A 139,354-nucleotide genomic window follows, 5' to 3' on the forward strand; every position below is an offset into this window, starting at 1 on the left:
TATCGACAATAGAGCAGGGATGGAGGGTGGGAAGTGCTGGTGGGGAGGAGCATGACAGCTTTAAATAGTGCCATAGTGGGTGACAGTGGAGCAAAGACCTGAAGGAGGTGAGGGAGTCAGCTCTGCAGATGCCTGGGGGAAGAGCGCTCCAGGCAGAGGCAGCAGCCAGAGCAAAGGCCTGGAGTAGGAGAGTGCCCAGGATTCGAGGAGCCATCAGGGAGGCCAGGGCAGCGGGAGTGGAGTGAACCAGGGGGAGAGTGGCAGGATGGAAAGTCAGGGAGATCACGAGGGGCCAGATTGTAGGCAGCTGGTAGTCCATGGTGAGGGCTTGCACCTCTACTCCGAGTGAAATGAGCAGCCCTGCCGAGCAGAGGAGGGACATGACATGACCTCGCTTATGTTTTTAAAAAATCTCTGGCCGGGCGCGGTGGCTCATGCCTGTAATCCCAGCACTTTGGGAGGCCGAGGCGGGCAGATCACGAGGTCAGGAGATCAAGACCATCCTGGCTAACACAGTGAAACCCCATCTCTACTAAAAAAAATACAAAAAATTAGCCGGGCGTGGTCGCGGGCGCCTGTAGTCCCAGCTACTCGGGAGGCTGAGGCAGGAGAATGGCGTGAACCCGGGAGGCGGAGCTTGCAGTGAGCTGAGATCATGCCACTGCACTCCAGCCTGGGCAACAGAGTGAGACTCTGTCTCAAAAAAAAAAAAAAAATCTCTGTAGCTTCTGTGTTGAGAAGAGACCATAGGAGCATCAGGGGAACACTGTCTCCTGCGAGAAGTGAGAATGGGCGGGGGCCAGGCTTTCTAGTAGCAGGCCTGGGAGGCCTCCCCTCCTGGGCCCCAGATTTCTCCACTCTCCCTGTCACCACAGGAGAAGCACCTCCGGCCGCATCCTACCTCCCTGGGGTGAGGTAAGAGCGACCCTGCCTCATCCTAATACTCAGTCCTCACCAGCACACCCAAAATAGACTGTGCATGTTTACCCTCTGCCCGAACTCAAGACAGACACAGTGGTAGCACAGTGCAAACACAGGCAGGAAGACAAGACCCTGGCTCCAGCCTGCCCCTCTCCAGACCCCCCATCCCTGACCTCTGCCACCTTCCCTAGTCCCCGTGGATCTCCCCTGTCTTCCCCACCTTCCTACCCCATCCTCCTCAGTTGTCCTAGCACTGATTATTGTACTTTCCATCAAGAGCTGGAAGGGTCTTGGAGAGGGTCTGCTCTGCCCTTCCTACTCTGCATCTGGGGAAAGTGAGGCCCAGGGAAAGGAAGCAGCTTGCACAAAGCCGTGGGGGTTAATTAGTCAGAACAAACCTCACCTAGGGAGGCCCACAGTTTCCCATCCAGTGCTTTCTCACTGCATTTCAGCCTCCATCATATACCTCCTTTATCCTTTAAACAGGCTGTTCGTAGGAGCACTGGGCTAGGAGTCCAAGCTAGGGTGCAGTACTGGCTCTGCCATAACTGCATGTGGGCCCTGGGCCCAAATCTCAGCTGACTGCCAATGAATAACATGAAAATGAAAACATCCTTAAACAACACACGTGTTAAATTAATTAAAAGAGATGAAAATAGTATGAGCCAATGTTGGCCCGGCTGGGAGGAAACGGGAACATTGGCTCCTAAATTCTCCATGGCTCTATTGTTCGGGCAAAATGTAACAACAGCAGCTACTGCCGGAGAGAACAAGTCATGCCCTTCAGCTTGGCAGGTTATCACACATTTGGAAATAAATCTCAAAGAAATAACACAAATGGAGAAAAGCAATTTGCACAAATATGATTATCTGGAATGTGAAAAAAATTAGAAAGGTCCAAACTGGTCATTAAGCCATGGAATTTATATGTGAAGGAATAACAGCTCACACTGTGGCAGCAACGGCCAGTTGCCTCCCTGGATCCATCTCTCTTCCTCCCTTAGAAAAAAACGTTAGCAGGGTACATGGCTACCCAGGAGAGATATTCCATTTCCCAATCTCCCTTGCACCTAGGTGTGGCCTTGTGACCACGTTCTGGCCAAAGGGATATAAACAGAACAGTCATCTGTGACACATGTCATTACAGAGAAGAGCAAGGCCCCCCTGGAGCCTTCTTCCTTCCCGCTGGCCAGAATGCAGATGTGATCGTTTGAGTTTCAGCAGCCACCTTGGGCCATTTGGAGGAAGGCATCTGCTGTGCATGGCAGAGTCACATGAAAGAAGGAAGCTGATTCATTATCACCGGGTCACCATGTCAGCCCTGGACTGCCTACTTCTGAACTTTTTACTTGAGGGATTAGAGTAACCCTGGGTGTTTAATCATTGTTAATTTGGATTTTCTGCTATTAATAACCAAATCAAGTTCTAACTGATAGAAACACACAGGGAAAAAACGTTAAGTGGAAAAGTAGGCACAAAAGTGGATGTTCTTCATGGATCGCAGCTATTTAAGTTATAGATTGGTACAGAGATGGTGATTGAATGGTGAGTCATCAATAATAGTGTGATGGTGTTGATTGGATTTTTCCCTCTGTAAACCAGTTTAGTTGCTGAATCGGTCAGGAGAGGCTAGGTTATGCTGAGGTGACAAGCAACTCCTAAATTTCAGGGCCGCAAGACAACTCAATTTAATTCTTACTCTCCATGTTCGTTGTGGGTCAGCAGGAGGCGTGCTCATGGCAGTCTACTCAGAGCACTGGCTGACAGAGACGCTGTGACAGAGGGAAAGAGAGAACGCTGGAAGGTCTCGCTCTCACCGGGAATTAAATGCCACGGCCTGAAAGTGACACTTTCATGGTGCTCACAGCTCATTGGCCAGGACCAGTCCTAGAACCTGGCCCACCCACGTGGAGGCAGCGAGTGCAACTCTGCCACCTGCCCAGAAGGCGGCGAGCTGGAGAGACTTGGCAGATTGCACCAGTGACGATCACAGATGCATCATGAAGCAAATGTTAAGAGCATAAACATTTGTGAAATAATTTTTAGAAGTCCTTTCAGAAAAAGTAAAGTTTTATGTTTCTATAAGCCTTTATTTTATTTTATTTTATTTTATTTTATTTTATTTTATTTTATTTTATTTTATTGACAGAGTTTCTCCATCTGTCGCCCAGGCTGGAGTGCAGTGGCGTGATCTCGGCTCACTGCAACCTCTGCCTCCCAGGTTCAAGTGATTCTCTCACCTCAGCCTCCAGAGTAGCTGGGATTACAGGCGTGTCCCACCATGCCTGGCTAATTTTTGTATTTGTAGTAAACATGGGGGTTTCACCATATTGGCCAGGCTGGTCTCAAACTCCTGGCCTCCATTGGTAGACCCATCTCGGCCTCCCAAAGTGCTGTGATTATAGGCGTGAGCCACTGTGCCTGGCTGAGCCTTTGTTTTTTTTTTTTTTTTTTTTTTTTGAGACGGAGTCTCGCTCTGTCGCCCAGGCTGGAGTGCAGTGGCGCGATCTCGGCTCACTGCAAGCTCCGCCTCCCGGGTTCACGCCATTCTCCTGCCTCAGCCTCTCCAAGTAGCTGGGACTACAGGCGCCCGCCACCGCACCCGGCTAATTTTTTGTATTTTTTTTAGTAGAGACGGGGTTTCACCGTGGTCTCGATCTCCTGACCTCGTGATCCACCCGCCTCAGCCTCCCAAAGTGCTGGGATTACAGGCGTGAGCCACCGCGCCCGGCACGGCTGAGCCTTTGTATTCCTCCTGATGCAAGTCTGAATTCCTTGAGCACAAGAAATGCCCTGCCTTCTTCGGTAGTTGCCACAGGCCTATCCCAGGGCTGGGCCCATGGGAAATGTTAGAGAAGGAACTGCAATCATAATGATGGTAGGTGACATGCTCACCATGTGCTGGGCACTGCACATTCCATCCGCAGCTCTTGTGAACGTGCCAGGCATGCTTCTCTGCACCTTAGATGGATAAACTCATTGAATCCTTACAAAAAACCTTTGAGGGTAGTACTGTTATTATCCCCATTTTACACAGAAAGAAACTGAGGCACAGATGGGTTAAGTGACTTGCCAAGGATCACCACTAGGAAGAGGCAGAGCCAGGAATGAACGCAGGTGGCTCCAGAGCCCGTGCAATCCTGTCACTTTGCCCAAGCTCTAGAATGCAGGAACAGCAGTGAGAAAAGACAGGGTTCTGTCCTCACGGGGCTGCAGCAGTGTACCCTGTGTGCAGCCCCTGTGATAGGTGGAATACGGCCACCATCAAGATGTCCACGTCCTAATCCCTGCAGCCTGTGTATGCTATCTTATTTGGAAAAGGAACTTTGTAGATATGATTAAATTAAGGATCTTGAGAGGGAGAGATTATCCTGGGTTATTGGGGTGGGCCCAGTGTCATCACAAGAGTCCCCATAAATGGAAGAGGCAGGAGAGTCAGAGATATGGTGGTAGAAGCAGAGATTGGAGTGATGTCGCCCCAAATCAAAAAATGCTGGCAGCGTCTAGAAACTGGAAGAGGCCAACAATGGACCCCCTCCCCCACCCCGGCCGGGAGCCTCTGAAAGGAATGCAGTCCTGCCAACACCTTGATTTTAGCCCCAGAAGATTTATTTATTTATGAGATAGGATATCACTCTGTTTCCCAGGCTGGAGTGCTGTGGCATGATCTCAGCTCACAGCAACCTCTGCCTCCCAAGTAGCTGGGACCACAGGCATGCACTACCACGCCCGGCTAATTTTTTGTATTTTATGTAGAGACGGGGTTTCACCATGTTGCCCAGGCTGGTCTCAAACCCCTGGGCTCAAGCAATCCGTCCACCTCAGCTTCCCAAAGTGCTGGAATTACAGGGGTGAGCCACTCCTCTCAGCCCTTATAAGATTCATTTTGGACTCTTGACTCCTAGAACTATAAGAAAATAAATGCGTGTTGCTTTAAGCCACAAGGGTTGTAGTAATTTGTGAAAGCTGCAACAAGGAAACTAATACACGCCACCCCTCTGTTTCTCTCTTCAGAGACCCACTGGGTAGACAGAAACTCCTGTACACCCTTTGCCCCAGCCCCTTGCGTCTCCTTGAGATGGAGGCTGAGAAACAGCTGGGAAGGAGCTGGGAAAGGTCATTCTATCCTGGTTACCTTGGGAAATGATAAGCATTGCTTACCCTGTTCCTCGGGTCCTAGGCAAATCCTGGCTCTGCCTGTAGAACAGGACTCCCCTCCCACAGCCTTCTCCATCACTCTTTCCCAGAGCTGGGACAGCCTTTCTCCTGGGCACGAATGAGGAGTCTTTAAGGCCTTAATGCCTCTCACTCCTGCACCCAGACTGGGCCCCACCACTCCCCTGCACTAGTACATTACCCACACCTGTGAGCCAGGCCCGCTTCATCTCTGCTGAACCATCAGGGGAGGTGGAGGGCACGCCAGCCAGGGGAACAGAGTCTCGGAGAGACCAGCCCAGAGAGAAGCGGGCAGAGACAGGGAGAAGGGGAATTGGCATGAGCAGAGCACAGAGACTCAGGGGTGGGGAAGGGGAAGCAGAAAGAGGAAACAGAGCCAGAGACACACAGTGAGCATGCCGGTGGCCTTCTCCCTGAACTGCTCCAGGGATGTGCAGCCGTGCGGGTGCAGTCGGTAGCTGGGTTTACCAGGGTAGGTTCAGGTGCTCATTCCTGGTCCTGTCAGCTGTGGCAATGACCAAGGGCTTCACTTCATAACACAAAACCCACACTCCTTTCCATGACTGCAAGGCCTGACTGACTTTGGCCCCTGGATCCACTTGGACTTCATTTCCCACAGTGCTTCAGGCACTGCGGCCTCCCCGAATGCCCCAGGGACATCCTCTCCTTGCACACAAGTCTCTGCACAGGTCACCTTTTTACAAGGTTACCCTTCCTTGACCACCCTTTGTAGAATAGCAGCCGGCTACATCCCTCTAACTCAGTTTTTCTCCATAGCATTTATCACAACCTGACGCTAGACCAGTGGGTATTGGTTTAATGTCTGTCTCTCCAACATCACCACTGTACCCCAGTGTGTCCATACTCTGCTGCCCACACGGTAACCATGAGGCCCTGGTGGCGACTTACATTTGCATTTGTATTAATTAAAATGTAATACAGGTGGGCCGGGCACGGTGGCTCACGCCTGTAATCCCAGCACTTTGGGAGGCCGAGGCCGTTGGATCACCTGAGGTCAGGAGTTCCAGACCAGCCTGGCCAACATGGTAAAACCCTGTCCCTACTAAAAATACAAAAATTAGCTAAGCATGGTGGCGCACGCCTGTAATTCCAGCTACTGGGGAGGCTGAGGCAGGAGAATCACTTGAACCCCAGAAGTGGAGGTTGCAGTGAGCCGAGATTACGCCATTGCACTCCAGCCTGGGTGACAAGAGTGAAACTCCGTCTCAAAAAAAAAAAAAAGTAATACAGGTGGAAGCTCAGCTCCTCAGCATCCTCACCATATTTCTGGTGCTCAGAACCCACATGCAGTTTAACAGTACCAGATTGAACAGCACAGAATGCATTTCCATCATCCTAACTTTGTGCCAAGAATCAAACTCCTAATCAACTAATATAAAGCAGGTGGACGCACAGCAGAAGGAATCCCAGCGGCTCCACGCTGAACAGGTGTAATTATGCTGCCCCGGCACCCCTCCTGGCCTCCAGGTGCCCCTTGAACTCCCCTCCTGCCTGTCTCCCTGGCTTCTCCCCTGGGGCTCACTGCTGCGTCTTCCTCCCTTGGTGGGGCTGGCGCCTCCTCCTGCCAACCCTGTGCTCACCCTCTCCGACTGCATTAGCTGGATTGTCATTGCTAATCTGTGTGCCTCCCTATGAGCTGGGGGCGGCCAGGGAGCTTGGATGGACCTTTCACCTCTGCTGCCATGACAGCACAAAGGGCCTTGGAAAATGCTGGCTCCCAGTAGGCTTTCCGCCTTCTCCCTTCTCCGTGCTCCTGGTGTCCAGTTTTACACTCTCCATCGCCACACCCAGGGCAGAAGGCCCCAGCCTCCCCGAGCTGCTGGAGCCACATACCCAGCAGCCAGGGTGGGGATGGGACAACAGGATGGGCCCTGTGGTTGCTGAGGGAGCAGGCCAGAGAAAGGTGTCCTTTCTGACACTCGGTGTTGCCTCTCTTGGTTTCATCTTCACATGGCTTTCTCATACAGCCATAGCAACATGACGGGTCAACAGGGTACCTTTAAAATAATGGGGAAAGCTCATGCTTTTTTGGTGAATGAGTTCAGGGAAGCCTATGCTGTCCCGTGGCACATTCCCCTCCCTCCCCTGCCTGCCTCCTGCCATGCAGAGCAGGCCCCTTGGAGAGCCCCTGCCACCCTCCCTCCCCACCTTCCTCTCTGGGATCCTGGCCCAGGCCAGGCAGCAGGGCTCCAGGTGGACGAGGGGGCAGGGAGAGAGCAGGGCCCAGGGTCATGTGAACGTAGGAGAGAAGGCCCCAGGTGTGTGTGTGTCCCCAGCCCTGCCCCCAGCCCTGCCTCCTCTGACAGGATTCTGAGCCATCTTGCTGTTGTCATCTTGTCCGGTCTCTCGGACTGTGCAGAAAGTCACGCTGTCACTGTTCCCCTTGCTTTCAGCCTCCCCAGACCCCCTGGAGTGTGGGCTCCTCCCACCGCCTCTCAAGACCCCCATTCACCCACATGATGCCAGGGGGAGAGCAAGCTCCTCAGACAAGGAAAGGGCTGGAAGAGGTGCTGAAAGTGGTGAGGGGATCAGGGTGACACAGTGGCTCAGAGGAAGGGAGAGAAGCTCGGATGCACACTTACGTACGTCCAGGTCTGAGAAGCTGTCCCTCCGTGCTGCTCTGAGCACAAGCTGTAGGAATCAGGAATTGCATTTTTCCAGGGAGGATGTCGTCCACTAGCCTGGACGCTGAGAGTTGGGGTATGTGAAGCCCAGCGCTGAGCTTGTTAAATACTCCTGATTCAAGACCCCCACTACCCTGGAGCCTGGGGTCTCCGAGGATACGATCCCCTTTGGGTCCAGGCCTGGGAAACCCACTGTACATCCCCATCCCCAGGCTCCCAGAGTCCCATCCTCGCACTGGGAAACAGGAGGGGAATCACCCAGGCTGCCCTCCGACTCTCTGGAAGGGGAGTGTCCTCACTTTGGCCTGAGCCTCCTCCTTTGGCATCAGAGTGCTCCTCATCGGGAGGACCTGTGGAGTCTCCCTGCGACATGCGGTCACTCACCCACCCACTGCAGTCCAGGACAGCGGTAGGGACTTACCGAGGCTTCCTAAGAGCCAGTTCAATTCGTTGTGGTGCCTCAGTGCTCACCATGCCAGAGCTGGACAGCAACGTCGAGAAGCCCCGCGTTCCACAGAGGAGACAACTTGGCCCAGAGGGGAGAGGGATTTATCCAAGATCACGCGGTAAGTTAGGGCCAAAGTCCAGATGCAACCTCAGGTCCCCTGATGACCAGATTGATGCTGGGGGGCTGTGTGAACATGTATCAGAGCCTGAGCATGTGCCCCTGCTCCGGCATGGTGATGACGTTCCCCTCCATCCATTGGGTAGGAAACTTGCTCTCGCTCCTCTCCTTTCAGGAGCTGCTGGTCGGGCTGAAGGGGTGGCCATCGCAATGGGGTTGGGGGGCATTTCCTCAGAAGCTCACAAGGACCCAAAGGCGCCTTGGGGGAAGTGGGTATCTGCCCATCTGCTGGCTGCCCCGAATCCAAGCTCCCTCCCTCTTAGCAGAATTTCCCATGATGTGAATCTGGATGGCAGAGCCCCAGCTCATTCTGAAAGCAAAAGGGGTGCAGAGGCAGGAGTTGCAGTGAGCCGAGACTGCGGCAGGGTCTCCCTTCCCTGACTTGGCAACTTGTCTGTGGGCACACAGACCACCATGGCCAGTAGGGCGTTTTTGTCCAGGATTTTACTTTTTAAATTAACATAGAGCAAAATCGATGTAATTATTTTGGTGTAGAGTTTTGTGACGTTTTATATTTTTATATTTAAAAATTATTTACATAATAGAGACAGAGTCTCGCTATGTTGCCCAGGCTGGTTTCAAATTCCTGGGCTCAAGCAATCCTCTTGCCCCGACCTCCCAAAGGGCTGGGATTACTAGTGTGAGCCACCGGGCATGGCTGTTTTATGAATTTTTAGCACAAGCATAGATTCATGTCACCACCACCACAATCAGGACACAGAACAGTTCCCAAAAAACTCCTTCCTACTATCCCTTTGCCTGGGATCTTGACCTGGAGAGAGTGGGATGCAAAAGTGGAACGGTCATAAATTGCTCATGATGTGCCAGTGTCCAGATGAGCTGGGTGCCGTCAGGTGGCCAGTGTCCAGAGGCGGCAATGTCCCCTGCCCTAGCTGGGCTGTCTCTGGCCATGACCGCCTGCCTCCCCTTCAACCAGCCTATTTTGCTTCTGGCCAGTTTTCCAAGCCTGCTTCTCAACTTCCTAACAATTCAAGGAGCTGTTTTTTTTTTTGTTTGTTTGTTTTTTAAGTCGGAGTCTCCGTCTGTTGCCCAGGCTGGAGTGTAGTGGTGCAATCTTGGCTCGCTGCAACCTCCACCTCCCTGGTTCAAGCAATTCTCCTATCTCAGCCTCCCAAGTAACTGGGATTACAGGCACACGACACCGTGTCCAGCCAATTTTTGTATTTTTGGTAGAGATAGGGTTTCACCCTGTTGGCCAGGTTGGTCTCGAACTCCTGATCTCAAGTGATCTGCCTGCCTTGGCCTCCCAAAGTACTGGGATTACAGGCGTGGGCCACCTCGCCTGGTCGCAAGGAGCTACTTGATGTGTCCTCCCAGTAAATTCCTTTCTGACTTGAGTGGGCCAGAAGTGCTTTTTTGTTTTGTTTTGTTGTTTTTATAGTCGAAGCCATGATCTCTCATGAAATCAGGTGGGACTGGGGGCTAGGAATGGGATTTCCCCAGAGATGGACAGGGCCAGAGATAAACAGGCATCCTTGGGGATTTCCTGGGAAGGAGAGATCCTGCCCCTGGGCCCTTCCCTGGCCGTCACTCCGGGGATGCTGCTGACTGAAGACAGAGCTTGCCCCGGCCGCAGCCCCGCTTCCCTCTTGCCTGGGTCTCCGTGATCCCACTTACAGGCCTGAGCAGCAGAGACTAAACCAGCTGCCTTCCCCTCTTCGAAGCGGAGCCCCTGCTGGGAAAATCTGGGGGAGGGGAATTATTTTCAACTTGGGGCCTCCTGCAGGCTGGAGCCAGGGAGGCATGGGGGTGGTGGGGGCAGGGGCGGCTGCCCAGCTCCTCCTTCCCTGAGGTTGGTGGGAAGGTTTCCATGGAAACAGCAGCTCCAGCATCTCCAGAGATTTGGGGTAAAACTGGCTTTAAAAAATCACCATCTTCGTTTCTTGGGGGAGAGACAGCATAGCTCTGCGAAGAGGGCAGAGAATAGCATCAGGGAGAGAGGGTCCTGTTCAGAAAAGCTGGGCCACCAGGGACCCCATCCCTCCCTAAGCGCCCTGGAGATCTCTCTTTCTGCATCTCCTTCCGTCCCAGAGAGAGAGCTGCCTTCTTGACTACAATACCTCCCCACACGTATCACCAAGCAACGCCCCCCGCCCCACATTATCTACCTACTCATCTCCCCATGGTAGGGGCGGAAGCCCTTTCCCTCCTCCCACTCCCCTTCTCAGTTGCCTCCACCCCTGCAGGCCCCAGCTTCACTCCACCCATCCCCCAGCCCTCAGCTCACTGCCCCCCATTACAGCTTTGGGAGAGAAGGAGACACAGGCATGGGGACTCTTGCTGGGGAGTTAATCAAAGTGTCCACGACTACTCATGTTCCTGTGCCCTCCCTGGGGGGTTGAGAAGGGGTGGGGGCCGTTCTGCATGTGACCGATGGAGGGGCAGCATCAAACATGCCAGCCTCGAGGCGTGCACAGACACGAAATCAACTGGAACACTTGCTTTTAAAATGATTTTTCCAGCAGTTTTCTTTCCTGGCCAGGGCCTCCCATCTGTGCCAAGAGTCTTCCTAAATTCCTGGTCCTGCAGTGGCCCTTGCTGGCCTGTTCCAGGAAAAAGAACTCACCTCTGTCCTTTCCACATCCAGGCTTTGTCCCACAAAAATAGTCATTCATTCATTCATTCATTCACTCATTCATTCACTCATTCAATAACAATGACCTCTGCACTTGTTTTGTGCCAGGCACAATTCTAAGCACTGCAGACACAGGCGGAATGCAGGGGCTGGGTGCTGGAGGGTGAGACAGATGAAAATCCCAGCCCCTTGTGGAGCTTATACTCTGTAAGAGAGAAAGAGACAGAGAATAAACAAATATGTAAAATACATCATATATGAAATGTGATGAAGTGTTCTGGAGAAAAATAAAACAGGAAGAGAGAGAGAGATGGTTTTGGGGTCCCCACCAGAATTTTGAATGAAATGCTCAGCGTGGGTCTCCCTGAAACCTGGTGCTTGAGAATGACCTGCAGGAAGTGATAGAGCCACTCAGCTTCCGAGGAGAGAGCACTTCAAGCAGAAGGAACAGCACATTCAAAGGCCCTGAGGCGGGCATGTATCCGGCAGGTACAGCGAGTAGCAAAGAGAGATCTGTGTGATTGGAGTGGAATAAGCAAAATTGGGAGCCATCAGAGATTAAGTGAGAGGTAAAAGGCCGTGGGTGAGGGCTGGGGCTGGGACAGATGCTCCGGGCCTTGCAGGTCATCCTAACGGCTTTCTGCTAGAGTATCAAAGACCCTCTACCATGCCACCGTAGTTTTGGCCTGCTGTGGGCCTCCGAAGCTCAGGTGGGAAGGACCGTAAGGACATCTTCAGCCCTCCTACAGTCTGATCACCCCAGCTGAAGAAGCAGGGGCCTGCACCTGTGTACCTATGACCTTAATTCTGCGGATCCCCTCCTCACGTGGAGGTGGGCCCCGCAAGCTCCATATGGGTGTGTCTGTCCAACACAATTCAGAGAGGCCCAAAGGCTATCCTAAGATATCCTAAGACCACACAGTCAGGTCTCTCTCCTGGGGCTTCTGCCCTTTCCTTCTCTCCCTGCCCCCTACAGGCACCTGTGGCATTGTGATCCTGGGCGATGCAGCAGTGTCTGTATAATTACGGTGATGATTTCACAACATGCGGCTTTCCCTTCTCTTATCGCCTCCCAGTGCGAAATAAACCGTTCAATAATTAATTGACAAAGATGAACCTGTTGTCCTCAGCCGGGCTGGGAGGGTGGGGGTTGGACGCAGCCTCCGCAGACAAATGATGTGAGAAGTAATTGCCCTAGGAGAGGAGGCGAGAGGTATTAAGATCAGATTTGCAAGGTCCCTTCCAAGAGCCCGTGGGTACCAGGCGACGGCAACTGCTGGGATTTACGTTGCTAATTCATCACTAATTAATGTTCCAAATTGGGCCTGACGGGAGGAGAAATCAACGCGGAGGCATCCGCAGAGACAGAGAGACAAAGACTGGGAATGGAGAGGGACAAAGAGAGGAAGGGACACACAGTGCAAACCTTAAGAGGCAGAGAGAGATGCTGGGGCAAGAGCACAGGAGCAGGGTCTGAACAGAGACCCCAGGTCTACGATCCCAACCGAGTGTGTGGCCGATGGGTCTCTTCCCCTCATTGGGCTTCAGTTTTGTCATCTAGAAAATGGGGATGGGAAAGGATTTCTAGGGTTCTTTCTAGAGGTGATAATGATATCAGTCCTGACTTCAACATAGATTTGGAATGATTAAGAGTGTCTGTGTGTGTCTGTGCACGTGTATCTGTGTGTCTATGTGTGTGTGTGTTTGTGTGTCTTTGTGTGTGTGTCTGTGTGTCGTGTGTGTGTCATGTGAGTGTGTGTGTGTCTGTGTCATGTGTGTGTATTGTGTGAGTGTGTGTGTGTGTGAGTGTGTGTGGGCACTCATATACATGCCTGTTGCCACCACCTGGCCTGGGCCACTGCTGGCCTGGGCAATTGCACCTGCTTCTACCCTTGTATCCCCATAGTCTATTCTCATCACAGCCAGAGGGAGCTTTTAAAACAAGGCAATTGAGGCCCCACACTAGTGCATACCTTTTCATCTCGCCCAGCATAAAAGCCAAGGCTGCTTGGCAGGTCCAGAAGCCCTGCACCATGTGGCCCCTGGTCCCTCCCCAACACTGGCCACACCGGCCTCTGTGCTATTTCCCAATGCCAGCCTTTCCGGACTCAGGGCCTTTGCACTTGCTGTTCTCTTGGCCTGGAAAACTCTTCCTGACATATCTGCATGGTTCACTCCTTCTCTTTGTTCAGCTCTCTGCTCACCTCCCCAGAAAGGCCTCCCAGGACCACCCTATTTAGATCACCAGCTTCCCCTCTGGTCACCACAGCGCTGGCAGCCACCTGCCATATCATTCATTCCCATCTCCCCACCCTAGAATGTCAGCTCCGTGAGCAGGAAGGTTGTCTCTCTGGAGCATGGCTGAATCCCCAGCGCCTGGTTCAGTGTTGGCTTGGTGAGTATTACCCAGAGGGTTCTAGGATTCTGCTTCCAGGAAAGATTAAAAGAAGTAAGAAGCGGAGCAGACAAGAAAGTGGGGCATCAGAGCAGGGCGGGCCAGGGTGGGAGCAGGCCATGTGGAAGCAAGGTCTTTCCTCCTGCAAAGGCAGGCCAGAGCTGAGGACAGGACTAGAGGGTGACTGGGGACAGGGTGATGCCTACTGAGCCCCGGGGACAGACCCAGGCCTGTCCCCAAGCCTCCCTACAGCTGTCCTGCTGCTGCTAGTGGCACATAAACGTTCTTTCAAGGCTCCTTCGGAATGCAGCGACACCACAGCTCGGGCGTCCTTGGCACCTCCCCTTAGTTTAGGAGAGAATGAGAAACCTTCCAATTGCTACACAATAGGGGCCAGTTAAGTAAAATGGAGTCTGTCAATAGAGTGGAAAATTAGGCAGGCATTTAGCAGGCTGAGATGAGAATTCTGTCGATACTTGGAGCTTTGTGTGAAATGTTGTTATGAGACCAAGGAGGCCTCATCAGAAGCACAAGTGGGTTCTCTCTTCCCACCTGCATTTATGGAGCCCCTGCTGTGCGTTCAACACCCTTCTGGGCCCCAGGGCACTGAGACCTGGCTGCCCAGCTCCTCCTGACTGGCAGGGCACACACAGCTGGGCCGGGAGATAGATGTGCACACCTGCACCGAACTGCAATAGGGTGTCTATCTATAGGAGACAGGAGGTCCTATATCAGATCCTGGCCCTGCCTCTTTATGGCTAGGAGCCTGGGCAAGCCCCTGAGGCCATGGGAAGGAGGATTTCTTTCTCCCTCGGTTGCTGCGGAAATCACCAAGCACTGAGGTCAGAGCCTGGAGGGATTCTGTAGGTCTTCCTTCCATCATCATCATCATCATCATCATTATCATCATCATCATCAATCATCATCATCATCATCAATCATCATCATCAATCATCAATCATCATCAATCATCATCATCAATCATCATCATCAATCATCATCGTCATCATCATCATCATCGTTGTCATCATCATCATCCAAGAACATAGAGGCTAGTGGTTAAGAACACAAGCTCTGGAGTCAGACAGCCTGCGTCCTCGTCTTGGCTCTACCATTTAACAGCGCTGGGTTTCAGCTTCCCAAAGTGTACATGAGGATAACAAGCACCTAGCTCACAGCACCCAGGAATGCATTAGCTCACCCTGGTGAGGAGCTGAGTATTAGCCTGTGCAGAAGTGCTCACTGAGAGCACTAGTTTGCTGGGGCTGGCCTAACAAAGTACCACGGACCAGGTGACCCAAACAGCAGAAGTTTATTTTCTCACAGTTCTGGAGGCTTGAAGTTAAAGACCAATGTGTGGGCAGGGCTGGCTCGCTCTGAGGCTGTGAGGGAGAATTTTTCCAGGCCTCTCTCCTCGCTTCTGGTGGTTTGCTGGCAAACTGTGGCCTTCCTTGTATTTGGGGGTTTTGCATTATTCCCTCTTCATATGGCTATTTTAAAAATAAGGAGCCAGTCTTATTGGATTCGGGGCCCACCCTACTCCAGTATGACTTCATCTTAACTCATCACATCTGCAATGACCCTATTTCCAAATAAGATCACATTCTGAGATACTGAGAGTTGAGATGTCAGTATAGAAATTTGGGGCTGGGTACAGTGGCTTACGCCTGTAATCCCAGCACTTTGGGAGGTAGAAGTGGGCGGATCACGAGGTCAAGAGATCGAGACCATCCTGGCCAACACGGTGAAACCCCGTCTCTACTAAAAATACAAAAAATTAGCTGGGCAGGCTGGGCATGGTGGCGCATGCCTATAGTCCCAGCTACTCAGGAGACCGAGGAAGGAGAATCGCTTGAACCCGGGAGGCGGAGGTTGTAGTAAGCTGAGATCGTGCCACTGCACTCCAGCCTGGGCAACAGAATGAGACTCTGTCTCAAAAAAAAAAAAAAAAGAAAAAAGAAAAGAAATTTGCTGGGGGCGGGTAGGGCACAGTAATGAACTCATGACACTGAGCGTCAGCAGGGGTTACTGGATGGGAGAGGGGGCACCTCTCCCCTGGGAGGATGGTGGAGGCACCCTAAAGCGGGGGTTCCTGGGGGAGGGTTGGAGCATGCAGAGGATGACCTGCGAGGCAGAGGAGCAGGGGAAGTGGAGGCCGTGCAGGCTGAGGGTGTGTGGAGTAGAGAGAGCCCTGTTGAAAGCTAGCTGTCAGGGCTGGACATACGTCAGGACTGTTATAAATGCTTACAAAGGTTATTTTAGTGCATAAAACTATTTTTGTGCAGTCTAAAAGTCAGACAGACATTTGAGTAGCTTGTGGAGAGCTTGTACACCGCTCTCATGTGAGTCTGAATTCGTCTTTCTTGGCATCTAACAGCTTACCGTGGCCTCGAGAGTTTGAGGAAAGGGGAAGTTCAGGTGAGAAGAGAGAGGGCGGGGCAGACTGGGTGGTCTGGGGGGCATCAGAGATGGGAGATGGGCAGGACCCTGCCTAAGAGGTTCTGCGAACTCTGCGCTCCCCTCGTCCCCTGCTGCAGTCCCTAAAGTTGGAAACTCCTTGGGCAGTGGCCTGGTGATGATACTGTGATTGGCTGTGACTCTGTCAGTCCAGGCTTGGGGCAAGAGGGAGTATTGAGATGAAAGAGGGTGTGGAGTCTGCTTGCCCTCCTTCCTGAGTAGCATTGAGCTGGGACCCTAGAGCTTGACCTTCTGGGGATGGGATGGGGCAGCCCTGGGGAAAGGCTCCCAGCCTGCCCCCTCTCTGCTATGCCCTGCCTCCATCCCATGCCAAGGTGTGAAACTTGGGTTCAAGATGGGGGTCAGGAGACCTGGGTGGAGCCAAGTCTCTGAGGCTAATGTATTGGTGATGTTGAACAGGTCACTGAATGCCTCAGATGGCCCATTTGCACAGCTGTGCAATGGGGCAGCCCTTTGCAGGAGGAGCTGCAGAGGGGGAAGGCTGGCCACGCACAGGCGTGAAAACGAGGAAGGGCTCTCTATCCCTTTCGCCCTCCCTTTCTATGTCTGAGCTTAGATTTGCCTTTGAGGAGGTAACCTGTGGTGGGGGACAGAGAAAGAATTCTCTAGAGAGGAAGGAAGGAAAGAAAGTTTCCCATCCCCACTCCTACCTGACTTGGGGTCCATTTCCTTTAGCAACTGCCTGCTTCACCTCATGAGGAACCACCCTTCCAGCTCCAATGGAAAACTCCAAGGGTCCGAACACACCAAAAGGAGATGATCTTGGGGCCACTTTTAGGACCCTCCCCACATGGTGTGGGTTCACAAGGCCTGGAACCTCTGGCTGCAAACTCCATTGTGTGTGCTTTCCTAGAGTGCCCCCTGCCTTCTTTCCCCAGTCCCACTGCGGGCATCCACTGGCCCCATTCTTCACATGTGCTGTGAACCAGGCTGACCCTGCCTCTGCCACATAAGCTGTGCCATCCTGGGCAAGCAGCCGCCTCCCAGCCCAGCTCCCCAGCTGCCTGTCACACAGGGGTACCGAAAAATCCTGTGACCATCTGTACAAAAGCACTCTAGCCCTGGTCAGGTGGAAGGGATCCATTCAGCACAGTTATTGCATGCCTGCTGCATACATAGCTTTTTGTGCAGTCCCTTGAAAATATGTTGAAATCTACCCAATTTATAAGCACATATAAACATTGGTTCTTTGATTTCCTAACTAGGAATTTACCCTACAAGCAGACTTTCTGTCTTTGATTGGATTCCCTGGAAACAGTCTCTGAGGCAGAGATTTGCATACAGGAGGTTTATTGGGGAACGTTCTTGGGAACAATGCCTGCAGGGGAGTGAGGGAGGCACGATGAGCAGAGGGAGAGGGTTCTGCAATGCAGATCCCACAGGAGCTCCGGGTGGGGACAGCCCTGCAGGGACATCCCAAACTCAGGCAAGGTCCCCTTCTAGACCCCTCAGTGGATGTCTATGCCCCAGGGAGGGACATGGCCCTGATTAAGAGTCAGCGAAGGGCAGTTCCTGAAAAGGTTTGCAGCTGTGAGCTTTCAGCAGCTAACACCCTGCTCCTGGGAGTTGGGGGAATGAGAGTTCTGGTTCTTAAGGGAGTCTGAGCAGGGCATCGTAATATTCACTCCACTCGCCTCCAGAGAAAGCACATAGGCGTAAGGGTGTTTGCTGTAGCATTTTTAAAATGAAAATGTTGGGCAATCTAATGCCCATCGGTAGGGATCTAGTTGAAAAAATGATGGTACATTCATACAATGGAATCTACACAGTCATGAAGAAAGCAGAGGCTGGGTGCGGTGGCTTACGCCTGTAATCCCAGCACTTCTGGAGGCCCAGGTGGGCGGATTATCTGAGGTCGGGAGTTCTAGACCAGCCTAACCAACATGGAGAAACCCCATCTCTACTAAAAACACAAAATTAGCTGGGCATGGTGGCCACCTGTACTCCCAGTTACTCGGGAAGCTGAGGCAGGAGAATCGCTTGAACCCAGGAGGCAGAGGTTGTGGTGAGCCAAGATTGTGCCATTGCAGTCCAGCCTGGGCAACAAGAGCAAAATTCTGTCTCAAAAAAAAAAAAAAAGAAAAGAAAAGAAAAAAAAAGAAAGCAGAAGCTGATAGAGGGTGCTGATGGGGAAAAATCCTACAGACACAGTCTGATGTGACAAAAGTAGAATGTAGAAAGTATAAAGAGTATGCTAGCATTTGCATAAAGTGGGGCTGAGAACATCATGTAAACATTTTTGTGTATGGATAAAATATCTCTGGTAGGATTCATAAAATACTGGTAACAGTGGTTGTTTTCAGGTTGGGGAACTATGTGGTTAGGGGTCAGCAGAGAGGGAGATTTCACTTCTATATACTCCTTCATATCTTCTAATATCGAAACATGCAATGGTATTACCTATTCAAATAAAGTATGTTACCTAATTAAATACATTAAGCTAAATACTGTAAAAGAAATCCACTGATGGCTGGGTGCAGTGGCTCACAACTATAATCCCAGCACTTTGGGAGGCCGAGGCAGGTGGATCCTTTGAGGTCAGGAGTTCAAGACCAGCCAGGCCAAAATGGTGAAACCCCCATCTCTACTAAAATACAAAAATTAGCTGGGCGTGGTGGTGGATGCTTGTAATCCAAGCTATTCGGGAGGCTGAGGCAGGAGCATCACTTGAACCTGGGTGGCGGGAGTTGCAGTGAGCCAGGATTGCGCCACTGCACTCCAGCCTGGGCAACAGAGCAAGACTCCGTCTCAAAAACAAAAAACAAAACAAAACAAAAAACCAGAAATCCACTGAACAGGTTTAAAAGAAGAGGGTGGAGCCCTTAAGAACCCAGGCACCAGGAAGAGTGGGGTATTTTGGAGGCCAGTGGAGGCCCAGGAATAGATCTTCTTTTTGCCCAGAACAGGTAGGTAGGTCTGTGGGCCCAAGGAGAAGAGGCAACGAGCCGCTGTCTTTGAATCTGTGAAGGGAAAGACGTCTGCTGTGAAGAGTCTGACAAAAACGAGCCCCTCACTGGCTGTATGACCTTGGGCAAGGTCATCTAGTGTCTCTGAGCCTTGGTCACCTCACCTGTGAAGTGTGAAATGTGGGGACGGGGAGGCATCTCCCCTTGGACTAGAAGCTCCCTGAAGGCAGGCTCTGTGCCTCCATCCTCACACTGGGGGCTCCCTGCCATTCTCTCTTACATTCAGTCCGCAGGAGTTGAGTGGATCTGAATGCACTCGGAGCAGAAAACTGTCCTGCTGCTCCGGGAATGCTATGCACACTATGAAATGGCAAACAGCCATGAAAAGCCACCTGCTAGATGTACTGACAGATACAGGGATAGATATTAAAAACAGAGTGTTGAGGAGGAAAAACAGAAAAAGAATGAAGGTCCATAGCACAATATCATTGATGGAAATTATAAACACGTTTTCTCTCAAACCAACACGACACATTTAACAAGGACAGGTAGACATATTCAAGGACACCTATCAAGTACATCGGAATGTGTGCTGGTGTCAGGGAGAGAGTGAGAGTGGGAGCCAGCAAGGAAGGAGGGGAAAGAAAATTAAGATAGAGGGAGGCTTGCACAGACGCTTGAAAGTACAGTGTGAGCTGAGGGGAAGATGTTCTCACGCCTTGGCCCCGGAGGCCCCCTCTCCAGATGACAGCCACTTTCCAGGGGTGTTTTGAGGGCTCCACGAGAGGATGCGGAAGGAAAGTCTGAACACAGAGTGGGAACTTAAGTGAATAAACACCAGAATCTTTACCTGGGTATTTTCTCATGTTGCTCTTCATTCTTTTAACTTCGACGTAAACAACACACACCAATGACCCAGCATCAGCCCCAGGAAAGCAAAAATGACCACAGCGAGTTAGTAGTAGAGCCAGAGTTTATCCCAGGTCTGCCTGACTCCAAAAACAACACTCTTTTTGACCATTTCGCAACATGCCCCTCAACCCTTTGACCAGGGAGAAACCGGAGGCTCGGAGGGTGAGTGATGCACCTGACGGCACACAGATGACAGAGGCCTGGGTGTGAAGGGACTTCAGTCCGGCTGGAGAGACTGGGCATGCTCCTATGCAGGGAACTGACACGGACGCATGACATGAGATCTGTTTTCTCTCCAGCTCCTTTGAGGGTGTCCTCTTTTTGTTGATGTTCCGCACAGTGAGTTTCTCTTAATAGCCAACGCCTATCTTCAGGATACAAGTTAGGACCCACTGGGCCCTGAACCCATGAAATTCAGGCGGCCTTACCAGGTGGTCTAGATGAGCCTTGTTAACTTATCCTGCTTTTCATGGTGCTTCCTGTCTCTATGAGTCCACATGTTTCATCAAAATTGGAAAATTTCCAGCCATTTTCAATTATTTCATTTTCTCCATCCTCACTCCTCTTCTGAAACTCTAGCTTCCATTTCTCTTAACCCCTTTTTCATACTGCATTTCCTTGACTTGCTGTGCTGTAATCAAAGTCTCCAATAATTCTTCAGGTACATTGAATCCCTATTTGACCCATCTGTTGACTTGATTTTTATTACAAGGTATATTGAGTTCTTTAAAAATCTTCCTCGTTAGTTTTGAGAGTCTTCTGTTGCGTGATCATCTTTGCTATTCCATCTTTTGTTTCTTTAAATGTTTTATGCATGATTATTTTGTAATCGGTGTCTGATAACCCTAGTGTCTGAACTCCTTGGGAATTGAAATCTGGCGTTTATGATTTCTGCTGGCTCTCACTCCTGGTGGCTCATTTTCTTTTTTCTTTTTTTTTTTTTGAGGTTTAATTGCCTTTTAATTGTCTTACCTCCTCATTCCATTTCTTTTCTTTTTTTAAATTATACTTTAAGTTCTGAGATACATGTGCAGAATGTGCAGGCTTGTTAACAGGTATACATGTGCCATGGTGGTTTGCTGCACCCATCATCCCATCATCTACATTAGGTATTTCTCCTAATGTTATCCTTCCCCTAAGCACCCCCATCCCCTGACAGGCCCCGGTGTGTGATGTTACCCTCCCTATGTCCATGTGTTCTCATTGTTCAACTCCCACTTATGAGTGAGAACATGCGGTGTTTGGTTTTCTGTTCTTGTGTTAGTTTGCTTGGAATGATGGTTTCCAGCTTCATCCATGTCCCTGCAAAGGACATGAACTCATTCTTTTTTATGGCTGCATAGTATTCCGTGGTGTGTATGTGCCACATTTTCTTAATCCAGTCTATCATTGATGGGCATTTGGGTTGGTTACAAGTCCTTGCTATTGTGAATAGTGCTGCAGTAAACATATGTGTGCATGTGTCTTTAAGGTAGAATGATTTATAATCCTTTGGGTATATACCTAGTAAGGGGATTGCTGGGTCAAGTGGTATTTCTAGTTCTAGATCCTTGAAGAATCGCCACACTGTCTTCCACAATGGTTGAACTAGTTTACACTCCCACCAACAGTGTAAAAGCGTTCGTATTTCTCCACATCCTCTCCAGAATTTGGTGAACTTTGATAGTGAATTTGTTCCATTAATCCTCACCTGTGGGAATCTTGGGGCACTCAATTGAAATGTTTTCCCCCAGAGATGATTTGCAATAGCTTTTGCTGGAAGCCAGGGGACACCAGCCACTTGAGTTCCTGCCTTGAAACAGGAGTCTCAGGTCAGTTTCCTTGCCTTCCCTACAGTTAGCCGCACGCAGAGCCCACATCAGCATTTTCCTTCAAGGCAGCCTTGGAGATTTCCCTGACTTCTCCCAAGCCCCATGTCATTCAATATGGCTTATGAAGGATTTGGTGTTTTATAGAGAGAGGGCTTTTGGAGTGTCTAGCCCATCATGTCCATCATGTGATATATCCAGGTGAGAGGTCCTGGCCCGAGTGCTACAGGAGTTCAGAGCAGGACAATGAGTTACCAAGGGCTGGGCTGTGGAGCATGATGGGGTAGGGGTTGTTAAATGAGCAAACTCGCAGACCCACTCCTGGGAGTCTGAGCCAATAGGTCTCACAGCCCCTCCTCCCCCACCACCTGCCATGCGTTTTATGTGATTATGATGCCAACGGTGCAAGTCCGCTTGGAGAAACTCTGGACTATGGCAATCAAAGCAGGCTTCATGGAGGAAGCTGGATTTGCTGAGTCTTAAATGAGCTCAGCTGAAAAAGGAAAAGACAAGGATATGGAATAGACAGCCCAGTTCATCCAGAGTGTGAAGTCCTGTCAGTGCAGGGAAGTAGGGAGGGCCCAGGTTGGGGAGGTTCCAAAATCTCAGACCTAGGATTTGGGGCTTCATCCTCGGTGATCTTGGGAGCCATTGAAAGCTCTTGGGGAAGGGGATGCAGTGACAAGGGCCAAGTGGGATTTTAGGAAACTCAACCAGGCAGCAGGGAGCTGAATGAATTGTCTCTCTTCCTATAGTTACTCACTTACAATTGAGAACAATTAAGAAAATCACGCTGTTATTTTAATAGAGTTGTGCTTTTCAGAAAGAGGACAGTGACTGCCTAATGCTCAGTATTCTGGGCTGTCAGCTCCTGGGGCCTGGGGGAGGGGGCTGAGCAGGTGAATTGACTTCCCTCCACAAGCCCCAGGACCCACCTGGTGAGGCTGCTTGAATTTTGGAGGTACGGGGCCCAGTGGGTCCTAAATGGCTTCCTGAGGATGGGCCGTGGCTATTAAGAGAAGCCTGTGTGTTAAGGCCTGTGTTTCTGCCTGAGACTCTGCGATCCCAGAGGGCAGGCCGTGTCCCGTTACCCTGACAGGAGGTACTGGACGCTGTCACCATAGTAAGGTACATGATCACAATTAAACTGTTGTGATAGCCCATTGTGCTTAGGGGATGATTTACAGCCTACCAGCTGCTTTCACTGACAGCAGCACATTTAACCCACAACAGTCCCAGGTGCTGGCCTCTCTTCTCCCTGTGTGATGGATGAGGTGCCTGAGACTCAGAGAGGCTCAGGGCAAGTCCGGGTCACACAGTGAATCAGAAACAGAGCTAGGAAGTGAACCCAGGCCTCCTGGTGGCAGCCTAGAGGTCTGGTCATTGTGCTGCTGATGGTGGAGGAAATGGGGAGGGGGCTTCTCAGTTGGGGTGCTGTTGATGAGGACTATAGCCTTCAGGGAAGTGGGGAAGGTTCTGTTTTCCTGAACACCTGGGCAGGGGTTCTTGCTAGATCCTGTCTGTTCTCAAGAACTGCACTTCCAAAGCTTCCTCAAGAAGCTTTGAAAGGTGATCTCCCCTCCCCCAAACTCCACTGTATTAGTCCATTTTCACACTGCTATAAAGAACTTTCCTGAGACTAGATAATTTATAAAGGAAGAAATTTAATTGACTCACAGTTCTGTATGGTTGGGGAGGCCTCAGGAAACTCACAGTGGCAGAAGGCAAAGGGCAAGCAGGCACCTTTCTTCACAAGGCGGTAGGAGAGAGAGAGACAGAGAGAGTGAAGGGGAAGAGCCCCTTATAAAACCATCATCTCTCGTGAGAACTCACTATCACAAGAAAAAGGTGTGGGGGAAACTGCCCCCATGATCTAGTCATCTCTCACGGGGTCCCTCCCTCAACACATGGTGATTACAATTTGAGATGAGATTAAGATATCACCCACCAATGCTGCATCACACCTGAGCCTCAGGGGTAAGTGTCCAAATAATGTGGGGATGGGGAGGCAGATCCTTCCCTGTACCAAACCCCACCTACACTGGTGCCCTCCCTTCTCATGGGTAGGAGGAGGTCCTTCCTACTATCTGCTTCCAGTTCTCCTGCCATTTCAGTCCATTACCAGCAGAAGCAAAAAATCAAAGTTTTCTACATGCCACAATAATCTCCACAGGCTTTCAGTCTGGAATCAGAGAGCTTTCATATCCTAACCTCTTCTGCCCCCACCTCGTGTGGAACTGACAACCAGCCAAAGTGAGAGCTCCCCTCAGACCAGGCGTGATCTGAGAACAGGAGCTGTGCCTCCTCCCTCAGACTGGTGACTCCCTGAGAGTAGAGGCTCTGCCTCTCTCTCTAAATCAGTGACTCCCTGAGGGCAGGGGTAGTTCATCTCCCCTTGGACTAGAAGCTCCCTGAAGGCAGGCTTTGTGCCTCCATCCACAGACTGGGAGCTCCCTGCCATTCTCTCCTACATTCAGCCAACAGGAATTAGTAGATCTGAATGCACTCGGAGCAGAAAACTGTTCTGCCACTGTCCCTTGCCCCTGGGGCCTGGACTTCTTGGCCTTTCTTCTTATCTAAGCTTTAGACTCTGAGGGGGGCAGCTGGGCCAAGAGTGAGTGGGGGGAGATCGCTTCTCATCTCCAAGTGGGCTGCCAAGTGACTTAACTATGGAGATGTGTGTGTGAACGCAGGGCCCTCCCTCTCGCCTGTAGCAGGTGGGCTGAGCCTGGGATGACATGGGGCTGTGGGAGCTGAGAGGCCATCTCTAGGCTACTTCATCCTCCCCTTCTTCCTGGCCAGGTGCCCTAGACATGGTGTCTTGGTGCAGAGAGAGCTGCCTCGCCTGTTCTAGAGGTAGGGAAGGGCTCCCCAGCCCTGGCGGCTCTCCCACCACTGGGCCTGCCCCCGCCCCAGCAGCATGTGCTTGCCTGCAGTCTCAGCTCAAGCATCCAGCGGGGGCTCCCAGCTCGTCTCCCTTGGTGTGGGCAGCTGTCAAAGAGGAATGTGGTGCCCATCCAGGGCTGTGCAGAGTGGGTCAGAGCAAGGCCTGCATTCTAATCCTCTGCAGCCTGGAGCCCATCCATGTGCCTCCCTTGGCCCCTGAGCTTGAAGCAATGGATAAGAGCCTGTCTCCTCAGAGTGGGGCTCACCAACCAGCTGTGTCGACATCACCCGGGGCTGGCTAGAGATGCAGAACTTCAGGTCTTACTCACTGGGTAAGAAGCCGCATTTTAACACAATCCAGGAAATTCATGTGCACATTCAAGTAGGCAAAGCCCTGGATTCCACTGTCCTGAGGTCTCTCCCACCTCTGCTGTTAGAAGGTTCCGGAAGCTGGCTTCAGGGATTATAATGAAAAAGCCCCCCATATTTCTTCATCCGGCCTCAGACGATCCTCATTTTGCTGGGGAGAGTGCCCTAAGTTGGAAGCAGCAGCAGTCTGAGCTCAGAGGCGGGCCTGATTCTGGATAGCGGGGAGATTTCCCAGTCCAAAATGTTCCCGAGATAGGTGGGCTGCCAGGCAGTGGCTATGTCTTCCAGCCCCTGCAGCTCCCTCCCTCCCACATGCTCACTGGCTGCTTGGCTCTGAGGCAGCTTCCCCCACCACCCAGTCCTGACCAAGCTCCCACTTCACAGCCTAGCACAAGCAGACAGGCAGAGAAGGTGGCCAGAGACCCAGATGGCCTGAGAGGTTGTCCATGATCTGGGCCAGCTCAGGATGCCCCGGTCTCCCTGTGGCAGCAGGAGGCTGAAATGAGTGCACGTGTGCATGCGTGTGTGTGTGTGTGGGGGGGGGGCACTTGTGTGTAGGGGGACATTGCCCTCCCGGGGGAGAGGCCACAGTCCCCATTCCAGCAGGCCTATCAGCATCATTGCCAGCAGTTGTGTCTTCTCCTCTCCCCAAACCACCAAGCCAGCTCTGTACTGCCCTGTCCCCTGCTCATTCCAGGAGACCAGGCTCTGGAAGAAGTCTGTGGACTCAAAGGTTAGTCTCTGTTCCCCTGGGGAAGGGACACAAGAAGGGGGCACCTTCATTTGTGCTCTCCATAACTCCTTCAGGTCACTTCTATCCCCTGCCCCAATTATGTTTGCCTGCCCTTCCCAAGGACCCATGGAACCAGTGACGTAGGCAGTGAGGCAGATGCCTTAGCAGGAGCAGACCAAAGGCCATCTCCCAGGAGCAAAGGAAAGGAAGGCAGGACCCTCCCCTAGATCCCCATGAGATCCTCCATCTCCCTTCACTAACTCCTGCAATAACCACATGTTGAGTTCCTACTGTGTGTGCCCAACCTACAATTGGTCACCTCAAACATGTAAGACAGGGCTGCAGCCATCTGGGAGACAGGATGACTGAAGAAGAAAGCTAAACATCAATGCAAGAGCACTGGAAACAACCTAAATATACATAAATTGTGTGATATTTACATAAAGTATGATACGTCCATGTTCTAGTTATCTATTGCCGTGAAATAAACCACCTCAAAACATGATGGCCTAATACAACAATTATTTATTTTTCCATGTAGCTGCAATTTGGGCAGGGCTCAGCAAGGCAGCCCTGTGCTCTCTGTGGCATCAGTTGGGACAGCTTGATTTGGGCTGGATGAGTCACTTAAGGGCAACTCTCTTACATGGCTGGCAGTTGGTACTGGCTAGACTGGAGGCTCAGCTGGGGCCGTGGACCAGGGGTCTCTGCTGCTCTCCGCAGGACCCTCGTCATGACTGTGTGGGCTTCCTCACTGCATGGTGGTTGGGTTCCAAACACAGGTATTCCAAGAGGACAAGGCAGGATTTTTTTTTTTAACCTAGCTTCTGGATCACATGGTGTTTAGTAGTCAAGGTAGTCACAAAGGTCAGCCCGGGGGAGGGGAAACAGACCTTGCTTATTGATGGAGAATGGCAAGTTTCTAGAGGAGCTTGTGAGATGGGAGGTACTGTTGCAGTCATCTCTGGAAAATACAATCTGCCACAATTCATAATATGAAACACCATGCAATCATTAAGAGATTTTAATGTATCTTATCAAATGAAAAAAAGACCAAGTCATGAAACATTTATGAAAAAGAGAAGTGCACATGCATATTTATGAGAAAAAATGCCAGAAGGATAATACCCAAATGCTAGCCGTAGTTTTCTGTGATTTCTACTTTGTTTTTGTACTCTTATGCATTATCGAACTTTTTTTGGTAATGGATCATTTTTCTAAATTGGTTAAAGAAACAATACAAACTATATCTTATTTAAAAACAAATAACACTAAGGACCCAATCAGGAAATGAACAGTAGGAAACAGATGAAGGGGGTCCTCAGCAGAAGGAGACGAGCTTCTTGAATGCTGAACTTCTTGAAGCCTTTGAAATTCTGATGGGCACTGGGATTTACAAGACAGGATTCAGGGTTAAAATTTTTTCCACTCTTATTTGACCAGGAAAGAGTGAGAGCAGTGTGTGTGCACATGTACATTTGAGGTGTGTGCATGTGTAGAATGTGTATCACTGTGTGCACAGGTGTGCGTGCTTTCGATACATGTGTATTTGTGCATACGGTGTGTGTGCTCACTTACCCAGGTATTGTGTATTGCTGTGTGTGTGTATGTGGTGGCATTGCAGGGGACCTGTGATAGGCTCGCGCACACTTTGGGTCATGTTGGTCCAGATAGAAATGCTCTTGAGCTCTGCAGAGAAAGATGCCCTTCTCCTCACCCGCTGCCCCTTTCCTTCTGTTAAGATTTCTGCCTCTTCTTTACCCTCCTAGTGGCCTCACACCCTTCCCCCAGCCCTGCTCATTTGCAACCTGCAGCCCCTCGTCATGGTGGAGGCTGGGGTGGGGGTTCTTTCTTCTCTCCTGCTTCCTGGTGTCTTCTTCTTCTTCTTCTTTTTTTTTTTTTTTTTTTGAGACAGAGTCTTGCTCTGTCACCCAGGCTGGAGTGCAGTGGCGCGATCTCAGCTCACTGCAACCTCCACCTCCTGGGTTCAAGCAATTCTCCTGCCCCAGCCTCCTGAGTAGCTGGGACTATAAGCGTGTGCCACCATGCCTGGCTAATTTTTTGTATCTTTAGTAGAGACGGGGTTTCACCATGTTGGCCAGGCTGGTCTCGAACTCCTGACCTCAGGTGATCCACCCTCCTCGGCCTCCCAAAGTGCTGGGATTACAGGCGTGAGCGACCGCGCCCGGCCATGATGTCTTCTCATGTTGTCTTCACAAGTTGCGGGAGCTTGGTGGGGAAAGTGAGTGAGAAAGAAGCTGCACAGATAAGGCAGAAGATGAGAGGGAGAGAGAGATTCCCAGGGGGTGGAACGCGAAATCAACAGCATCAATATCCCCTTCCAGTGGAGACACTATCATGAACTAAGTACTTCAAGTATTTAGTTCAGGGACACAGAGCTCAGTGACCTGTGGTCATTGCCATTTGTTGTTATGTTATTAATTTTTCTTCCCAGCCTTCATAAACCACATGCACACCCCATAACTTGTGATCACTTCATACAGAGAAAAGACATCTTAATACCCAAAGGGTTAGAGGGAGCGTTCCCTTTCCCTAGAGAAATCCCCACACACTTACACACGGAGACATGTGCAAGAAGGTTTCCACCAACACTGTAAATGCAACAAATTTGGAAACAAATGAAACATCCATCAATAGAAGAATGAATAAATATATTTTATAAAAATATATAGGATTGTAGCACAATCCTACAGTAGGATGCATGAACAAGATCTACACACATAACATGGATGAACCTCACAATACAATATTAAGAGAAAAACAAGGAGCAGAAGAATCACATACAATGCAGTATTATTTATTTATTATTTTTTTGAGACGGAGTTTTGCTCTTGTTGCCCAGGCTGGAATGCAATGGCGCGATCTTGGCTCACTGCAACCTCTGCCTCCTGGGTTCAAGTGATTCTCCTGCCTCAGCTTCATGAGTAGCTGGGACTACAGGCATGCACCACCACGCCTGGCTAATTTTTGTACTTTTAGTAGAGACGAGGTTTCTCTATGTTGGCCAGGCTGGTCTTGAACTCCTGACCTCAGATGATCCATCCACCTCGGCCTCCCAAAGTGCTGGGATTACAGGCGTGAGCCACTGCACCCAGCCCAATGCAATATCATTTATACAAACTTTTAAAACATGTAAAATATATCAAGTATCATCCAGGGATTTGTGCATATGGAGTAAAATATAAAGAAACAGGTGGAAAAGATAAATACATATTCAGGCCAGCAGTCACCCCTGGGAGTGAGATGGTGGGGCAGGAATAGGGGAGGAAGAGAGGGGACATCAACTGTGTTGTGTTAATTATCTGTGGCTGAGTATCAGATTCTCACACATCTCAGCAGCTTAAAACCACAGTATTATCTCAGTTTGATATGACAATGTGGATTTTTCTTCTTTGCTCTGTTAATATGATGGATTACACTGATTGACTTTTGAATATTGAATCAGTCCGATATTCCTGGGACATGTTCCACTTGGTCATGGCATATTATTCTTTTTCTGTATTGCTGTATTCAGTTTTCTAGTATTTTATTTAAGGTTTTTGTTTCCATGTCCACGAGAGATGTTAGTCTGCAGTTTCTTCTGTCTTCATCTGGTTTGGGTATTAGGATAATGTTAACCTCATAAAATGAATTGGAAAATGTTCCCCTGTTTTCTCCAAGAGATTATGTAGAATTGGTGTTATTTAAATGTTCATCAGCGAAAACATGCAGGCCAGGAGGTTCTTTTTTAAAGAAGGTTTTAAACTATAAATTTAATTTCTTTAACAGATACAGGATTATTCTGGTTTTTTATTTCTTCTTGGGCATACTTTGGTAGTCTGTGTTTTTTAAGGACTTGGTCGATTTCATCTAAGTCAAAGGCCATCAAACTTTTTCGGTAGAGGAACAGATAGACAACAGTGCAGGTTTGGGGGGCTATTCAGGTTCTGTTGCAACTATTCAGCCCTGCCATTGCAGTATAAAAGCCACCATAGACAGCACATAAGTGAATGAGCGTGGCATTGCATTTGTTTCCCAGGGCTGCCATAACAAATTATCACAAACTAGGAGGCTTAACACAACAGAGATATATTCCTTCACAGTTCAGGAGGCTAGAAGTCTGAAATCAAGGTGTCATCAGTGTCATGCTGTCTCTGAAGGCCCTAGGGAAGAATCTTTCTTTGCCTCTTCCAGCCCCGGGAATTCCTTGGCCTATGGCAGCATAACGTCTACTTGAGTCTTCACATGGCCTCCTGCCCTCTGTGTCTCTCTGTATGTATGTGTCCAAATCTCGCTCTCCTCTGCTTAGAAGCACACCAATCTTATTTTATTCAGGGCCCATCCTATTAGAATATTACCTCATTTTAACTAATTATATTTGCAAAATCCCTATTTCCAAATAGGGTCACATTCTGAGGTTTTAAGTGGACATGAAGTTTCAGGGGATCTTATTCAACACAGTACACCTGTTTTCCACTAACACTTCATTTATGAAAAAGGGCAGTGGGCTGGATTTGGTTCTGGGCTCAAGCAATCCTCCCACCTCAACCTCCCGAGTAGCTAGGACCACAGATGTGTGCCACTGCACTCAATCTGAAGACAAAGAGAAAGAAAAAAAAAACAAACCCTGGGAATTCACCCTTTGCTCCTGGGGGTCACAGCTTCTCTGATCAGAGATAAGAGCTTCCCTCTCTCATAGGTTTAGGCACCTGCCCAGCTGCCTCTATTTGCTACTGCTGTACAGCCGTCACCACTGCTACCACAGTGTTTGGAAACTGGAGCCAGCAAAAAGGAAAAAAAGAAAAAAAAAACCAGGATTTCCCTCACTTCTGCTGACCCATAGGGGTCCCCTTCTACTCTTTGGTCCAAAAAGAGAGAGTTTCTCATGGAGCTCTTTCTGTGCACTTCTGAGTTTCAGGCTGCCTTTGACTCCAGGATTGGTAATACCAGAGGGGCGAAACTCCTAATTCTTTCTTAATCCACCTGCCATCATTTATTTTTCAGAATCCTCTGATATCTCCTCCATGAATTCAGGATTTATGGTTTCATATAGTGAGAGAGACAGAATAGAGGTATGCTTACTCTATCTTCTCAGAACCAGAGCCCAAATGCTTATAAGGGAAAAATCAAACTCCTTCAGCCAATGTCTGGAATTCTACCACTAGGGAACCCCATGACAATGGCAGCCATCTTGTCAGTGTACTTCTGAGGACCACCTCGCCTATAAAGTCATCCAACAACCACTCCAAGGCACAAGCTATCACAAACATACACTGATGCAAACACCCAGTCCGCTCCCCTCCCCGATTCAGCCCTATCCTCATCGTTTTTTGTATTCAGAGGGAAAGTTGCCTTCAGCCTTGAGACAAAAGAGGAGAACTCTTCCCCACTGATGACTTTACATCTCCCTGGTTGAGGGTGGCGGAGCCAGCAGAGCAGGAGTGTTGGGCCTGAGTCAGAACCTTGGGGAGCTCCTGCCACTGTCTTGGGGAGGACTAAGAACAAGAGAGCTAGAAATTTGGCTGAGCCTGTGGGCCAAGACTTTCCACCCTGTCATGTTTTGTTGTTGTTGTTTGTTTTTTGAGAAAAAGTCTTGCTCTGTTGCCTAGGTTGGAGTGAAGTGGTACGATCTCAGCTCACTGCTACCTCTGCCTCCGGGGTTCAAGAGATTCTCATGCCTCATCCTCCTGAGTATCTGAGACTACAGGTGCATGCCACCATGCCCTGCTATTTTTTTGTATTTTTAGTTGAGATGGGATTTCACCATGTTGGCCAGCCTGGTCTCAAACTCCTAGCTTCAAGTGATCCACCTGCCTCAGCCTCCCAAAGTGTTGGGATTACAGGCATGGGCCACTGTGCCTGGCACCACCCTGGCGTGTTTTAATTGCCTGTTTACTTCTCTACCTCTGTGGCTGGGGAACTTCTTCAAAAGGACCAGAGCCTTGTTTCCTGAGTATCTCCAGAGCTCAGCCCTGTGGCTGGGATATCAATAAAGGGATGATGAGTGTATGTGTGAATGAATGAATGAATGAGCCTCAATTCTTTGCCCTTAGTGCCTCCTCCACTCCTCCTTTCTTGTCCCTCCTAAGCTAAATAAGTTACCATTTATTGGGCATCCTTTATGTACCAAATATTTAACACTTAATATTTCGTTTAATCTCCCAACGGCAGAGGTAGTATCATTCCTCTTGATACTGTATGTAATGAAAAAACCAAAGTTAAGGAACTTGACTAAATCACATAGTTAGCAAAATGGGGAAATCAGGATTTGAACTCCAGACCATTTGTTCAGTTGTAAATTATTCTTGGATCTCTCCTTATTTCTCCAATCTCAGTGCCACCCTAAGCAGAGACTGTTAATTGTCCCCCAAAATCCATTCTCCTCATATTCCCAACTTTAATGGGTACCTGGGGTCGTCTAGAATAAAGACTGCATTTTCCACCCTCCTTTGCAACTCTGTGTGATGAAGATGTAAGTACAATTGGCAGATGCAACTTCTGTGGAGTGTCCCTAAAGGGAGGGGCGCTACCTTCCTTGTTCCCTTCTCTTCCCTGTTGGTGGGAAAGTAGATGTGAACCTCCCATCTTTGGGGTTCAAGCAGCCGTCTCAGGTCACAAACCAGAAGCCATCTACAGAGGAGGGCAGAGCAGCAAGACAGAAGGGGCCTGAGTAACCTCCCTGGACTGATAACCCCCGACTCCATTTGTGTGAGAGAAATAAGTGCTCATCTTGATGAAGCCACTGTTATTTGGGAGTTTTCAGTCAACCTGAACTTAACCCTGTTTAATACCATCCCTTACCTGGATGACCGTAACAGCCTCCAAATGGCCTCCGTGCTTCTTTCGTTGAAGCCTAAGCTATCCCAGAAACCACCTCCTCTTTTTTTTTTTTTTTCCTTTGAGATGGAGTCTTGCTCTGTCACCCAGGCTGGAGTGCAGAGGGGCAATCTCAGCTTACTGCAACCTCCGTCTCCAGGGTTCAAGTGATTCTCCTGCCTCAGCTTCCCGAGTAGCTGGGACTACAGGCATGCACCACCATGCCCTGCTAACTTTTGTATCTTTAGTACAGACGGGGTTTCACCATGTTCGCCAGGTTGGTGTCGAACTCCTGACCCCAAGTGATCTGCCTGCCTTAGCCTCCCAGAGTGCTGGGATTACAGGCATGAGACCCCACGCCCGGCCCTCCTCTTTAAATATCACTTTTTTTTCATGTTTTTCCCCAACTCACAAACCTTAAGTCATTCCCTATTTCCTATTGAAAATCATCCAAATTTATTAGCCTGACACTCAAGGCACCACCATCAGCTGGATGTATCTTTCCTTACATGTTTCCATACAACCCTGTGCTAACCAGACTGGTTTCTCTGATGTCTCCATCACATACTAGATTAATCAGGGTATGCTGGCTGCTGTAACAAATAACCCCCAGATCTCAGTGGCTTATCACAACCAAGGTTAGTTGCCCACTCATGACACAATCCAATGTAGCTGGCAGTGGGGGAGCAGTAGAGTTCTGCTCCACACAGACATTTAGGAACCCAGACTGTCTCCATCTAGTGATGGAGACAATGAGTAATGATACCATCATCTTCAAATTGCCATCTCCAAGGTTACCATGCAAGAGAAGGAGAGACTGTGGAGGAGAATGCAGAAGGATTTGGAGAGGATGGAAAGCTTAGAAGCAGTGTTCATTCCTTTCATCCATATTCGATTGTCCAGAGCTCAGTTACATGGCCCAACTGAGCTGCAAGGGAGTCTAGGAAATGAAGTCTTTCTATGTGCTCAAGAGAAAGGATGCAGCTTGTTGAGTACATAACATTGTCTCTATCACACATGCCTTGTTCTTAGCTCTGAGCCTCTTCGTATACTCTTTCTCTCACCTTAGAATGCTTCCCTTCAGTTTCTGATAAATCTTCCCCATTCTTGAAGGCCATACTCAATCACAGTCTTTTCTTTGAAGCCCTCTCTGATTGTTCTCTCCCCTGAATGAATAAACCATGAAATTGTCTGAAATGTGCAATTTATCGCAGGGCACAGGATTGCCCTAGCCTTTGTTTATTTTATGTGTGCAGGTCTGGACAGCAGCCGCAAGACGCTCCGAGAAGTCAAAGGCCATGCCTTATAGACCTGTTCCAAAACATATTTGCTGGAAATGAACATCATTGGAAATGGGACAGATTGAAACCTGGTAATTGTATGGATACAATAAAAGCATAGTATCCATTCTGTGATATTCTTGCCAAAGATGCATAACTTGAATCTGATCTGGAGGAAACAGACAAATCCAAATTAAGAAACTTACAAAATAACTGGCCTGTAATCTTTAAAGTTGTCAAAGTCAAGGAAAAGATCAAAGAACTGTTTCTGAGTCAAGGAAGCTACAGACATGACAGCTAAATGCAACGTGTGATTCCTGACTGAATCTTTTTGCTATAGAAGGCATTAGAGAGACAACTGTCAAAACATGAATGGGGTCTGAGGATCAGATGGTAGTAACGAAGCAGAATACCCTTGTGTGCGGGAAATACACAGTGAAGTATTCGCAGGTTATAGGGCATCGGGTCTGCAGCTTATTTTAAATGGTTCGGAAAATAAAAGTTATTTGTACTGTACTTGCAACTCTTCTGTGAGTCTGTCATCTCAAAATTAAAAAAATGAATACAATGCTTGTTGGAGGAAAATATCAATAAATCTCAAAGTACAGATAAAAAGGCACATTTCTCAGCTGCCTCCTGTGGCCCTGCCCTCGTGTTTTTGGCAATCATTATTGTTACTGTGACAATGGCTGTAGGTCGTGGACATGGCAGCCATTTGTCCTTCTCCTTCTCTCAGAGGACCCCAGTTTTGTTGAGGTTCAGCCGTGTACGCAGCCTTGGAGGATGAGTCACTGGTCTGGGCCAGATCTGACATTCCTCTCCTCTTTGCCATATACTGGAGTCTAGTTCCCAGGGAACGATGCATTAGCACTTTTCAGATCAACCCTCCTAAAGACCACAAAAAGTGCTGGATAAAATATATTTTAACAAGATAAACTTAAATGCTTCAAAAAGATGAGAAAGCAACAGGGAATACCAAGCTAATGTGGGAATGAAAGCGTCTAACCAGAGAGGTAAGCACCAAAGCTGTTTATCTTGAGGCTATTTGCAGATACTGCTCAACTGAGCTTCGAATCAAGGGAGGCTTGAGATGAGAAGGACAGAAATCAAAGTCCACCAAGCCCTGAAGTTGGGGATCTTCCAGGAGACCCCTCTCCACATCAAACTGAGGCCGCCAAAGGGTGCACCCTAAGGTTATGGTCCCAGAGACTGGATTTCCTGAACTCCTTTGCAGGCAGAGGTGGCTGTATGACTCAATTCTGGCCAATGAGACACAAAAGTCTGCTGGACAGTCTCTGGGAAGGAATTTTCTCCCTGATGAAAGGAGAGAGTGCGTGAGGAGAGCTCTCTTTTTCTTTCTTCTTCCTTGCAGCTCAGGATGTTGTCTGTGAGGCTGTGATGAAGTGCTCTGGCCACCATTTTGTGACCATGAGGCGATGGACACTATGAACACACTGAAGGTTGCAGAGCAGAGGGATCTGTGAAGAGCCTGAGTCATCGACCAGCTCAGGAACCAACCCCTCCAGACTTTTTGTTACTTAAGAAAAACCAGGCCGGGTGCAGTGGCTCACACCTGTAATCCCAGCACTTTGGGAGGCCGAGGTGGGCGGATCACCTGAGGTCAGGAGTTCAAGACTAGCCTGACTAACATGGTGAAACCCCGTATCTACTAAAAATACAAAATCAGCTGGGTGTGGTGGTGCATGCCTGTAATCCCAGCTACTCAGGAGGCTGAGGACGGAGAATCACTTGAACCTGGGAGGCGGAGGTTGCGGTGAGCTGAGATCGTGTCATTGCACTCCAGCCTGCTAGGGGACACCCCTTTTGGTCTAATATGCTGTTACTTCAATGGAAGGCATCTCTCAACTGAGAAAACCATGTACACCCCACAAATGCATGGCAGGGGGGCTTGCCTGCTTTTACCACTATCACTCACCCACCATGAGAGTCACAGGGTGGCCCCTCTCTGACTCCCCTGGGCTGCCAGGCAGAGCAAGGAAGGTGAAGGAAGAGTAAGAGTCCAGGCTCCTCACCCCCATGGGTCAGAAAGTTCACAGCTATTTTTACCCCTCCTCTCCCGTCTCCTCTGCCACAGAATTGATGGCATTCAGGGTTAAAATGTGATCCCAGGTCCAGTCTCTCTTCTACCTCCCTACAGGACTTGAGCACATCTCTGGGGCTCATTTGTTTGATCTGTGAAGTTGGGGGACTGATCCTACTGTACCTGCATCTCAGGGTCAACATAAGGAACCCCTTTACCGTGTTTAGGCCTCTTACCCCTTGCTGGTGCTTTACAGACTTCATCTCATTTAATTTAATTCACAGAACACCCGCTACCAAGAGATGGTGTTATTAACACTTAGTTTACAGGCAAGAAAATGGAGACTCACTGAGCTTAAATGACTTGCCCAAGTCACACGGCTTGCAGGTTGCTTAATTCAGATCTGTCCAACTCCAAAGCATTGCCTTCCCAATCCCCTACCCTATTCGCAGCTGCCACCCCCAGCCCCACAGAAGCTAGTAACATGGGTAGGTAAATGGCAGCTTAGGGCTGTAGGAATACATGAGGGTAAGGGCAATCAGGGAAGACTTCCTGGAAAAGGTAGGGAGGGCTGGGTCTTGAAGCCTAGATTGGAAATAGATAAAGATGGAAAGCCAAATGCCCCAGAAGGAACTGAGTCAGACTCAGAGCTTGGGAGGGAGGGAAGGAGGAGGTGTCTGGGAGTGGGGACAGGTATTGGCAGGAGCCAGCGGACATAACCATGCGAGAGGGTTTGAGTGTAGCCTGGGGTTAAGCACGCAAACTGAAGAGCCAGGGGACTGAACTGCCTCCCAACTCTGCTATTTATCAGGATTATGACCCAGAATGAGTTCGTTAACTTCTCTGGGCCTTAGTTTTTGCATCTGTAAGATGCGGATGCTGATAGTACATCCCCTGCAGGACTGTGCTGACTAAATGTGCCTTGGCTACAACAATGTCTGGTACTTCGTAGATGTCGTGATCACACCCTTCCTTCTTTGTATCTCTCCTGCTCTCCCTGCAGATTTATTTGACCACTCAGAGATGCCCCAGAGAGCTCCTAGTTTGCCCCACCTCTGGAAGCCTTGATCTTTCTGCTGAAGATGCCCGTTGCCCTTAGAACCCCACCAACCTGGGCTCCCTCTAACCCACACCCTCCTTCTCCCTCCCTCCTTGTATGTGGGGGAATGAGAGAGATAAGAACCAGCAGCTTCAATTAAAACCGAGTCGCTTGAACAATAATGGAAAAGTAATTGAGCTAAATTGAAATGTAATTGGAAAAAAAAAAAAAAACCCAATCGTGGCTTAACATGGATTTAAAAGCCAGGCTGGGGGCAGGGGACTCTACAGTCTACAGCCTCCAAACCTCCTTATCTCTTCCTCATCTCTCAGGGGGCCCCCTCACCACTCAGCCCAGAGTCCCCACAAGCTCCTCCCCATCCTCCTGAGGCTCCTCCCTTTCTCTTCTCTTTCCCAGCCTCACCTCCCCTTATCCTAAACAGGGCTTCTTGATCAGGAGCAACGTTGCACGCTCGTGTGTGCACACACATACCATCTAACAGTGTCGGGAGGCAACTTTGGTTGTCATGACTTGGGGACAGGGGGTGGATGCTACTGGCATCTACCGTGTAGGGCCAGGGGTGCTGCTAAGCATTCTACAGTGCCCAGGACAGCCTCCACAATCAAGAGTTGCTAAGAGTGCTGAGATTGAGAAACCCTCTCTACTCCATCTTTCCGCTCTGCTGAGGCCCCCAACCCTCAACTAAGGGGCCTCTATTATCCTCTTCCCTCTCCAGCATCAGAGAGGCACCCCCTTTGATGTATGTGCCCTATAAACCCAAAGACCTGGACCTTCAGCAGAGAGAAGCATAGATGTCCCTACTTCCTGGGGGCCACATCCTAGCCCCCTACCCTCTGCCAGGGGAACTCAGCCCTCTCTTCCCTCCTCTCCTCCCCATCCCTTTTCTCCCTCCCTCCTTCCTTTACTCCTTTCCCTCCTCCCACTCCCTTGCAAAGGCCCATCTGGAGGCCAAGGAGCAGACAGGATGACCTTTAAATCTTCCTGCCCATCCATATTACCCAAAAAGGCCTCAGAAGGCCAGTCCTTGGAGGGATGCTACTGGGGGCCAGAATCACCACATCCTAGGATGTGCAAGGCAGAAATGTCCTTGGAGATCATCCCAGTAGGAAGGAGGAAGCTGGCCCGGGAAGGGAGGACAGGCTCGGGGCTGGCTGGTACAGAGCTGAGGCCACCCAACCTCCAGACTCCCATCCATGAGCTGGCCACTGCCCATGTGAGGATGAGGAGGGAGGAGCATCTCCAGGTCCTCGGATCCTCTTCCCTCTATCCATACTGGAACTTAGCCCTTCTGCCCACAGAAGCCAGGCCTGCCCCGTCTGCCTCTCCAACTCCTTCCATCTCTTCCCTTCCGCCCCCTCCTCCAGGCTCCGGGTGTGTGACTCCACACGGGGGGTAGGAACTTGGGAAGGCAGGGAGGTGAGCAGGAGGTGTCTGTTTGGGCTCCCGATAAACTCAGGAGTCAGCCGGCGTGAAATGAAGAAATATGGCTCCTGGTAAATATTTATTTTCTATCAGAAATTAGCAAACCAAATGTAATTAAAAACAACTCTGTGTGTGCCTTCTCCACTCCCACCCCCAACCCCAAGTCTAGAAAATGACATCTCAGAATAGTGAGTCATAAAGACTGTATCCTAATTAGCAGGCCGCCCGCTGCTGCTGAGGCCGCCTTCCTCAGACTCCCCAGGAAGTGACGGGGGCCTGGCATGGACTCAGGTCATCGAGGTGGCCTCTGAAGATCTCCTCTGGCCTCCATCCGGGTCTAAAGAGTTCGAACCCTGAGCAGGGACCAACAAGGGGAAAGAGAGAATGAAACAGACCTCTCACCTTTGAGTCTGATGGGGGAGGCAGAGCATCTTCCTGGCCCCTGCCTATCTCCAGGCAGGTAGCAGTGGGTGCTGGTTAAGGAAACTGGGCTTGGAAAATCAGCAGAACCTGATTCTCTCACTTTCTAGCTGTGTGGCCTTGGACAACTCCCTTTAATTCTGCCAGCCTCAGTTTCCTCATTTGTAAAATGGGGATTGTGAGGCCTACCTCCCCTGCTATGTGCAGGGTTGTGGGGCTAGAGCAATGACCCAACCAGACATCTCTACTCTCCGGACTTACCTCCTGGTGGTCCTGGTAGTACTCAGTTGTACAGCCTCCATCCACCACCCCAGCCTACCGGGAGTCCTGGCAGCATTGTCACCCCAGTGGGCTGGGTAATAGTTACCCTCCTTTGTTGAGCACCTACTGTGTGTCTGGTGCTGTGCTAGGCATTGCTCCCCCAAGGTGGCTAGACTAGTTGGAGGGCTCGGTTCCAAGTCTAAGTCCCATGCTGCCTTGGGATGGGGCACAGGGTGGACAGAGATCCTGACTTTGGCTGCTTTGCTCCTCCCCTTAGCTTAGGCTGTGGGTTGCTGTGCTCAACAAGTATTCCAGATCCATCCTCCAGAAATGCTCTTTCCCTGTGTCTACACCTCTAGTTAAAAAATCCCCAATGTCCTAGTGCCAGCAGGGTGAAGTCTGGCCCTGCTCACAGGGTCTCCACAGCTCAGCTCCCTGACCTGGGTGGCACAGGCTTCTGACTTGGCCACTGAAGCAGTTGTTGTCAGGCCCACCCGGGTCCCTTCCCCCTTACTCCCTGCAATGCACCAGCCCAAATTTGGACTACTAGTCCCTGCACCCCTTTGCCCAAGACCTCTCTCTGGAGCAGCCCAAACCATCCTGCTATGCTTGCAAATGCCACCTCCTCTAGGAAGCCTACCCTGACTCCTGGAGCCTGCCCAACTCTGCCTCTTGGCTCTGACTGCCTTCAACTCTGTGTGAACTCTATTTTGGACACTTGGCACAGACTGCCTGTTATTAGGAGTTCCATTTCACATGTCCAAGCTTTATCTCATCACATAGAACCTTCCTTCCTTCCTCACCAAATCCTGCCACCAAATGTTTTGGGTTCAAGTCCTGACTCTCTCACTTAAAAGCTGTGTGAGCTGGCACAAGTTATTTAACTTCTCTAAGTCCCAATCTCCTCATCTGTAAATCATGATTTTTTTTTAAGAGATGGGATCTCATTCTGTTTCCCAGGCTGGACCATAGTAGTGCAATCCTAGCTCACTGCAGCCTCCAATTCCTGGGCTGAAGAGATCCTCCCGTCTCAGCCTCCTGAGTAGCTGGGACAACAGGTCTGCACCACCATGCCTGGCTAATTTTCATATTTTCTTTTTCCTTTTTTTTTTTTTTTTTGAGATGGAGTATCACTCTGTCACTCAAGCTGGAGTGCAGTGGCATGATCTCGGCTCACTGCAATCTCTGCCCCCTGCCCCCGGTTCAAGCGATTCTCCTGCCTCAGCCTCCTGAGTGGCTGGATTACAGGCACCTGCCACCGCGTCTGGCTAATTTTTGTATTTTTTAGTAGAGACGGGGTTTTACCATCTTGGCCAGGCTGGTCTGGAACTCCTGACCTTGTGATCCACCCGCTTCAGCCTCCCAAAGTACTGGGATTACAGGCATAAGCCACTGCTCCCGGTCAGTTTTTATATTTTCTGTAGAGACAGGGTTTCACCATCTTGCCCAGGCTGGTCTCGAACTCCTGATCTCAAACAACCTGCTCAACTCGGTCTCCCAAGGAATTGTGATTACAGTCTTTTTTTCTTTTAGATTTTAGCGATGGGGATTTCACTAATGGAAACTTCCCTCATGCTTGTTTCGAGAAATAAAGGAGATGGGGTAAACTACTTGACGAGATGCCAGCCATAGAGTGAGGGGAGGAAACAGCTCTGCCCCTGTAGTTGATAACTATGATACAGTCTTCCTAGCCAGGGCCCTGCTTCTGGGATTGGCATTCCTCTTATTTTGGGGAACTGACCCCACCACCCCAGTTCTGTGGTTCTACTAGAGAGTGTTTATCATGGGTCCCCACCCCTTGCCCATCAGATGAGCAGTTGAAAGCTGGGCCGATGCTCAAAGCTGGGCTGACTGGAATTCTTCGCTGGGATTTCTCAAACTGGAGCTGGGATGTGTTCAGCTCTTATCTGATGGCAGTGCCATGAGACATGAGAAAGTAAGGGGGCTGCGGCCAGCAGCACATCACCTAGCACGTGGGGGAGAAGGTCTGAGGGACTCAGGTCAATAGGCACAGGAGCAGGTACCAGAGCAAGAATAGAGCGGTGGCAGGTCCCAGTCCTGGGTTCCAGATGTCTCCAAGGCTCTCCTTCCTGCCGGTGGCTCCCTTCCTTTGAATATGAGCGATCTTCTGAGTCCTTCTCATCAAGCCCTTTATTGCCTTCCTTCAATCATTTCAGCTGGGTTCCTTTCATTTGCTTCCCATCAAGTCCTGGCCAACACAGAACTCCCAGAAAACCACCTTTCCTCCATCTGCCCGTGACAAGGCACAGACTTCCAGGGTGGAGAAGGGAAGATGAGGGGAGCCTCTGAGCCTCTCCTAAAAGTGCTTCCTATTTTCCTTTCTTACAAAAGATATAATAGAAAGAAACTTCAACCCCAAAGCAGGCAATTAGTGATGAGGAAGTACTTTCCAACAGCCAGGAGCGTGAGGCTGAGAAGCTGGAGTTAAGTTGGTGGAGTGCTGCAGGGCAGAGGGGCTGCCCCTGGAGACCTCCAGAGCCCTGTGGGGCTCGATTGCCCCCCTCTCTACCCATTGGCTCACATCCAGGTGGCTGGGGGCTCCCAGGAGGTAAGAAGGCGGACTAGAGCCCCCAGCAGGCCAGCCGAGTTGGGGGCGGATGCTGGCTTCCTGTCTGATCGGCTACTGTTTTACTCCATTCTTCAGACTGCTCAAGGAAGATTGCCTCCCTAATTGGCTCTTCTCTCGAACAAGCTTTAATGAGCCTAAACTTCATTCCAAGGGTGCTTAACCACCCTCGAGCATCACTGAATGCCATCTGCAGCCCCCGCTACAGTCGCTGCCCACGCCACAAGGGGCCCTGGCGGGGAGACAGTGGGGACAGACCCAAGAGTCTTGCCCTGCATGATGCATGATGCAGCCGCCCAAACACTCTGCTCCAAACCTGCAAAGTCAGGGAGGAGGAAGCCTTAATGCAGGGAGCCCCAGTCTGAGGGAGACACAGCCCCATCCTCAGGGAGCCTTAGTCTGAGGGGAGACGGAGACGCAGCCCCGTCCTCAGGCCCGTCAGGGACCCCGTCCTCAGGGCCCCAGTTGAGGGAGACACAGCCCTTGGACCAGGAGAAGCTCAAGAAGCTCCTAGCCTGACGCAGGAGACATAAGCTTTGTCCTTAGGAATCCCCTAGAATTATGAGGGAACACTATCTCTGCCCTGGTTCACTTACCCATCAAGAAATATTTATTAATCATCTCCTATCCATCATGCTGTGTTCCAGCACTGGATTGGAGATACAGCTGTGAACAGAAAGAACAAAAGTCCCTGCTCTGTTGGACTCATGCTCTAGTAGGAAGGAAGCACCACCCACTATCCACTGCCTCCCAGCCCTCAGCCCAAGCTCAAGCTTCCAGTCTGGAGAAGAGACATGGGCACTGAAGGCCGCCTTGCAGGAGAGACTGGCTGTACTACTGGGGTAAAACTGAATTCCTGTAATAGAGAATCCAAAACCCAGATATACATGAGAGGTTTATAACCTCCTCCATAGCAGCCTGAGTCTAGGGTGGTGAGCAGCTGTCCTCCAAAGGTGATGTGGAGACCCTGGCTCCTTCCATCTTGTTCCTCCATCATTCCCCTAGGGTGAAGGACAGCCCCACTGCCCTAAAGGGTCGGGACTGAAGTGGCCTCCATCACTTCCTTTCACTTGCCATTGGAGCGAGCTTGGCAAGGGAGGCTGGGAAGCACAGTGCATCTGGGCAGCCATGAGCGCCTGACCTGCAGTTCCATCAGCATCAGGAAGGGAGGATGAATCTGCGTTGTCAACTAGCACTCTACTCCAGTGTGAGCCTTGATTCACCAAGCAATCAACTCTTGGAGGATGAGAATCTCATCTTCTACTATGCCCATCCCCACACCTGGCACAACCCTGGGCACACAAAATACCTCTTGGTTCAAAAGTTGTTTGGGAAATAGGAAGTTGATATGATCAGTTATCTATTGACGTGTACTAAGTGAAGTGGCTTAAAACAAGAACCATTTTATTTACTCCCAGTTCTGTGGTCAGTGATCTGGACTGGGCTCTTCCTGGGGTCATTCATGTGGCTGCAGCCAGTGGCTTGACTGGGGCAGGATGGTTGATGTGAACTCACTCACATATCTGGAGTTTGGTGCTGGCTGTTGGCTGGACTTTGATCCAGCAGGATAGCTTGGCCCTTTCACATGGCAGTCTCAGGGCGGCAAGAAAGTGAAAACAGAAGTTGCACAATATCATTGCGGGTGTATTCTCTTGGTCAAAGCCAGCCCAGATTTAAGAAGTAGGGAAATAGATGCCATCTCTTGGTGGGAGAAGCTGCAAAGAATTTGTGGCCATTTGAAATCTACCACGCTGTTCTGCAGAGCAAACCACTACAAAAACTTAGTGGCTTAAAACAATGGCAACATTTGTTTTGCTCAGGATTCTTCAATTTGGGCAGGATTTGGTGGGGGAAAGATCTCTCTACTCTACCCAGCATCATCTGGGCTGGCTGAAAGGATGGAGGCTGAAATGATCTCGAACTCACTCATTCACATATTTGGGGGCTGATGCTGGTTATGGGCTGAGACTTTATTTGGGCTTTGTCTAAAACATGTGGTGTCTCCATACAGCCTGTGCTTTCTCCCAGCGTGGTGACTGGGCTCTCCTGAAAGACAGACAGACAAATAAACAGACCCAGGCAGAGATATGTGCCTTTTATGGCCTAGCCTCCAAAGTCATGCAATGTCACTTCTGCAAAAGCATTCTATTGATAGAGACAGTCACAAATCAGCCCCACTTCAAGAGGAGAGAAAACAGATCTACCTTTTGATGAGGAGTTGCCAGGTCATGGAAGAGCTAACATGGGACCAGAAATATTTCTGAGGTCCACATTGAAAAATACAATCTACCTACTATGCACTCATTGATTCTTCATTCATCCATTTATTAGACTCCCATGGCGCACTTGCTGTGTGCCAGGCACACAGTAGGGACCATTCTCACAGGCTCTCTGCTTCCCAAAGACACTGAGCCATCATGCTACCCCAAGGGTGGGAAACTGACAGCCTTTCTTTGGCAGGCAGGACCACTGCTAGGAGGTCCGTGTCTTCTCCACTGCTCCCCACATTGCTAGCATCTGATGAGGCCCCAAGGCAGAGGCCAATACGAATGCCCATCATGCCCAAGAACAAAAACTGGGAGCACATTTTGGCAAGCAGGATTCTAGTCAGGAACCAAGAAGGATTTTCCTAAGCAAACATTTGTTCTGAGGGGCATGCTCCCACTTGCTCTTGTCACTGTCCTCCCTTCCTGGGCTCAGTCAGGGAGAGGGGACAAGAGGAGCAGGTAGTCAAAGTGGACAGTGACTGACCTAAAAATGTAATGTCACTGGTGCTTTTTGATTTTCACTTTGGATGTACGTCTGGGCAGAGCAGGTGCTCACAAAGTTTGTTGGATTCGAACGTCTAGACTTTCCTTATCCTCCCCCGAGACCATGAGGAACCTGAAATCTGAGATCCTGGCATCTAACCCAGTGCTTTCAACATAGTATGTATTCAATACGTTTACTGAATGAATGAATGAATGAATGAATGGTGTGAATGAGAAAAATTAATAAGACTGCCAATTGCCCTCCTCCCCCCACCAATACCTGTTTCTCGCCTTCTTTTATAGCAAAACAAAAATAATTTATAGCTGGACAGACAGCACTCTAGAATAGAATACGCATTTCCCAGCCTCCTTTGCAGCTAGGAGTGGCCATATAACTAAGTTTTGGTCAATGAGATGTGGGCGACGTGTGGGATATTTAACTTCCGGGTCATATCTTTAAAAAAGAACCAGGCCCTCCCTTTACCTTTCCTCCTTCCCTCCAGTTGAAATGTGACATGGTGGTGAAACACCCTGGACCATATGGACAAGAGAACACCCCAGGGATGTTGGGGCAACTAGCTAGAAGTGTCCTGGGTCCCTGAGATCTTGGAGCTGACATCCCAGCCCTTGACTACTTACAGCCAGACTGTTACATAAGAGAGAACTACATTTATATTGAATTTAACCGCTGCTATTTGGAGATCTGTTAGAGCATCTGAACCTCTATCCTAATCAATACAACAAGAAGGCGAATACATGTGTGAGTGAATTCATGAGTAAGTGAATGGCCAATTAAGTGAATGTCTAAATTTTTGCTGTTATAGTAATAGCAAAAGACGACAATACTTCATTTATAAAGCTTTAACTGCATGACATTTGTGTACTCAACAGGAAGTGTGGAGGGGGGTGGTTTCAGGGTTGGTTTGACAGCAAATCAGTCATCAAGGACCCCAGGCTCATTCCACCTTTTTGCTTCACCGTCTTCACGGTGTTGATTTTTATTCTTGAGCTTGGCGCGTCATGGTCACAGGTCAGCTAGCACTGTTCCAGGCATGACCATGTCACACAGTCATGCTCATTGGGCAGGAAGCTGGGGGAGGGCCAGAGGGACAAGATAGGATTATCCTCCCGAGTCTCCTCATGAGTGCAGACAACAGTGGCTGCCACAGTGACTAAGTGAGTGAATGAATGAACAAACCCCATGTAGGAAAAAATGCAACTACGTTCTCCCCAGCCCCGGTAGGAAGGAGAACTCCCAGAATTAGGTTCCAGGAAGGGAAAAGCAGACAGTGGAGAGAAAGGTGGTGCCCCTGGGGTGTAGAGGTAGGAAGGAGGCCAGAGTTTCTGGAGTCAGGATGAGGGACGGATCCAGGGTGCACAGGGCACCTGGGAGAAGGGCTGGGGTAACTCATGGGACAAAAGAGGAGACAGAAATCTACCACGGCTTGAGGAAGATGCAGTTTCTGGAAAAAAGAACAGGAGTCAGACAAGCCTAAGAACCTGGACAAAGCCTACGGGGACAGACAAAGGTGCTGTGTCCCACACGCAGGCAGCGACCCTAGGATTAAATGTGTGTTGCAGAAAACCATCTCTGCTAACCAAGAGATACAGACAAAACAAAAAACAAAACAAAACAAAAACAAACAAACAAAAACCTGTTTGGGGCTATTGGTGATGGTTCCTTATGCCTGATCTGATCCTTTACCCTAATAGCAAACAAAACACAGAACACTGGAAGTCAGGACTTTGAAGGCCCTACGGAAATAATTCAATCCTAACTCCTCCCATTTTGCAGGTGGCAAGATTGAGGCCCACAGACGAGAAGAAAATCCATGGCAGAGCCCGGACCAGAACCCAGACCCCAGCATCCCAGTCTCGCCTCTCCCACTGGCATTACACCATTTCTCAAGACAGAGTCACAGCCTCATGGAGTGACTCAAGTGCAACGGCCTGGGGTTTCTCAGTGCATTCTGGAACATTGAGGGGTGCAGAGCAGAGCTCCTGCCTCCGTTCTTCTGTGGCCTTTCCCCCAACATGGCCCAGGATACAGAGGGCTGGGAGGGGATAGTCCTCACTGCTTACTGGCTGACAGTGAGTAAGCAAGCCTGGCAAAGTGCTGAGCTCCTGGTCACTGGCAGAATTCAAGCGAGGCTGGAAGGATATTATAAGGAGGAATCCGGCCGGCCATTGGAGGGGGTGACTACAGGTTCCCTCCACTCCTTATTACCTTGGCAGCATCTTAAAACTGACTGGATTCTCACCAGCCAGGAGAGGCCAGACCCTGCTCAGGTCTGAGGGCCACAGACTTCAGTCACCTCTGCCAGCCCTGAAGGCTGTTCCCATGGAGACAGGTGAGTGAGAGAGCCAAGAAGAAAGATGTGTGGAAACCTCCAAAGCTGTGGCCCTGTGCCAGGCAGGCCCTGGGGGCAAGGTGTGGCCAAGGCTGGCAGAAGAGGGGTAACGACTTCCTCAGAGGCGGGCCTGCTCACCAAAGGATGGGGACCTGGATCCCACCTCCCTCCAGTCCAGAGGCCAGAAGTCACCCGGATGCCGCACACTCCCCAGCCCCTCTAATGCCACTTCCACTGGAGCCCCCAGGGGAGTCCTGTCCTGAAGGAGGGTAGCGGCAGGGAGAGATTGGCCCATCCAGAACCTTCTCTGCTCTTCAAGTTTTAGACAAAAACAAACAAAAACCCCTCAAATTCCCACCCTAGGGAGAGTGGAAGTGGGACTTTCCGTCCCCCATCCCCGATCCTGTCCTTATCTCTGGACTCAGGATGAAGGGAGTGAAGGGACAGACTCCGCCCTTCGCCAACTTCCACCTTCACTCCTCCCTCCAGGACAGGGTGTCCAGGGCAAGGCCAGTGACTTCCTGGGAACCTTCTGGATGGACTGCGCCATGCCCACCACCAGGGTAGAGGGTCCTGGCTGGACAGGGCTTTTCTGATGCCTCTGGGGCTTCACGGAGGGCAGGAGTCTCCCTCCAAGCCCCAATTCTAGCAGCCCCCAGCCCAGGTCCACCTACAGCCTCCCGCACCTTGCAGCCATCCTCCCTGGGGGCTAGCTCTGTCCTTCCTGACTTTGGCTGGGCTCCCCAGTGCTACTGACACCCAGCCCACCTCGCTAAGACCCTCCCGCCTCAGGAAGCAGCCAGATCCCGCTCATCTCCGGGCCGACGCCGCTGGCGCGGAGCAGGCTGCCGCCCCTGGGAGCGGAGCCCAAAGCCCGGAGCCCGCCGCTGGCTCCACACGCCCCGCCCCGCCCCGCCGGCCGCGGGCCGCTCGGTGCCCACGCCCTACCGGGCTCCCAGCCAAGACGCCGGCCTCGGTCTTGCAGCTCCCGCCACCTGCCTGCCTCTTGGCGGGGGTGGGGCCCTGTTCAGGGATTGGGGTGGGAAGCGGAAGAAGGTTAAGGAGCTCTCACCTAGGCCTGGGTATGGGGGTCCCCAGTGTTGGGGCGGGGACAGAGTTAGATGCTCAGGACTACAAACAGAAGCAGGGCTGTGTCCTGTTTTCCATTTACCTTTTTGTGGGGGGCCCCCTTTCTCTGCATTGCTTAGAAACACCCCACTCCCTCATTTCATTGAATCTCAGAGCTGAAGGAACCTTCAGCTTCAAGCCTCCCCAGCCTTCTCCCAATTTACGGGGACATTCAATCCCAGAGAGAGGGCTGGCTTATTCAACGTCACAAGCCAGAATGTGGGTCCAGGCACACCTCCTTACAGTGTTCTTCTCACTCTCTGGGCTCAGCCTCTGTTTCTCTTCACCGCTTCTCCAACTTCTCTCGCTCTTTCCTCCCTTCTTTCTGTGGAAACAGGACCCAGCCTCTAGCCCGCATCTTCAGGTGGAGATCAGCAGGCACTTAAAGTGCAGGGGCCTTGAGCCTGCTATGCGCAGAGCCCAGTGCTGGGCTCCGCAGGGGACATGGGACCCACACAGGGCAGCGAAGCCTGCAGCCCGCCTCCCCGTGGGCAGGCCAGCCATGGGGGATGCTGGAGGGACAGAGGAGCTTGGTGTGATAGCATCTGGCCAGGCTGCAGCAGGAAAGATCAAGTTAGATTTTAAAAAGAGAAAACCTCCTATGAGGAGTGAGATAATAAAACAAATGAGCGTTGGACCCTAGAAAGTCCTGGAAATCTCCTCATCTCCTCTTGAGAACTTTTAACATCAGGAAAAGCCCTGGACACTTCTAATCAAGGGACTGAGCATTTCCAAGGGGGCTTTCTGCCTGTTGGGTGGCCTCCCACTCCCAGCCCATGGATACCCATGTTTCACATCTGTGAACACGCTGCAGTGGGCTCTTAGGGGCTTGCTTTTTTTTTTTTTTTTTTTTTTAGATGGAGTCTTGCTCTGTTGCCCAGGCTGGAGTGCAGTGGTGCAATCCCGGCTCACTGCAACCTCTGCCTTCCAGGTTCAAGCAATTCTCTTGCCTCAGCCTCCCAAGTAGCTGGGATTACAGGCACCCACCACTTCACCTGGCTAATTTTTATATTTTATATTTTTAGTAGAAACAGGGTTTCACCTTGCTGGTCAAGCTGGTCTCGAACTCCTGGCCTCAAGTGATCCACCTGCCTCAGCCTCCTCCCAAAGTGCTGGGATTACAAGCGTGAACCACCATGCCCAGCAGGTGCTTTAAATGTTGCCCTTCCAAATAATGATGATGATGATGACGACAATGAGTTAACACTTGCTAATCACCTACTCTGCCTCAGCAACTGTGCCAAGTGCTTTAGACAAGTTATTTCATTTCATCCTTACTCTTATTCTCACGTTACAGGTGGAGAAAAACACTCAGGCTCAGAGAGGTTTAGTAACTTGTCCACGGTCACACAGCTAGTAAGTGGAGGAAAGGGCCTGGATTCAAATCCAGATCTGTGAGGCTCTGAGGCCCGTACTGTTAACCAGGCTCCTCTTTGCCAACCTCCATCTCTACATGGCCTCTTCAGAACCCACCTGCTGCCTCCAGCACCCCTTTCTGGACTAGCTCCAGGAAAAAAGCCCTGGGTGCTGCCAAGGGGAGCTCCATTCTTTCTGGCAGCCCCCCATCACCCAGCCCCCACACAGGACCTCCCAAACTTCATCTGAAAGCATTGTAATTTTCATTTTTCTTCCCTTAGGGTTTTTCCCCCTAATGAACACATGGTGCTTGGGTGATACTATTTTCGAAACATGTTTTTTTAAGACATAAAGGTAGCTATGGAAAGCTCACCAGGTGGTCGGTTAAGAGACGAGTTCCTGGTCCCGGCTCTAGCCTCTGCAGCTGTGTGACCGCAGGCAAATTCCTCCTCCTCTCTAAGCCTCAGTTTTCCCACCTGTAATGTGGGCGTTATTGACGTCTTCTCAGGGATAGCGTGAGGGTAAAAGGAGAAATCAGTGTAAACTTGGAAGGGCTGTGCACATGGGAGGGGTTATTCTTTTATTTTTAAATGTATATTTGGGTTTACTAAATAGTAGTCCAGTATATTGATCCTCAGTTGACTGATTCTTCCCTCTCTCTCCTGCTTTTGGGGGGTTCCAGGGACCTGGGATTCTTGCGTCAAAAGAGGGAGAGGGTGAAAGGGAGGCTTTAGATAGAGTGACAGAACACAGGAGTTCTGGCTGACCAGGCCCTCTTCCCTGCTCCTTCCCTCGCTCTATGCCTCAGTTTCCCCTCCTGGGCCCTGAGTCTGGGTGAGGACAAGAGAGGCTGAGGAGGAAGGTGAGGAGCTGGGCAGGCAGAGGAGCTGTGGTTTTTATACTTTCTTGGGCCCTTCCCACTCTGACTGCAGCAACCACTGACCCTGGGCATCTCAACTAGCCACTTGCTTCATAATTCACTATATGGTCAAGGCTGCCACAGGCTTACATGTGTGGGTATGTACATACACTCACACGTGTGCAAGCATACATGCACACTCGTGCACACACAGTCGCACACACTGCATGGGCATCAGATATAACACTAAATATTAGTGTTCGTTGCTGGAGGTCGTGTTTTTCTCTTTGGAATTTCTCTTATTGAAAGCTTGGCTCGACATCCCCTCCTCCTTGCCCCTGGTAAACTCAATCCAATTCTTCCCCCTCGCCTCCCCCATTGCATGAGCATTTTTATTTGAATAAATCAGCAGGAAAAGATTTCAAGTTCAAATCCCTTTCCCAAACTCTGTGATGTACAGTTATAAAAATAATGCTAAGAACAGAAAGTGACCTTTATTTCTAATCTATAGTCCTTGATGACTTCTGGCTTGTATTTTCTCGAGAAAATAGATTTTTTCCCCTGGTTATTAAAAATAATATATGTTCATGTAAAAATATTCAGACCATACAGAAAACCTAAAGATGTGAGTCAGAAGCATCCAAAATTTCACTACTGAGATAACTACTATTCACATTCCAGTGAATAGTCTTTCAGACAAAAAAATGCATATGCTCATATATACACAGATGTTATTATATAAAAAAGATAGTAACAGGCATGCGCTTTCTAATCTGCCATTCTCTCTCGACAATATATTATGGACATCTTTAAATGGCAGCAGAGACTCCCACTGTGTGAACGTTCGGCACTCTCAGCCTCTCTGACTCATGTTTTACTCTCTTTCTCACCGCCTCTCAGATGAGAGTGAACCGGCAGGTGGTTCTGGGGGAACGGCACGGAGGGTGACAGAGAGGGACTCTGCTTATGGAGGGCGGCGTATATAGATGGAATGAGGACTCACAGAGTGCTGAGTCTACTCTGCTGAGCTGTGGCTGGCCCCAGGGGACCTGAGAAAAATGGGCAATTCAAAACATCTTTAGAGAAGGCCAAACAGCTGACAAGACAGGGCGATGGATACGGTGGTAGGATCTGCATTCGGGGGCCCTGCCAAGTGGACCTCAGAACAGGAAACACGCTGGGCGCGCATGCCCAGGAAAGATGAATTTGGGAGCGGGGGTTCAAGAAGCAGTATGGAAGGATGCCTCCACCCAGGTTTGGGGTGACTTCAAGGAGGAGAGTTTCGACTTTTTTCTTGGATTTATTTATACCCAACCCTTTTCTGAAAAGGTGTTATAGTAGCTTTCAACAAAGGACATGCAAAAAGCTAGAAATAGAAAAGCAGGAACAGGGACGGTCTCCATCTGAAGCAGAGGACTGGAGCCCGAGCCTCACAGGGAAAGGCCCTGCTTCTCCCGGCCCCTGGGGAAGAGCTGGTGGGAAAAGCAGAGTGATCTCCAAGGAGAGGAAGAAGAGGAGGGACTCTGGCTGATGTGAACGCACATCGCACCAGAAGTCAAAAACCTAGATCTCCCTCTAGGTTCTTCCTCTTCTGAATTTTCTGAGCTAGGGTAACCAGATCACCTTTCTGAGCCTCACTTTGCTCATCTGTGACATGAAAATAAAAATATCAGAGTCCTGGCTGGGCACAGTGGCTCACGCCTGTAATCCCAACACTTTGGGAGGCCGAGGCGGGCAGATCACTTGAGGCCAGGAGTTTGAGACCAGCCTGGCCAACATGGTGAAAACCCATCTCTACTAAAAATACAGAAATTAGCTGGGTATGGTGGCACATGCCTATAGTCCCAGCTACTTGGGAGGCTGAGGCATGAGAATCACTTGAACCTGGGAGGTGCGGGTTTCAGTGAGCCAAGATCGTGTCATTGCAGTCCAGCCTGGGTGACAGAGCGAGACCTTGTCTTAAAAAATAAATAAAAATAAGCTAAATAAATTGACTACGTTCTTTAACAATATGTATGTCAAAGTCCTGATAACACAGGACTCGGTTGCTGTAAGTTACCTGACCTACCTGTACAGTTTGCAATGGGACCTGCCCTTGGACAGGGTCACTTGGAGGACGCTCATGGTACATACACTGCGCTACTGTGCCCCTGGGAATGAATGGTCACTAGAGGAGGGGAGAAAGAAGGAAGATGCAAGGAGGTGTGTTTTCGGTGCCTGCCAGCCTCCTGCCCCTCCTAAGTGGGTCCACCCACAAGCTGCCTAGAAATGGCAGCCCCCAGGTAGCCTTGTTTCATGTCCATGACTCCTTCCTCCAGCCCAGCTGGTTGGGTCAGGGTGGCATCTGACTCAAGGGCAGCCAACCCACAGGTTGCCCAGTGATGTATGTGTGGCTAGACCTGAAATGGGGGCCTGTCCAATCAGCCCATTATCCTGAGTGGCTGAGTCAGTGAATGCTGGCAGCTGCTACCGGAAGGCCATGAAGGAGAGTTGAGCTGGAGAGGTCATGATGCCTGGAAAGCTGAAGTTATCAGGAAGCAGACACCATGACTCAGGAGAGGAACTGCGTGGACAGAAAGCAGCAGATGCTGGGGAGTGACTGAGTCATGCCAGGGTGGTTATCTATTGCTGTTGTCAAAAACTACTCCCAACCGCAGGGGCTTAAAACAACAACTATTTTATTATATCCCATGACGATGGGTCAGGAATTTGGACAGAGCTTGGCCGAGCAATTCAGGTGGCAGTTAGGCTGGTCTGGAAGGTCTGGGGCAGCTGCACTCCCATATCTTCTGGTGCTTTGGTGGAGATGGCCGGAAGGCTGGACTCAGCTGGGATGGTCAGCCGCAGCCCCTCCAGCATGGTGGTCTCAGAGCAACTCAGAGGACATCCTAGGTGGCAGTTCAGGGCTTCCAGAGAGAACATTCCAAGAGGCCTGAGCTGAAGCTCCAAGGCATCTTCAACTCAGCATGTCACATTCTGTTGCACAAACAAGGCACTAAGAGCAACCCAGATTCAAGCGGAAGGGAATTAGACTCTGCCTCTCTACAGGAAGGGTAACGTGGGATTTGCAGCCATCTTTATTCTACCACAGGTGAGGCACCAGACGCTTCTGTAGACGATGATCCTAGAGCTACCTTGAATCCAAAATGCCCATCCGGTTCAGGAAAACCACCCCTGTTGCAACTCCTGTTTGGATTTCTGAGCACCCATCCCTCTCACCGTGTTTGTCCTCACAATAACGCGCCTGGACTTGAGTGAGCTTGGCCGGATTTCTCTTCCTGTGCTCAAGGAGCCAACCTACAGCGGTGGTGAGCCCCTTAGACCCTTTCTCTTCCATTAGAAAAGAAAGGCCAGGTGTGGCAGCAAGAAGTTACCCAACATGAGCCAATAAAACTTAGGCGGTAGGGAGACAGAGCCCTTGGTCTTGTGATCTGAGCCTCAGTTTCCCCACCTGGAACACGGAAGTGAAACTACCCAATCGACCTACCTGAATCATTGTAACCAAGTAACCTGAAAGACACTTCCTGTCATTTGCCTGATATGATGTAGTCCATATCATGACATCCACACCCTTGATTTGGGGTCACTTTGCAAATGCTCATCGCTGCCTATCCCCATGACCTTGGCCAGCCCATCTCACCTATAATATATGAGTAGATATTTGAAATAAGTGACCTTTAAGGACCTCCTAGCTCTGAAATTCTAGAATTCTGAGAGGTCTGGGGTAAAGGGAAAGGTTGGCATAACTTGATTTTAGGGCAAGGATGCAGCTAGCTGGTGGTGAATATGGGAGGCAGCACCAAGTAGGGTGCAGGGTGGGGTCTATAGGGCCAGAATAGAGATTAAGAGGGAAGGGACTCCAAGCGTGTAGGAGGGATGGTAGGGTTGGGTGCCGAGAAGGGAAAATGGCATTTCAACCACCATACCAACTTTATTCCTCCTCCTTTACCCTTACTCCCCTTCCTTGAGCCTTCTAAGTTTTTGGGCCCTGTTGGCCTTTGCTTATTCTGTTCCCTCTGCTCAGAAGCCTCTCCCAGCCCCAAGAGGCTAACTCCAATCATTCTGTCTCTCCTAAATGTCTCTTAGTCTTCCCCGAAGCCCCAACCCAAATAGGAACCCTCCTCTTACCTTCTTTCATAGCACCAATTTCCCTTCCCAGCCCTCACTGTACACATCATTATATATGTCTTGGTGTCATTATTAGCTTACTGTCCATCTCTCCCATTAAACAGGGGCTTCCACAAAGGCAGTGTTTGGTTGGTATTTGCTGAATGAACAAATGCACGAGGACACAAGTAGACTGGGAGCAGACCAGGATGCAGGTCCTCACTGTCCAGGCCACAGAGCAGGATCCCTGTCGACAGGTGCCAAAGAGAAGAAAGGCTGCCCCCAGGGAGCCGAGAGGAGCCCTCCAGTGCCCCGGCCCACTCTGCCCCGTCAACACACACGCGGCTGACGCCGAGCGCTAGAACACTGCAGCTTTATTGACAGAACAACCGCGTCCGCAACTAGAGGTTACATTTGGGGGCTTGGAGGTGAAAGAGAGGCAAATGGGGAACAGAGGCTGGGGTGGAGACAGACAGCAAGGCAAAGGGGTGAGGATGGGGTCGTGTGACTAAAAAATCAACCCCAATACATTTCACCCATTAATAAGGGGGTCTCCTGTTGTGCTTTTACCTTGGTGGTGGGGTGGGCTGGGGTGGTCAGACATGTGGGCCTGGGCATGAGGAGTTTTGGCTTTTCTCCCAAGTCTTTGAGGCCTCAGGGCTGGCGCAGCCCCTTCCCTCCTTGCCCCTTCTCCTGGGCTGGGGATAAAGGCCTTGGTGAGCTGGCTACTCTGGGGCAGGAAGGATGCATGGAGACCACTGGGGCCTAGAGGGTCACCAGAGTTGGGCTGAGATGGTGATTATGTGGGTGGCTGGGAGGATGGCGGGAGGGGGCTAGGAAGGAGGGCATTCCTATCCTAGGAGGGTCCCTGGGAAATGAGTGCAGGCAACAAGAGGGCAAGGGGTGAGGTGGGAAGATGCCATCCCTCCGGACCTCGCCTGTACAATGGGGGCACCAGCTTAGATGCTCCCTAAGGTCCCTTCTAGTTATAAGGGTCAAGGGATCCCCAGGAAAGAGTGGTCCTTCTGTCCCAACACACACACACACACATGCACACTCCACACATCACACACATTCTCAGACACACACGCACAGCACTGACTCGATAGAGAGGCGGGTGCTTCCCGGCCTTTGGAAGCATGGAGGACTCTGCTGAACCCTGAACCCAGCCTCAGCCAGTGGCTCTGCAGGGACTCTCCAGAGCAGTGGAAAGACCCTGGGAATACTCCCCAGCCCCTCAAGCTGCCCAATGAGAAAAAACACAAGGATTCTGCATGCCCCATCCGCGACCCTCCTGGTCTTTGGGGAAGCCAAGAGGATGAGCACATGAGAACATGCTCACCTTCATTCCTAGCCCAAGCTCTTGTGAAGTCACAGGGGAGAGGAGGGGAAACAGGGTCTCTTCTGTCTGGGGGCCTGGGAGAGGGGCAGCAGCTGCAGACACTGTGGTGGGAGGGTGGCCACCTCTGTGTGGCACCCAGGCCTGCCATGGGGCAGAAGGGTCTGCAGCCTGGGATAAGAGGCCAGAATTTGGAGCCGAGGGCAGGATCCCAGCAACATCTATAACATCCCCACCGGCACCCTGGAGACAGGACTGTTAGCCAAACTCCCTGCAGTTGTTTGGCAGGAGACCTCAGGGGCAGTGACAAGTGGTGTGAGACTCCCAGGGCTGTAGTACCTGGCTCTCCCAAGACTGGCTCTACTCAAACTAGCTGTGTGACCTTGGGCCACTCCCCTTCCCCACTCTGGGCTTCAGCTTCTTCATCTGCACGAGGGGGTCGAATTTTGAGGTCCATCCTCACTGTGACAGCCTGAGCCAGGCGCTTTCCCAGAGCACAGGGAAAAGGAGAATGAATGAGAAAGAGGTGTCAGGCCCATCTCCGAGAGGCAGGGGTGGAAGGAGCATGGCAGGAGGAGGGGGCTTGGTCTTCAGGCTTCACTCAGCACCCTAGGATCCTGTCTGTGGTCCCAAGGGCAGGATAGCCAAGCTGAGACTTCCATAAGCTGCTATGCAGCACCTGGCCCCCGGAGTCCTTTTCACCAGCCTGAAGGGGACAAGGGATGGAAGGGCCCCAGCACCCTGAGGGCTGACCCTGAACACCCCGTTTTAAGGCCACAAAATGCCTCAGTCACCCTGACCCAGAGGGCGAGGCTGCCACTGGGGAGATGTGCTGGATCCAGCCAGCCTGGTCTCCCCTGGCGGGGGTCACTCATGGGCCACCCATCAACACACAGACACTGACACACCATGGCGCACAAAGACACACAGCATGAGCAACACTGATACAGAGATGCCGGCCCACAGGCACACACAGACACTGACACTGACAAGTCACCTGGTGATAGGCAAAGACACTCATTCCTGCTGAGGAACACACACACACATAGACCAGCATGTGCCTAGACACTCACAGTGCCCGCTGGCATACACTGACACCCACATCCCCCACCCACCTGCTGGCACACACACACATACACATCGGCCTCACCCATTCACATGTGGGGACCTCAGCATTTCAGCAGACACACTTTGTCAATCCCAGGTCAAGCTATCCTCAAGGCAGGGCTGTCTGCACCCACTGAGACCTCCAGCAGCATCCCCCCATCCCCCCTCCACCTTGTGCCCTTCGTCCATAAAGACCGGGAACCTGGGGGCCACATGTATGCAGTTCAGCTCAGCCAACGTGTACTGAGCACCTTTACTGTCCGCTCTATGGATCCTGAGGGAAACAAGGGAGACAAGTCCCCCTGTCGGAGCAGCCAGGGTTGCGGGGCAGATGGATTGGAAGGTCCTCTGAGGGAAGCAGGCACAGGGTGCCTTGGGAACCCCAAAGAGGGAGCACTTGGGGCTATTCATCTCTGGTGCTCCAATGCCTACCTCAGCGAGGGCACAGAGGAAGCACCCAGGTGGTGCCAGGCCAGTGGTTCCTGCTGTCAGGAGAACCTGAGGAGCTTTTCAACATTTATGACGTCCAACTGCGCTCCAGTCCAATTAAATCAAAACCTCTGAGGTGGGAACCAAGCAGCAATGCTTTTTAAAGGACTCTGGTGGTTCTTTTCTGCAGGCAAGGCCAGGAGCCACTGATGACAGAATCCACTCCACCGGGCAATGGAGCGGTTCCACACCAGGCTCACTTGTGCTGGGCGGGAGCGGGAGGTGGCGGAGGTGGAGGGAGGACTTGGAAGGCTCAGAGGAGGAGCTCACAGTCTAGTTGGGGCAACGGACTCTGCACAGATGGGACAGTTAAGGAACAACACCCGACAGACGCGATGGAAGTGTATGCTGAGAACCTGGAGCCATTCATTTCAGACAGAGGCCTCGACCGGGCCAGGAAGGCAGCCGTGCTGATTGGGCATCAGAAGGCCCCGCTGCATCCTGGCCTGGCCAACCACCAGCTGTTGGTGATAATGATCACACAGGCCTGGCAGGGGGAGATGCGCAGCCTTTGCCTCGGTTCCCCGCCTGCCTCCTGGCGCTGCAGTGCTGCCCGAGTTCCAGGCCTCTTCTCTGCAGCTGTCCCCACCAAATGCTCCAGGAGGAGCCCTGTGACACTCCTCACCAAAGGTGCTTGCATTCAATAAGGTCATCTGTAAGCTCTCTGTCATCCATAGGGGATGAAAGGTGGAATTTCAGGCCATCGCAGGCAGCTTGAGACTACAGAACAGGGCTGGACAGAGTCTATTCAGCCAGCACCCTACAAGCAAACACATCACTCAGGAGGGTGGACACACGCGCTGACGTACACGGACACTCACAGAAACGACTGGGTCTCAGTCCAGTCTCACAGGCAGATATGTGCGATTGCACACACAGACCTGTGTTTGCACACACTCCTGCCCAACAATGTACCCACGGTGGTACCTAGACACAGACGGGCACAGACACATACACACATATGCACGCACGCATAAAGACTCATTCTAGAAGGGGCTGGGCCTTCTCTCTCCCACGGATGGCTGGGTGGGGGCTCAGGGGTGATGTCAAAGAGGAAAGATCTAGATCCCATCATGTCAATCTCAGGCGCCCAACCCAGGACCCAAGGACAGGGAGCCCTTTCACAGCTCCCAGAGAGTGAGGGGACTGGCACCTACTCCCTCCACCAATCCCAGCTCTATAAGCCCCTCCTCCTTCACTGTCCCTGGGTGGAGAAGGGAACTTTCAACTAGACAGTGCCTTTTGGCATTTTGCCTTGCACACACCCTCCTATCCAGGGCACCCTTTCATGCCAAGTAGATAAGAAATGAAGGCCCCTCTCCACTTCCAAATTCACTGTCTGATATGGGGGCACCAAATCACAGAAGCGGGACGTCTCTTCTGCTTTTCTCAAAGTCAAGCCTCACCCCAGAAAATGGGCTGGCCACCACTCCCCCAGCTCCTCTGAGACCCAGCTGGGGGCTGAGGCTAGGAGGGAACCGTGTTCTCAGGAGTGTCACTGCTTGTAGGCTGGAGTGGGGAAGGTATCAGTCTTCAGACCGCCGAGGCCCAAGACCCTGTGCTGGGTCCCTTCAAAGGGCGCACACTGAGGAGGGAAATATGGTGTCCCAGAAATAGGTCAGGGGATCTGGGGTGACCTCTGGTCTCCACCATCCAGTGCTCACTCTGGACAGAGTTGTGTGCAGCAGGTGCCCTACCTTCCTTGTCCCCTGGATGTGGGACAGTCACGGAGCTCGCAAAGTCCCACCTGTTCCTCCTCGGATCCCTGCCTCTCCCATCTCAGGAGTCCCAGAGTCTGACCAAGGGAGGGGCTCCATGTGTGCCCCACTTCTGGCTCCCTTCTGGCAAAGCCACCAGGCTGGAGTTCGGCCTTGACTTCGGCAACAGGGGAAAGTCAGAAGCACACCACGAGTGCAGTGGGGACAAGGCCTATGCTGCGCCGAGGTCCCTGGGTTGGCGGATGCCATTCAGGCAAGTCCCCTGTCTTTGCAGTAAAGAAGGTGCTGGCAGGTCAGATAGAAACTTGTGCTTTAATATATCTCTGTGTGTGTGAGCATGAGTGTGTGCGTGTGTGCATGTGGAACAGCCGTCTCCGGGGCCTCAGTGCCTGGCCTCTGCCCTTGTTCTCTGCTCATCCTTGCAGCCAATGCAGGCCCCCTCCCTGGCGGGCCGGTCCTGCCCCTGGGCACCCCAGCTGGCGGGGGTCAGTCTTTGGTACAATGTGGACACTTTGGTGTGCCGGGGGCAAGGTGAGGGGGGGCCACACAGCTCTCATCATCTCTGCAACGCCAAGAGGAAGATGGCCATGGGCCCCCACAGCTGTGGGCTGGACTGGCAGGGGGCTCCACTGCCCGGCATCACCACCACTGCAACAGGACAGAAAGAGGAGACAGGCCAGGGCTCTGGTCAGCTCTGGCAGGGGCAGGAAGTGGCAGGCAGGTCGGCACTGTTACTCTGCCCACCTCTTTGGAGGGCCTGAGGGTGGGCACTGGCCTCAGTGCACACAGACAAACTCACAGCACAGACATGAGGTGGCGTGGGGTGGGGTGGGGGTTAGCTCAGCCTGCCGGGGTTCACGTTCACTGACTCGGAACAATTTACTTGACCTCAGTGGGCCTCAGTTTCCTCACCTGTAAAATGGGTCCAATGGTGTGTGCTACCCCAAAGGACTGTTGTGAGGATTAACTGTTGTGAGGTAAGTGAAACGTGCATATACAAGTTTGTGTGCCTTGCCTGGTACAGAGTAATTGCTCAGTAAGTAGGAGCTGTTAGTATTGGAAAGCTCTGGCCCTGGAAGGCACACGTTCACCTCTGGAGCCAGAGGTACGCACAGATGTATTCAGACACAGGCACAGGAGGTGCTCTGATACCGTGAACAGGTCAGTATGCTCACCACGAGGGTGGGGGCCAGGCTTCTCATTGTTTACACAAGTACACAGCCTGAGCGAGGGTGGGGCACACCTTCACACAGAGCCACATGATTCCCATCACTCAGACATTCTGAACGCTTATTCAGACACAAACACCCTCCCCCAACAGACAGGAACCCCCACCACACACAGCTCCTTCCAGATTCAGCTCCCCACCTCCTTCCCGTCTTGCACCTTTATTGGGATCCATCTGCTTCCGGGGACACTCCCCCTTCTTCAGTGTGACGTCATCTATGGCAATATCCCCCAGGTAGCCTGGGCCTCGAACCCCCTCAAAAATAATCTGGGGTGGGGTGAGAAAGCAGGGAGCAAGGGTTGAGGAGGTTCTGCTGGGCACCAGAGCGCTCCCCCGACCCCACCTTTCCCCTTAATCTACCTGGAAGCTCCCCCTAGCCTGACTCTTTCCATCCTTAGCCCCCAGGAAGAAGGACAAGGCTTTCCTGAGTGCTTCCTGGCCACAGCAACCACCGAAGCTGGGGAGGGTCCTCTGGGCCCTGCAGACTCACCTGGAAGGGCCCACTGGGGCTGATGGGCACATGGGCCTGCTGCCACACATTGCCCTTATTGCCACTGAGGGACCAGGCATGCGTGTCCAGAGCCCCTTTGTTCCGGGACCGCACCAGGAGGTTGAGGGAGCCTGTGGTGGGTGTGAAGACAGTGGGCAGTGAGATCTGGCCAGAGCACCCTCACCTTTCCACATTTACCAAGCCCTCTTCTCCCATCATAGCCTGCAGCCCTGTCCCTGTTGACGGGACCTCCTCCCCATGCCCAGCTGGGTGCAATGTCCCATTCCTACAGGGACACCCTCAGTGTGGGAAAGAGAAGACTTCAGCAGGATTTCATTTCTTCAGGATAACTTGCAAATTTTCTTTCATTTCTTTCCTGCCCTGCTAATCAGCTAATCTCCCCAACCCCAAACACACACATGCACACACCCCCTACCCTTCCCCTCTAGGCAAGGGAGCTGTCCCAGGGCAGTGGGACCTCTGTCTGGGCACACAGCAGGGTTTCCAAAGAAAACAGTGTGTCCCTGTTGGCAGTACATGACTTGTGGAGGGAGATGAAGGGCTTTTAAAATGTTTAATACCCAGTTGGCAAGAGGAGTATGTGGGGTCCAGTAAGGCCCTGGGAGAGAGAAGGCCAGAGGGGACAGTCCGTGTGACCATCCGTGCTCTGCATTCCCCATGAGGTGGAATAAACACCAGCAAGTGAAAGCTGGCAGGAGGCAGATTTGAACTGCATCTAAGGAAGCCCCTGGATGTATCAGATTTGCCCAGCAAAAGAGTGGGCTGTCTTGGGGTAGCGTCCTGTCCCTGGACAGGACTATCCAGCAGGGGTGCTGCGGAGGGGACCCCTGTCTCCAATCACCCCCCTGCTCCGTCTCCTTTGAGGCTTCCCATCGCTGTCCTCTCTTGGCCTTCCACACCTGATCTTGGTGCTGTCAGCTTCTCTGATGTCATTTGCTGCCACTCAGGTCTAGCAAACTGGTATCCTTGCTTTTCTTTCAATACTCGAGGGCCGGTTCCTGCCTTAGCACCTTTGCTTGTGATGTTGCCCCAGCCTGAAACATTCTTCCCTCCCTCAAGGAAGTCCCTGACCACCCCATGTAAAATAGCTCTCTGTTCTTTTTTTCTGCATTATTTTCTTTGTAAGGCTTGGCACCAGTAGACTGTAAGCTCTTCAAGGGCAGGGGTCTTTGTCTTGTTCTAGTGTCCTAGAACAGTGCCTGGCATATAATGGTGCTCAATTAGTTAAGTGAATGAATAGATGGATGAATAAACGAATGATAGGATTTGGTCTTCAGGAACCCTGAGGTCCTTCCAACTCTGGGATTCTATGAAAGTCCTTGATGAGAGTTACGGAAAATTCTTCATTCAGGATTTAACTATTGGGAACTGATAGGAATTTGACACAGACCTTCCTGCAAGGAGTCAAATAGGGGAGGGAAGATGTGGCTCCCAGGGACCGCCATACCGCACAGCAGAGTGGTCCGGGCCTGGGGAGCTGTACGTTAGGGACTCAGAGTTCACAGGAAGGATAGAGGGCTCCCAGCTCAAACCTAGGAAGACTTCTGGAGGAGGTGGTGTTTTCAACAGCCCTTGAGGAATGGGAAGGATTTGTCCAGGGGAATGTGGTAAGACGGCATGTTAAGCAGAGGGAACAGGCTGAGCAAAAGCCCAGAGGCTGGAAAGCTGGAGTCTATGCAGGTACCAGCATACAGTTCTGTTTGGCTTTAGATGTGGTAAGAAAGATACGGAGGAGTCTAGTGAGCAAAGCCCATTCTTTTTTTTTTTTGCCGGGGGGCGGGGGGGATGGGGACAGGGTCTTGGTGGTACAATCATGGCTCACTGCAACCTCAAACTTATGGGCTCAATAATCCTCCCACCTCAGCCTCCCAAGTAGCTAGGACCGTAGGCACACACCACCACACCCGACTGATTTTTAAAGTTTTTTAGTAGAGATGGGGTCTCGCTATGTTGCCCAGGCTGGTCTAGAACTCTCGGCCTTGAAAAGCACTGGGATTACAGGCATGAGCCACTGAGCCTGAACAGGCCCTTTTCAAAAGGAAGGCTGGGGGTCTTGGGCCCTGGATGTCCTCTGTAAAGGGATGTCAGGAAGCCCCTGAGCAGAGGGGAAAATTGGAGCTGATGGGGTGCTGAGGGGAGGGGACGGTGAAAAAGCAGCCTTCCCCATCAGGGTCCTTGGGGCAGGGCAGTGGAGGAGGAAGAAATGGTATGGGAACTGAGGCTAGATCCCAGGGGAATGGGGACAGGGGGCATATCTCCAGGAGGGAGAAGAGAGCCGTTCCTTTGGAGCTGGTGAGGATCCTGGAAGACACGGGCATGGGCCCTGTGAAAGCCAAGGTGAGTACCTCCTCTTCTACTGGGTGCTGGTGCAGCCTCTCAAGGTCCCACCCCCTGCTGGCGAGGGTGCCTCCACATGCCTGGAACCTTCAATGTGCTCCTCTGCCTGGCTTTGCCATGGAGGACGGGGTGTTTCTTGCTATCCTAGTTCCTCTTCCCTCCTCCCCTCCCACTCTGCTTGGCAGCTCTGGGCACCAGCTGTTCCCAGACCTTGTGTCTCGCTGGCTCTCCTTGGTCCAAGCCAACTCCTTTCATCCCAGGCAGGTAACATTTGGTGGCTCTCTCCCACCAGGGGGTCTGTTTATCTGGTGTCACAGATGGTACAGCTTTGTCTGTGGGAAGTGCCATGGAAATGCCAGCCAATGGGCACCATCTAAGATTGATTCCCCTTCCCTCAGAGCCAGGTATCTCATATCACTGCGGGCTGGAGGTGAGCTGGAAGGGACAGGGAGGGGGCATTGGTGTTGCCTGGGCACTCTTAGCCACGTTCTGGTCACCTCCTTCTCCTCCAGCACCCCTCGGTTACCCCAGAATTCCAGGTCCCTATGGCTGTGGGCAAATGGGCTGAGCATCGCCAGGCTAATGCCTCCAAAATCTCCCCTCTCACTATCTTGACCAAGTTATGTAACACATGTGCTAATATCTTTCTTTAAACTAACTCTTTTTTTCTTTTTTGAACTTTGTCATAAGCATCAGTATTAGAGAAATCCTGAGTTTTAAGGGCTAGCTTTATTCACCACATAAAACATACCCAGTGCTAAAATTAGGAAAGATGGGAGTAAACCCAGATGAATTGGTTGTCCTACCTGGGGAAGCCAAATGGAAATGAGAGGACTGGGCAGGGTGGTGGAGTCCTGGTCATCCACCCTCACCTACCCCAGAAGAAGCTTCTTATGAAGTCCAGACCCAGCCACGGGCAAAATGATCTGTGCAAATGGTTTGGGGGCCCCAGTGGATGCAGAACCTTCCATCCCACTCCATTCTTGTTCATCAGTTCAGCCTGACCCACCACCCTAGCTGTGGAAACTTCTCCATGATGAGCCTTTACATCTACATTTGCTTAAAGTCACTCCCTCTACCATTACAGCTGAGGAAAACAATGAAGATGCTTTCTGCGGACTGACAAGGAATAATCACCAAGATGATGTACAATTCAGAGGGAAAAAGCAAGTATAGGACAGTATGTGTAAAATGGGAGGAAATAGAATACGTATTATATATATATATATATATATATGTACTGGTTTCTCTTTTTTTTTGAGACGGAGTCTCACTCTGTCACTCAGGCTGGAGTGCAGTGGTGCGATCTCGGCTCACTGCAACCTCCACCTCCTGGGTTCAAGCAATTCTCCCTACCTCAGCCTCCTTACAGGCACCTGCCATCACACCTGGCTAATGTTTGTATTTTTAGTAGAGACAAGGTTTCGCCATGTTAGCGAGGCTGGTCTCGAACTCTTGACCTCAGGTGTCCCGCCTGCCTCGGCCTCCCAAAGTGCCGGGATTACAGGCGTGAGCCACCTCACCTGGCCATATGTACCAGTTTCTACTGGATAAAGTATCTCTGAAAATTTGCCCTAAAATCTAGTCTATTGATCACCTTTGGCAGATCGACTGGGATGGGAGAGCGTTTGCATTATGTGCCCTTTTGTACCTTTTGGCCTTTGTGAAATGTATTAACTTTCCTATAAACAAGTAAACAAACAAAAACAATTTTTAAAAAATCATGATGTCCTCAGCAGTCTTCCATGACCATGCCGCAGGGTCAGGCAGGTCTCCCTGTTACCACCGGTCTCAGCCCCTGTCCTTCCACTGCCGCAGGGGTCACTAACTCCTAGCTGGTAGCATGGGTTGTTTAATACCTGTCTCTCTCACTTGCCTGTAAATGCCAAGAGGATGGGGAACTCGTCCACCTCGTTCACTGCAGCACCTGATACCTGGCACTGGGCAGGAGCTCTGGAAGTGATGGCTGACACTGGTTATGTGATGCTCCTACCAGTACCATTGCCTGCCAAAGGGCACTCCTTAGGTTCACTCCCTCACTTGCGAAGCAGGACTTCCTCTCACTGCCCACGAAGCAGTGATCTCATGTTTAGGGCTTGGAGAAGTCACACAGATCGAGCTTACTGTGTGGTCTTGGAAAAATGCTTGATGTCTCTGAGTTGGATGGTAACACTTCTCTCATCTGGTGGCTGTGAGGGTCAGTGCAACCAGGGAGGCGGCGCACCCAGGACATCACCTGGCAGTCACTCCATATTCGCATCCTCTTAGTTGTCTTCTCCATCCCCTCCACTTCCATCTCATCCTGCTGGAGGCTGGAGTCTTTTCTTTTTCCTTCTTTTTTTTTTTTTGAGATGGAGTTTTGCTCTTGCTGCCCAGGCTGGAGTGCAATGGTGCAATCTCAGCTCACTGCAACCTTCACCTCCTGGGTTCAAGTGATTCTCCTGCCTCAGCCTCCCAAGTAGCTGGGATTACAGGCACCCACCACCACGCCCAGCTAATTTTGTATTTTTAGTAGAGATGGGGTTTCACCGTGTTGGCCAGGCTTGTCTTGAACTCCTGACCTCAGGTGATCCCCCTGCCTCGGCCTCCCAAAGGGCTAGGATTACAGGCGTGAGCCACCATGTCCGTCCCCTGCTGGAGTCTTTTCTATCTGCAGGCTCAGGACTCCCTGACCGTCTCAAAACCTCGGACAAGCTGGCTTTCAACTTCTCCTCTTGCCAATTCTCCGTGCAGACCCGTCCAAGGACCTCTCATTTAGCCAAGTGGGCAAGCTGAGGCCTCACATGGGCCAGCCCATGGCCTCCTGTGGACCCCACTCCCCTCCCATCCTCCAGCACACACTTGGTGGAGACTACCTGGTCCCCCAACTCACCGATGTGTTTCCCATACATGTGGTAGAAGAAGGAGACACAGTAGAACTTGGCGCTGGCATTGTAGAGGGGACTCACTAACCTTGCGCGGTCCCCCAACTCCCGAGGCCTTGACGTCTCGATGAACATGTAGTAGCCTGTGGGGAATGGGGAAATGCGCCAACAGCCCCCAAGACAGCCGGGCCTCTTCCTACCTGATTCCCTCTCTGCCTAAGCCTCTGCTGGCTGAACCTGAGGTGCCTCACCCCACGCACCCCGCCTCATAGCGCAGGAGTCTGGTCAGTGCTCATGAGTCCTTGGCTCTACTGTAATTCCTCTTCCTCTTGATCCTCTATCAGGATAGGGCTGCATCTCCCTCAGACTGGGGCTCCCTGAGGACGGGGCTGTCTCCCCTCAGACCAGGGCTCCCTGAAATCGAGGCTGTGTCTCCCCTCAGACCAGAGCTCCCTGAGGACAGGGCTGCATCTCCCTCAGACTGGGGCCGTCTCCCTTCATCCCCAGTCTGGGGTGCCCTGGGCCTAGATACCCCCCTGAAGCAATCCTCCATTTCCGGCAGCAGGCCCGGTCCTCACCCTCAGGGGTGCCACTTATGTCAGTGGGGGGACCAGTGTTGGGGGAGCGTTTGGGGTTCTGGGTGAGGGCATTCTGCCGCGTCCAGTCAAAGTTGTCTGTCAGGTCCTGGGTGTAGCCACAGATCTTCTCATCCTCAAAGTGGCAGGTGTTGTCTGCATTTTATGGGGCAAATGAGATAACGAGTCAGCCTCTTCAGCCCCTGAGGCCCAGCCTCGCCCCTGTCACCCCCCAGAGGTGGCTCCCATGCATCCAAGCAAGGCACCCAGGATTCCAGGCTTCAAAAGACCAGGCATGGGGCCCACAACAAATTTCTTGCCGTAACAAGACTTCTTAACCCTTTTTGTGCCCTAGGCCCTTCTGGCATCTAGTGAAGCCTAAGGATAATCTCAGAATAATGATTTTAGACACATAAAATGAAATGTATAGGATTATAAAGAAAATCAATTATATCGAAATACAGTTGTCAAAATATTTTTCAATTTGTTATAAAATCATAAGTAGGCTTCTTTATTATGTAATTAAACCACAAGATCTAGTATTAGGTCTAATAACTACTATAGTTTTGAAATACAAATGGATATAAACGATATTTAGAGACATCTGGAACAACTATAAGGTAAGGTGAGAACACGGGATTTCTACTGCTGACAAAATCACAGGTCCTGATTTTACTACTGCGGTTTGGGTCCTCCATTCGTCATTGAAGGGGATGTTAAATTTCTGCTAGAAGACAGGGAAAATAAAGAAATAATTGAGGCCAGGCATGGTGGCTCATGCCTGTAATCCTAGCACTTTGGGAGGCTGAGGCGGGCGGATCACCTGAGATCAGGAGTTCAAGACCAGCCTGGGCAACATGGTGAAACCCCGTCTCTACTAAAAACACAAAAATCAGCCGGACGCTGTGGCACATGCCTGTAATCCCAGCTACTTGGGAGGCTGAGGCAGGAGAATCACTTGAACCCGGGAGGCAGAGGTTGCAGTGAGCTGAGATTGTGCCACTACCCTCCAGCCTGGACAACAGAGTGAGACTCCATCTCAAAAGAAAAAAAAAGAAATTAATTGTATGCCTTTCCATGTTCATAGACCGCCTGAATTCTATACATAGATTCCTTGGAGGTCCATGGGTCACAGACTAAGAACCCCTGACTCAGGCAACAGGGGGTGTAGATGAGCCCAGCCTCTCCTTTTTTCTTTTGGGACAGTAAGCCTCTCCCCACCTGCCTGGCCTTTAAACCCCAGAATAAATCCCAGATATAAACATCTCCAGCCCAACCCTGCTTCTCCTTCTAGCCTCTGGCCCTACCCCATGGAAACACAGGGGGAATTCATTTTCTCTCTGACTATCTCAAGGATAGCCTATCTCCTTTCTCTCACCAGGAGAGCCTTTGTGTCCCTAAAGGGAAGGGGAAGTCATGGGTGACTGGGGAGTCTCACCTGAAAGGTTCGGAGAGTTGATAGCTGAGAAAGCAAGCAGGGAAACCAAGTCAGAACTGAGGTGTGGGGCTCTGCAGAGGATACCCTGCTTGGGACCAGAGGACAGGGTCCTCAGAGCCAGGCCTGGGGGCCAGCGGATCTGGCCTGCAGTGACAAGGTAGGAGAGTACACGGTGGGGAACCCCAAACTTAGGAACCACACGAGGATGGTGGAGGGGGTCCCTGGCCATGAGATGGGCCCATCCTTCCTACCACCACCACTGTCACCTACGCTCTGTATAGTGGATGATGCGGGAGGCCATGTCACCAGCCCCGAAGGTGGTATAGGGTGTGAGGCGGACCTCATAGCTGTGGGGCACACGGAGATCGGTCAGGATGTACTCCAGCAGCTGCCCCTTCTCCACGCGCCGGACTGGGATGGCCTTGACCACCGTATTGTGCTGGTTCAGCTGTAAGTACAGGGAGTTCCCAGATGCCTAGGAGGTCAGGCCCTCAGTTTCCTCATCTGTGAGACAGGACAATCACCCCTTCCGTGCCCACCTCCCAGGGCTGTCTTCGTAATAAAAACGATGATAGCAACACACTGAACCATTAATAAGTGTGGGGCACTGTTCTAAGTATATTGCCATTAGTAAGTCATTTAATCCTCAAAATTACAATCCTACGAGGCAAAATATTATAATTACCCCCATTTTACAGATAAGGAAACTGAGGCCAAAGAGAGTAGCTTGCCCTAGCTCACACAGAGCTGGGTTCTGGCCTAGGCAGTCTGCCCCTGAGCCACACTCTTACCCTCCCACCAGTCACCTCTTGGGATGAGCAGAACCACATGGAATCAGACTGGGCACGAGAACAGCAGAGAGACCCTGGCTTTGCATGGTGGAGAACCCCCTGGATGAGACTGACCCTCCCCTCTCCCACACCCCTTCTTCAGCTCTTGACCCAAGAGTTGATTCTATATTCTGTGAGCAGTGCTGGCTCCCTCCCCCATGAACCCAGCAGACTCTTGCCTGCCCAATTCTCAGAGCTGTGCCTAGAGTCTGGGTTCAGAAGGGACAGTTCCCTAGAACCTCCGATCTCTTGCTGCTATGTCCAAAACTTTTCTCCCTGCCCCTGAAGAGTTGTCTCTAAAAGGGTCAACATGTCTGAGCCCCATCTCCGACCCTTCCTCTGGCCTTGATGAGCATTTCCAGGGTCAGCCACACCACCCTCCTCCTGCCCCCAGGCCCCCGCTCCCCCTTGGCCCACCTGGCGGACGCTGAGTCTGTAGTTGAGCACAGGGTCTACAGCGTCGGGCTCCCTCTGAGTCCACTGCAGCACATAGGAGTAGTTCTTGGACAGCTTGTGGCTGCGGGTGGGGTTGGGGGTGTCGAAGTAAAACTCCGGGCTGTAGGCTTTGGCTAAGAGGGCGGGGAGGGGGGCATTGGGCCGTGGAGGGTGCGGGGGAGACACAAAGAGAGGAGGTGTGGGAAAGGGAAACAAGAGGATTAGGTGGAAAACAGACAGGGGATGGAGAAACAAAGAGAAAGGGAATATTGTGAGGTGGGGAATGTTGGGAGAAGAGGGGATTGGGGAAAATGAGGATGGGATAGGAGGGAAAGTGGGAGATGGAGACAGGGAGATTGGAAATTCCAAGAGGTGATATTGGTGAGAAGAGAAAGGCAGTCCGAGAAAAAAAACAGAGTAAAGAGAAATTTAGGAAGACACAGAAAAGGGATATGAGGGAAGACGGGGAAAGAGAGCGGGGGAAAGACACAAAGAAGGGTCAGGGATATTGGGAGGAAAGAAAGAGAAGGGAGAGGAGGGGAATAGAGAGAGGAGTGGCGAGACAGGGAAAGTGTGGGAGAACAGGGGAGAAGGGAAGGAGGTGGGAAATGTCACAGGGGCCTCTGGCTGGCAGGGCTGGGTGGTGGGAGGTGGGGAGAGGGCCAGTGACCTGCCGTCCTATCCCCCTGCTGTTGAGTGAGGGATCCAAACAGAAGCTGAAGGGCCACTCAGTCAGTTGGGTGCTGCTGGGAAAGCTGTGTATGCCACTGAAAGGGGGACAGGCATCCCCAGGCTCGGCTCCGGGGGCGCTGCCACCAGCTTTTGCAGGGAGGCGGCTCTCCCCACATGGAGGAAGACCATCAGCAACCCAGGCAGCCCCTCTTGCTCCCCTAGGCCTCCCTGACGACCACCTCCACCCCTTTCTGACCCACCCATGGCCACCTGCAGCCCCTGACACCCGACCTGAGAATGCCTCGAAGCGCTGGGGCTGAGAGGGGTTTCTGGGCACCGAAGGGCCTGCACCTCTAGGGTGCCAGCTCAGGAAACGTGTGCTGTCTGGCCCAGGGCCCCGCAACAACGTTCCAGAGAAGCTGTTGAGGGGCATCTTCTCTCCTCTAAACTACACCTCAGGCTCCCGAAGGGTTCCCCATGCTGGAAGCTGGGATTGGACCGAGCTGAAAGGGGTGGAGCCTATGCCTTACGCAGGCGGAGCCCAGACGTGGCTTGGATGGGTTTCGAAGGGTTCTAGGCCTGGTTTGGGTGCTGGTAGAGAGGTGAAGCCTAGGCCTGGGGGAAGGCTGTGTTTGAAAGCGGCGCGGTTGTCACACGCCCAGGAAGCGGGCTGAGCTGTAATGGGCGGGGCTTGGACAGGTCTAGGCATAGGCGGGCCTTGGAAGGGGAAGGCCTCAACCTCAAGGGAGGGTGTGAGTGGAGGGGCGTGGCCCGCACCTGGAGGGCGGGGCTTGGAGGCCCACGTTGGGATCTGAGTGGCACGGGGCGGGGCCTGGCCTGGCCTTGGTGTGGGCGGGTCTTGGAAAGGCCCGGGCTAAGCCTGGAGCAGGTGGGCTTCAAGGGGGCCAGGGGGCCCACGCAGGCAAAGAATCACCGGGGCTGGGATTGGGGCAGAGCCTGGCCCCTGGTGGGCGTGGTGGGTGGGGCGGGACCCACTGGACGCTCACCGGAGACCTGGAAGAGGCAAGCAGCCGAGCCCACATCGTTGGAGACGCTGCACTCGTAGCTGCCGCTGCTGTCGCGAGTTACGGCGTCGAGGAGCAGCTCCGCGTGATCCGGCGCCTCGGCGGCGGCGGCGGCGGGAACAACAGGCGGCGGCGGCAGCAGCTGCCCTTTGAAACGCCACACAGCCGAGGCGATGCGCTGGGGGCTGCCTCGCAGCAGCGAGCAGCGCAGGAGCACGGGCCGGCCCAGCGCCTGGCGCACGTCCTGGGAACTGGGCTCCACCTCCGGCGGGACTGGGGGCGGGAGCGGCGGTCAGCAGGGCCTCTCCCCAGCGAGTGGGGCCTGAGGAGCGGCCCGTGAGGAGGCAACGCGCTCGCCTCTACTGCCGTGAGCCCCCGCCAGGAAAAATCCCAGGGCGGATGCACACTCGCAACACATCCCTCCAATGGCCACGCTCTTAACCTCCCAACCTGCAGATACCCACTCCCTCCTGGCCATTCCCTCCAGCCATGCTTCCCAGACCCGGCCTCCAGGCATGCCCTAAGTGGGCCCCTCGCCCCACGCCCACCCCAAGCAATGAAATGCAGGATAACGCAGGGGTTTCGCGCATAATCGCTAAAGCTAGATGCGCTGGGTTCAAATCCCAGCCCTGCCTCTGTGAGACTTCAGGCAAGTTACTCAACCTCTCCGTGTCTCGGTTTCCCTGTTTGTAAAAATGGGGGAATAATAGAATCTATTATAGGGCTGTGGGGGGTTAAATGAGTTAGTGCATTAAAACTCTTAGAACAGTGTTTGGCACATGGTGGTAATTTTCATCATCTTGTTATCAGTGTTTCCCTTGAGGGTCCTTCCTCCTCCTTCAAAATCCCATTTCCACCTGTCAAAATTAAGTAATTTTTTTTATTCACCGGGTCCCTGAAAATGAAGATGGGAGATACTTGATGAAGTGGAGCAAAGAACACAGACCTCCGTGTCCTACAGCACGGGGTGTCAAGGAGCGTTAGGGGTATCAGGAGTAGGTGGTGGGGTTTGGTTGGACTGGGGTGAGTGAGGGGATGAAGAGGGACAGGCCGGCTGGGAGCCGGAAGGAAAGCTGGGAAGGTAGTCCAGGTGGCGTGGTGGACTCACACTGCACGTTCAGCTGCACCTGGGCCTCACGGGGACGCACGTTGAAGCCATTATAGCGGGCCGTCTGGCAGCGGTAGGTCCCGCTCATGTCTCGACTCACTCGCTCCAGCCGCAGCTTCCCGTCCGGAGTCTCCTCCAGGGGCAGCCCCGAGGGCAGCAGTGCAGCCTCCTTGTCCACACGGGACCAGAGCACGGGCGGCCGCGGCTTGCCCCGCACCTCGCATTGCAGCTCGGCTGGCGATCCCTCGCGCACGGTCACCACGGCCCTACCCTTGGGCACACTGATGGTGGGCGGCACTGCGGGGGTGATGGTGGTCAGCGGAGAGGTAGGAGCAGAGTTAGAGCTCCCCACTGGGCTCTGCCTTCCGGCTCCTGCTTACCTCCCACTAGGTGCAAGCCTTTCTCTCCCATCCCAGACTTCCCACTGGTCCCCCAGTATTTGCAAAGCAGAACTCACTTCTCCAAATCCTCTCCATCTCCTGGGTCTCCACCTCAGGGTCTCCCAACTCAAAATGAGACCTTAAAAGTCAGCCTGGCCTATATTCCTTCTTCCCCAGCACTAGTAAGTACTAGGGATTCCACCTCTTAAACATTTCTAAATATATCCATTCTTGGTCCTTCTGTCCTACTGCGGGCCCTGGCCTATCTAAAGACTTCATCTTCTCTTGCCCTAGTGTGTTATCACAGGCTGCTAGTCTGTCCTACAACATCCTTGCCCTTTCTTCCTAAGTAATAGGATATGGTTTTCAGCAGGGCTTATAGCCACCCAGAAAAAAGACTACATCTCCCAGCCTGCATTATTGTTAGCTACAGCCACGTGACTAAATTCTCGCCAATCGGATACTAAGGAAAATGAGGGTGTTTAAAAGAAGCTGTACCCCTCTTCTCCTTCCTGCAGAATAATGGCTGCAGTTGGAACTGCCATCATGGGCAACGTGGCACATGCTAAGGATGATGAAAGAGCAAGCCAGGTGGAGCCTGGGGCCCTGAGGACTTGGTGGAGCAGAGCCCCTATACTAGCCCTGACTGCTCGCCAGCAGAGTTTTACATGAAGAAGAAATACACATCTGGCTAGTTTAAGCCACTGTTAATTAGGATTATTTCTGTTAATAACACTGTTAATTTATTTTATTCACGGCAGAACTTAATTCAACCCAACACATTGCCCAATCAGAGGGTCTTCTGAAGACTTCCATCAGTCCCATTGCACATCACATCAAGCCAATTAAAATGTACCCATGTTCTACATTAAATATAATTTAAATATAAAGTTTTTATTTGTAAATAGCTCTACAAGGCAAGCTGAGGTCCAGTGATCTAGTTAGTATAATATATACTCTATAAACATTTGTGCATTTATTGGCTTTAATTGTGCAGTTGTTTCTTTGTATTTTGGAACCAATTAATTTATTTTTCCAGGCCCTTAAGACACTTCCACACCCTAGGCATCAGGCCTGTGAGCTAAATGGAGGAATCAGCCCTGGACCCCTGCCCTGGCTCTAAGACATTCCAACTCCCAAGCCCTCTACACACCGTACAGGCTAAAGAGTAGTCTCTCCCTTTGAGGCTGTACTGCCTTCGGGGAACTCTTTCCAGGCTCTCATGTATCACAGTTTGCAATAATATATTTATCTGTGAGACTCTCTGAAACGTGTCTGCCTTTCCTCCTAAGCTCTATGAGGGCAGAGCCTGTTTTGCCCACCACTCTACCCCAGGACCTAGCACAGTGCCTGGCATATTAACAGGGACTCAATAAAAGCATGTGGCATGAACAAATGGTGGCCTCCTCACTCTGGCTTCCCTTTCCCAAGCCGTTGCCTCCCCACTACCTCCTGTCTGTGGGCCTCTCCACCCCCCTCACATTTCCCCAGCGCCCCTCCAGCTGCCCACCTGTCTCAGAGGAGATGTTGACCTCGACGCTGAGGTCGGGCACGGGTGCCCCTGGGAAAGAAGCCATGCACAGGTAGGTGCCATAGTCACTGAAGTGCAGGTCAATGAGCTCTAGGCTGCTAGTGACTGCGGGCAGCTCAGGATCATTGCGGGTCACCAGCAGCCGCTTGGACATGCGTGCTGGCTTGCCATTCTTGAACCACTGGTAGGTCACCTTCTCCTGGGGCACTGCATCCACGTGGCATGATAGCTTCAGGTCCTGGCCCAGCTGGATGTTCTCACTCTCTTTGATCACATCAGGAGTGATCTGGAATGTAGCGTTCTTCATGGCTGTGAGTGGATGGGGAGGGAAGGGTAGCTGGGGTTGGCCTGACTCCAGGGGTCCATGTTCCACCCCAACCAGACCTAGCTTCTCCCCTCTAACTGGCCCTTCTGGGGATAGGGGGCTACAACTCCCCCAGGTGAAACTATCACTTTTCTCTGCTTGGAAATGGTTTCATTTGTTCAGATGTGCTTTACAAGTTCAAAAAAGGTCACCGCAGAAAAGCAGGTTTGGTGATAACAGAACATAACTATGTGAGAGGGACTGTTCTAAGCACTTCACCTGGATTTACTAGTTTAACCCATCCAGAATCTCTGAAGGAGATGCTTTATTACCCCCATTTTACAAAGAAGGGAACTGAGGCTCAGACAGTTTAAGTAACTTGCCCAAAAAAGTAGCCAATCTTGAATTCAAACTCAGAGTCTGAGCTCTTGACCACTACAATGCTTTGTTTTTATCATTGTTTTAAACCTTAAAATATGCAAAATACACATTTGGAAGCATGCACTAGAATATAATAGTGGTTCTATCTAGAGAGTGGAACTGAGGAGAATTGACAATTTAATTCTTACATTTCACTCTTTTGTGCTGTTTGACTCTTTGTAATAAGTGTGTGTAATTTTTGTAATAAGAGACCAATACAATCACTTTACCTGCAATTACATAAAAACACAGCATTTAGAAAGAAAAAGGTCTGGCCTCTTAAAAAAATGTGGGTCATGTTTGAAATAAGCCAAGAGTTAAATCGAGTTTTTAATCAGGTACCCAACCTTCTGGACAGGACACTGGCACAACAGGCACAAGTCAGGTCCGTGCTGGGAAAGGCGGGCTCTACAGCCACCCTAAGAGGTGACCGTAAGTATTTGATGTAAATTGAGATCTTACCAACCCAGGCTTAAAAGGCCAAATGGAATCAGGTGGAGAAAAATAATCTTCTGATGGGAAAAGTAGCATCGAAGGAAAAAGTAGTCATTAGTCACAATTTTTAGCCTTCTTTCTTGCTCTGATTAAGTAAAAAGTCACAGAGAGCTAGTTTCTTTCTGTGAGGAAAGTCAGAAAGAAACTGACTGGTCAGTGAGAGATGAAGAGAGTTCATGTAATCAGTGACTCTCAGTGGAGTTCGGCAGAAGCTGTACTTTATGTTCAAGTGCTAAAGAGCTGGAAACAAGCCTGGATCTTTAAAAACAACAACCAAAACCAAGCAGGGAGTGTATATTCAGGACAACTTGAATCAATGCTCTCAGGTAGCCAAAATATATTTAAAAAAAAAAAAAAAAAGAAAACAAACAAAAATCCCTAAAGCCACACAAGCAGAAAAATTTAAAGTTTTCTCCTTAAGTCAGAGTGTCAAAATCAAGATCATAGTGAGCAGTTCATTACTGAGGCTGAGGTTTAATAAGAAAAATGTTTATTCTTCTTTAGACTGTGCTCAAAGTTTTGTATCATTTTTACATTTGGTAATTATCTTCAGATTCACTTAAATACTTCCCTAATAAATATTTCCAAATAGGGCATATGGAAATGTGTGTTATTTTCACTTAAATTCAGTTAATCACATAGAAACCATGGTACAGGGAGAAAGCCAGGAAATTACTCTTGAAGCCTAGAATGTCCCCATTTAGCTTTTGCAGCCTCAGTTTCCCAATCTTAAAAAAAAAAAGTAGGTAATCAATCCTAGCCCTTCCTACTTCTTGGACTGTTGAGGTTACATTTGGAAATGTAGATTGTCAACTGTCAATAAAGCTTTATACAAATTTTATTCCTTCTGCCATCTGCTGGCAGTTAGCTGAATTGCAGGGAAATCAAAGGGCGTGGAACATCCTCTGTATGCCTCACCTACCAAGGAGAAGCAAACAGGCCCCTTTCCTAGTTCACTGGTAGCTCCCAAAGACCAGGGACCCTGTCTACCTCACAACTTCCCCTCCCACCCCTTCTGAGGCCACGTACATCGCACCAGCAGGTTGACAGTCTTCTTGGCAGGGTTGCCCACATTGTTGGTGGCTGTGCAGTTGTAGTAGCCAGAGTCCCGGGCCTGCACTGAAGGGATGCTGAGGGTGCCACCCTGGGCCAGAGCACCCAGGGGCAGTGGGCCAGGCCCATGGGACCACTGCAGCTGGGGGAGGGGATCACCGCCTGTCAGCAGACACTGCACCGTCACATTCTCCCCAGGGTTCACCACCAGAGTTTCGTTCACAGACAGCTTCAGGGCTGGTGGTGCTAAGAGGACAAGGAGTGGGGTCTTAGGGGACTGTGAGGCAGGGCTGGATGTTGGGGAAAGTAAGGGGCTAGGAAAACCACAGAGGCTGGAGAAGCCCTCGGGGGAGGTGAGAGGGGAGAAGACAGAGCAGGAAGAGGAGGGGAGGGACCAAACATTAGTGGCAATGTGCCTGGAGTCCCTGTGGGGTGGGGCACTATCTCCTGGTTGGGAGTTAGCTCAGGTAGGGAAGGAGTATGGGGAGGAAAACGCCTGTACCCGTGGTGTTGGTGAGCCGGAAGGTGATGGCCTTGTCTGGGATGCCGCACACGTTACGCACAGACACCTGGCAGGTGTAGCTGGCATAGTCCTGGGGCCGCAGGTTCTTCAGCTTCAGGACCTTGGTCTCCCCCTGGGCAGCAGTGGACCACTGGGGTGAGGAGCCTGCTTGAGTCTCCAGGGATCCCGCATACTCATTTGCCCGGCACCACAGCCTACCACAAATGCCTGTCTAATTCCTCTCTTCCCACCCCCACCCCCACCCTCACCATTTAGCCCCCGGGCTCCTGAGCCTGGGGTGGATGCTACACTCTCCATAGCCTTGGCAGTGCCTCATCATGGGCTTCTCTGGGTCTGAGGTTGCCCTGGTACACACTGGCAAGGACCAGGCCTTGGTTTCTCCAATCTGGGAAATGGAGGGGTAAGAAGGGAACTTACTTTTACAACCCACACAAACATGGGGCTGGCCCGCAGCCACCGCTGAAAGCCCTCCTTGGCAGAATGGCATCACCACCATCTCCTGGGACTATCAGGTCCCATGGGAAGAGGAGTCATCTCCTCGCCCCCAGATCCTGCTGTGCCTGGCCACAGGTTCCCAATACTCTGCCACCCAGCAGCAGACTGGGATGACCTGTCTGCCCTAGGGGTGCCTTTTCCTAACTAGCAATGTTCCTGGAGGACATGTTGCCTCGGGGACACTCCTGTCCTCACTGCTGCTCCCTGGCCTTTCTGTCATTTTTCTGCCTCAGGCTGTCTGAACTCCAATCAGAATGTGTGTTTCCAAAGTAAGAACAGAATTGTTGAAGTCAGGGCAGTCCCAAAAACTCAGCCCCATGCCCCCCTCCCTGTTGGATGCAGGAGAAAAAGTGTGGGGTGAGCCAGCTGCCCGTCCTGACCTGAGTGTAGAGGGGCTCATAGATGTCGACCCCATTGTCCTGGCTGTGGGACAGGGTATCGGAACCCCGCTTCCAGATGAAGCGGGCAGGCGGGTTGGAGTTGACAGTACAGCGCAGGAACACCGTCTTCTCCTGGTAGAAGTTGCCTCGCACATCACTCACTGTCTGGTGCACCGTCAGCATTGGCTCATCCAGGTCTGCAAGGGCACAGCCCCCATGGAGTCAGGAGTGGGTGACCCCAAGGTTGGGGGGCTCAGGCTCCCGGCAGCCCTTAGGAAAAGCTGAGCCACCCTCAACAGACATTTCCAGATTGCCAGATGCCCTCCCAGACCTGCAAGCTTAACCAACCTGTTAGAGGCAGGGGACAGGACTTTTTCTTTTATTTGAGACAGAGTCTCGCTCTGTTGCCAGGCTGGAGTTCAGTGGCACAATCTTGGCTCACTGCAACCTCCAATTCCCTGGTTCAAGCGATTATCCTGCCTCAGCCTCTCAAGTAGCTGGGATTACAGGCATACGCCACCATGCCCAACTAATTTTTGTATTTTTAGTAGAGATGGGATTTCACCATGTTGGCCAAGATGGTCTTGATCTCCTGACCTTGTGATCTGCCCACCTCGGCCTCCCAAAGTGCTGGGATTATAGGCGTCAGCCACTGTGCCCAGCCTCTTTCTTTTTCTTTTCTTTTTTTTTTTTTTTTTTTTTTTTGAGACAGAGTCTCACTCTGTCACCCAGGCTGAAGGGCAATGGTGCAATCATCACTCACTGCAGCCTCAACCTCGTGGGCTCAATCGATCCTCCCACCTCAATCTCCTGAATAACTGGGACTGCAGGCATGTACCACCACACCTGGCTAATTTTTGTATTTTTTTACAGACAGGGTTTCACCATATTGCCCAGACTGATCTTGAACTCCTGGGCTCAAGCGATCCTCCCGCCTCGGCGTCCCGAAATGCTGGGATGACAGGTGTGAGCCACTGCACCTGGCCAAGATGGCAGGACTTGATGCCTTCCCAGACGTCCTCAGAGCTGTGCCTCCCAGGGACCCGCATGAGGGTGTCTAGCTTTGCAATCTCCCATCATGGGATGGAGGAAGCAGCTGCTTCTTCAAATCCTAGTTTAGCTGTCAATTTGTAGTGTGACCCGCCTAAGTCCCTTCTCTCTCTGGGCCTGTTTCCTCATCGGTAAACTAAGGTAGCTTAGTAGTTCTTGGCCCTGTTTGCACAAGAGTATTACGTGGAGATTTTCTTTTTAATACTGATGCCTGGCAGAGTTCATTGATAGTGTCAAAAGTCAGAACAATGATTGTCTCCGGGGGGAATTATTGACTGGGAGGGCGCATGAAGGAACTGTCTAGAGTCCTGGAAATGTTCTATCTCTTGAACTGGAAGTTGTTTACACACACACACATATGTAAAAAATCATTAACCTTTGCACTTAAGATTAGTACACTCTATTGATTAATCCTCAATTGAAAAAAATAATTAAAAAGCTTAAGAAAGAATCGATATTTGGCCCCACCCCTGATCAATTACATCAGAATCTCTGGAAGTAGGGCCCAGGCATCCGTTTTTTTAAAGGGTCCCCTAGAGATCTTAATGTATGGCTGTGAGTCACAGGCACTGACAGTACACATTCCAACATTCTCCAACGAATGTTCCAGCAGCCCATCATTCTGCCCCTTCCACAGCCCACTGGGATGGAAGTCACCACCATGGCCATGAGAGGAGGTGGGCATTGGTGGGGTCCAGGCTATGCCTGCCAGCCTCTTCCGGGGCCAATAACCTAAGAAATGGCCCTCAGCTCCAGGTTTTGGCAGGACCCTGGCTGGCTGAGGAGGGACAGAAGAGAGGTCTGGGGTGTCACTGTTCATCACTCTACTGAGTCCCACTTAGGGAGTGGGAGGATGTATAGCTAATAGGTAGGTTCATTCTAAGCCTTAAAATGGTGCCAGACAGGCTCCTGGGCCTGGGCCAACAGTTTCTGGGTACCTGACTCAGCCTGATGGATGACTCAGGAAAAGAGGCTTCTCGGGCTAAAGGAATACCCGTGGAGAGCAGGTAGGGACTGGCGGCTTCTCATGCAGCTGGCAGCAAGGACTCGGGGAGTGGGGCTTGGTCCTATATGTAATGTAGTAAGGAGGGAAATCTTAGAGCTGCGGCAGGACAAAAGCAGAGACATGAGGTACTGTGGGAAGGGCAGTGGACAATGGGGAAGAGATCTGTCTCCTCATCTCAGATCTGAGGCTACCCCGCTCCATGCCTGTGGGCAAATCACACGGGACCTCAGTTTTCTCATCTGTAGAAGGGATGTCAGTCAACCCATCCTGCCCGCCCTGCTCAACTCACAGGTATGTTGCAAGGTTCATATGGGGTTACAGGTGCGAAGGTGTAAATGGTAGAGGGTGATACACACCGGCCGGTACCTCTTAGGCTCCTCTACCGAGGTCAGCTTCTCCATCCCATCCCATCCCCACTTCCCCACCTCACCTCATCCCTGGGGCGCCCTCTGGCCCGGGCTGGGCTGTCAGGGCCCGGGGAGAGAAGGGGGCCTCAACTCACACTGCACGTCCACGCGGATGGACTTGATGGCCGGCACCCCCACGCCATTCTCAGCCTTGCAGTAGTAGCGGCCACCCTGCGTGCGTGCAATACGCTCGATGCGCAGCGTCTCGTTGAACACCGATGTCTCCTGGAACTTGTCCGACGCGCTACCTGCCGTCTTGGTCCACCGTACCTGGGCCGCCGGGCGGGGCAGAGTCAGACTGTCAGACTCACATGGGGTGGGGGCCTCAGCGCTGAGTGCCCCGCAATGACACCCGTTTCTCCCATACTTTTTCACAAGCGCACGTGGGGCACACGCAGGCCTAGGAAACGAACCCAGACAGACTCGTGGGAATGCACAGACGGGGTAGGATGCCACGGAGTCAAGAGCTGGGGAATCTGGGATCAGAGGGAAGAGGCTTTAAATGGGGCAACGCAGTGCTGTGGTTAAGAGCATGGATTCCGCCGGGCGCGGTGGCTCACGCCACTAATCCCAGCACTTCAGGAGGCCAAGCAGACGGATCGCCTGAGCTCAGGAGTTCGAGACCAGCCTGGCCAACATGGTGAAACCGCGACTCTACTAAAAATACAAAAATTAGCCGGGCGTGATGGTGCGCGCCTGTAGTCCCAGCTACTCAGGAAGCTGAGGCAGGAGAATCGCTTGAACCCGGGAGGTGGGGGTTGCAGTGAGCCGAGATCAGGTCACTGCACTCCAGCCTGGGCAACAGAGTAAGACTGTTTCAAAACAAAAACAAAACAAAACAAAAGACTGATTTCCATCTTGGTCAGTCATTCCAGGGAAAACCAGCTATCAGGTCCTGAGCAGCCCAATGGAGGGGCTCACTTGGGGAGGAATTGAAGCCTCAGGCCAACAGCAGCGTGAGTTAGCTTGGAAGTAGATCTTCCAGTCTCCGTCATCCTCCAATGACTGCACCCCTGGCTGACAGCTGGATTGCAGCCTTGTGAGAAACCCTGAGCCACAGCCAGCCAGCTAAGCTGCTCCCGGGGTTCCTGTCCCACAGGAACTGTGAGACAGTACATGTTGTTTGAAGCCCGTAAGTTTTGGAGTATTTGTTATGCAGTAATACATGACTAATACACCATGATACCCACTCTGCAAGATTATTATGAGGTTTACAAGGAAAGTGTATAAATCCCCTATGTGTGGTGTCTGGTATACATTAGTCACTCAACAAATTTCTATTATTATTAATATAATCTTAGATTATAGAAAAATATCAAGGATTGCATGAGAAATCTGAGCCTACTACTCAAGGTGCCAGAGTTTTAAGAAAAACAGATCAGTTAAAGATAATTAAGTCTAAGGAGTGGGGTAGAGGTAGGGGCAGTGGGTAGGGACTTCAGTCTTTAAGTAGGGAGGCTTGCTTACTACAGACAGGGCAGGGAGCCTGATCCTGGTGAACAGGCCAGGCCAGAGGCCAGAAAAGCAAGGCTGGGGAGAAGGGGTGAGAGGGCAACCTTTCTCATGCAGGGAGGGACCACCCAGGACCACAGTGTTGCTGCTGTCATCCCCTGCCCGCATTTGACTCTACTCCCATGGAGCTAGAGGTTACAAAACCTGGGAAAAGGTAGAGGCAGTTTCAGGCAAGACATACCAGATCAGAGAGTGCTTTGGAGAGATAATAGGGACATGAAAACATTTGATCCTTTTGTACTTGATGTTTTATGTTTACATAAAACATTTTGTCTAGATGGAGTTTGTTTACATACTGCTCAAGCCTTGGTATGCTTTATGCATCTGAGAGTTCCTACCTTTTTTCAATTCTGCAAAATTCTCAGTCTTTATCTCTCTCTCTCTCTCTCTCTCTCTTTTTTTAATCACTAGAGATGAGGTCTTGCTCTGTCACCCAGGCTGGAGTGCAGTGGTACTCTTGGGCTCAAGGATCCTCCTGCCACAGCCTCCCAAGTAGCTAGGACTACAGGTGTGTGCCACCACACCTGGCTAATTTTTTTTTTTTTTGGTAGAGCTAGGGTCTCACTATGTTGCCCAGGCTGGTCTTGAACTCCTGGCCTGAAGCAGTCCTCCCACCTTGGTCTCCCAAAGTGCTAGGATTACAGGTGTGAGCCACTGCACCTGGCCCTTCATCTCTTTAAATATTGCCTCCTCTCTTTTTCTATTCATTCCTTCTGGAATGCCTAAATTTATGTTGTAGCTTCTCATTCTATCCTCCATGTCTCTCAACTTCTTTTTCACATCTCCTGTCTCTTTGTCTTCCCTGGACTCCACTGGAAATGCATGGCTGATTTCCTCAGATCTATTATCCAATTCACTAATTTTTTCTTTAGCTATCTCTAGGGTACTGAGGCCAACATTTTTAAAGACTATATTATTTTTATTTCTAGGATTTCTGTTTGCTAATTTCTGTACCTAACTGATCAGGTTTTATAATCTCCTGTCTTATGGATTCTATTCCTTCCATTATCTCTTCCAATATTTAAATTTTTTTAATTTTGAAGATCCTTTCAAATTGCTCTATTTTCTCTAGTTCCTCAGTTGTGAATTATTCACCTTGTTGGGTCTATGGACTGACTCTTCTGGCACTGTATTTTTTAATACGTTAAAATTTTACTCCATGGGTTTGTACTCAGTGGGATTATCTTCCATAGAAGTCCTACTTGGACCTTTATGGTCCTGTTTCTCATTCACTACTTGGGTATAGGTGGTTGCCTATACCCAAGACCATGGGTTCATATGTCCAAGACATTTTTATGTTGGTTTCTCAGGTTAGGGTTTCCTCACTATTTGGATATTGCAAAATACAGACAGGTTTAGGGTTATGCTATCTCATAGGTGGCTGCATTTATATCCACACTCTGAAGGAGAGTCTGTTCCCTGCAGTGACTGTGGGCTGTGGGACAGAGATCTTCTGGTCCTCATTCATAGATGATGCCACTCTTGTTGAGTCTCCAGCTTTAGGTAGAGTTCAATTCCAGCTCCCAGCCATGGATGGACCTGTAGCCTCAATGCATACCCCTTATGTGTGTGTTAATACAACTGTCAGTACAGTGTGTATGCAGTGCCGGTCTCTTCATGGGCTAGGCTCCTCAACTTCTGCTACCTGCCATCACTGTAGATTCTGTCTGCATTTCTGGCCCCCAGATATCCCTCCTTCTCACAGCTTGTTTGGAGTGAGGCACTCCATGTTCCCCCAGTCCCCCATCTTGACCACTAAGTGGGCCATGAGATGGTATTTCCCTTGTTTCTCTAGTAGTCTGGATGCTCCATGAGAACAGAAACCATAGGGGCATCTTTAGGACCCATAACTTTGCTTGGCATGTAGCAGGTGCTCAATAAATATTTCTTATAATGAAACAAGCAAAAAAGCTGAAGGCATTTTAGGAGAGGCAAGCAACTTTGGCTAAAGCAGGAATGAACAGATTGTACTTGGGGATGATGGGGAAGCAAGTCTGACTGGAGCACAGGGTGTGAGGAGGGTGGCAGTGGGAGATCAGACAAGAGAGGCAGGTGGGGGCCAGATTGTAGAAGGTCTTCCATTCCATCCCTAAGAGCTTGAACGAATCTGGTAAATGAAGGGGAGCCATTGAACATCTCTGAGCACGGGAGTGATATGATGTAGCACAACAGGGGTTATCATTCTGGTAGCAAAGTGCAGGAACGGATTGAAGGGGGCCGGGTGCAGTGGCTCATGCCCGTAATCCCCGCACTTTGAGAGGCTGAGGCAGGAGGATTCCTTGAGCCCAGGAGGTCAAGACCAGCATGGGCAACATGGTGATACCCTGTCTCTGAAAAAAAAAATTATCTGGGCATGGAGGCGCATGCCTGTAGTCCCAGGTACTTGGGAGGCTGAGGGGGAAGGATTGCTTGAGCCCAGAAGGTCAAGGCTGCGGTGAGCCTTATTGCACAACTACACTCCAGCCTGGGTGACACAGCAAGACCCTGTCTCAAAAAAAAAAAAAAAAAAATAGATGGGAGGAGGGGTGAGGTGAGAGATTGGGAGGTCACTTTAGAGTCTACTGCAATGGTTCAAGTGACAGGACTGACAGGTTGACCCAGAGGGGTAATGAAGAAAACAGAGGAGAAGACCCATGCAAGAGACATAAAAAGAAAGGCGTGCTGGTACATTGGTTCATATCTGTAATCTCAGCACTTAGGGAGGCTGAAGCAGGAGAAATGCTTGAAGCCAGGAATTCAGGACCAGCCTGGGTAACATAGGGACACCCTGTATCTACAAAAAAAATTAAAAATGATCCAAGCATGGTGGCACACACCTGTGGTCTCAGCTACTTGGTCAGATGAGGTGGGTGGATCACTTGAGCACAGGAGGTCGAGGCTACAGTAAGCTGTGATCACGCCACTGCACTCAGCCTGGGCAACAAAGTGAGACCCCATCTCAAAAAAAAAAAAAAAAAGAAAAAGAAAAGAAAACAAGGAAGGCCTCAGAGTCTGGCTAGATGTGAGGAATGAGAAGATGCAAGGTCAAATATGAGCCCAAGGGTTTGCGCCTGGGTGGTAGAACGAATGAAACCACTGATGGAAATAGAAACCCAGGTACACATACACATAGCCACAACCACACATGACCCATACAGGGACACCCAAGGGGACACACAGATGGCCAGTGCAGCGTTAGGGAGAAATGACCCAGCGGCCTCACTGGCTTTTAGGGAGGACCATCCATCCTTTAATGATGACACCTGACACAGACATCGACCTACTGGAGCGGCATTGTTTTCCCTTCTAAAACACGCCTTTGAGAAGGAGCAGCAGCGATCATAGTTTTTTGTCCATCTGCCTGTCTCAAGGCCAGACCTACTAAAGCCATCTATGTTCCCAAAATGATCCAGAAAAAAGAATTTTGTATTTCACTGTCCTTTCTAGCATCCAATTGTCACCCTTTCTGTTGCTATTAAAGGTCACAGCAGCTCACCAGCAAATTCCTCCCATCCCTTCAGCCCACCTCCTCCCTACACCCTCCCCTCAGCTCTCAGTGATCACGGGCCAGTGCTTCCTGCCTGAGCCATACACTTCGTCTGTGATAAAATTCATCTGGCATTCCCAGATTCTTATTTTCTGTTTCTTTCTAATTGCTTTGGATCTTTGAACCTCAAGGGTGTGAAGCTTGCCTGCCAGATGCCTGAAGTAGATAGAGAGCACGTTTGGTATGCTGCTTGCCACTCCTGGAGTTCCCAACTCAAAGATGGACATGCTGGAAGGAAGCAGAGTAAGCTAAGAGGACACTGGTTCTGGATTCAATGTCTGCTTCCATCCTCACAAGAGCTGCGTGCGCTCGGGAGTTTACCCAACCTCGCTGAGTCGCAAATTCCTCAGCTGCAAAAGGGGGTCACTAATGCCTTCCTCACTGCACAGCTGTGAGGTTCCAAAGGGAAAACACTGGAGAAAGTGCCTGGCACCGTGCCTAGGACATGGTCTGCCCACAGACACATCAGAAGGTGCATCTAAGGATGTGTCTGTTCAACAGATCCATGGAATGGAGTGGAACTGAACAACCGGCAGTCCATTTCTCCCCTCAGCCGTCCATGTTTTCAGGTGAATGAGCCCATAGCCTCCAGCCCTTCCCCACAGAGTTAATTTTCCAGCCATTTCCCCAGCCCCCGTCTCCTGTCCTCTGCCTCCATGCTGCGGTGCATAGTGAGTCCTCATCTCCTGCTGCCTCTTCGTAAGTGCTGAGCCCAGGCAAGGTGAGGGTAAGAGGGGCCTGAGCAAGGCTAGGCTGGGGGCCTTACCTGGGGTCGAGGGTGCCCTGTTACAAGGCACTGCAGCATGAGGGTGTCCCCCTCCCGGATGGTGTAGACACGCTCGCTGATGTTGTCCTCTTTCACCACACACGCCTGGCCCGCATGCACGATCTGCGCCTGGGCTGGAGCTGGCAGGAGAGGATGGAGAAGGTTTGGAGAAGAGGCGCCAAGGCCAGAAGAAGTCCGGGGCTCCCTCCTGAGTGTGTCTGGGAGAGGTCAGCCCAGATCTCCCCAGGCCATTCCTCAGAGGCCTGGCCCCACTGAGCCCAGGAAAGAATCCTCCCAGGACCTCTAGGCCAGAACCAGGACAGCCAGGAACTCAGGAAAGGGACAGTTCCCCAACCCCTTGCAAGAGAGCTGTGCTTTTCAGTGGGCTGATTGTGTGAAGGGGCTTTGTCATCTGTACAGACTGGTCGTCACTCAGTTAGCATCACCATTTTAGCAGTCTTGGCGGTGGATGCCGTCGGCACCCCTCCCACTCCCCAAGGTGACAGGTGCATCCATCCCCAGCTGCTGACAGCTCAGGGTGCTCACCTTCCCCAAGGAATTGCCTTTAGCCAAGAGAGCTGCCTTGGCCAGAAATGCCTAGGAGATGACCCCCTCTCCCCCACAATACACACACACACACACACACACACACACCTGGCTGCACACTGCCCTCCCCGAAGGCCTTGTTTTTTCATTGCTCTCCGAGCCTGTGTCCAGCTTCTTCTCCAAGGGACAGAAATGCTCACAGAAGTTGGGGCCTGGGAGCTGGCAAAAGGCTGTGGCTCCTCCCTGACCTCTCTCACAGTGCCCAGGGCTGGGCTGTGGCCCAGGCTAGGGGACCAAAGCTAGGATATGGCTGGATGGGCCCAGTGGGAAGTGACTGAACTTGCCAAGGTCACAACCCCTGCCTCATTGTCTAGCCCTGTTGTCCTAAAGGCAAACCAGGTCCCAGCCCCCCAGTGCTTAAACTCTAGGAAGACGAAAAGACCCTAACTCCACAGGTTCTGCTCATAGCTGAGAAGGGAGAGAGTGAAGGTAGAAGACCTGATACTGGGCATGAGGAACACAAGGAGGTACAAGTGATGCCCTTGCTCTAAAGAGGGGCACAGGGGTGTTAAAATAGAAATCATAAGAGTGATGGAACCGACTCTGTGGCTAAGAGATATCAAATCACAAACAGGACCTAAGGCCATGCGAGGCCCAGGGTAAGTCACACCTCCTGCACTTAAAGAATAAGCTATGTTCTAGCTGCCACAAGGCTTTCTGTTTTCTCTAGCAGCTAAACAAGCCCTGGCCTGGAGATAAGCAATATTGAAACAATTGCAGACCATCTACTGCCAGACACCGACTAACTGGCCTCCTGTTCCACCAGCCATAACTACACCTTTGATCAGACAAGAGACTGATTTCAGTAGCTTTCTCCCACCATCGACTGGTTCTGGCCAGTTGAGAGAGGCTGCCCACTAAGTGCCTTTGTGTCTTCTGTGTCACCTTTTGACACATAGGCCAGATTGTGGTGCATTTAAACGTTGTCTGCACCCCAAAGTGAACATGAGACGCATGTAACATGCACGTTTGCTTACTATGCATGTGTGCATTCCCCCTTTGTGGATATTCGTAGCTCCTCCCATAACCTGTTGAAAACATATACCTGGCCCACCTGTTCAGCAGAAATTCCTGTCTCACCTTTCCTCCTTCAAAGTGACTGCTTTCAGTCTCTGCCAGAGGCTATGCTTCCCAGCCTGTTAGGATGGCCACCCCATAGGACGCAATCCTCTATAAGAAATAAAGCTCTCGGCTGGGCGCAGTGGCTCACGCCTGTAATCCCAGCACTTTGGGAGGCCGAGGCGGGTGGATCATGAGGTCAGGAGTTCGAGACCAGCCCGATCAACATGCTGAAACCCCGTCTTTACTAAAAATACAAAAAAAAAAAAAAATTAGCCGGGCATGGTGGTGCGTACCTGTAATCCCAGCTACTCAGGAAGCTGAGGCAGGAGAATTGCTTGAACCTGGGAGGTGGAAGTTGCAGTGAGCAGAGATCAAGCCACTGCACTTCAGCCTGGGCCACAGAGGGACATTCCTTCTCAAAAAAAAAAAAGAAATAAATAAAGCTGTTTTCTCTAAATTTATAAGTCTCATGATTCTTCAGTTAACAGAAGTAAGAAGATAAATAAGAAGATAAAGCCTGTACAGAAAATGTACAACTTCCTCCAGGAAACGTCCCATTACTGACAGGCGCCTTCCTTCTTTATGTGTCTAGAGTATGCATCCCTCCACCAGTGCAACAATAAAGTAGCAGGCCTGTGTTTCTGTCAAATTCAGGATTCTTGTCTTTCTGCCTACCAGACCTTGAGCTTTATCTTGGGATCCCCGGCACGAGGCCTTGAACATAGCAGGTGCTCAGTGAACGTTGAACGAATGGATTTATAAAGATGTCCCATGGTGAAGTTGCTGGGGGACATAAGAGAGATGTAGAAGGCCCTGGGATGTCAGAAAACAGGCATCACCAACTTCTGGAGGAAGAGCCACAGAAGGTTCCATGGAAAAGGTAGCTTTTGAACCAGGCCTCAGGGAACAGGGAGGCTCTATGCTAGTTGACAGGGCAGAGTCCCAAATTATATTACACAGGGTAAACCTCTAGTGATCTTTGGACATTAGTTTTCTCATCCCTAAAATGAAGAGAACACTACTAACCCTAAGAACTCACAATAGTAGATGTGATGATAACACAGGATAAATGAAAAATGCTTAGTTGAGTCATGATGTGTTTTACAGATGCTGCAAGTAGGGCCTCCCCCAACACTGATGGGACAGACATGAACTAATCACAGAGGTAGAGTCCACAGAGGTAGCCCAGCAGCAGGTCGATAAACTTGGTCAGCAACTGGGAGTGTCACAGGCTATGTTTAATCATGAGGGTCTCTGCAAACAGTAGCGGGTTTGGTAAACAGTGGTAGCTGCCACCAACCCAGAGTCTGAGTGTCCAGGTGACCATCCTGCCTGCCTGGCTGCCACAGAGGAATGAACCTGGCTGTCAGGAGACAAGCAATGTACGCCTTGGGCAAGCCAATTCACCACCTTGGGCCTCAGTTTCCCTACCCATAGGAAGGGTAGATTAGATGACTTCTGAGGTCTTTTTCAACTCACACTTTCTATGAATTTTGTAATCAGCACATGGTCCCTATATAAGATGCACTCTAGAATCTGGGAACTGGGCCCAAAACCGTCACCTCATGCAATAAAAATGCACGAACATCTTTCACCATACGTAAAAGAGATAGCCATCTGTGGCCAAAGTCCTCAGGAAATCTCATCAAGAAACAACCCACCAAAAGATGATGTGCATGCTGGTTGCTGATAAGACCAAGAGGCCTGGGGTGCCTCTCAACAAGGAAGACATCGATTTAACAGGCTCCAATGGAAGATAAGCTGTAATCTTGGACACTGTGGCTTGCCTGTAGCAAGGCAGTATTGTAATGACAGAAGCTTTGGTGACAGATAAGGAATACTGAAAAAGAGCTGGAGAGCTGGACTTTCTTAGAGCACAGCTAGCACAGGCCAGGGAAGATGGAGCCTGATCAGCAGACATAGGGCCTCTGGTCACCTGACAGGTGTATTTCCCCACTGGAGATGGGGCCATGAGTGGATGTCAAAGATGACACTGTTAAGATTATCCAGCTCCTGGCCAGGTGTGGTGACTCACTTACAATCCCAGCACTTTGAGAGGCTGAGGTGGGAGGATCACTTGAGCCCAGGACTTCTAGACCAGCCTGGGCAACATAGTGAGGCTCTGTCTCTACAAAAACTGCAAAAATTAGCCGGGCATGGGGGTGTGTGCCTGCAGTCTCAGCTATTCAGGAAGCTGAGGCAGAAGGATCATTTGAGCCCAAGAATTCAAGGCTGCAATGAGCTATGATCATGCCACTGCATTCCAGCCCAGGCAACAGAGTGAGATTCTGCCTAAAAAAAAAAAAAAAAAAAGGTGATCCAGCTCCCTTTGATGACCTTAAGTATTAAGACACCCAATTCTAAAAGAACCACTGTGGAAGAAATTTGGGCAGTACCTACTAAAGGTAAACAGGTGTATACCCCATGATGTAGCAATTCCACTCCTGGGTATGTACCCAGTAGAAATGAGTACTTATGGCAACCAAACCATAAGTACAAAGATATTCACAGCGGCTTTATTCGCAATCGCTAAAAACAAGAACAACCTATATGTCATCCATCAAGAATTCTATGAGTAAATAAGTTCTGGTATCTTCACACAAAGGAATATTCCCCGTAAGTGAAAAAGGTGAACTATAGATAGACATGACACTGTTGAATCTCACAGGCGCAATTTGAGTGAAAGAACCCAGACACAAACATACAGTGAATTGTAATGCTAAAGACAGGAAAAAAAAGAATAGTGTGTGATTTCATTTATTCAAAACTTAAAACTGGAAAAACTAATCTTAGGGTAACAGAGGCCTAACACTGATTGCCCTTGGGTGGGGCAGGAGATTATTTGCTGGGAAGGGCACAAGAGAACTAACTTTTTCTCTCTTTCTCTCTCTCTTTCTCTTTATTTCTTTCTTTCTTTTCTTTCTTTCTTTTTTGAGACAGAGTCTAGCTCTGTTGCCCAGGCTGGAGTGCAGTGGCACAATCTCAGCTCACTGCAACCTCTGCCTCCCGGGTTCAAGCAATTCTCCTGCCTCAGCCTCCCGAGTAGCTGGGATTACAGGTGTCCGCCGCCACGCCCAGGTAATTTTAATATTTTTAGTAGAGACGGGTTTTCACTGTGTTGGCCAGGCTGGTCTCGAACTCCTGACCTCGTGATCCACCCTCCTCGGCCTCTCAAAGTGCTAGGATTACAGACGTGAGCCACTGCACCCAGCCAAGAGAACTTTCTTGGGGGAGAAGAGATCCCATCTGGTGAGATGGAAATGTTGGACATTTTGATCTGAGTGGTGGTTGCACAGTGTCTGGATACACAAATAAAAACACATCAAGGTATCTGCTTTGGACTTCACCATATTATACCTTCTAAATTACACCTCAGTTTTTAGAAAACAGCATCCACCGTCCTAGGATATTAACCATTGAGATTATCCAGGATAATCCATTTACTATTATAGTTACCCAACTCCCTTTATTCTCACTCTTACTTGATGAGCCACTTCCCGTTGCTGATTTGGTTCCAGGTACAGTTTTCCTTCTGAAATGAGTCCTCACCAGTAGTACATTACCTAGTCCCCCTTGGCCTTGGCCTTTCAATTTGCGCATCACCCCCCACTGAGTTTCTTTAACGTGAGTCACCCTCCCATTGGCTCAGGTCACCCTTGGAATGGCCAGAACCATGTTTCTGACCCTGAACCCCAAAGGGTCCCTGCCCCGCTGAACCTCAGCCTCCATCCAGCTCCACACACCCTAGGAAGGCACTGCCTGCAGCAGCATCTCCTGATTCGGAAGGCAACCGGGCAGGGCTGTTTCAAGATACACCATGACATGATCCTTTCATTCAGTCTGTCGAACAATAAATGCTTCTGGGCCAGGCACTGTGCTGGGCACTGGAGATACTGTCATGAAAAGCAAACAAGGGATGGCTCTCAAAGAGCATTGCTGGGGAGATGGATAGCAAAAAAGGAAACAGAAATGGACAGGGTGGTTTCAGAGTGTGGTAAATGCTGTGATGACTTGAAAACAGGGAGATGTGATAAGGAACCATGGGGAGAGGAAAGGTCTGCTTTAGAGAGATGGAAAGAGCACAGCTTTGGAGTCCCACAATCTGGGGCCCATTCCTGGCTCTGCTACCCACTAGCTGGGTGATGCTGTGTGATGCTGGGCAAATTACTTAACCTCTCTGAGACTCAGCCTCTTCATTTATAAAATAAGAACAATGATGCCTTCTCCCAGGGCTGGTAGTGAGGGGCTAATGCAATATATGTAAAACACCTGGCCAAATAGTATGTGCTGTCTCCATAAATGACAGCTCCCAAGATGATGAAATAGGAGCCAGAGATAGAGAAAGGGGACCACCTGCTGTGCACCCCTACACATGCAGCCCAGGGGTGGAAATGCTCAAAGCAGACATTAAACGGGTAGGGATGTTTCATGAATATGTTCCAAATTCATGCTGAGGGCTGTGCAGGGCTTCAGAGGGGATGGAAAGTGGGAAGGGCTGGAGCCCTTCCCTCAGCATCCCCCTTCTCATGGTACTAGTGCACTTGGCTGTGTGGCTTTCAGCAAGTTACTTAAGCCTTAGTTTTCTCATTTGCAAAACGGGGTTGTTGTGAGGAATAAATAAGGAAACTCATGTAAAGTGTTTAAAACAGTGCCTGGTATGCAGTATGCAATCTAAAAATGTCAGCCAGCATTATTATTCTCTAAATGATCCTGCACTCCTCTCAAGAATTCACGTCCCCTGCAGCCTGCAAGCCGTTTGCATGTAAGGACCCTGCCTTCTCTGTCACAGATGATGAGGGTTGGTACCTTCCTGGGGTCCACTGTATATTTCCAAGCTCCTTGCCTCAGTTCTGCAAAGCAGAAAGGGAAAGTCATATTTAGCCCCATTGGCAGAGAAGGAGACCAATGCCTGGAAGAGGAAACGTCTTGTCCAAGTCACTCGCTGAGACGGCAGCACAGCCGAGACTCAAACCCAGGCCTTCCGCCTGCTAACCTGGGACTCTGTTCACTGTCCCCAGGAATTTCAGAGGCATGGCTGGATTTGATCATCTTTGCTTGACACTATATTAGCGGATAGAAAACTGAACGGGATTTCAGAACCAAGTGTGCTTCCTTGCCTCTGGTCTATGAGACTTTCCTATTTTACTCTCCTGATTTCTATCAACAAAACCCCACGGAAAAGGAAAACAGCCTCTGCCAACCTGCGTGCCACGGAGTGTTCACCGATAGTCCATCACAGACGATTTTCACTGTCAAGTAAGGACGCTGCATGTTCTTTTTCTCACTCTCTCTGAGAAAGACTTAGCACACAAACTATATTATTAAAGGCTCTGAAAAGTCCTGCAGTAAACACATCCGTGTAACTTGGTTTAACTCAGTGCTTCCTCAATGTATTTGGCCATAAGCCGTCTTCTTCGCAGAGCACCTCAACATCCTGAGAGACAGCAATGTTTGGTAAAACTAGTGGAGAAAAGCTTAATACAAAACTGACAGCTGAGGGGTTAACATGCCCCTCCCCAGCCCCTTAGTTGAGAACAGCCAAGTGGCCTGAGACATGTCACCCCTGGGGCAGCATCCTAATGAGCACAGCCAAGGCAGAATGCTGCTGGCCTATCAGCTTACTCTTTTCCGCCCCAAAAAACATACACCCAAAATGTATAGGCATGGGTGGGGGCTTCCAGCACCCAGTAGGCCCAGTGAGGGAGCCACAAACTCTCAGGGAGCCAGACTAAGACAAACTCCAACCTGCCAACTAAGGATCCAAAGAGAATTCTCACTGGAATGGGGGAATTTCATCAAAGACCCCCATCCGCCATAAGAGAATCCATGCCCAGCAGCTATAGCCACAGGTAGGGGTGCTATCAAATGCACATGGATACAACACTAGGGTGAGGGCCAAACAAGACAGACAGCAAGACAAACAGAAAACCTTGATTAAAAGCACCTTCAGGCCTGTAATCCCAGCACTTTGGGAGGCCAAGGTAGGAGGATTGCTTGAGCTCAGGAGTTCGAGACCAGCCTGGGCAACATGGTGAAACCCCATCTCTACCAAAAATATAAAAACTTAGCCAGCATGGTGGTGCACACCTGTGTTCCCAGTTACTCGGGAGGCTGAGGTGGGAGAATGCTTGAGCTCAGGAGGTGGAGATTGCAGTGAGCTGAGATCATATCACTGCACTCCAGCCTGGGTGACAGAGTGAGACTCCATCTAAAAAAAAGAAAAAAAAAAAGTTCCTTCAGGCTGGACACAGTGCCTCATGCTTGTAATCCCAACATTTTGGGAAGCTGAGGTAGGAGGATTGCCTGAGGCTAGGGGTTCAAGACCAGCCTGGGCATCATAGCAAGACCCCATCTCTAAAAAAGAAATTTTTTTAATGAGCTGGGCATGGTGCCACGTGCCTGTAATCCTAGCTAAGAGGGAGGATTGCTTGAGCCCAGGAGATTGAGGCTGCAGTGAGCCATGATTGCACCACTGCACTCCAGCCTGGGCGACAGAGCAAGACCCCTATCAAAAAACAAAAACTCAGCCAATAATCAATGAAGAGGACTGTTGCCCTCTTCCTGCTTCTGGCTCCTTCAGGGAGTCTGCAGGCTGGGAAACGACCAAAGAACAGGGTGAGGAAGCGGCAAGGAGACAAAAGGAGAAGGAGGGGCTGCAAAATTCCCTGCCCAGAGTTGGTTCTATCTGCCCACAGATGACAGAGCAGGTGCCACCACCCCAGCCACCTCCCAGAAGCGTCACTGAGTGTTCTGGATGGAGTGGTACAGAATTGGGATCTGAGTTCTGGTCCTGGCTTCCATCAGACAGTCATTCAACAAGCCCTTATCAGTAAGAGGTGCTAAACTTGATTCTGAGGTAAAAGGGAGCTATTGCACTCAGGCTCTGCGCTAGGGAAGCGAATAGCTAGAAAAGCTGAATAAGAACGATGCCTATAAAGGCCTACTGAGAGGCAGAGAGGGAGCAGGGAGGGATTGCTGTGAACTAGAGACTAGTGCTGTCTCAGGTCTCCCCCCACCCCCATCCCCATCATATAACATTAACTGCAATAGCTGCCCTTTATTGACATTTACTCTGCCAGCAATATATTGAGTGCTTTATATCCTTTATCGTAGTTATTGCTCCTAACAAGCCTATTATGGTTCGGAGTTTTCAGATGAGGAAGCTGAGGTTCAGCGAGGTTATATAAGTTACCCGAGGACACCGCATTGGTCTGGAGTCTGTCTGACTCTCCGTCTTTCATGCTAACCGCCATGCATTTCCACTTCCCAAGTGCCTAGCCCAGTGCAGAGCTCACAGCTCAGGACGGAGTCTCCACGTTCCTGGCGGGACCGATGCTGTGCAGCATTCTCAGAAACCGTCCCTCCCTCGCTGTGACACCTCTCGCCCTCCCAGATCCTGGTACGCACGTGTTTATTGATCCTTTTATGCATGTAATGCAAATGGACACTTAATAATTTAGTGGAGTTAATAATGCTGAAATATTAACAGGCTTTTCTCTTTTAATTAGCTGCTCAGAGAATGGCGGTCAGGGGCCTGGGAGGAGGCTTTCCTGGGCAGGCGCCCGGCCTGCTCCGCCTGGGCCTCCTTCTGCCAGGGATGATGTTCCGAGCCTCTCTGCAGACTGTGAACCATCGAGCGTGGGCCTCTTGGGAAAATTAGCCCTGCCCTTCTGTGCTCACTGCATCGGGGGTTGCTCTGCCCTTACCACAGCCCCGCTCTCTGCAGAGCTGGCTGGAGCCTGTCCTCTGTTCACCACCAGCCGGTGGGGGGGACCAGGTGACTTCTCAGAGGTGCTCTGAGGCTGGGGGAGGCTCCAGTTCTGTGCTAGGAAAGCCGACTTGAAACAACCCAAACCCACTCACACCATCTCCTCCAGCCTTGCCCGAACACAGAGCATCTTGAGGGAAAGCAGCAACAGACTTTTGGCCCATCCAGTTCTGGTCATTCTCTCTCCGGTCATTAGACTCATGTTCGAGGCCATTACCTTCCCATCCTCCCTCTCGCTCCCTGTCCTCCCAGTCCCTCAAAGGGCATACACAATCACCTTTTAATTTGCCATTGATTCATTAATTGGCTCTGTAACATTTTCTGAGCACCATATTATGTGAAATCTCCTGCCCTCAGTGCTGGGACACAGAGCCAAATGAGGCACAGCCCTTCTGGGCAAAGAACCTCTGCCCTCTCCCTGCTGCAAACCATATTAAAGCCTGTTCCCCGACACAAAGCCTTTCTTGCTCATCAAAACCAAACCCATATTCAGCCAACCTTCCCTTTGGCTGCAAAAATCTCTCCCTAACCAGAGTGCATGTGTCTCTGACCTCCGGGTACAAGGGCGCTGTCTCTGAATACAGCGACCAGCCACAGCTGAAAGGATCAGTGTGCAGGCCGCCACCCCACCACCACAATTGAATGCAAAAACAAGCTCTGCTTTCATAGTCAGATGCAAGCCTGCTACAGTTTGCAGGGCCTTGTTCCATTTGCAGAGCCTGCCACTGTGGCGCCTGGAGCTTCTGAGAGAGGCTGGCGCCCTTACAACTCTCCTCCGCTGCAAGTGGCGGCTGGTCCATTATGTCCCATTCCCTGGGGATGTTCAGCACCACTGCGCCCACATCCTGCTCTCATTGGAAGGCACACAGGTATTGAAAGTGGCAAATGACGCTCACAGAATCTTCACTGTCTATCAATGGAAGTCTAATCTGCACACCCACTTATAGAACTAGAGGGTGTCTGGACAGGCCACCAGGAAAGCCCTTTAATGAGGACTTTTAGGTCTCCTGATGAAAACTATAAAGGGACTTTCTCCTGGTGGGTCCCAGGATGCCAGGATTAAAACTGTTAATGATGGCTGGGCGCGGTGGCTCACGCCTGTAATCCTAGCACTTTGGGAGGCTGAGGCAGGCGGATCATTAGAGGTCAGGAGTTTGAAACCAGCTTGGCCAACATGGTGAAACCTTGTCTCTACTAAAAATACAAAAAATTAGCTGAGCGTGGTGGCAGGCGCCTGTAATCCCAGCTACTTGGGAGGCTGAGGCAGGAGAATCACTTGAACCCCAGAGGCGGAGGTTGCAGTGGGCCGAGATCGCGCCATTGCACTCCAGCCTGGGCGAGAGAGAGAGACTACATCTCAAAAAAGCAAAAACAGCAACAACAAAAAGCTGTTAATGATGAGGGGACACAGGTCATCTCCAATCAGTAAAGGCAGGACAAGTTGGGTGCTGCTTGATCAGAGGCTTTAAATGCAAATCTGAGGGGGCTGCTCAATGGCATAGGATGAGGGTTAGGGAGGAGTGCTCTACCTTTTACTCAGTGACCAAGTGACCTTGGGAAAGTTGTTTAACCTCCTTCAGCCTCAGTTTCTTCATCTGCAAAATGGGGATAATACTACGTCTCAGGCTTCAATGGAGATAACTTTTGGGTTGTTGTGAGGATTCGATGAGACAATGCACATCGGGTACATCACACGGTGACTTGTACTCAGCAGGTACTTAATAAATTTCAGTTCCATTTCCATTTAATAATATAGCCCAGGATGCTTTGGGAACCTATTCCAAAGTCTTGCAAGAAAAAAATGTGAAACCGAATGAGGTCTACTCTGGAGGATTACCAAGAGTTTGTAATCCTGAGAGATCAGAACATTAAGGTGGGTTGAAAGTAGTAATCACTGGGAGGAAAAGCTCTCCCCGTGAGAATATGTAAGATGATGGTGGAAAAGAGAGGCCTCCACCCATCAGGGCAGAGAATGACTCCTAGGATCCCAAGGTCTGAGCCTTCCTGGCCCAGGGATGTGGGACCCGTGGACACAGGGTTACTCATGGTTACTCATGTAAAATTTCCTTGCCTGGATCCTAGAAAGGAAAGTTCTAGCCCCACCAAGCTCTGCTGGTCTTGGAGACCCCATCACTGTGGTTCACTTGGCGCTGGTCCCTGGCAGCAGCCCAGGGTCTAGATCTGACAGGCGTGCACCTATCAAAGCACACCTATTGAACCAAGCCCACGGAAACAGTAATTTCTGGGTGACTTGAGGCAAATCATTTACCCATCTAGTCTAGAGCCTCGGCTTCCTCACTAGAAAATGGACATAACACGGCTCCCTATGGTGAGTGTGAGACCCACTGAGAACGGAATGCCCTGCGCACAGTGCATGCTACCTGGTAGATACGCTGGAAGTACAGCTAGAAGGGGCTGACATAAAAGCAGACTCATGAGTGTGTCTGCTCTGAGAAGGTCCTCCTATTCCAGGGTGGATCCTGATAGCCCCCGGTCTCTAGGAGTCTGCGGCACAGTCGCTGGGGATAGGGCACCACCAGGGTAGGACTGGAGACACACTGCCAGATCCAGGCCTCCAACCCAGAAGACAGAGCCTGGGCCAGGAAGTGGGGATGGCAGTGGCTTTGCTAAAGCAAGGAGCCCCCAAAGCACCACCTGATCAAAAAGCCCAGTGAGGCAAGGGGATGGAACATGGCTCTCTCCAAGGCCCACAGAGCTAAACCCCAACCCTCAAGTAGGCTCAGCTTGGGGTTCTGGCACAGGCCCGAATATAGGGGCCAAAGGGAGAAAATGAGGCTAAGGCACTGGATTTGGGCTGCAGTGGGCATCTGGGGACCCCGAGCCCTCACATAAGAATGGATGGAGGTAGGTGGCAGGGGAGTCCTTTCCACACAGTGCAGTAGAAAAGCAACCAAACCTGGCCCGGCATGATGGCTCATGCTTGTAATCCCAGCACTTTGGGAGGCCAAGGCTGGTAGATTACTGGAGGTCAGGAGTTCAAGACCAGCCTGGCCAACATGGTGAAACCCCAACTCTACTAAAAATACAAAATTAGATGGGTGTGGTGGCTTGCGCCTGTAATCCCAGCTACTCGGGAGGCTGAGGCAGGAGAATTGCTTGAAGCCGGGAGGCAGAGTTTGCAGTGAGCCGAGATGGTGCCATTGTACTCCAGCCTGGGCAAAAAGAGCGAAACTCCGTCTCAACAGAAAAAAAAAAAAAAAAAAAAAGGAAAAGCAACCAAACCTGCAAGAACTAGTTAGAGGCTCCACTCCAGCACTTAACTTGCCTAAGCCCCCATTTCCCCATATAAAACAGAGGCCAATAACATTAGGCTCACAGTGTCTCATTAAGTGAGATGACATTTAAGAAAGTATCATGTAAACTGTAAAGTTCTGCGTAGATCAGGCCTTATTATTATTAGGTGCTGAACGACTCAAGTATGGCTTCAGGAGGTGCAAATTGGAAGTTAAAAAGCAGGCCATAATGCACCTATTAAACCAGTGAAAATAAATTAAAATGATAAAATCCATTGTGGCCAGGCTGTGCACAAGCCAGCAGTGCAAAATGAGAACCATAAAACTGTTCCTATCCTATGACCTGCTAGGCAGTCTTACTTTGGGGAATAGGCCCCAAGGAAATAATTTAAAAGGAAAAAGTAATTCACATAAGGATATTCATGGCAGAGCTATTTAAAAGAAAGGGAAATTGGCTCCTACCCAAATGCTCGGCAGCAGAGAAATGGTGACCCGAACTCCAGCACATCGATGCAGGGGGTGCCCTGCGGCCATTAAAGTGACAGGTCTGAGGGCTCAGTCAATAGCAGGAGACGTGTAGGAGATAAAGTCAGCCAAGAAGGCAGAACGGACCACTGTTTACTGCTACGTAAAAATATATTGACAGGTATGGGCAGGGAGTTTAGAATGAATGGTTCATGTCTGATGGTCATTGGGCTTCTTTTTTTTCTATGAAGTTGTTTAAGTGGAAAATAATAACAATATCAACAATGAAAGCAAATCAATGTTGCAGCTTGAGAGCTGGTGGGGCCTTGGCCCTTAGTAGCACAGAAAGGGAGGGAAGGAAGGATAGCATTTCTGGGGGTCTCCCACAGCCTGGCAGACTCTGACCAGCCCCCCCGCCCCCCGACCTCAGGTCACTGTGGGTCCCTGGGTAGAGCTCCAGCTCCTGGAAAGCACCCCACCCAGCTGCAGGGGGAGATAGGGGTGCTGCACCCCAACTTGTAGCAACCCCTAAAGCCATCTCTGCATATGGAGTTACCTGGTTCCTCCAGGCCAGGCCTTGGCTTCAACCCAGGAGACCACAGGAAAATTAGCTCTGAGGTTAAAGAACCAGGGAGCAGAAATGTAAGGAGGACCCCATTAGCTTTATGGCCCCTCCATCCACTGACCTCCAGCAGCCAACTTTCACTGTTGGGGGGCCACTCCTCACCCCCTACACCTGTATCAGTGGGAACAACGTTGTCTCCCGTTAACCAAGTGTCAGCCAGAAATCTGGGAGTCATCCATGACTTCTCTCCTCCTCCCACACCCCACACCCAATTCACCAGTAAGCTCTGTCGGCTTGACCTTCACAACCAGCCACCCTAGTCTTAGCCCCCACTACCGAGGCCTGCCTGGCTTATGACAGCAGCCTCCTGATAGGTCTTCCCTGCCTCCTCCCTCGCCTGCTGTAGTCTGTTCTCCACCAGCAGGCAGAGGATCTCATCTCTCCTCTGCCGTCCCTGCCATGACTCCCATCCCACTTGGGGTCAAAGCCAATGCGTTTTCAACAGCCTGTCATGCCCTCTGCCATCGGCTCCCAGCCCCACATCCCATTCTACTGCCCTCCCCACTCCAGCCACATTGCCCTCTTTGTCAGTCTTCCAGCAGGCCTGGCCCTTTCCCACCTCAGGGCCTTTGCACTTACAGCCCCACCCCCTCCCCACTGCTTGGATCGCTCTTTCCCAGCTCTCCAGAGCCTGCTCCATCCCTTCCTTCAGCTCTCTTCTGAGAGGTCTTCCCTGACCACCCTGTTTAAGACAGCCCGCCCGCCCCCACCTCCATCACGCTCAATCCCTTTCCCTGCTATGCGTGTTCGTAGCACTCATCAAATCAACACCCTGCATATTAAATAGTCACTTGTTTATTCTCTTTCTGTATCCTTTTCAAAAGGCGAGCACCCCTGGGAGCAAAAGCACATTATTAAATCCTTTAAAGGGATGAACAATCTTTTTTTTCAAGCATCAATTCAGGAAACAAAGTTTAGGAACATATTTTCTTTAGCATCAGGTATATTTATAAATTGGGAAATGCAACATCTGCCTTCCTGCTTAAGTAGTCTCTTATTTTTTCTCCATCACTGAAGGGTTTCTTCTCCTTTTTTGGCTAAAATTTTAGAAACCACATAAGTGGCAGGCTCCACAGGATCTGATTATAATGCTGAGCCTCTGAACAACTTTTAAATGACTTGAAATCGAGTAGGTCGGGGGAGAAAAAAAAAAGGACTCGGGGATGGAGAAGAACAACTGGACCAGAGTTCAATTACAGCCAGGGACAGAAAGCCCCTATCAGGAGATAGCTGGGGGCTGTGGATGCGGGAGGAGGGGAGGCTGCCCCTTGGGAGGAAAATGGGGTCTGGAATGGACAGTGGGTGGGTGGCAGTAAAGGGCTGGTGCAAAACACCTGTCTCCAAGCCCTGTACAGTAGCTAAAAGGGAAGATTCTTGCTATAAACTTCCCTAAAGGGAAAATGGGAGGAGGACTAGAATTCTTCTACCCTTCCTCCTGGGCCAGGGTCTCAGTCTTGTTCCCTCTCTGTCCTGATATTGTGTCACGTGCCTGTACACAGAGCCTCCCATGCCGCCTCCCTGGTGGCAGCCTCTGTGCCTCAGCCAGTGACAGCGGCAGCTTCCTGAGCCAGGCCTCGGCGATGGAATCACTCACTTAGCAAACCCTCCTCCGAACAGTGGTGGTCACTGACTCCCACGTGCCAGGCACATGGCTTCCCACACATTCCTCATTTCCCCTTTACCACAGCCCTCTGAGGAAGGTACCAGTATTAGCCCTGTCTTGTGCATGGGGTAACTGAGGCGCAGTGCAACACCTGCCCGCGATCACATCGCCAGTGAGCGGCGGAGCAGACCTCCACCCCAGGTCTGCTTCAGAAGCCTCTGCTCCTATCCTTCAGGCCACACTGCCTCCCTACGCTCCCACCTGAGCGAGAGATGGTTATTCATCGACTTCATTATATTTAGTTACTTGATTCTGAAATTAGATCTCGATGGTATCATGGAGCCTGGCAAGTCATGTGCGACAGCTGACCTCAGAGCTGCTAGTTACTGACACCTCAGTGTGAAGAACTTCTCTGGTTACTCCCCACCCGGGGGGGCGCCGACACACCAGGGAAGGCAAAGGTGGGGATGGAAGGTGAGCTGTGTGGGATCACTTGCCTGACCCTTCCCAGAATCCTCCTCTCCAGCTGCCATGGCACCACCTCTGTGGAGGCCTGTGCCCTGATGGGGAGGGCAAGGTGGGGCCAAAAGAAGCAATCAAGGAGAAAGGAAGCCAGCCTGCTCAGAGGCATCAGCCCTGTGACCCTTAGCCACTAGGGCTACCCTTAGAAGGGGGAAGCACCTCCCAAGAGGAAGTGAGAAGGGCTGAGCAGAGATGCATGAAGGAGGTAACAGGTATGCAGAGGGTGGGAGGAGCACCAGTGAGGAAACTGAGGCACATGAAGAAGACCGGACCCTGCAAGGACTAGATATGCAGCAGCACTAGTCCAGTGCCCTGCAAACAGCAGGTACTTAATACAGCCAGAGTTGTAATTACTGTAGGTGCTCAAAAGACTGCCTGGTTATGACACCACAGAGCCCCAGTTTGCTCAGGCTGGGAAGGAAGCATGAGCACTGGATCGGAAGGCTGTGCTGAGGCTCTCCACGCTGCACCAGCACTTTTCAAAGGTGCCAGCTCCCCTCTGGGCCTCAGCAGCCCCCCTCCCACTTGGCCCAGCTGGGGCCACTGTCTCCATGCACTCGGCCCAGCCCCCAATCTGGCACGGGCGCAGCGGGTGAGCGCACGCCTGGCGCAGGCCCCAGTGCCCGGGAGAGAGGCTCCAAGCAGGCAGCTTCCACAACTGAGCTCTCCAGCCAAGCAGGGCCTGCTGGGAAGGCTGGCAGACCTCCCTCCCTGTCCCCTACTGGGGCCCACCCTTCCTCCTCAGCCCCCCACCCCCAGGAACCCTGGGCAGGACCAGCTGCCACCCCAGCTGGCATGAGGGGTTAAGGGGGACAGGTCTGGGCCCAGCTCTGGCAGTGCCTGGGTTTGCCCTCCTACCCTGACCCCCTTCCTGCCTGAATAAATTGGAATACAAATCAGAGGGAAACACTTTCCTCTGTTGGAACAAATTGCTATGGATTCCTCCCTGTCTCAGGTCAGGGCTCGCGATGGGGGATATTTTCACTTGCGGACTGCTAATAGACTCAGGAGAAGCTGCTGGATCGATCGAGGCCAGGAAAATTAGCCAGGAGCTCCAGGCCAGCCTCGGCCTGTCCCTGCCCCCAACTTCAGGTCTCCTGGGAAGGGTGGTGGGGGCCATACCCAGGCTGGACACAAGTCCCTGACTGATGACTCAGGGTGCTGGATGCCCGTGCCCACCCCCTGCCTTGGAACCAAGGCAAAGGTGACCAGAGGCCATCTGGAGGGGCAGTGAGATAAAGGTGGAGGCAGAGAAGCCCCCAAAGAGGTCTGCAGGCCCCCCTACCACACATATACATAGTTCCCTGCACATACATACATATTCTTGTGTGCATCATCACCCATATACACACCTACAGCACACACATGCCAGTGTATATTACATGCACAAAAATTACAAATAATGTGCACTTGCATGAGGCAGAGAGAACCAGAGGAACATGTTACAGCTTCTGTTGAGGTACCAAATGAGAGCAGTTTATCTCATGCCAGTGGTCCCTATACACAGATACACACACACACTGATCTCCAACAGAAGAGGAGGAGGGGACAATGGGGGTATGAAGCCCACCCTCACCCCAGCCAGGCTTTGCAACCACTGCTCCCTCAAGTCCCCAGAAAGGAGGGAGTGAACCAGACAAGGGTGTCGGTGCTTTGGGCACATCGGGGCATCCCTCAGTAACAAGCTCTTCCTAGTATCACTTGAGGCCACTTTGCCAGCAGGCACAGTAAAGGAGGTGCATGGCTTGATCAAAAAGAAAGCTATTCATGTCCCCTGCCTACTACCCTCGCCCACATCACACACACACACACACACACACACCCCTCTGGAAATGAGAATCTAGATCTGGCTTGGGAGATGGATATGGAAGAGGAGAGAGTAATCACTGGCAGATACAGCAGGGCCACCAGCTTGGCGAGACCCTTCACCTCTGGCCATTGGTTTCTGCCTCTAAAAATTGAGCAGGTAGGCTGGGCGCAGTGGCTTATGCCTGTAATCCCAGCACTTTGGGAGGCTCAGGTGGGCGGATCACCTGAGGTCAGGAGTGCGAGACCAGCCTGGCCAATATAGCGAAACCCCGTCTCTACTAGAAATACAAAATTAGCTGGGCGTGGTGGCGGGTGCCTGGCTACTCAGGAGGTTGAGGAGGGAGAATCCCTTGAACCCAAGAGGTGGAGATTGCAGTGAGCCAAGATCCTGCCATTGCACTCCAGCCTGGGTAACAGAGAGAGACTCTGCCTCAAACAAACAAACAAACAAACAAAAAAACACACAAAAAAACTGGGCAGGTAGAAACAGGCAACCTCTAAGCCCTTTATCTCTGACCTTCCATGATTTCAGGCTGAGCCCCCTCTCTGCTGTGTGGCCTGAGAACTTCTCTTGTTTTCTCTGGGCTTCAGATTTCTCTCCTGACAAATGATTAGATTTGCCCTAAGATTCCCCCTGGCTCGGTCACTCTATGAGTCTGCGATTCTAGATAATCTGTCTTGTTCTCTGCTGTATCCTCAGCACCTAGAACACAGTCTGGCACATTGTGGGGGGTTCAATAAATATTGAATTAGCTAATTAATCTCAGGTCCCAGTTATTAGTGAAGAGATAGAGAGAAATATACAACAGGGTAGAAGTGCTGCTCTAAGCTGGACTCATGAGGCTCAGGTATCTTCAGGGGTGCAGGCCACTCTGGTCATAGCCCATGGCTTGGTTCCTGGGCAGGGAAGTAGACAGAATACAGTCGACCTTATTACCCTCTAACCCCTAACAATCGTTTCACCCAGAATCCTGCCTACAGGGAGAAGGAGCAGTCTTCTAGTCTAGACTGTCCCCACTTCTGTGTTGGTTTTAAATTCAGTGGGATGGAGAACGTGGTGCCTCTCCTGGCAATGCCCAAAGACCCTGTAGATTCTGGGTGTGTCCTTAGTGATGCTCAACCCCATCCTCCGCAAGTATAAGGCATCCTTCAGGGAAAGCCTGAATTCTATCAGGAAAGTCTTGGAGAAATCGACACACTTGGATTCTGGCCACAAAATCCAAGGAAGTAAATGAGCAGTGAGCAGGTCTAGTGGGTGCAGGGGAGAGTTTTCAGCCTGGAATGGAGGCTTGTACATGCAGCCCAGAACATGAGACCTAAAAGCAAAGAGCTCCACACAGCAGGCTGGCTCTGAAAAACCAAGACCATGGCTTAGGGCAAGATGGAATACAGACTGTTGCTGCCCCACCTGCACCCCCTCTCCTAAACACTTCAGCGCACCACCAGCCAGCTCCCAATTGCCAATGCCTGCGGGCACCTCTCTGCCTGAGGGCCATCTCTGGCCACCAGAGCTTGCACTGCCTGTGTGTGCAGTGGTTTAGGAGTACCGGGAATTAACACCCCCAGGAGCAGCCTCACCCAGTGACAGATGCAGGGTGGGTGTATACATGCCCCAGTTCCCTCACCCCATGGTGGGATAACTCTGAAGTGTGTTTCACAAAGTGTGCCAGAGTTCCCCCAAGGGACACCGATGTAACTGACTTGATAAGGCATCTTTCACTGGCTTCCTTTGCTTCCCTGTCTCGCTTCCCCATTCCTCTACCAGAGCTTCCTGCACTTAACTCCCAAATAATTACAGCATTCAGCTCCTTATCTCAGAGTCTACTTCTGGGGGAACCCAAACTAAGACTATGAGTCCAAGTGTGTTTTGACTGTCCATGGTGTCCATTATGAAATTTCTCACATGGCCACAACACAGAGTCCACATATTGCCTAATGACCCCTCTACACACATATCAAATACCCCACCATCATCCTCTTCCTCCACCCACCACTCCCCTGGAAACTTCCTTGCCTGAATCTCATGGCTCAAGATCCAGCTCATCTGATCAACCAACCTGTGCCATGGGGAGAAGGCTTAGGGCTGCCGGGTATTCCCAGAGTAACCTTCTGGAAACAGTGGCAGTGCTTCTGCCAGCTAACTTGTTAATAACTCTAAAGTGGAACTTGTAGGCAGTGTGACAAGATGTTGGACCCTGTGGAGACTGGCAGCAACTTCCAGTTCACACTACCAAGAAGGCTCACCTTCCCACCCACAAGGGTGGGGGAAGCCCTGACATTTCCAATAAGGGCCTCTAACATCTAACGAGAATTCTAGACCCAGAATGAGCCCCAGATTCTGTAGTCTGGATGCAACGAGGTCTGAGAATAAGAAATGAGGTTCACAGGGGTGGGGGAAGGATTATAGAGATGTGGGCACACAATGAGCTTATAAACGCCATGCAGACATGTCCTGGATTCTCCTAAGCCTGGGAGGTGACACAGGAGAATGAGAAAGAAAGCTGTAGAAAGTCCTTTGACATGGCTTTTAACTTCAGCCTTGGCCCCTAATTGCTGTGTGACCTTGATAAGCCACTTGCCTTCTGCGGTCTCACTTTCTTCCTGCAATGAATCTGGAAGATCTGTTTTTGGGTCATTGAAGGCCACTGGCTGGCAGCTGAGCTCACTCCTTGCCATACCCTTGTGCCCCTCCTCATGGCCTTCTCCGTGTCTACCCTGTAGTCTTATTCCAGAAAGAAAAGTGAATTCAGATCTTGCCGTGGCACAGAACTTCAGCTTGCCTTATGGGCTTTATGTATCTTGCCAGAAGGTAATCTGGCCTCCTCAAGGTCCCCTGCATTTTACTGGAACACTGGAATCAAACCCAAGTAGATGAGGCCACTGAAATTCAATTCATTCTCCCATCTCTATCCGCCCAGTATCCCTCTCAGAGATGGGGGAAATGCCTTCATCAAGAGTTTCTAAAGAATCACTTGGCAGCCGGGCACAGTGGCTCATACCTGTAATCTGAGCACTTTGGGAGGCCAAGGCAGGCAGATTGCTTGAGCCCAGGAGTTCGAGGCCAGCCTGGGCAACATGGCAAAATCTTGTCTCTACAAAAATACAAAAAATTAACTGGGTGTGGTGGCACACGCCTGTAATCCCAGCTACTCAAAAGCTGAGGCACTTGAACCCAGGAGATGGAGATTGCAGTAGGCTGAGATGGCGCCACTGCACTCCAGCCTAGGCGAAAGAGCGAGACACTGTCTCGAAAAATTAAAAAAAAAATCACTTGGGGAGAGTCTCAGGGCCAAGGAGTTACTGAAGTTCAACTCAGAGGTCTCAGTTCCTGAATCTTTTCTTTCTGATAAGTTGTTACAGAAAGTTGAAATAAGGTCAATAGGAAGAACTTCCCAAAATGAAGGACCAGAGACACTGAGCAAACAGCAGCGGGGCTGCTTGGTCTCATGTGGGTGTGGGCCTGCTGAGAGGCAGAAAGATGAGTTAGATCACCTCCGGACCGGAGCCTCTCACACAGCCCATCCGTTTCTGTTCCCAGAAATCAGGAGGCTGCTTTATCTGGAACCACAGAGCTCTTCTGCTGTTGGGGCTGAAAGGAGACACCTGCTAGCAGAGAGAGGTACCAACCGGTAGAAATCAACAATCCCGTGAACGTGTGAACCGACAGTGTCGGGGGGCGCTGGCAGATGGGAAGCTGGTGGGACTCTCACTTGAATGTCTGGGTGACCCAAGCAAGTCATCTCCCTCCCTCTAGGTCTCTATCTTCCCTCAGGTCTCTTCTGGGCATCTTCAGAGCAGCCAGGACCCCCACCCCCACCCCTACCTGAGCTAGGCTGGCAGAGTGGAGCTAGGCTGGCAGAGTGGAGCGAGGTGAGGATAGGCTGGCAGAGTGGGGTGAGTAGGAGAGCAGTCATTCACATTCATCTAAATCCCCTCTCATTCAAGAAACACCAACTGCCCCTAAAATGGGTGTTTGTGGCAAAGACTGCTCATCACCCACCCAATACCCACTCTCCCTTTCTTTCTAACAGAATACAGATATTTTCTCAGATGGGAATGTGCCCATCTAAAAAACCCTATTTCTCAGCCTCCCTTGAAGCTAAGAATGGCCAGTAAGATGTAAGCAGAAGTCACTGTAGGGTGTTTCTGGGAAAGCTCCTTAAAGACAGCAGACTCAGCCGACAGGCCTGCCTTTTAATGGTTCCTGCTGTCTTCCTTCCTGGAATGTCTCATGATGGCTGAGCCCCATCAGCCTTTTGGTGACCTTGAGGCAAAATGTTAAAAGGCAGGGTTCCCAACCTTTGCTGCACACTGGAATCATGTAGGGACTTTTTTTAAATGCAGATGACTGGTTTCCATCCCCTAGACCTTCTGATTTAATAGGTATGATGTGCAACCTGGGCATTGGGATTATTTTTTTTTTTTTGAGATGGAATTTCACTCTTGTTGCTCAGGCTGGAGTGCAGCAGTGTGATCTCAGCTCACTAGAGCCTCGGCCTCCCTGATTCAAGCGATTCTCCTGCCTCAGCCTCCTAAGTAGCTGGGATTACAGGCGTCTGCCACCACGCCTGGCTAATTTTTTTATTTTTAGTAGAGACGGGGTTTCACCATTTTGCCCAAGCTGATCTCGAACACCTGACCTCGGGAGATCCACCCACCTCGGCCTCCCAAAGTGTTGGGATTACAGGTGTGAGCCACTGCGCCTAGCCAGCATCAGGACTTTTTAAACCTTCCGGGTTATTCTAACATGCAGCCAAATTTGAGAACCACCACTGTAAGGAGAGCAGAGCACGAAGATGAAAGGAGCCTTGAAAACCTACCTGGAGACTTGAGAAAGTCAACATCATTTGTTTAAGCTTCTCTGGTCAGGTCTTACTTTCTAGCAAACAGGCTGGGGGTCCTTATGCTGCTCCCTTGGGCCAACCCATGTGCCACAGCACAGGCTGGAGAACAAAAACTTGCCAGGGAATGCCTTCAGAAACCTCACACTTGCAGAAGTGGACAGGCACTGGACTTTGCACTGGGCAGTCCTGAGTTCGAACCCTGACTCCACCACCGGCTAACTATAGGGCCCTGGGCAAGTCACTCAATGTGAACCTCAGCTCCTCCATCTGGAAAATGGGGGCATTAGAAAAGGCTGTGTGTTCACCAGCTCAGCTGTGAGCTCCTTAGGGACAGATGTCATTTCACCTCTGCAGCCAAGACCCACCATCCTTCCAGACACTTAGTGGGTACTCATTAAATATTTGCTGGTTTTGATCAGGCATGGTGGCTCACAACTGTAATCCCAGCACTTTGAGAGGCCAAGGTGGAAGGATCACTTGAGCCCAGAGTTTGAGACCAGCCTGGGCAACATAGTGAGATCTCCATCTCTACTAAAAATTTAAAAACAAAAAAAAAAGTTAGCCGGGCATGGTGGCGCATGCCTGTAGTCCCAGCTACTCATGAGGCTGAGGTGGGAGGACTGCCTGAGCCCAGGAGATTGAGACTGCAGTGAGCTATGATCACGCCACTGTACTCCAGCCTGCAAGACAGAGCGAGACCCTGTCTCAAACAAAATCAATTTTGCTGGTTTTACATTGAATTGCTACTTTGTTCTCCAGCTCTGAAATATTCACTTTCTTTGTGTTTTTTTGTAATAGAGACAGAGTCTCACTATGTTGCCCAGGCTGGTCTGGAACTCTTGGGCTCAAGTGATCCTCCCATCTCAGCCTCCCAATGTGCTGGGATTACAAGTGTGAGCCACAGCACCTGGCCTCACTTTATTCTTAACCAAACAGGAAGGGGAATAAAGAAAAGGGCCACATTTCAAAAAGATACCATAATTTACCTATTAAAAATCAAAGAAAACTGTGTTTCTGAAGGAGACTCCTTCAATCTCTCTAGGTTTGAGACTGGAAGTCCCTTGGTTAGAAGCTAGAAGAGGGGCCAGTCTCCTGGGCTCTTGCCCTGGACCCTCCAGTTAGCACCATTAAAGTAGAAAGTCTCCCTGCTCACAGTTTAGAAAATAATCAGTGGATTTTGTTTTTTTCCTAAAACTCCAGGGTTCAGATGAACTTGGTTGAAACTAAGCTTGGGCAGTAACCTAGAAAACCAGGAAATGCCCTCAGAAAGTCCAAGGGAAGAAGACATCTGTTTTGGCCTGGCTTTTTCAGACACACTGTCTACACCAGCTGTGCCCAGTCATCATCTAAACAGCTCTTACAACCACAGATGCCTTGATGCCACCTGCAGAGTTTCTGATTCAGGAGGCCTGGGGTGGGGCCGGGCATCTGTTGTTGAAAAAGCTCTCCAGGTGATTCTGACACGTGCCAGGGCTGAGAACCACTTCTCTACGCAGCTTCCAATCCTCTAGATAACTAACGTATCTCAGCTGAGTTTCTGGGACTGCAAAGGAACCAAGAGGAGCCTGGATGGAATCTTCAAAAGCCAACCAAGCAGTGCCCTCGAGCCTGCTGAAGCCACCACTCAGCCACCAAGGTCACCCACCCCTGCAGCTCCAGCCTTTCACAGGCAAAAGGCTGGGCTTGGGGAAGGGGAGCTGCTATTCCAACCTCCCTGGCCTGCCACATTTCTCAAAAGCACAGCCTATACCTCCTGTTGCCACATGCCACCCACACCCGGAGCTCCCTGCCATCTGCCTGCCACCCTCTCTGCGCTCGTGAAACAGAGTCCCCATAGTTCACCTTCGAGTTTACAAAGTGCTATCACTCCTGGGCTTCTCTGTAATCCCAAAAGGTAAGCGTGCCTGAACCAGGCTTCACATGGGGAAACTGAGGCTCAGAGTGGCGAGGCCATTGGGCAAGGACCCTCAGAGGCAGCAGGCTGCCCACCTGGCCCTCCAACCCGAGTCCAGTCTTCTTACTTGAAGCTCTCATTATGCACAGTGCAATCCCCGGTCTAGCAGCATCGGCACCACCAGATTCACGCAGAATCTCAGCCCAGCCCCAGCCCCGCTGAATCAGAATCTGCATTTCCATAAGATCCCAGGCGAGACTTGTGCACGGGAAAGTTTGAGGAGCCCCACTCTGTGCTGCAGCTGCCCCGAGCTCCCCAGTCCCCCGGTGGCCCTTTCTCATTCCGCCTCCTCCTCTCACAGACTCTGTCACAGGCTTTCAGGTCCACGTCCCCTCTCAGGCCTCCTCCTGCCCCCTAAACGTTGGTGCTCCCCAGGGCTCTAGCCTCAGCCCAACACCTTCTCTCTACTCTCTAATCCCTGGCGATTTTATTCCACCTCATGGTTTCAACCCACGTCCTTCTGCAGACATAAATCCAGATGTGCAAATCTACCTCTCCCGAGCTCAGTGCTCATTGTCCACCCGATTTGTCAATATCCCCCCCAGACATCCTAGTGCCAGAATCCCATGAAGTTCAAAACTTCACTCACATTGTCACTAAAACTATTTACTAAGGCCTTGCTACGTGCCAGGCACTGTGCTCAGAGCTTCCTAAGCACCGTCTCATCACAAGCCCACGCAGTGAGTACGATGATCTCCATCTGACAAGCGGAGAAGCCACGGCTTAGGAAGCAGATGTAACTTCTTGGGCTTTTACAGCTGGTGTGGGGCAGAGCTGGGATTCAGACCCCGGTTTCTTATGCAGAAGTCGAGGCTCTTAACTACTTCAATTCCCCAAACCTGTCTGACTTCCAGCGGCTTTTTTTCAACCTGTTTTCACTGTGTGCCAAGTCACCCAGCTCCAAACCTCAGAGCCATGTGCAGCTCCTATTCCTTGCCTGAACTCTTTCCAATACACTTTCAGTGCTTAATGATGGTACGATCTTCTGTGTTGCCTTTTGCAGCAGCCTCTAACTGGTTTCCTTCCTCTACCCTCAAACCCCTACCATCTATTCTCTACATGACAGCCAGAGAGGTTCTATTAAAAAGGTGTCAGTTCATGTCCCTTCTCTGCTCAAAACCCTGCCATGGTCCCCGGTCTCATGCAGAACAAAATCCAGAGTCCTTTCATAGCCTTCAAGGCTCCAGACGATTGGACCTACTAACTCTCTGGCCCCACCTTCTACACCACTCTCCCTGGCTCACGCTGCTCCAGCCACACTGGACTCCTCACTGTCGCTCCAACAGGCCAGGCAGGTTCCTACTCCAGGGCCTTTGCAGCCGCTATTCCTCTGCCTGGAACACACCTCCTGCAGGTGCCCACAAAGCTCCCTAGGACTCCCCTGGACAACTGCAAAGCCTCCTGACAGTCTCTCCAGCACGGCCTCCTCCCACACACAGTGGCATAGCTACCTGGCCCATAATACGGCTTGCATCAACCCAGCTCCCTGTTCGACATCCTCCTTACAGCTTTGCAATGAGCAGTTCTGGGTTCAAGTCCAGGTCTGCCACTCAGACAAGGGACTGATAAATGACTTTCTCAAGGAGTTGTGATGAGACTGAAGATAATGCATACTCATGACCGCAGGCTGGACAGTCAACGTTAGCAAGGTTTAATATTATTCCTGGCTGGGCACAGTGGCTCACGTCTGTAATCCCAGCACTTTGGGAGGCCAAGGCGAGCAGATCACAAGGTCAGGAGATCGAGACCATCCTGGCTAACACAGTGAAACCCCGTCTCTACTAAAAATACAAAAATTAGCTGGGCGTGGTGGAGTGTGCCTGTAGTCCTAGTTACTCGGGAGGCTGAGGCAGGAGAATTGCTTGAACCCGGGAGGCAGAGGTTGCGGTGAGCCAAGATTGTGCCACTGCACTGCAGCCTTGGCAACTGAGACTCCACCTCCCCCCCCAAAAAAAATTCCTTTACTGTTCCAGCCCTAACGGCCCCAATTCCCTTTCAGCTTATGCTCCAGCCCAGCTGAACAGCTCACGAACTCCTCACACACTCGGGTTCCTTAGCTTCCAGGCCTTTGCCACAATGTGCCCCCCACCTGGAATGCCCCTCTCAATCTTTACTTCTATTTGTCAAGGCCAGTTCAAATGCTCCCTTTTCCACAAGGCCTTAGAAGCAATTACTTCACCCTTCAAATTCTCACAACCTTTTATCTGCCCTTGCTACATGACATTTATCAAAATCTTCCCCCATGTTAAATGTGATTCCCCTTCTCCTTCCATCTTATTCATCTCAGTAGCCCTGCCAATGCCCAGAGCTGGGTCTTGCTCAAGGTAGAGGCTCAGTAAACATTTAATGAATGATGAGTGAAAGGAACACCACACTGCTTTCCTTCCCTGCAAATCAGAAGATCCAGTGGGACTGAGTCTTAGGGCTACTTCTTACCAGCTGTGCAATGTTATCAGGTCACTAAAACTCTTGGAACCTCAGTTTTCTCATCTGTTCAATGGAGACAATAGTACCCCCTGTGCTGACCTCTCAGAACGTCATTGAAGCAAAGGCTGCAGAGGCATGAAAATGCCTGGTTAGTCATGTGGCACTTACATACTTATCAGGGATTGTAGTTCTGACCAACAATCCTCCCTAAAAGATTCGTTCCCCTCACACAAAAGGGTGCCTGAAAAAACCACGACCAAATGAATGGTCGGTTATCGAGTGAGGTTTACTTTCTTCTTTATACTTTTATGTATTCCTTGATTGTTTTGCAAAGAGCACATGTTACTCATAGTAGTTACTCATAGTGTTATTCATAGACTTGAGGAAAAATGAGATTTCATTGTTGAAAAACAAAAATATTCATTCCTTTGAGCTAAGCCTTGCTCTTGCCTCCTGTATCAGCATTTAAATACCAGAGAAGCCCTTCGGTACATAATACCTTCTAGCAGCAGATGTATGCTTGCAAAGCAGGGTCTTCTGACCACGGGGAGAAGATGCAGAAGAGGGGCCAAGCGCCAGGTTTATACAGAGGCATTTCTGCAAGGGCACAAGCACCCCCATTCCCCCTGCCACAGCCTTACCAGAGCAAGAGCCCACTAGGCTAAGCTGAGCCCCAGCATCCAGGTGGGGCCTAGGGAAAACCTGATTCATCTGAGATTATAGCAAGTGTGGCTTCGGCCACGGGCAGGTGCCTAGGGACACCAGGGTGGGTACTTGGGAGCTGGAGGGAGGCTTGGAGTTCCAGAAGGCCCTAAGGAACCCTTTTCAGCCCCAGGTTGAGGAATGAGCATAACTCATCCCTCAGATAGGGTGAGGCCCACGGGAGCCCAGGAAAGGCAAGAATTAATGTGGCGGCCAAGCCCTCCCCCTGCTGGCCAAATCTGGAACGGCAGCAGCTGCCGCACAGGGCAGGGCCCCTAGGCAGTTACACACACACCCGATACCTGGGACCGTGTCAGGCTCAGGCGTCCAGAGGCGGGAGGTGAGGCAGGGCTCTTCCAGGACTAGGAGGCCCAAGACTCCATCTCCTAGGTCCTCTGTCTTCACCGGGTGGGTCATCTCCTAGCCGACCTTCCATGAGCCCAGCCATGAGATGAAAGTAGGGAGAGGGGGGCAGGAGGGAGTGGCAGGCACGTGGGGGCAGTGGCATTTGGGGTGGGGGTGTCTTCCACATTCCTGCCTCTGTCTCACTCCTCCCAGGCCCTCTTCCATGCCTCCTGGGCAGCTGGGAGAAGCTGGGGCTGCTACCACTGCCTGGATTTCCACTCCCGCCCCCAGGTATTGATTTCCTGAATCATTCATTTGCCGGGCCTTGGCGGCTGTGATTAGCTCCCTCCATTCTCCCTACAGATTCCACCCCCTTCCCCCCAAACCTGTCCCTCCATGTTCCAGCAAAGCAGAGCTAATATACCAGGCTCTAAATGAGGCTTTGCCACCTTGGCCCCAGCAGCTCACAGCCAGGCCTAGCTAAGTAGCTCTCAGCTCTCCCCTGCCCACCCCCTCAAGGATGCTTTCCTGCTAACAAAATCCCCTCTAACCGACCTGCTTCCCTGACCTAGAGCCCCTGCTCATCCATGAAGCACATTCCCATTCTGTAATGTCGGACGGGACACCATGACGATCTTGACCCTAAGGCGGGGGCTCTCCAGCCTGACACCAAGGGTCTGGGGAGCCCTCAGGCTGGCTAAAGGGCCAAAATCAACTTGGGGTGGGGAGGTAACACCAGCAAAGCAAACAAAGCAGCTTGGATTTGTGGACACAAGGTGCTCTCCCTCGCTTGTGCAATTTCTGTAAGTGAAAAGAAAGAAAAAACAGAAACACGGAGCTTCTTGAGGACATTAAGAGAACCCCAAGCCTCTGTTAGCCCCAGGAAACCAAAGTTTCAAGGCATGGGGTAGGAACTCTAGAGAAAAACCTCAAGTGCCCACACCCAGATCAACACCCAGGAGATGACACTGGGACATTCACTTCCTGAAATTCCTTCTCCGTGCTCCCCAGAGGAGGGGAAAAAACCTGACTTGGTGATAATTCTGTAAGCTATGTTGCTCTTGTCAAATTATTCAACATCTGTCTTCATGTTCCTACAAAAATTAGCATAGGATAGTAGTTTCTGATGACACCTTTGGTGAAATATTTTGACTTCCACCAGTAAGTTGCAAACAACTTGTCTTAAGGATAATGTCAATTCCCATTTCTGCATATTAAATAATTCAGGGGTTTGTTGTGTTTTTGTAAGCGAGAGGAATCCCACTGACCTGTGGTCCGACTGCTATGAGAGGAGAAGCCAGGACGGAAGGCGGGGTATTCCCTGACGCTATCCGCAGGCAAGATATTCCTCTTCCATCACTTGGCTACTGCCTCTGCCCCAGAACTAGGCCACTGGGGCCAGCCCAGCCCCCTGGCTTGCCAGAAAGCAGATTACAGGATCCACTCCAGAGGACAACAAACTGGGCCAGGAGATTGGGAGGCGAGGAGGGAGGGAGAACCGGCTCCAAATGGACCATCTGGTCCAGCACTTGGTTGTTTTAGCATCTGTGCCCCAAAGAACAAAGCCACCTGGCCAAACTGACAGTGCTGCCTCCCCAGCCCTGCTGCAGACCATGGATCCTAGGGCAGGTGGTGGACCTCAGTGGGAAGCAGGACATAGGGTTCTAGGCACCTACCTCCTACCAGCCTCAGCAGAGACACACAGCCTAGGCCGAATGCCGTCAGGTTCACTCTCCACCGCCTGCTCGTCTTCCTCCGCTCTGTTCAGCCCCTCCCTTATCCACACAGGCCTGGGGGCAGAGGGGCAGGGGCAGGGGATCCCTCCCCAGGATATACATTTTTCTCCTATGTCTTGAATTAGACCTGCTGCCTCCCTCCCCAGTGCCAGGGCAATACTAGGCTTCTAGCCTCTTCTCTCTTCTAGGGCTGCAGGCTAGGACTCTGTGACTCGCCCTAAGGAGAGACCCTTACACAATGCCCCACTGCCCTGCTGGAAACCAAGTCCTAGAGAGACTTCTCATGGAGAAAGAATTTCCAACCTGCCCCCAACTATGGCCCTTTCTTCATTCAGCAAATACCTGCCGAGCTCCTGCTGTTGTGCCGAGGACCATGCTGGATGCAATACCAGGCTGGAGTGGCCATCCCTGGTCCCTACATGCCGCCTTCACTCTCATGCTGTTTCTTCTGCTTTGCGGGTACAGAAAGACTGCTGGGGAGGGGGGCAGAAGAACTAGTCCCAGATCTTTGACCTACTTCTTAAGCCAGTCCTGGTCCTACAGAGATTCTCCCTTCTGCTGTATCTGGCCAAAGATTCTAGCATCACAAGGAACTCAGCGACCTCCCGTCATCCTCCTCCTCCTCCTAAATCTTCTGCCTTCATCCACCTCAATAAAGACTTTTTACCCAGCAATTCCCCGGAAGCCCCAACACTGCCTGAAGCCAAGCTCTCAAAGGAAAAGTGGCATGGCACCCAAGGGCCCGGGGTCGGCCCCAGCACACCCAGACCACTTTGGCTCTGAGTGAGAGCAACTGGGACCTAGGCACAGGCGGGAGGGGAGAAAACACAGAAAGAAAAGGATATAGATAAGCCTATGGCTGAATCCTGGCCCTAGAGTACTCTGAAATGAGGGTCCACGGAGACCGCTGCCCCTGACTCCAAACCCCACTCTCATTGCTGGGTTTACTAGACTAGGAACAGAGGAACCTCCTGAAGATGAGCCCCAAGCAGCTTAGAGAAGGTTAGAGAAGCTGGAGGGGATGGAGGACAGGGAAGACCAGGAGTGGGTCTTGCCAAATGCACCCAACGGCACAGGGAAGGAGGGTAGAGTAGAGGATAGCAGCATGCAGGAAGGGCTCTCCATCACCCTCCCCAGCCCCGGGGCTGTGGTGAGAAGGCAAAGACCTCAGGAGCACCTCTCTTAGGCACCTTGACCTGGGGAGAAAGAAGAAAGAGAAACCCCAGTCCACTGGCATCTTCATCTGCCCTGGAGAGGCCAAGGCCTCCAGTACCTGCCCTGTGGCCTCCTCCCCCCAAACCCAGACTCTCCCAGTCCCTTCTGCATTCTTTCCTGCCTTTCCTGGCCTCTGTGAGGGGCCAGGCAGTAAGAGACACAGAAACTAATTAAGAAGCAGAGTTTGGCCAGATGCCTGGGCAAGTCTTACCAGAGAATTAAGCCCAAGCCAGCTAGCTGGGTAGGGCCAGGAGCATGTCACCTCTCGAACACCCTTCAGGACACCGCTTCCTCTTGCCAGGCAGAGGCAGATGGGCCAGCACCCTCCAGGGTGCTTTAGCCTCAGCACCTGAGGCTGGCAACCAGTAGTCAGTGCCTATGCCACCCCACAAAGAACAGGTCAGACTCCCCCGGATCTAAAAGAGGAATCATTAGTCCCTCCGACCAACAGAAAAGGAAAGAGAGAATCCTGCCCGCCCCAGCCACACATCACTAAAAAGGGACCTGGACAAACCATCCTGCAGTCAAGAGAAAGCAAAGTAAGGGCCCCTGGGCCCCTGGGCCCCTGAGAATGACTTTCTGTGCTGTGGGGTTAAGGCACTGCGGGAGGCTGAGCCCAGGTGACTGAATGGATGATGCCTGCCCCGGGCCTTCCCTGGGAAAACCCACAGGATGGAAGGGGGAAGGGGTAACCAGAGTCTCCCTTGGTAACCAGAGCGAGGCGTGCGGACGCAGGAGCAAGGCTGCGTGGCAGGAGGCAGAGTTTGGACACGTATCCCGGTGGGTGCGTGCCGTGTTTGCGTTTTCTGGGGATGGTGGCTGAATGTGTCTGTGTGTGCGCGCAGGAAGAAGGAAGGTGGGGTTGGGGTTTGTATCTAGGAACCGGGGACAGCAAGAACTGGTTCACGGAAGGTCCGAAAAGGGATGCCGGGGTCGTAGGCGCCGGAGCCAGGGGATGCCGGCATCCCGATCAGGCTGTCAAGCCGTGAGTAGAAGAAGCGAAGCCGCAGCAACAGCGGGGAAGGCGAGCCCGCCGCCCGGCCGCGGTGCTGACAGCCGGCTCGCCCGCAAGCCGCGCGGCAACTCCGGCTCACGCATCGCTTGGCTTCCACTCCGGAGGCCGAGCCAGGACGAGGTTTCGGTGCAAGTCGCTGCACCAGTCCTGGGCTGGGTCTGTCCGGGTCTCCCGAGCCGACCGGGTGCTCTCAAGGGTTCCTAATCATTCCCATCTCTAGCAGGGTGTGGGAAAGTGGGTACCTCCCCCTGACATCCCGGCTTCACACCAGACCCTACGACCCGCCCCCGTGTTCCGAAGCAGCCAGCTCGGTCTCCTCGCGCCCTGGAGAGGGCGGGGACCCGGGCATCCACTCCCGAGTCCGAGCCGAGGTCTCCACCAAACCCCGGCAGCGCGCACTTTGCGCCTCTTGCAAAGTTTCCGCGCGGGGTTCAGCCAAGGTGGAGCGGGACGCGGGCTCTTACCGTAGACTCCTTGTCCCCGGCAGTGGAAGGGGATCAGCGCCAGAAGTAGAAGGCAGGTCACCTCCATCTTCACGGCCGGTGCTTCATCCCCGCGAGGCGGCGCAGCCCGAGCGGCGGTGGGGGGCGCATTCGCCGGGGCCCCGCGACGCCCCTATGTCCTCCCCTTTCCCTGAGAGGTGACAGAGAGCGGCGACGAAGACCAGGAGACTGAAGAGGCGGAGGTGGCGGCGACCCGGGTTTCTCCTCTGGCGGGGCCGCTGCCCGCGTGGGGAAGCAGGGGACGCCGGCCCAGCCCCGGGTGCCTCGGCGCGCCCGGCACAGCAACCAGCGCTCCCACCCGAGGAGCCCGACCGCCGAGCCGCCCCGGATCCCCAGGGCTGTCCGCGCGGGACGCTGGGCGTCGGGGACCTCTCGGCGGCGGCGCTTGGATCCAACAGGCCACGGACGACTGACAAACTTGTCGTTTCCCCGCCCTGGGGCCGCCCCTCAGCGGAGCGGAGTCGGGGAGGCCGGGGCTCCGCTCGAGTTAATCAATCTGCTGTTTCTTCCAGTCCTGCGGCAGCGGCCGTGGGCTCAGCCGCCCGACTCCAGGGGGCCCGGGCTGAAAGCACTCGCGGCGGCGAAGGAGCCCCGGGCCCGGCCCTCCTGATCCGGGGAGTAGCGCGGGCTGGGTTTGGCCGAGGGACGAGCGCCGCGGGTCCCGGGGTCCCCAGGTCCGTGAAGTTAGCCGAGCCGCCGATAAACCCGGGGGAGGAATAGCAGCCCGGCGCCCCGCAGGAATCTGGAGGGCAATTCCAGGCAAGAGGGGCCCCAGAAAACGGGGAAAGGAAGAAAGTTTGAGTCTTTTGAAAAATATTCGCGCTCTCGCCCAGGCCGGGGCTGCGGCGCGGGCGCCGCTCGCCGCCTCCGCTCGCCGCGCTCCGCTCCCGCCGTCTGGCCGCGGCCGTGGCGCTCCCGGGCTCCGAGCTCTCGGGAGAGCGGGGCTGCGCCGCGCCCCAAGTTGGTCGTCCCCGCCCCCGCCCGGCGGCCTTGGCCTGCGGGGGCCCAGAGCGGGCGGGGCCGGGCCGGGCTCCGGGGCGCGGCGGCCGCTCGGCTCCGGGCCGCGGGAGCGCTCCGCTCGCTCAGCAACTTGGGCTTTGCTGTGCTGCTTTTTCGCCCCTCCGAGCTTTTCATTCCGTGCTCCTCCCGCCTCCCGCCTCCCTCCCTCCCTCCCTCCCTTCCTCCTCCCTCCTCCTCGCGTCTCCTCGTTCGGTCTCTCGCTCTCCCACCCGTTGTCGCTCGCTCTCCTGTTTGATTCCCCTCCAGTTAAAAAAAGGAGCCAATTAAAGGCAGCCCAGCTCGCCTGGCCCAGCCTCTGTCCAATTTCCTCGCCTCCCCCAGGACCAATTAGAGAAAACAAAACAGGGCTGGGGGAAGCTGACTGCCTGCCTTTCTCTCTCTCTCTCTCTCTCTCTCTCTCTCTCTCTCTCTCTCTCTCTCTCCTCTCTCTCTCTCCTCTCTCTCTCTCCCTCTCCTCTCCTCTCTTTCCCTTTCTCCTCTCCCTCTCTCTCTCCCTCCTTCCCTTCCCTTCTCTCTCTTCCTCTCTCCGCCCCCTAACATTCCCCCCCAACCCCGCCCAGCAGGAAAATGTCAGAAAGCAGAAATGGATCCATCTATCCCGAGGACAGTGGCGGAGAGACCTGGGTTTCGGCGCGGGCTCTGCAGCCGCGCGCTCGCACACTCGCTGTTCGCCAGCCTTGCACACCCGGACTAGCTGGCCGAGCCGGGTGCACCGTTGCCAGCAGCCCGCGGGGCAAACACGGCCGCTCGCTTCGGGGACCCAAGCCCGCAGGGCACTGCACACTTCGTAAATGTTCTGCACTCTGGGGAGGCGGGACTGAAGCGGGGGTCCTAGGGAAAGGCCGGGCGCCTGCGGTCCCTGGGGTCCTGCAGCCTTGCGAGCCGGGCCGCGGCTGTGGATCTGCAAGGCTGTCTGCCCGGCTCGGGAGGCCCCCGCCCCTTTCCAGGCGTCTGGCGCTGGGGCCTGGCCGGAGCAGCTGGCGGAGAGGTCGCGCTGGGAGCTCCTGCCCTTGCCGCGGCCCACAGGTTGCCAACAGGTTTGCTCGCACGACCCCTCCGCCAGAGCTTCCCTAAGTCACCCCACATTTTCCTCGGCTAGCCACTCTCCCCATCTTGCCTCCCCTCGGGACCTCAGGCGGCCCCAAGCGCCCCGGGGGCACACCTCCTTCCGGCTGCCGAGCCCGGGCCCCACTCCAGCCGCGGGAGTCCGGCACTCGGGTCTCGGCCGCCTCGAAGGGGCCCTCGCGGAGCGGGAATGCGGAGAACGCTCCTCCCAAACGCCCGCGGGGAGGGGCGTAGGCTGGCAAGCGAGGCTGGTGGCCTCCCCCGCGCCTCCGATCCCGCCCCGCGCCCAACCCGGGTCCTGCTAATCTCACCTGCTCCACCTGTCGCCGTTATTTATCTCAGCGTGTGCGCAAGAATTGTTTTAGGTCGGCCCGTGGGAGCGCAGACAATCGCAGCAGCTAACAAGCGGGGAGACTACAAACCCCCCTCCCTTCGCCCCCGGGAACTGCTCAATATCTTGATGGTGGTTCCACGGCTCTATGCATTTGTCAAAACTCAAAGATCTCCACACTCCAAAAAGGTTAATTTGTCTGCATATAAATTGAAACATAAATTTAAAAAAAATAATAATAATGAACCGCCCCTTCCCCAGGCCCATTTCCTGCTGGATCTCTCCTCGCCTGACTCTCCAGGGCTTACCCCACCGGAGCGCGCGCTCCTGACTGCCGGAAGGGGAGTGGGAGGTGTTGGGAAGTGCCTGGTGGCATGGGGGGGTTCCATCTTCCTTTCTCAGCCCCCTTTCTGTCCATCTCAGGAAGCCTAAGAACATCCGAAGATTCCTATTCTCTAGCCCACCTCCACTCGTTTGCGCCTCCCTCGTGCCCTCTTCCCTCTTTTCTCTCCTTTCTACCCCGTGGGTCCAAGGCTGATAGGAGGTCCAGACTCAGTGCGGTGCACCCAGCAGATGCCAGCTGCAAACATGTTCAGTGAATTCACGGATGATGCCCATCGTGGCCATATATCACAGACCGGGGATACCCTCAGGGTAGCCATCCTTTCACTCCCCAGCCCCCGACTGTTACCTCAAAGGCAAAAAATTCATTTTCTGTCCCACAGAGATACACAGCCACCATGCCTCTTCCCACCTCCCCCATCCAGTCAGAAAAGGAAGTGGTGCCAACTGAGGGAGTGATGAGGGGTAGCTTCTTCTATTGTCATCCTCTTCCCATTATTAGAGCATTCCTGGAAGTCCCTACCCCTTCCAGGAAGCTCTCAGGGAGTGATCACAGTGACTGTGGCTCTTCCTGGCTTTGCCCATTCTGAGCTGAATGTGTACTTCTCCATACCGTGGGAAACTGCCCTCTGATTTTCCAATTAGCTGTTCCAACACCAAACAGCAGTCAATTGCTCCTCTTTGGCTTTGGGGTGAGTTACTGGGGACAGAGAACTGCACTGACTCAGCTGACATTCTCTTGACTTTGCCCTCTCTAAACTCACACACTAGCCTGGAGGAGAAAGAAGGTTCATGATGGCGGGGTGGTGGGAACAGAGGACCAAATTAGCCAGGCTGGGATTGAACATTTGCTGTAGCTAATCCACTTGTGAATACTCTGCAGCTAATTGTATGCAGTGTAAATACCTTGACAGCCTGTTTGTGTGTGCCTGTAAATTCAGCCGTCTCCTCCCCCAAGTGTGCCCTGCCTGCTGCCTCAACACAGCCCAGCGTCTGACAATCGGAGGCAACCTCAGAGAAGGGAAAGAGCCCTAGACATCAGTCCTGCGTCCCAGTCCTAACCTCTCTAGGCCTCAGTTTCCCCAGATGTAAACTAGGTAAGACCCCTCTCTTCCTAGAGAGAAGTGAAGTAATAAGAACAACAGCTGACATCAAGTGCCAGGCACTGTATTAACTATTTAATCCTCATAACCACTATGTAAGACAGGGCTGTTATTCTCATGGAATGACATAGGAAGATGTAGTGACTCACTCAGCTGCTAAGGGGCCAAACTGAGCTTTGACCTCTGTAGCTTGGCTCGGCGACCTTGCCCTCTCCCACTGTTCTATACTGAAGACGGGCAAGGGCCTAGGTATCAAATAATGTTTCCACAAGAACTGTTTACTGTTCCCTTTACAGACACAGAGAACAATACTCTGGCCCCCAAATTGCACCAAGGGCAGGGGGGACATGAGAGCTAGACTGCTAGATCTGACATGGGCCATAGGGCACAGGATGAGCCTGAGGCCAGGCTGTATGGAGGCTTGGTGGTCAGCACCCAGCTGCCAAGTCTTCGGTTCCACTCAAGATCATTCTAAGGTCACTTCCCACTAGAAAAAAAAAAAAAAAAAAATATATATATATATATATATATATATATATATATATCCTCAAAGAAAACCTAGCACTTAGGCCCCGGGAGGTTTCAGGAACTCGCTGCTGACCATAAGCCAGGGGCCAGGGAACCAGGGGCTCCAGGCATTGAGCAAGCAGGGCAACTGCGGTTTGTTGTGAGAGCATGTTACTAGAAAGCTCTCCCATCTCCTCCTGCCACTAGCTCGCCTCTGGCAGAGGAGAGAAAGAAAGAGAGAGAGAGGAAGGGTCTTTGCTAGATGGTATTGTCGCCTTGCGAGAGAAATTGTCTCTGAAAATCATACAGTGGCAGGTATTGATTCAATCTCATTGCAAGACGCTTTCTGGTCATGTTGGGGAAGGATGACTGGGAGGAGCCAGGAACGGGAGAGTTATGACCCCGCGCTGAAAGACCAGTTTATTAATTCGGGCTCTAACAAATAGCCAATTAGGCTTCAGCTGCTAATTAGTAGGCAGTTAACTCCTATTATAAACTGTGGTGGCTCAAGACTGGTGAGAATGTAATCCCACCATGACACCCTTGGAGAAAAGGGAGACTGAAGACATATGTCACTCAGGGTGTGTAGCCCACACCACCCCCTCCTCATCCCACACCCCTAGCAGAACTTCTGCTGGTAGAATGCAGGCTGCATGAGAGCAAGGACCTTGTCTATATGTTCACCATTCATTCATTTAACAAATACTTAATGAGTGCTTGCTATGTGCCAGGCACTGCCCTAGGCACAGCAGACTCAATGTAAATAAATCAGACAAGAATCCCTGCCTTCATGGAAGCTATAGTCTAGCGAAGAGACAGACAATAGACTACTCAAATGGGGAAAATACAGTATTTGGATAGTACAGGGTATGAAGGAGAACACTAAAGCTAGGGAAAGGAGTAGGAAATGTAAGAGCTGAACTGTCAGAGAAGGTATCCAGAAGGACCCCACTAACATTTCAGTCATGACCTTTAAGAGGAGAGGGACCTAACCACGCCAGTATCTAGGGGGAGGACATTGCAGAGAGAGGGGATGGCAAGAACAAGGGCCCTGTGGTGGTGAGGAGGACGTGGCTGCAGCTGAGAAGGTGAGGGGAGAGTAGGAGGAGCTGAGATCAGAGAGATTTAGGGGTCAGGTCATTCGAGTCTTGGGATTATTGCAGGATGTTGGGTTTTACTCTGAGCACAATGAGAAGAGCTAAGACAGGGTCTTGTGCAAAGCAGGGAAGGGATCTAACTTTACTTAGCAGGCTCACTCTGGCTGCTGTGTAGAGAATAAACTGAAGGGGGTGCCACAGTATCCTCAGCAGCTGGCACTACGCCTGGCCAGTAGTAGGTGCTCAGTAACTCCTTATTATATGAGTCGATTAATGAATATTGATGGGGCTAGATTGCAAGACTAGGAACCATGCCCACATTTGAAAGGCCAATTTATTTAGATTGTCTTGTAAATTACAACCATCTCCATGGGTGCCCTCATATTTGAACTTCCCAAAGAATTCCACATCCATTATCCTACCTGGTCCTTAAAATGTTCCTGTGAGGTAAGTTAAGATATGTGGCCCCCTCCATTTTACAGATGTGAAGACTGAGGCAAGCAGACATTTGCTGACTGGCTTAACAGGGTGTGACAGAAGTGACCAGTTCCATAATCTTAGGTGTGGGGAAGAACGCAAAGGAGACAGGAGTCCCTCTCCCACTTCTGGCCACTATGTCACGACTACACCCTGACTCACTGTGTGACCTTCCCCTTTTGGCCTCTGGACTCTCATTTCCACAATGAGCATATGTGCCTGGACCACCTGTGAGATTGTTCCCAGCACTAGACTCCAAAGCCTTGTGAGCTCTCTCCAAGGCCTGATATCTGGAGCCACCATTTCCCAAGTGAGGGTCACCTGGGCTTCCTTTGTCTACACTAATGTTGGAAAAGGGGAGGTTTTGTTTAATTTGTTTGAGTCGATGGTTCAGTAGATCACAAGTAATTTTGTTTTAATACTGACTTGAAAAATATATGGTCTTCCCACTCTGAGCAGGTGTAAGGGACACTAGTTTACCAGGCTGTGCTTCCCCACTGGGGTGGGTCTGGGAAGAAGCAAATGGGCTGGAAAAGTGGAGTTCTTTTGACTCGTCATTAACTTAACAAATATTCATTGACCCAAGCATTGTGTCTATATCATCCTGGGCACCCCATTGTGCTGGAGGCATCCAACAGCTAAAGACACAGCCCTGCTCTCAGGTAGCCCAAGTCTGATGGAGGAGACAGCCCTGGCCCTAAGGGCCCGTAGTCTGATGGGGGAAGACTGCTATTATAGGGTTACAGATCCTAGAATACAAATGGAGCCAGGCTATAGATCTAGGGACAGATAGGTGTACTGTAACAGCAACCAAGTGTTCACTACATGGGTAAGAGTGAAGAGGATGGAGAACTAGGAAGGCACTGGCTGGTTACTCTGATTTCTAGGCTCTTACTGAACATCTTTTTTTTTTTTTTTTTTTTTTTTTTTTTTTTTTTGACAACAGATCTCAGTCTGTTGTCCAGGCTAGAGTGCAGTGGTTCAGTCAGAGCTCACTGCAGCCTCAAACCCCCAGGCTCAAGTGGTCCTCCCATCTCAGGCAACCAGGCTTGAAAAAACAGTTAGCCTCCTGAGTAGCTGGGATTACAGGCGCCCACCACCACACCTGGCTAATTTTTTTTTTTTTTTTTTGTATTTTTAGTAGAGATGGAGTTTCACCATGTTGGCCAAGCTGGTCTCGAACTCTTGACTTCAGGTGATTCCCCCCATCTTGGCCCCTAACCTTTCTTCAAGCCTGGTTGCCTGCAGATTTCCAAATTTCAGCCAAACCCAAGGGAAGTAGTCTGTGTTTTACTTGGATATTTTCTCCTAATGCAAATGTCTTTCTGGGCTCCTGGGAAAGAGGCCTGTTTGAAGGAAATACTGTGAAGCTGGCATGCAGCCGTTGGCACCCACAGGGAAGAGCACCCTCTCTCTGGAAGCCAGGCTCCACCCCAGCAAGAAGTCCCAGCCCCATCTGATGCCACTGACCTCCCCTAGGGAGATATCTCTGACTAAGCAGACTACAGGGCACCTAGAGATCAGCTCCTCTCCAAAGACCCCACCTGCTACTCTGGCCGCATGAATGACACCCCTCCACCCCAGGCTTAGAGTGGGCATTCGTTCTCTGTGCTCTGTTTCCATGTGTGCTGTGAGCTCAAGGGTAGAGTGAGTGTCCGACTCATGTCTGGACCACTCAGTACCCAGTGCCAAGCTGAGCATATAGTAGTTATTTGATTTATGCTCATTAAAACGAACTGTGGCAGGGTGTGGTGGCTCACGCCTGAGTTCCCAACACTTTGGGAGGCCAAGGTGGAAGGATTGCTTGAGCTCAGGAATTTGAGACCAGCTTGGGTAACATAGTAAAACCTCATCTCTGAGAAAAAAAAAAAAGTCAGAAAATAGCCGGGCATGGCGTCATGCGCCTGTGGTCCCAGCTACTTGGGAGGCTGAGATAGGAGGATTCCCTTGAGCCCAGGAGGTCAAGGCTGCAGTGAGCCATGATCACATCACTGCACTCAGCCTGGGTGACAGAGTGAGACCCTGTCTCAAAAAAATATATAAAAATAAAATAAAATGAGCTGAGTTGGTTACACTGACTAACTCAAACAAAAGTAGGCTTTGGGCAAGACCTAAATTACCAGGATAACGGAGGCCCAAATTATCCAGACAATATGTAGATTAGGGACAAATACAAATAATGAAGATCTAAGACACGTTTGAGTTATGTACAGGCTGAAGGAAAACTGATTCTCGGGGAAGGAAAGCAGGCAGGTGAGACCCAGAACTTCTGGGAAACCCCTGTGTAAACAGTCGCAGGGGGTCAGCAACCCCCACTGCTGCTTCCTTCTGGGATACTGTCTGGGAGGAGAGGTCTGAATCAGGTGCGTTCCTGGAGGCATGGGGGCTCTGCCAGGCTGACGGGGGTTCTGTCCTCAGGCATCTGCTCCCAGGCCTCAGCAGCCCCAGTGGAACGCATCAAGTTTCGCTGAGCTGGTCTTTCTCACTTTCTCCCCGGCAGCTCCGCGGGAAGCAGGATCAAATGTTCTCCAGCTTGAAAAGCCCGGCTGGGGTGTGAGGGGAAAGGAGAAGGGGAGGAGGGGCGGCCAATCTGCGGTATTGGGAGGGGAGGGGCCGGGGCTGGGCCCCAGGGACAGGGCCCGTGACTCTCCTTGCTCCCTTTCTGTTTAACCCTCCCAGCCAATTCTTTTTCCTTTAGCCATTAGCTCTTTTTGATCCACGTAAAAGGGGGTGGGGGGGGGGCGGGAAATCTGGCGTTGACTTGGAGGCGGTCAGCACACCCGCGACCGCTGCGTGGCATAAACTACAGGGGGCGCCATTCACATAGGATACGACAGACGTGGCGCCCGCCCTCCTCCACCCCGCCCCAGTGCAACGTGGGGGCCCTGCTGCCACTCCCTCGGGTCTGACCTGACCCCAGGACAAGCTGGCGGGTCGTCCTACCCTGTACCTCACTTCCCTCGCTCCTTCTCTTCCCAACCCACCCCTAAGCCCCCCGCCCCCGACTCCTGTCTTGGCCCCTCACCCTCCAGGTCGCTCTTGGTCTGGCCCCCACTCCTGCAGGCCAAGCTGCGGATGGTTCCGAGAGAGACTGGGGGAAGGAGCCATCGGGCCGTTCTCCTGCGCATGCTCGCTGTGAGACGAGAGCTGTGAGCCCTGGGGACTCGCTGCCCTTTTGATTAACTCGTCTTATTATGTGGCTCTCCCGGCTCTCCTTGGGGACCCTCCATGCCCACCATCCCTGGGGGCCTTTGGGATCCATGCCTGGCACAGGCTTGGAAGGAATCCCCAGGCACCGGCCCACTCAGTCACTAAAGGATGATCCGGCCTGCCCATCTGTCCCCCTTTTCATCCCCTAACCCAAGGTTTATCTGAAGGAGCGTGCTACAATTCATAAGCATCAAATGCCCATAATAAAGGCCATTTGCTTTCATGACCACCTTTGTCATCTTCATTTTAGAGGGGCAACTGAGGAACAGAGAGGTTCCGTCACAGCCAGCCAGTAAGTCGTGTTCAATCAAACTAGAGAATCTGGCTCCAGAGACAGAATCTATGCTCTTCACCACTGCTTGGTGCTGCCTCTCACGTAGAAGCGGGGCCAAAAGCTGGCACACTAGAGCTGCGCTGGCCAAGGCACAGCTACTAGTAGCTATTTATGTCAGTTTCTCAGTCACGCTGGCCACATTTCAAGTGCTCACAGTCACACTAGCGGTTACCGTGTTGGACAACAAAGATACAGAACATTACCCTCATCACAGGAGTTTTATTGGACAGCAGTGCTCAGGAGTCCTTAATTTTCATCCCAGCACTATTGCTTACTAGCTGAGCGACCATGGGCCGGTTACCTAACCTCTCTGTATCTCAGGTTCCATAAGAATAGTGCAAGGCCAGGCATGCTGCCTCATACCTGTAATCCCAGCACCTTGGAAGCCTGAGGTGGGAGGATTGCTTGAGCCCAGGAGTTCAAGACTAGCCTGGGCAACATAAGGACACCTCATTTCTGTGAATCAAAAATTTAAGGAAACTAGCCAGGCATGGTGGCGTGCACCTGTAGTGCCAGCTACATGGGAGGCTGAGGCAGGAGAATCCCTTGAGCAGGTCAAGGCTGCAGTGAACCATGATCAAGTCACTGCATTCCAGCCTGGGCAACAGAGTGAGACCCTGTCTCAAAACAAAAAAGTGCCAACCTCATAGAGCTATTAGAAGGATTAAATGAGAAAATGTATATGAAATGTGCTAGGCATAGTGCCTGGCATATAGTAAGCATACTAAACATTATTATTTTGTTAGGAATCATAAGCCAGTCCTTTATTTAACAAAGTGGGTAGCTAAAGACCAGAGAAACTAAGAAACTGCCTCAAAGCCACACAGCAAATTAAATGCCAGAAGCTGAGGCTCCTCATTCTTTTTTCTCCACCACATGGCCTAATGATATCACTACAGCCAATAAGGGACTTCCGAATTTGGCCCTCTCGAAAATGTTGTAAGGTGGTTAAACGAGGTTTCATCAACCTCACTGTACAGATTAAGAAACTGATGAGCCCGGTGCCGTGGCTCATGCCTGTAATCTCAGCACTTTGGGAGGCTGCGATGGGGAGGCAATTAGAAGTCAGCCGAGGGCAATGAAGTTAGGATGAGGGGACAGAGGCTGGGTACCGACCCATTCTACTGGAGCGGATATGACATGACCCACTTATTGTGTCTTACCCACAAAATGGAGCTTCTGTCAGGCAGGATCTTTGTCGTGTTCACTGTTATATCCCACATACGTTAAAGGGTGCCTGGTAATCAAGAAATGGTTGTTGACTGAGTAGATGCCCGTTTTTTAGACAAAGATGGTAAGGCTCAGAGATGTGAAGGACTGTGCCCAAGATTGGATTTATTCATATGAGAGGAATTTACTGAGCATCTACTTTGGGTCCACATGTCGAGCCTCTCTGACTCCAATTCCTGGGCTTCCCTTCCATACCTCCCATCTCCAACCCCCATTCTACAAAGGGGAAGGTAGGGCTGCCCTGACTCCATCCTATTCCCCCGGCACGTAAGTGCTTCTCTGTCTTTGGTTGACCTGGCAAGGAGAGGCCTGAGAAGCCTTAAATTAAGGTTCAGGCATGAGTTGTGCAGCCAGGATCTATGCTGAAATTTTATTTTGTGTTTTCCCATTGCGCTTGGAATGACGACTTTCCATCTTCCATCCCAAGAAAAGAACTGAAGTCAGTGCCTGAGTCCGGTTTTTTGTTTGTTTGTTTGTTTGTTTTTGGTGGTTGCGGGGATGGGATGGGTTGCCTCAAGTAGCTTTGGGTTTTGTTGTCAAAGCAGAGGGATGCCCCGACTCAGTTAGGTTTAGGAGGTGGAGGTCTCCTGATGGAGAGTGAAGTGGAAGGAGAAGGGAGATGGGGCCTCCCCAAGCTGGAAGCGACAGAGATGAGGCCTTTGTCTGTGTCCCTCTGGCCTGCAGTGCCAGATGGGGTTGTTTGTGTGCTGAGGCCCTGAGGGTCTTCGGGTCCCACCTGTGGTCATCGAGAGGGCTACTGTGAAGACCTCTCAGAGCGTGTCCAGGGCAGCAGGGCCTGCCTGATGCCTGACCCAGGGTTCAGGAGCCACAGCAACAGGAGTCAACTACCATGGCAACCACAAGGCACAGGGCCTCTTTTCCTGGGTCCCAGATTCTTGTGTGACCCTAGAGAATCCCCTAAACATAACTAAGGCTGATTTCTCAGCACTGTGGCAATTGGAGATTTGGGATCAGAATTTATTTGACTTGAAAAAAAAACCACAGTATGACATTTATTGCATGCAGATGTTGCAGAGTAAATTCAAACCCACTCCAGTGCAGAGGGATCTAAGGGCCTCTGGATGAAGGGGTCTGAGCTGAGAGGCACACACAGGAGGCCTCCTGGAGGTCTGGCCAGGCAAGGCCAAACCCCAGGTGAGGCCTGACTGCCTGGCACATGGAGGAGGCTGCAGGGGAAACACAAAAGGAACTTAATTTAAAAAAAACTGTATTTGAAAATAACATTCATTTATTTCTGATTTTAAAAATAATACATGCTGCTTGTAGAAACCTGGAGAGAAACAGAAACATATAAAGACAGAAATGTAAATCACCTATAATCCCATCACCCACGATAATCATTAAAATGGTATTATCTGTCCTTTCCATCTTTATTCTATACACAGTTTTTTACATAATTGAGATGATATTAACATTATTTATATAATTTATATTCTATCTATAGAGGACAACAGGTCCCTGAGCCCTGCGTGATGAACAAATGAGCAAATGAGGAACACACACAGATTCTCTCCCACACGCTCACATGTTCATTTGCACAGAGCGTGGGGAACGAAACACGGGAAAGAACATTAAACAGTAATAAGTACCAACCTGCTACTAAACAGCATCATGACCCTGAGGACCCTCTCTGTGCCTCAGTTTCTTTTCTTTTTTCTTTTTCTTTGAGACAAGTTTGCTCTGTCACCCAGGCTGGAGTGCAGCATCGAGATCCCAGCTCACTGCAGCCTCAAACTCCTGGACTCAAGTGATCCTCCCACCTCAGCCTCTCAAATAGCTGGGACCACAGGTGCACGCCACCACACCTGGCTACTTTTTAAAATTTTCGGTAGAGATGGGGTCTCCCTGTGTTGCCCAGGCTGGAGTTGATTTTGGGAGGATCCCTTGAGCCTGGGGCTTTGAGGCTGCAGTGAGCTGTGATTGCACTGCTGCATTCCAGCCTGGGCAACAGAGTGAGACCCTGTATCAAAAAAAAAAAAAAAAATAGTGCCCACCTCATAGGGCTGTTAGAGGGATTAAATGGGAAAATGGGAGGATCAGTGCATGTCTCTGCCCAAGACCTTCTTTGCCTGCCCACATAGCAGCCAGAAGGGCCAGGGCCCCTGAGATCCCCAGGAGCAGCCCTCAGAGAGTGACTCACAGGAGCCGCATAAATACCAGCTCCCTCACCCCTCAGGCAGGACATCCCAGAGGGCGTGTCCTACACTGTCCCCCAGAGTTCCCCAGTGAGACCCCACAGTGGTAACTGGATAAATACTGCACCCCTTATGGGCTGCGTTCCCTCCCCTGTTTCACTTCCCCCATTCTGCTATGGATGTTTTCTGGAGTAATCAAATACCACCAGCTCTGCAATCCTTGTCTTAGGGCCTGCTTTTGGGAAAATCTAATCCAAGACATCAGGTGATGATTGGCGCCAGGAAAACAAAATGATACTAGGACAAGGGGATGGAGAATGAGGGGTGATGTCACTTTAGGCAGGGTAGACAGGGAAGGTCTCTCTGGGAAGCTGAGTGAAGTGAGGAGGGAGACAGATGAATAGCTGGAGGCAAGGGCGTTTTAGACAGAGGGAGCAGCAGGTACAAAGGCCCTGAGGTGGAAACCCCTGGAGGAGGGGGATGTTAATGACACCCACCCAGCCAGGCTGTGGAGAATTCCTGGAGAGAGTCTGTGCGAACCGTAAAGCCCTGGGCACTTGTAAGCTCTTGGGGTGCTTTAAATCCCCTCTTGCGTGACAGCTGTCTTCAGAGACTCACTCAGCCTCCTGCCCGGGCTTGGCTGCCGTGCTTGTCACCTCCCCCTCTGTGCTCACCCAGCCTATTTGGCCTGGAGCAGGGCTTGGTTTTTCCAATAACTCATTAGTGCGGCTTTTGTCGTGATTGAAGAAACAAAACCCCCAACAAGAAAACCACATTGAGCAGTATTACAGGTTATTTATGAGAGAATGTGAAGCAGCCTCAGCATTGGGGGAAGCCTAGGGGAGGCAGGAGGACCTTCTGAGTGGTGGGCTGTGACATCTTGGATCCGCCTGGTGCCGGCCACTAATGCCTCTGCCCAACAGATACAACCCCCTCTCTTCTGCCCCCACCACCCCGAAGCCAGCCATGAGTCACCACTGCTCTAGCCACTTAATTGAATTTTACCTACCCACCCAATGCTTCATTCATTCATTTATATAATGATTTATTCATTCAACCATGCACTGAGGGCCTACCATGTGCTGGGCACTAGCTGATGTTAACATTTATGGTTCATAGAGGTGAATCAGCAACTGTGTACTCCAAGTCGTAGCAGCTCACAAGCTGGCAGCATCTCTTCTCAATTCCACGTTCGGGCTACAAAGCAAGACCTTTCCCCCAGACAGGTGGTTGTTGAACACTTACCAACACACCACTGTAGCAGGCCCTGGTGTCTCAGGCCACACAAAGTCAAACCATAATGGCTGACAGTCTAAAACAGAGAAGGACATCGATCCAATTTATGGTGTAACACAATCTGGCCCACCCAGATTTGTTGGCCTCAAAGCCATCCAGAGCTACTACACAATTGGCTTTGCAACCTAGGAGCACACCAAGAACGGAGAAATCAGCTCTATCATGCGAGACCTAGGAAGGCTTAACAAAGGAGGCGTATTTGAGGCTGAGGCTTTGAGGTGAGATGTCCGCCTCAAGGGAGGGTGTTCCAGGTGGTGGGGACAATTTAAGCAAAGGTCTGGAGGGAGGCCAGGCAGAGCGTGTTCACCCCACCTAGATTAAAATGCTGTAGGAGGGAGTTTTCCCCACTTGTTACCTTCCCGATCATACCAGCAAAAGTGAACTGCTCTCTGGAGGAAAAAAGTGATATTGCAAAAGCTGGGCTGTCAGGGAGGGGCTGCTGTTAGAACACGAGGTACTGAGAGATAAGGACGCCTCTCCTCTTCCTTGCTTCTCCTCCCAGCCTCCCCCTCATCACCATTCCTTCTCAAGGAAAGGCCCGACCTGCAGGAAAAATGGCTGCAGTGTGAAAGGGGCAGCCAAGAGGCCACAGTGACCCACCCTCAACACCACCACCACTGGCACCACCAGCATATGCCATGGTATATAACCACCGCAACCTGGCGATGACAGTGATCCTGTCATCACTCCCTGTGGGGCTCACTGGCACTGTTACTCAGCCCCTACAGACCCACATGCACAGGCTTGGCTTACAGATATCAGGACAGACACCCAAACAGACCAAATGCTCTAAAGGGCTCCAACTACCTTTACTGAATGTCACAGGAGGTTGGGATAGAATTCATCCAAGAAGCAGGTTTCCCAACGAAAACTTCATACCTGCTACCTCCTGACTCTGGAAGTTAGCTGGGGCTCCCCCATGTGTGCATATCCACATACATATACACACACATGTGCAGAGGCAAGAGTACATCCAGGATGCAGCAGCATTGAATGCCACACTGTTCAACTTGAGATAGGAGAGGCATGGGGGAGGCCTCAGTCTGTCAGCCTCAATCACTCCTCCCAGGCCTGGTGAGCCGGTGCCAGCCCATGCCTGGCCTGCATCCTCCCAGCCACCCTGCCAACCTCAGCCAATTGCCTGATGAGGGCCTGAGCTGTCCACCAGTTCAAGGCAGCCTCCCACTCTCCTTTCCCAATCCATTGCAGGAGGACGACTATACGTCACCTTTGTAGAACACTCCGCAGTCCTCAAAGGGCGGTCACATATTCGCTCATGTAATCGTGGGAACCCTGTGGTGTGATTAGGGTCTCCAGTCTATAGAGGAGACCAAGGTTCTGAGTGACTGGAGGTGCAAACACAAGCACCACTAATCCTAATAACTAAGCTTTACAGGGTCCATGTGCAGCATTATCTCCCTCCACCCTCATCGCAGCCCTTTAAGAGGTGCTATCTATCCCCACTTTCTGGCGAAGGACCCTCAGCACCCTTTCTGTGGTGAACACGTTCACTGTGAGCTCCAGGGTCTCCCTAGTTGGCCCAGAACCTTGGCTCCCCCTTTTATCCTTGTCACACTGCCCCCTCATGAGCTCATCCATCCCATGGTTCTGATTACCACTCAGCGACCTGCAGACAGTGTGGCGTGGGGCCAGGAGCATTTCTCTGGAGTCTGACTGCCAGCTTCTTAGCTGTGTGACCTTAAGCAGGTTACATCACCTCTCTGTTCCCCGGTTTCGTTGTCTGTAAAACAAGGCTAACAGTAGTAAAAATAACAGCAAATTCTTCCAGAGTGCTTATTTTGTGAGAGGCACTATTCTACACCAATTACAAGTATTAACTCTTGAATCTTCACCACATCCAGTGAGGTAAGCCCTTAGCCCAGGGCCGGGAGTGCTGCCTGCACTTGGTAATTATTTGGCCATCATGAGCTGTATATTCTGGCTGAGCCCCCTGAGGCTGCCCAGCTCTCTGCTTAAAACACAACCCTGGCTGGGCACAGTAGCTCACGCCTGTAATCTCAGCATTTTGGGAGGCCGAGGCAGGAGGATCACCTGAGGTCAAGAGTTCGAGACCAGCCTGGCCAACATGGTGAAATCCCATTTCTACTAAAAGTACAAAAAATTAGCCGGGCGTGGCGGTGGATGCCTGTAATCCCAGCTACTCAGGAGGCTGAGGCAGGAGAATCACTTGAACCCAGGAGGTAGAGGTTGCAGTGAGCTGAGATTGTGCCACTGCACTCCAGCCTGGGCGACACAGCAAGACTCCATCTCAAAAACAAAACAACAACAACAACAACGACAAACCACACAACCCCGTTCCCTCTCTCGTGTTTCTCATCTCGGTGAATGGCTCGTCATTCTCTCATTACCCAGGCAGATGCTTGGAACCTAACCCTGGGCTCTTCCTTTCCTCTCCAAATGCACATTCAAATTCAGCAGCTCTGCCTCCTCCAGCTCTCATCTCCATCCTTCCATCCATTTCCTATTCCCATCACTGAGGCTTGGGTGCAGCCCTGCTCATTTCTCCCCTGGATTATGCAGCGGCTTCCTGCTTCCAGCCCACACATGTTACAAGCCAACCCCCTGTGCTGGCAGAGGAGATTTCTGAATCACAAATCCACTGAAAATCCCCCTGTGTCCCTCCACAGCCTCCAGCATCAAGTTCAGACTCTCCAGCTTAGCACCAGTGCTTGTGGGATTTGGGCCCTGCCTTCCTCCCCTCTGCTCCCAGCCCACGCACTGCAATATGGCCACTCTGGGCATGCCAGTTCATTCCTCTGGCCCTTTGCACATGCGGTTTGTACAGTCTGAAGTGTCCTGCCCATCCTCCTTCATCTGACCAGCCCCCCACATCCCTCATGACTCAGCTCAGGCAATATCTCTTCCCAGAAGTCTTGCTGGAGTTCCACTAAATGCTTCTCCTTCATGCTCCTAGAATAATACTCTTAACTCATTGAAATTGTAATGACATTATCTGTGTGTTGTCCCACCAAACACAGATATTGCCTGGAGGCAGATGGCTAAAAGCAGGCATTGCAGTCAGATGGTCACAGGTTCTGATTCCAGCTCTACTGTTTACTAATGGTGTGATCTTGGGCAAGTTACTTAACCTCTTTGAGTCTCAGTTTCCTGATCTCCAGTGATAGGAGGCTAATGGTAGTACCTACCCCAGAAAGTGGTTGTGAGAATCTTGATGTAGCAGGAAAAGTGCCAAGCACAGGGTCTAGCTCAATCCAAGCACTGAATAAATGTTAGCTATTATTATCTAATATAAGATTCTGTCTTGTTCATCTTCCTATTACTATTGCCAAAAATATGGCCAGCCATGTGCCAGATAGTTAATGTCTTTTGAACTGAATCAAAGTGAAATAACTTGGAAACGGTTTCTGTCTGAATCAGGGTTTCTAAGTTGCAAGCAACAGATTTCACACTGGCTGTTTTATGCAGAAAAGGAATTTACAAAGGAAATCAGGTAGTTCACACAATCTCTAGGAGGACCAGAGGATGAGGCCTGGAAACCACAGTCAGGAACAGTGTCCAAACGACACCCTAGACCTGTTGCTGTGCGTGCCCATCTACCCCCACAACTGGCACAGACTCTGCAGCCTATACTAATGACACTGGGCACTGAACTCTAGAGATCGTCCCTAACATTTGGGAGGCTCAGGGAAAGAGGACAAATGGAGACTCTCACACTCTATATCCAAGTATTTCAAAATCTCAGCGCTCACAATCCATTAAATGAAATATATTAGAATCTTTTCCTGTTACTACGGCTGCGTAAGAAGTGCCAAAACTTAGTGGTATAAAACTAACATTTGTTATGCTCCTAGATTTTGTGGATCAGGAAGTCAGATCCTGAATGGTTTGTCTCTGCCCTGTAATGCTGAGGCCTCAGCTGGAAGGTTCAGAGGCTGGGGACTGGAAGCATCTGTAGGCTCACTCATTCACATGTCTGGTAGTTGACTGGAAGCCTCGGTTCCTCTCCATGTGTCTCTCCACGAGGACTGGTCTGCGCTTCCTCACAGCATGATGGATGGATTCCAAGGGCAAGTTTCCTAAGAAAGAGACACCCATAAGAAGCTGGATTGCCTTTCATGACCTAGCATCCGAAGTCATGCAGTACCACTTCTGTCACACTCTATTCATCAAAGCAGTCACAAAGTGCTGCCCAGATGCAAGGGGAGGGGAAGTGGACTCTGCCTCTTGGTGGGGAATGTAAAGATCTGAAAGAGCAAGCAAGATGACACGCTGCTGTTACCATTTTTAGAAAATACAATCTTCCACAGATTCTACACCTTGACACATAAACTTTTATAACAGCCAGGAAGGTCAAGTTCAGACTCAGAATCCTCAGAACTGTGCTACAAAAGAGTGGTACAGGGAATCCGCCTCCAGCCCCTGCCCCTTCTCTTTCTTCCCTTTGGCCCTGTCCTGCCCTGCAGGGGGCCTCTGGGCTTGTGTGTAGACATTCCTGCCTACTGGCCCAAGTTCTCTTCACATCCCCCACAAACAAACACCCCTGGGCTGCCTCTCAGGCTTTAGGGTACACCACTGCAGTGTGATCTACCTTTGGAAGACAGACCCAGCAAAGAGGCCTGCACAGGCCCTGGAAGTGGGTATGGGGCCATTTGGACAGGAAATCTGGGATCCTGGTTCTCAAAGCATGATGTAGAAGTGGAGGCGTGGGCTCTGGGGAGGCGTGTCCCTTGGTCTTGCAGAGTCCTGACCCTGACGGGAGGAGTGTGGCTGGAGGAGGACCACAGTAGGGCTCTATGAATGCATGGGTCAAAGCAGGGACTCCTCTTGCCCAGGTCTAAGGGGTGGTACTCCCTAGAACTTCTGTCATCACAGCCTCTGGAAGTTGGGTGCCTCTGCTGCTACACTCACCAAAATAGAGGCCATGCTTCTTCAGAGACTTCTCTGGATACATTTGTTTGGGGGCAGCCTAAGTTACATACCTGGTATAAGGGAGCCTAGGAAAGTGAGCTTCTGGCTGCTACTTAGGGGAGAGGCAGACACGTAAGATATGGAGGTTCCAAATAAAGAAAGAAGGTTTCAAAGTCCCAGGCAGCCAAGAAGAATGACAAGTGTCTACTGCAGTCCACTTCTTGGCTGCCCAACATCAATGTATACCCTTCTTCCTTCTCAGACTTACCCACCACGATGACCACCACCAAAACCTAACATGATGTAATTATTCCTCACAATGAAAACTTACCCTTTTCCCCAAAGGGGGACAACCCATGTTCATATCAGTAATTACACCAGGATAACCAGGGAGGTCCATTCTCCCTCTAATTCTGTCATGATTCCATTTCAAAATTCTATAATCTATGCCATAAATTGCAAATATAACTATCAAAAATATCCTTATATAAAAATAATGGGGAATGAAGATAGGAGAAATAAGGAAATTTGGTTAAAAGAGATAAATATACCCATAAGAAAAGCAAGGAGTACACTATGAGTGGATACTATAATTCTTGTTTCTGCAACTGATCACAGGCTATTGTTGGTATTTGTCATTTCATCCCATGTCCCACTTGTCTTCATGAGTACCTCAGCTGATCAGAGGTCTTTATCTGGTGGGGTCATCTTAACCTTCTTTCCGGAGAAGGCTGAGCCTTTGATGGTGTTGCCTGTTTGGGGTTGGTGTGGCCTTCCATTAACTTTTTTTTTGAGACAGAGTTTCAGTCTTATTGCCCAGACTGGAGTGCAATGGCACAATCTCGGCTCACTGCAACCTCTGCCTCCCAGATTCAAGCAATTCTCCTACCTCAGCCTTCCGAGTAGCTGAGATTACAGGCATGCACCACCACGCCCGGCTAATTTTTTGCATTTTTAGTAGAGACGGGGTTTCTCCATGTTGGCCAGGCTGGTCTTGAACTCCCGACCTCAGGTCTTGACTAACTTCTTGACTGTCTTGGCCTCCCAAAGTGCTGGGATTACAGGCATGAGCCACTGCGCCCAGCCTCCATTAACTTTTACCACCTGACCTAGAACTACTTGTCCCACAAGTCCTATCTTTCCTTGCACCCATTGTTTCTCATTCATAATTAGGGTCGGTCATCCCACCGACACTCTGATCTCCCTTTTTGCATGACAAACTGAAAGGGCCTGGTGACAATCTCACCTTCCAGTTCAATGGAACCATTATTGTCTTCCAGTGGAAGCATTCCTACCTTGGATATTAGTCTTCTAAACCGGGAAAGCTTGGAGTCATGTGGATGGGAAGGAAAAGGCTTGCAAATGGATCTTTAAGTAAAAGAGTGAGAGAGATCCGGGCTAGAGACATGAATTTGGATTTCACTGGTGCATTGAAACCAAGATCATGGATGCAGTGCCCCAGAGAAGATGAAGATGAAGACAAGAAGAGAGCTAGAGACAGTCCCTGGGGAACATTGCCTTGTAAGAGTCCAGCAGGGGAAGTGGGACCCTGGGGAACAAGTGAAGTTGGGTGGTTTTTCTACCAGAGCCCCACTCTCTCTTTAGTGACCTCTCCAACCCTGGGTAACAGCATCCCATCCTGTCTAGAACAGGCATGTCAAGAGTTCACACTCCTTGGATGAAGCTCACCTCCCTTCAGTCATGCTATAGACCTAGTGTTACAATGCAGCATTTCTGAGGAAAATCCCCAGAAAAGTTAGTCAAGAAATCTGATAAATGGGAAAAAGTATTATAATTCTCTTGTGAGAATTAGAGCTTCATAATGAACATAGAGATGTTATTTGTTCAAAGGAATCAACTGATGTCAAGTTGAAAGCAAGAGCCAGAAACCCTGATACCTGGAGTTGAAGGTTAAGGTCAACATCTCTGGGAGCTAGGACAGGAGTTCATAGGCAAGAATGTCACCATCTAATCAGTCAGTCTTCCTGACTGGGAGTTGTTGCCCTCATATCAGTGCATGTTTGTGGCCCTGTCTGCTGCCAATGGTGAGTCATTCTTACAAATAAAAGAAATATTAATAAGTTATAAGCACAGTATACTTAATACCAATCCTGTGAGCAATGTTTCAAGAAATAAGTTTTGGAAGCAAAATAAGCCCTTAAGTTGGCAATTGTAGTACATGTAGCACTTACTGTTAACCTTGCTGGGAGATCTGAATATTACATTCTTCAAATACTGTGCAGTCACGGTCACTGCCCTTTTCCAGCATTTGAATATTTGCTATGGCAGAAATGCAAAGAGAAGAAGATAGGAATGTGGTAGAATTCTTAGACACAAAATCAGAAACTGATCTAAAGTCTGAATGAATAAAAGCAATATCTATTTCAGTGACAAAAAGAAAATCAAGGCAAGCAAAGTACTTTCATTGT

General features: G+C 51.1%; 1 protein-coding gene across 1 annotated transcript; it reads right to left on the reverse strand.

Annotated features, from left to right (window-relative positions):
- Positions 1 to 54,245: 54,245 nt before the first annotated feature.
- MDGA1 (MAM domain containing glycosylphosphatidylinositol anchor 1) lies at positions 54,246 to 119,088 on the reverse strand. Its single transcript, XM_030796220.1, has 17 exons — positions 117,829 to 119,088; positions 85,413 to 85,552; positions 79,704 to 79,878; positions 77,146 to 77,342; positions 76,250 to 76,382; positions 75,724 to 75,993; positions 73,455 to 73,784; positions 71,565 to 71,861; positions 70,439 to 70,729; positions 68,742 to 68,893; positions 67,765 to 67,942; positions 67,495 to 67,518; positions 66,060 to 66,212; positions 65,490 to 65,624; positions 60,260 to 60,390; positions 59,928 to 60,036; positions 54,246 to 59,189 (listed from the first exon to the last, which is right to left on the reverse strand). The coding sequence occupies exons 1-17, from the start codon at positions 117,893 to 117,895 to the stop codon at positions 59,098 to 59,100; spliced, it is 2,874 nt and encodes a 957-aa protein (XP_030652080.1). The 5' UTR covers positions 117,896 to 119,088; the 3' UTR covers positions 54,246 to 59,097.
- Between the last annotated feature and the right edge of the window lie 20,266 nt (positions 119,089 to 139,354).

Source organism: Nomascus leucogenys, chromosome 17, assembly GCF_006542625.1.
Source record: "Nomascus leucogenys isolate Asia chromosome 17, Asia_NLE_v1, whole genome shotgun sequence".
In the NCBI taxonomy this organism is placed as follows: domain Eukaryota; kingdom Metazoa; phylum Chordata; class Mammalia; order Primates; family Hylobatidae; genus Nomascus; species Nomascus leucogenys.

What these genes read in the sequence shown, in the direction of transcription:
- MDGA1 (XM_030796220.1), bottom strand. Translation starts at nt 117,895, where the DNA reads ATGGAGGTGACCTGCCTTCTACTTCTGGCGCTGATCCCCTTCCACTGC. An exon ending in CCGGCTCACCAACACCACGG is followed by an intron (nt 75,994 to 76,249) that starts GTACAGGCGTTT and finishes TTGTCCTCTTAG; the next exon opens with CACCACCAGCCCTGAAGCTG. An exon ending in GCCCCAGTGGGCCCTTCCAG is followed by an intron (nt 60,037 to 60,259) that starts GTGAGTCTGCAG and finishes ACCCCACCCCAG; the next exon opens with ATTATTTTTGAGGGGGTTCG.